Source organism: Strongylocentrotus purpuratus, unplaced genomic scaffold (assembly GCF_000002235.5).
Source record: "Strongylocentrotus purpuratus isolate Spur 01 unplaced genomic scaffold, Spur_5.0 spur5_scaffold_18, whole genome shotgun sequence".
NCBI lineage: Eukaryota > Metazoa > Echinodermata > Echinoidea > Camarodonta > Strongylocentrotidae > Strongylocentrotus > Strongylocentrotus purpuratus.
The window spans coordinates 29,542,448-29,686,626 of NW_022145603.1; the positions used below are offsets into that span (position 1 = coordinate 29,542,448).

At 38.3% G+C, this 144,179-nt stretch overlaps 2 protein-coding genes and 3 long non-coding RNA genes across 8 annotated transcripts; 3 read left to right on the forward strand and 2 right to left on the reverse strand.

Annotated features, from left to right (window-relative positions):
* Positions 1-36,365: 36,365 nt before the first annotated feature.
* Positions 36,366-47,121, reverse strand: LOC115925557. Of its 2 annotated transcripts, none has more exons than XR_004064794.1 (5): positions 46,959-47,121; positions 41,157-41,342; positions 39,175-39,290; positions 38,834-38,927; positions 36,366-36,643 (listed from the first exon to the last, which is right to left on the reverse strand). It is a non-coding gene; the product is annotated as an uncharacterized LOC115925557 (long non-coding RNA). The 2 variants fall into 2 exon arrangements; XR_004064793.1 differs by having other exon boundaries at positions 36,366-36,678.
* A 14,305-nt stretch (positions 47,122-61,426) lies between these two features.
* Positions 61,427-72,668, forward strand: LOC115925559. Its single transcript, XR_004064795.1, has 3 exons — positions 61,427-61,503; positions 72,203-72,318; positions 72,568-72,668. It is a non-coding gene; the product is annotated as an uncharacterized LOC115925559 (long non-coding RNA).
* LOC115925558 lies at positions 63,417-69,670 on the forward strand. 2 transcript variants are annotated; one of them, XM_030989689.1, is made up of 5 exons: positions 63,418-63,682; positions 64,746-64,888; positions 65,151-65,219; positions 65,840-65,935; positions 66,737-69,670. In XM_030989689.1, exons 3-5 carry the CDS (start codon positions 65,161-65,163, stop codon positions 66,999-67,001), a joined length of 420 nt encoding a protein of 139 aa, XP_030845549.1. In that variant the 5' UTR covers positions 63,418-63,682; positions 64,746-64,888; positions 65,151-65,160; the 3' UTR covers positions 67,002-69,670. The 2 variants fall into 2 exon arrangements, with proteins under 2 accessions (XP_030845550.1, XP_030845549.1); XM_030989690.1 differs by lacking the exon at positions 64,746-64,888 and having other exon boundaries at positions 63,417-63,682.
* Positions 72,669-75,115: 2,447 nt separating the features above from the next.
* Positions 75,116-101,950, forward strand: LOC105439203. Of its 2 annotated transcripts, XR_004064796.1 has the most exons (12): positions 75,116-75,306; positions 82,753-82,899; positions 83,407-83,554; positions 84,062-84,263; positions 84,721-84,868; positions 85,375-85,579; positions 86,030-86,177; positions 86,683-86,830; positions 87,338-87,539; positions 87,990-88,137; positions 88,645-88,789; positions 98,392-101,950. It is a non-coding gene; the product is annotated as an uncharacterized LOC105439203 (long non-coding RNA). The 2 variants fall into 2 exon arrangements; XR_004064797.1 differs by lacking the exon at positions 87,338-87,539 and having other exon boundaries at positions 75,119-75,306; positions 85,375-85,522.
* Positions 80,654-82,833, reverse strand: LOC105437026 (uncharacterized protein DDB_G0290685-like). The gene is made up of 2 exons (XM_030989691.1): positions 82,745-82,833; positions 80,654-82,048 (listed from the first exon to the last, which is right to left on the reverse strand). Exon 2 carries the CDS (start codon positions 82,038-82,040, stop codon positions 80,670-80,672), a length of 1,371 nt encoding a protein of 456 aa, XP_030845551.1. The 5' UTR covers positions 82,041-82,048; positions 82,745-82,833; the 3' UTR covers positions 80,654-80,669.
* Positions 101,951-144,179: the final 42,229 nt, after the last annotated feature.

A 144,179-nucleotide genomic window follows, 5' to 3' on the forward strand; every position in this document is an offset into this window, starting at 1 on the left:
CCAACCATTTTTTAATGCACAAGTTCAATCCTCTATCAATCTGTGGATGCATTCATTCCACCCTCACCTCAGCCACTTTGGGGTTACAAAGATTCCATCAATTTTGGGATGCAGGGGGTTAATTTACCCCTTTCCATCTTGGGATGCATCAATTTGAATTAATTGCCCCAACCCCAACCTCTTATCAGGCCTTTAAAAAAATGATGTTGTATTGCCCTTTGCGACCGACCCAAAAATGTTGAAATCGATGGTCGGTTTTTTAAAGATGTTTTTTTTTTAACTTTTTTTTTATAAGAAAAAAATGTATTGAAGCATTCAAAACTGAAAAATATCAGCCCAAAGAGGGAGTTTTAAAAAAAATTAAAAAAAAAAAATTCAGACCGACCGACCCATGTTTTGGCACCTAAAGGGCAATACAACATTTTTTTTATAGGCCTAATGGGATGCATAAATGTCAATTTCCCTCCCAAAATCGATTTGAGGATGCAAAGTTTTCAATCCCCACCCATCTGCCATCAATCTCTGAATGTAGATCCCCTATATCCAGCTTGGGTTGAAACAAATTGAACCCTAAACCATTTTGGGGTGCACAATCTCCACCCCAAAATAAAATGATGTTAATTAATGATGTAAATTACACAGACTCACTAGGAAATGCCTGATTTGTTTGAGGGTGATGGAATAATTACCACAAGCTACATCCAGGAGCCAGAAAAAGATCCCATTCGCTTCCATATGGAAGAACATTGATATGTCTCGGTCTACATAGGAGTCCTTACCAGGTTTTCAAAGTAATAAGACCTTCTTGTCTTCTCTGAATGAAGTGCAAAATCGATGTAACTAAAATAAATGAGATCTGTGGCAACGAAAAAAATACACGTAGACATAACACTCTATATGCCCTAATATGGCTACTGGTAAACAGGATTTATAAGTAGTGTAATTTCTTTTCCTTGGTTTTAGGAGTAATTCCTCTTAATTTCAGAGGAAATGTAAACAGCTAGTGCAAGTTAAATTGATTAACTCCTGGTGTACTTAAGTAAAGTGTATAGCTTCTTAAGTTGAATGATAGGTGACTTCTCTTGCAATGATTTAAATTTTTAGTTTGATAGAAACAAGTCAGTTTTAGAACCTCCTCAAGACAGAGCAAACATGTTGACATAATGTGAAATAGTTTCTAGCATACAATGGTTTGATGCAAAACTTCACACCATACAGATAAAATTCCCTCAAAGACTTCCATTGGGTGTCTGTATCATGTATGATATGGGTTCTTGGCACTGTCCGATTACAGTTGCTGGTTTCCTGATCTAGCATTGTCATTTTCTGACCAAAGGCAGTGGGGGTAGATCTCTAACTCCTCTTACGTCAAATACTTCCTTCTGCCTTTTTTGGCACTGTTTCATCACAGTGTGGTGAGTGATTCACCTTCATGGGTAGGTTACTCCTGAACTTTCTTCCCTGTAGTAGTTCAGCTGGTGATGGTAAACTACTGTCAATCGGGGTAGTGCTCAAACGTCTTCACTTTCTTTAGAATTGCTTTGACTGTCTAGATTGCCCTCTCTACAAGTCCTTTGCTCTGTGGTTAATGAGGACTTGATGTCACATACTGAATATTCCAATTCTCTGTGAAACTCTTGTATTCTCGACAGGAGAATTGTGGTCCATTGTCGCTAACTATCTTCAAGTTCAAGGGTATGCCTTGCTCACTGAATATGTTCTTTCGGATTTGCACAATAGTCGAGCTGGTGCAACCACTTCTGACCTTCCTCACGAAGGGAAACTTAGACCGGTAGTCTATGACGATGAGATACTTGTCACCTTCAAAGTGGAACAAGTCTGTTCCACCTGTTTCCCACGGATGATGGGGTACTTCAAGCTGAAGTAATGGCTCCTTCTACTCATTGCATGCTTAGCAAGATCTCACTATCTGTCCAATTGCTTTGGACAATCCATCCCAGTAAACACATCTTCTTGCCTTGAGTTGTGTCTTTGTCATTTCTTGAAGACCTGCATGAAGACTCTGTGTCACTTCCTGCTGCATAGGCTTGGGTATGAAGATTCTTTCCCCCTTCATAATGAGACCATCTTCTACTTACAAGGAATCTCTGCACGACCAGTAGTGACGCAGTTCTTTGGGAACTTCACGTCTTCAGGCCAGCCAGTTAGGATTACCTACTTAAGCACTCTCATGCTTCTGCTAGCTTCTGTCTCTTCTTGTAGCTGTCTTAGCTTGCTGGGAGACATGTAGATTGCATGGATGGTTTTGTCAAATTCCATGGTAGGTTGCTTCTTTGGGTTGATTCTCGACAAACCATCTCTTTCTGGCTTGTATACGAGCTCAAAGTCGTATGGTTGCAAACGGAGAAGCATCCGTTGCAGTCTGGGCAGAGTGTTGGCTAGGTTTTTCCTATGGATGCTTGCCAGCGGCTTATGGTCGAATTCCACTGTGCATTTTGCCCTATACACGTACCTGTCAAACCTTGTACAGCCAAACACTACCGCTAACATTTCTCATTCAATGTTTGCATATCGGCTTTCTGTCTCTGTCAATGCATTAATCGCGAATGCGGCTGGTTTCCCCTCCTGTAGTGCTGCTCCTAGTCCTCTTGTGGACTCATCCTAGTTGAGTGATTTGAGGAGTTAAAGTATGTTGAGTGCACATGGATGACACCACTGGTTTCAAGTGCTCAAATGCCTTCTGGTACGTGTGATCGATGAAGTCCACTGCCACTCACTGTCCTTACTAGTCAACGCACGTAGGGTTTCTGCATTCTCAGCCAGATTTGAAATGAAGGGAGACATGTACTGTACCATCCCTAGAAACTGCTGTAACTCTCTAATTAAGCAGCCTGACGTTGGAAGACTGGTAATGTCTGCAATCTTTGCAGGATCTGGATGCACACCTTCTTTGTCGTAGAGACAGCCAAAGAACTTCACCTGTGAGGTCTTCATGTCACATTTGTGTGCATTGAAGACAAGTCCACACACTCGTCCCACAGCCATTAGGTTATGTAGAGCTTTGTCATGCTCTGCTTCAGTCTTTCCATAGACAACTATATCATCTGCGATGCCAACCGTGCCTGGGCATTGCTCAAGGATCTGATCCATCTTCTCCTGGAATATGTCTTGAGCCACTCTTATCCCAAATGGCAAATAGGATCTGTACCTTCTGAAGCTCCAATAAACATGTCTGGCATCTATAGCTTTGAGAAAACTTGAGCACCATGTAGTTTATGGGTGATCTCCTTGAGTGTTGAGGCCTTGTGATATGTCTGCTTACATGCCTTATTGAGGTCCTTTGGGTCAAGGTAAGCTCGTAGCTGTACGTAGCTTTGCCTGCTGAAAGCAAACAAGGAAACCCAAACAGTAAGCTTGGTCACCATCTCTATGACCTCAATCGATTCCATCCTATCCAGCTCTTTCCTTTAATTCATCTCGGAGATGGATGAGAAACTTCCTTGGAGGATGGACAATAGGTTCTGTATTATCTTCAAGAGTGATGTGGTATTCGCCTGGGAATCTCCAGATACCTCGGAACCGATCTGGGTACTTATCTACCAGATCCTGTGTACTCTTGATCATGTTTGGTCTGCATCTCTGATGCTACTCACAGTTCACTAGAACTAGATGCATCCTGACTGAACTCTGCAATCCGAGGATGGCAGTGTATCTACAATGAAGAAGTTATACAGTAGGCTTGCGGGTGCACCATGTGAGAGAGAGAATTGAGGAGTCCTGAAAAGGACTCCGGTAATCTTTCTTGAAGAAGTTGTTGCGGAACCACTTCCCATCTTTGTACTGGCAGGGAATATCAAACAACCATATTGTTGTATTGCTGTCTCATTGTTAGCATACAATCTGACATGTCACAGTATTACAGCTGACTTAAAGAGGATATTCCTGGTCATCTAGGAGCTCTGGAAACACTTTCCTGAAGCACCGAAGAGGCAACACATTCCCCTGTGCTCCTGTGTCCACCTTTACTCTCAAAATGTGGTTACTCAGCTTGTTCCTCATGCAAAACTTCAAAGTTGCGAAAAGCTCATCGCTGTCATCAGTAGGAACACCATCAATATGGACATGTCCAACATAGATTGACTCTATAGATATATCATCAAACTCCCTCTGTAGATCATCATCATCTGCAGTACTGGCAATAGGATGCAATTTTTTTGCGGAGGTAGGGGTTCTGCTTTTACTTTGGTTCCTCCGATTTCCTTTGTCTCGTCTGGTCTGTTTGGACATAGACTGAGATTTCTTCCAGTGACCGTTCATGCCACATTTGTGACACTGTGACTTGAACACAGTTCAATTCTTTGGTGGATGTCTCAATCCACAATGCTTGCAGGTACTGGTGTACATACTACATAATGTACCGAGGCTCTATCCAGACTGTTCAAAAGACTCGTGTGTGAGTCACTAGCCTTGTGTGTCCTGGATATAATGATGCAGCTTCATCTAGCTTGAGATGCTCATCCTTGCTGAGAGTAGGATCTTTTGTACCTCTGGGTGCTTGATCCCAGCAATCAAAACTTTGATGATCCTCTCAACAGACCCTTCAGTCTTACACTTTGCTAGTTTTGTGTGGCATCTTAGAACAAATTCATCAATAATCTCTAATGCCCCCTGTCTGTACCTATGGAACTCCAATCTAGGGATCCGAAAATTCTCCTGGGGCTCTTGCTGGGTGGAGAATGCTTTCCAAACGTTCTTGGGGGTGTTCAGTTTTTAATTCTTCTGTCATCGTCCACGTATTGAACATCCCACGTCCTTCCACTCCTGTCCATAGTATCACATAGGTATGCTGTTCCTCTTCAGGAGTCTCTTTTATTTTGAACCACACGTTGGCAACTTGTTTAAACTCTCGCAATTCTTATGAACGCTCCGGCTTGGACCAGTCCATCTTGGGACCTGGAATAGCTCCACTAGCCATGGCAATACCCGTTATTGAAACCTTAGTACGAGAACATTAGCAGTGCAAACAATTGCTCTTATAATATATATTCAAAAACAAATGTCACAGGTTAAAAACATTTGCCAATATGTGAAAAAGACTTTTGTCATTCAGTATACACTTTCAAATGGCATAAAAATCCATCTTTGAACAGACCTTTTAAAATTTCAATTCAATATGATGATTTAGCTCTTGCAACAAAAATTACTTTAGGCTAAGTTACTTCCATACAACAGTAGAACCACATTGATACAAATATCAATATTCGACAGGATCTAGATCCTATCTAGCATGAAATGAAAATGACTTCACAGAATCAGATCACACTGTTTAAACTAGTCTTACTCTTGTCTTTAATACTCTTAGGCCTACAGACTTACAGTAACTACATGCTACACATGCATGAATGAATTTATATTCGTCAACTGAAGTCCTTAAAGATCTAGGCCTACTACTACTAATACCAGTACTATTTTGTACTATAAATTATAGTCCATAATATCCGTACAGCAGTTCTGTTACTCTGCAACAACTAATCTTGACTCGTTATGGTCTAAATTTAGTCGTTTATAGTTCAGATTAAGTGTTCATGTTCAATATGCCAAGTCTTGCTTTCTTGATCCGCTGATCAGCATAGCGTTCAAATCTTGTTGTAGATTAGATTTGAATCCTGCATGCTCACCAGCATTAGCCTCTAGGCTAGGGTCTAGCGTTCCTGGGTCAGGTCAGGACTTCCAACTATATAGTCACCATGCTCACTCGATTGAGACAACGTACAGCATCATCAAAATGTATAGTCAAGTTCTCGGCGGTCCGATCGCTCAAAATTGGATCATGTAAACAAAACGAATTGGCTGAGCTTTATAACCGGTAGACGACAAGTTACTGTCGATACTCACTGTGCTGCAGCCTGAACGTAGCAAACTCATTCCATATCTGTTCAAGATATCCTGATCCATTATCATAAAATCGTCACAGCACAGGTTCGCATCTGGCTGCCACCATGTCAAACAAGCATTAATAAGTCCAAACAAAATTTGATGCTATAAAGTTCAACATCAATGTAATAGGTTTATTGGGTGAATAACATCAGCAAAAAAACTGGCTGGGCCGGGACCACCATGATCAAATATGAGGGTGTATAGTTGTACGCATATACATTATGACCTCAGCTACATTACTGCGTATATCAAGTTGCTCATCCATATAAGACATATTACTACAGGCAGGGTCAGTATTAAAATCAAAATGAAAGAAAACTAAAGATAAGATAGAAATGAGTCCCATTAATTGCCTTGTGAATCACCGTAACAGAGCTCGCCTTGCCTATATGTAAATACTATTGCCCATTATATTTCGCCTTATGCTGTATGCTTTGCTTGTGCTGTGCTGTCATTGGTTCTTAGTTTTGTAATTTATGCATATCTTGTTAGGGTTAAACTCAGGGGGGGGGAGGGCTACAACTACAACCCTTCAAACCGCCCAGATAAAAAGAAACAAAAAGAGTTAGACAGGGTCAATAATTCAATATACAATCACATGACTAAAAAAGATAGATGGAAAATTGATGGGTCACAATGACTTGCCTTAACAGAGCTTTATCTGGTTTGCCCTAAGCCATTTCAAATGCAGCGTTCCTTTATCAGGTGGGCTGTATATCGTACAGACCACCTTATAATTTCGTTAGAATTGCCTTTATTTATTATTATTATTATTAAATATTTTTCTTATTTCTAACCACTTTTTTGTTGGCAAGATAACTTGAAAATGGCTCGATCAAATGCCTTGAAATTTGGCACACATATGTATACACATATGTACAAAACACAGATATTTTTTCAACCTTGACCTTGACTGATGACGTCATCTAGGCGCCATTTTGTAAAATTTTACGAAAATCAACTCATGATCATATCTTCATAACCAAAAGCTATTTCTCATTCATATTTATCATGATCAAGGTCAATATCCGTCCGGTCAATTTCAGGTCAAATAACTCGCGCGTGCGCGTACGTCCACGCGTTAATGCGTGCGCAAAATTTTGAAATGCTCAAAATCGTCTCAAAATCATTTTGCTTACGTTTTAGGCCATTCTAAGCATTTTATAAAAAATCGCGCACGCGCGCATGCGCGCACGTTTTCGCGCCTAAAAGTATTACACAACATAGATTCGCCATTTTTTTTCTTTTATAATATTCCACATATATATACAAACAAATTGATACCATGTTTGTCTCTTTATGACTATTAATAACGGAATGATCGACCGTTTAACATAAATCTCCGTGCGCGCGAACTCTTGTAATACATAGCATATATGGGCAAAAACATACCTATCCAAAATCCATTGTAGCTCTTTAGGATGCAAGGTGACCCCAATTTTTTTTCATATTTTGATAGAGTATGATTCGGAGATATTGTTTCATGTCACATTTGACCTTCAATTAACTCATGACTTCATCAAAATGGCCTCCGAACTCAAAATTCCAATTTGCATATTATGACGTCAGCATATTTATGGAAAATTGATTGTATCTCTGTAAATAGTGATAGATTTTCTTCCAAATTTTGAAATGTTCTAGCTGAGACAATTTTCTACAAATGAAGTCATCACAATTGTTAATTTTGACAAAAGCATCATGGCGTATTTTTGTGATTAAAGGAGGCATGTCAATTTTCACATTTTGCGTGTATTCTCTATGGGACATGATTTTTTCTCAAAACTCGATTCTACATTCCCGTCTTTCGCGAGCAATTTCTACGTTGTTTTTGCTTCATTTACGCTGAACTTCGAGTATGTTGTAGCTGAGACAAAAAGCTATCTCAAATGTACCCTTTATTTTGTCTCAATTTTTTGTTGGATCAGCCCACCTATACTTGTTCCAAACAAGTATTACAAATCTAGTTTCTAATTTCTAATTCATACATCTTTTGTTGATGTTAAACTCAGGGGAGGCTAAAATCCTCAATTTTAGCCGGCCAGGCTCCCTCTGGGATGCAACCCTAGCTTGCATCCATATGGGCTGTAAAGGGGAAACCCTGTTTCAGCCCTAGGATCAAGTGGCTTCGGCTCCTGGTCATACATTGCTTCCATGAACAATTGTCATGCATTGTGGGTCACCTTAACAGAGCTTGATCTGGCTTGCCCTAGTTTAGTCGTTTCAATATTGTCTGGGGTTCCTTTATTTCTAATTCATACATATTTTGTTGATGTAAAACTCAGGGGAAGCTAAAATCTTCAATTTTAGCCGGCTAGGCTCCCTCTGGGATGCAACCCTAGCTTGCATCTGTATGGGCTGTGAAGGGGGAAACCCTGATATTAAGTGGCTTCACTTCATGATTAGCGCATACATTGCTTCCATGAACATAGCCATGCTTTACGTTTTTTAAGATATTGCCCAGCTGATATGTAAGTGCGTCACTTGCCCATTATGCATTGCCCTGTGATGTGTCAAGTGTCTTTCTTTTTTTTCATGCATCTTTTGTTGAGGTTAAACTCATGGGAGGGGGCAGGGGCTATACAACTGCAACTCTTCAAACCACCCAGATAAGATTCCCTCAAAGAGTTGGGCAGAGTCAGTTTAAACAATCAAAAGATAGAAAAGATGGATAGAAAATGTGTCACACTGCCGTTTTTGTGGGTCACCTTAACAGAGCTTGACTTGGCTTGCCCTAAGCCCTTTCAAATATATCTTAGGTTCCTTCTTTTCTAATTCATACATCTTTTGTTGATGTTAAACTCAGGAGAGGTTCCCTCTAGGATGCAACCCTAGCTTGCATTTATATGGACCGTGAAGGGGGAAACCCTGTTTCGGCCCTAGGATCAAGTGGCTTCGGCTCCTGGTCATACATTGCTTCAATGAATAATTGCCATGCCTTATTGGTCACCTTAACAGAGCTTGATCTGACTTGCCCCTAGTCGTTTCAATATTGTTTGGGGTTCCTTTATTTCTAATTCATACATATTTTGTTGATGTAAAACTCAGGAGAAGCTAAAATCCTCAATTTTAGCAGACCAAGCTCCCTTCTGGGATGCAACCCTAGATTGCCTCCGTATGGGCTGTGAAGGGGGAAACCCTGATATTAAGTGGCTTCAGTTCATGATAAGCGTATACATTGCTTCCATGAACATAGCCATGCTTTACCTTTTTTTGTTATAGATATTGCCGAGCTGAAATGTAAATGCGTCACTTGCCCATTATGCATTGCCCTGTGATGTGTCAAGTGTCTTTGGTTTAGTTTTGTTTTTTCATGCATCTTTTGTTAGAGTTAAACTCACGGGGGGCAAGGGCTACACAACTGCAACTCTTCATACTACCCAGATAAAATTCCCTCAAAGAGAAGAGACAAAAAGGGTTGGGCAGGGTCAGTTTTAACTTCACAAAATAGAAAAGATGGATAGAAAATGGGTCACATTGCCTTGCTTTGTTGGCCATCTTAACAGAGCTCGACTTGGCTTGCCCAAAGCCCTTTCAAATGTGTGAGGTTCCTTTCTTTCTAATTCATACATCTTTTGTAGATGTTGAACTCAGGGGAGGCTAAAACCCTTAGTATTATTCAGCCAGGCCAGGCTCCCTCCGTGATACAACCCTAGCTTGCATCCGTTTGGGCTGTGAAGGGGGAAACCCTGTTATCAAGTGGCTTCGGCTCATGATCAGCGCATGCATTGCTTCAATGAACATTGCCATGTCTTACCTTTTTTTAGATATTGCCCAGCCGATATGTAAATGTGTCACTTGACCATTATGCATTGCCCTGTGATGTGTCAAGTGTCTTTGGTTTAGTTTAGTTTTTTCATGCAACTCTCAAAACCACCCAGATAAAATTCCGTCAAGGAGAGAAACAAAAAGATGTGGGCAGGGTCAGTTTAAACAATCAAAAGATAGAAAAGTTGGATAGAAAATGTGTCACACTGCCTTTTTTGTGGGCCAGCTTAACAGAGCTAGGCTTGGCTTGCCCTAAGCCCTTTCAAATATATCTTAGGTTCCTTCTTTTCTAATTCATACATCTTTTGTTGATGTTAAACTCAGGGAGGCTAAAATCCTCAATTTTAGCTGGCCAGACTCCCTCCGGGATACAACCCTAGCTTGCATCTATATGGGGTGTAAAGGAGGAAACCCTGTTATCAAGTAGCTTCGGCTCATGATCAGCACATGCATTGCCTCCTTGGACATAACCATCCTTTACCTTTTTTTAGATATTGCCCAGCTGATCTGTAAATGCGTCACTTGCCTATTATGCATCGCCCTGTGATGTGTCAAGTGTCTTTGGTTTAGTTTAGTTTTTTCATGCATCTTTTGTAGAGATTTAACTCATGGGGGGCAGGGGCTATACAACTGCAACTCTTCAAACCTCCCAGATAAAATTTCCTCAAAGAGAAGAGACAAAAAGGGTTGGGCAGGGTCAGTTTTAACTTCACAAGATAGAAAAGATGGATAGAAAATGGGTCACATTGCCTTGCTTTGTTGGCCATCTTAACAGAGCTCGACTTGGCTTGCCCAAAGCCCTTTCAAATGTCTGAGGTTCCTTTTTTTCTAATTCATACATCTTTTGTAGATGTTGAACTCAGGGGAGGCTAAAATCCTCAATTTTAGCCGGCCAGGCTCCCTCCGGGATGCAACCCTAGCTTGCTTCCGTATGGGCTGTGAAGGGGAAAACCCTGATATTAAGTGGCTTCAGTTCATGATTAGCGCATACATTGCTTCCATGAACATAGCCATGCTTTACCCTTTTTTTTATAGATATTGCCGAGCTGAAATGTAAATGCGTCACTTGCCCATTATGCATTGCCGTATGATGTGTCAAGTGCCTTTGGTTTAGTTTAGTTTTTTCATGCAACTCTCAAAACCACCCAGATAAAATTCCCTCAAGAAGAGAAACAAAAAAGGTTGGGCAGGGTCAGTTTAAACAATCAAAAGATAGAAAAGATGGATAGAAAATGTGTCACACTGCCTTTTTTGTGGGTCACCTTAACAGAGCTAGACTTGGCTTGCCCTAAGCCCTTTCAAATATATCTTAGGTTCCTTTTTTTCTAATTCATACATCTTTTGTTGATGTTAAACTCAGGGGAGGCTAAAATCCTCAATTTTAGCCGGCCAGGCTCCCTCCGGGATCCAACCCTAGCTTGCATCCATATGGGCCGTGAAGGGGGAAACCCTGTTTCGGCCCTAGGATCAAGTGGCTTCGGCTCCTGGTCATACATTGCTTTAATGAATAATTGCCATGCCTTATTGGTCACCTTAACAGAGCTTGATTTGGCTTGCCCTTAGTCGTTTCACTTAGGTTTCTTTATTTCTAATTCATACATATTTTGTTGATGTAAAAATCAGGAGAAGCTAACATCCTCAAGTTTAGCAGACCAAGCTCCCTTCTGGGATGCAACCCTAGATTGCCTCTGTATGGGCTGTGAAGGGGGAAACCCTGATATCAAGTAGCTTCGGCTCATGATCAGCACATGCATTGCTTCCACGGACATAACCATCCTTTACCTTTTTTTAGATATTGCCCAGCTGATCTGTAAATGCGTCACTTGCCTATTATGCATCGCCCTGTGATGTGTCAAGTGTCTTTGGTTTAGTTTAGTTTTTTCATGCATCTTTTGTAGAGTTTTAACTCATGGGGGGCAGGGGCTATACAACTGCAACTCTTCAAACCTCCCAGATAACATTTCCTCAAAGAGAAGAGACAAAAAGCGTTGGGCAGGGTCAGTTTTAACTTCACAAGATAGAAAAGATGGATAGAAAATGGGTCACATTGCCTTGCTTTGTTGGCCATCTTAACAGAGCTCGACTTGGCTTGCCCAAAGCCCTTTCAAATGTCTGAGGTTCCTTTTTTTCTAATTCATACATCTTTTGTAGATGTTGAACTCAGGGGAGGCTAAAATCCTCAATTTTAGCCGGCCAGGCTCCCTCCGGGATGCAACCCTAGCTTGCTTCCGTATGGGCTGTGAAGGGGAAAACCCTGATATTAAGTGGCTTCAGTTCATGATTAGCGCATACATTGCTTCCATGAACATAGCCATGCTTTACCCTTTTTTTTTATAGATATTGCCGAGCTGAAATGTAAATGCGTCACTTGCCCATTATGCATTGCCGTGTGATGTGTCAAGTGTCTTTGGTTTAGTTTAGTTTTTTCATGCAACTCTCAAAACCACCCAGATAAACTTCCCTCAAGAAGAGAAACAAAAAAGGTTGGGCAGGGTCAGTTTAAACAATCAAAAGATAGAAAAGATGGATAGAAAATGTGTCACACTGCCTTTTTTGTGGGTCACCTTAACAGAGCTAACTTGGCTTGCCCTAAGCCCTTTCAAATATATCTTAGGTTCCTTTTTTTCTAATTCATACATCTTTTGTTGATGTTAAACTCAGGGGAGGCTAAAATCCTCAATTTTAGCCGGCCAGGCTCCCTCCGGGATCCAACCCTAGCTTGCATCCATATGGGCCGTGAAGGGGGAAACCCTCTTTCGGCCCTAGGATCAAGTGGCTTCGGCTCCTGGTCATACATTGCTTTAATGAATAATTGCCATGCCTTATTGGTCACCTTAACAGAGCTTGATTTGGCTTGCCCTTAGTCGTTTCACTTAGGTTTCTTTATTTCTAATTCATACATATTTTGTTGATGTAAAAATCAGGAGAAGCTAACATCCTCAAGTTTAGCAGACCAAGCTCCCTTCTGGGATGCAACCCTAGATTGCCTCTGTATGGGCTGTGAAGGGGGAAACCCTGATATCAAGTAGCTTCGGCTCATGATCAGCACATGCATTGCTTCCATGGACATAACCATCCTTTACCTTTTTTTAGATATTGCCCAGCTGATCTGTAAATGCGTCACTTGCCTATTATGCATCGCCCTGTGATGTGTCAAGTGTCTTTGGTTTAGTTTAGTTTTTTCATGCATCTTTTGTAGAGTTTTAACTCATGGGGGGCAGGGGCTATACAACTGCAACTCTTCAAACCTCCCAGATAACATTTCCTCAAAGAGAAGAGACAAAAAGCGTTGGGCAGGGTCAGTTTTAACTTCACAAGATAGAAAAGATGGATAGAAAATGGGTCACATTGCCTTGCTTTGTTGGCCATCTTAACAGAGCTCGACTTGGCTTGCCCAAAGCCCTTTCAAATGTCTGAGGTTCCTTTTTTTCTAATTCATACATCTTTTGTAGATGTTGAACTCAGGGGAGGCTAAAATCCTCAATTTTAGCCGGCCAGGCTCCCTCCGGGATGCAACCCTAGCTTGCTTCCGTATGGGCTGTGAAGGGGAAAACCCTGATATTAAGTGGCTTCAGTTCATGATTAGCGCATACATTGCTTCCATGAACATAGCCATGCTTTACCCTTTTTTTTTATAGATATTGCCGAGCTGAAATGTAAATGCGTCACTTGCCCATTATGCATTGCCGTGTGATGTGTCAAGTGTCTTTGGTTTAGTTTAGTTTTTTCATGCAACTCTCAAAACCACCCAGATAAAATTCCCTCAAGAAGAGAAACAAAAAAGGTTGGGCAGGGTCAGTTTAAACAATCAAAAGATAGAAAAGATGGATAGAAAATGTGTCACACTGCCTTTTTTGTGGGCCACCTTAACAGAGCTAGACTTGGCTTGCCCTAAGCCCTTTCAAATATATCTTAGGTTCCTTTTTTTCTAATTCATACATCTTTTGTAGATGTTGAACTCAGGGGAGGCTAAAATCCTCAATTTTAGCCGGCCAGGCTCCCTCCGGGATGCAACCCTAGCTTGCTTCCGTATGGGCTGTGAAGGGGAAAACCCTGATATTAAGTGGCTTCAGTTCATGATTAGCGCATACATTGCTTCCATGAACATAGCCATGCTTTACCCTTTTTTTTATAGATATTGCCGAGCTGAAATGTAAATGCGTCACTTGCCCATTATGCATTGCCGTGTGATGTGTCAAGTGTCTTTGGTTTAGTTTAGTTTTTTCATGCAACTCTCAAAACCACCCAGATAAAATTCCCTCAAGAAGAGAAACAAAAAAGGTTGGGCAGGGTCAGTTTAAACAATCAAAAGATAGAAAAGATGGATAGAAAATGTGTCACACTGCCTTTTTTGTGGGTCACCTTAACAGAGCTAGACTTGGCTTGCCCTAAGCCCTTTCAAATATATCTTAGGTTCCTTTTTTTCTAATTCATACATCTTTTGTTGATGTTAAACTCAGGGGAGGCTAAAATCCTCAATTTTAGCCGGCCAGGCTCCCTCCGGGATCCAACCCTAGCTTGCATCCATATGGGCCGTGAAGGGGGAAACCCTGTTTCGGCCCTAGGATCAAGTGGCTTCGGCTCCTGGTCATACATTGCTTTAATGAATAATTGCCATGCCTTATTGGTCACCTTAACAGAGCTTGATTTGGCTTGCCCTTAGTCGTTTCACTTAGGTTTCTTTATTTCTAATTCATACATATTTTGTTGATGTAAAAATCAGGAGAAGCTAACATCCTCAAGTTTAGCAGACCAAGCTCCCTTCTGGGATGCAACCCTAGATTGCCTCTGTATGGGCTGTGAAGGGGGAAACCCTGATATCAAGTAGCTTCGGCTCATGATCAGCACATGCATTGCTTCCATGGACATAACCATCCTTTACCTTTTTTTAGATATTGCCCAGCTGATCTGTAAATGCGTCACTTGCCTATTATGCATCGCCCTGTGATGTGTCAAGTGTCTTTGGTTTAGTTTAGTTTTTTCATGCATCTTTTGTAGAGTTTTAACTCATGGGGGGCAGGGGCTATACAACTGCAACTCTTCAAACCTCCCAGATAACATTTCCTCAAAGAGAAGAGACAAAAAGCGTTGGGCAGGGTCAGTTTTAACTTCACAAGATAGAAAAGATGGATAGAAAATGGGTCACATTGCCTTGCTTTGTTGGCCATCTTAACAGAGCTCGACTTGGCTTGCCCAAAGCCCTTTCAAATGTCTGAGGTTCCTTTTTTTCTAATTCATACATCTTTTGTAGATGTTGAACTCAGGGGAGGCTAAAATCCTCAATTTTAGCCGGCCAGGCTCCCTCCGGGATGCAACCCTAGCTTGCTTCCGTATGGGCTGTGAAGGGGAAAACCCTGATATTAAGTGGCTTCAGTTCATGATTAGCGCATACATTGCTTCCATGAACATAGCCATGCTTTACCCTTTTTTTTATAGATATTGCCGAGCTGAAATGTAAATGCGTCACTTGCCCATTATGCATTGCCGTGTGATGTGTCAAGTGTCTTTGGTTTAGTTTAGTTTTTTCATGCAACTCTCAAAACCACCCAGATAAAATTCCCTCAAGAAGAGAAACAAAAAAGGTTGGGCAGGGTCAGTTTAAACAATCAAAAGATAGAAAAGATGGATAGAAAATGTGTCACACTGCCTTTTTTGTGGGTCACCTTAACAGAGCTAGACTTGGCTTGCCCTAAGCCCTTTCAAATATATCTTAGGTTCCTTTTTTTCTAATTCATACATCTTTTGTTGATGTTAAACTCAGGGGAGGCTAAAATCCTCAATTTTAGCCGGCCAGGCTCCCTCCGGGATCCAACCCTAGCTTGCATCCATATGGGCCGTGAAGGGGGAAACCCTGTTTCGGCCCTAGGATCAAGTGGCTTCGGCTCCTGGTCATACATTGCTTTAATGAATAATTGCCATGCCTTATTGGTCACCTTAACAGAGCTTGATTTGGCTTGCCCTTAGTCGTTTCACTTAGGTTTCTTTATTTCTAATTCATACATATTTTGTTGATGTAAAAATCAGGAGAAGCTAACATCCTCAAGTTTAGCAGACCAAGCTCCCTTCTGGGATGCAACCCTAGATTGCCTCTGTATGGGCTGTGAAGGGGGAAACCCTGATATCAAGTAGCTTCGGCTCATGATCAGCACATGCATTGCTTCCATGGACATAACCATCCTTTACCTTTTTTTAGATATTGCCCAGCTGATCTGTAAATGCGTCACTTGCCTATTATGCATCGCCCTGTGATGTGTCAAGTGTCTTTGGTTTAGTTTAGTTTTTTCATGCATCTTTTGTAGAGTTTTAACTCATGGGGGGCAGGGGCTATACAACTGCAACTCTTCAAACCTCCCAGATAACATTTCCTCAAAGAGAAGAGACAAAAAGGGTTGGGCAGGGTCAGTTTTAACTTCACAAGATAGAAAAGATGGATAGAAAATGGGTCACATTGCCTTGCTTTGTTGGCCATCTTAACAGAGCTCGACTTGGCTTGCCCAAAGCCCTTTCAAATGTCTGAGGTTCCTTTTTTTCTAATTCATACATCTTTTGTAGATGTTGAACTCAGGGGAGGCTAAAATCCTCAATTTTAGCCGGCCAGGCTCCCTCCGGGATGCAACCCTAGCTTGCTTCCGTATGGGCTGTGAAGGGGAAAACCCTGATATTAAGTGGCTTCAGTTCATGATTAGCGCATACATTGCTTCCATGAACATAGCCATGCTTTACCCTTTTTTTTATAGATATTGCCGAGCTGAAATGTAAATGCGTCACTTGCCCATTATGCATTGCCGTGTGATGTGTCAAGTGTCTTTGGTTTAGTTTAGTTTTTTCATGCAACTCTCAAAACCACCCAGATAAAATTCCCTCAAGAAGAGAAACAAAAAAGGTTGGGCAGGGTCAGTTTAAACAATCAAAAGATAGAAAAGATGGATAGAAAATGTGTCACACTGCCTTTTTTGTGGGCCACCTTAACAGAGCTAGACTTGGCTTGCCCTAAGCCTTTCAAATATATCTTAGGTTCCTTTTTTTCTAATTCATACATCTTTTGTTGATGTTAAACTCAGGGGAGGCTAAAATCCTCAATTTTAGCCGGCCAGGCTCCCTCCGGGATGCAACCCTAGCTTGCATCCATATGGGCCGTGAAGGGGGAAACCCTGTTTCGGCCCTAGGATCAAGTGGCTTCGGCTCCTGGTCATACATTGCTTCAATGAATAATTGCCATGCCTTATTGGTCACCTTAACAGAGCTTGATTTGGCTTGCCCTTAGTCGTTTCACTTAGGTGTCTTTATTTCTAATTCATACATATTTTGTTGATGTAAAAATCAGGAGAAGCTAACATCCTCAGTTTAGCAGACCAAGCTCTCTTCTGGGATGCAACCCTAGATTGCCTCTGTATGGGCTGTGAAGGGGGAAACCCTGATATCAAGTAGCTTCGGCTCATGATCAGCACATGCATTGCTTCCATGGACATAACCATCCTTTACCTTTTTTTAGATATTGCCCAGCTGATCTGTAAATGCGTCACTTGCCTATTATGCATCGCCCTGTGATGTGTCAAGTGTCTTTGGTTTAGTTTAGTTTTTTCATGCATCTTTTGTAGAGTTTTAACTCATGGGGGGCAGGGGCTATACAACTGCAACTCTTCAAACCTCCCAGATAACATTTCCTCAAAGAGGAGAGACAAAAAGGGTTGGGCAGGGTCAGTTTTAACTTCACAAGATAGAAAAGATGGATAGAAAATGGGTCACATTGCCTTGCTTTGTTGGCCATCTTAACAGAGCTCGACTTGGCTTGCCCAAAGCCCTTTCAAATGTCTGAGGTTCCTTTTTTTCTAATTCATACATCTTTTGTAGATGTTGAACTCAGGGGAGGCTAAAATCCTCAATTTAGCCGGCCAGGCTCCCTCCGGGATGCAACCCTAGCTTGCTTCCGTATGGGCTGTGAAGGGGAAAACCCTGATATTAAGTGGCTTCGGCTCATGATCAGCGCAATCATTGCTTCCATGAACGTTACCATCCTTTACCTTTTTTTAGATATTGCCCAGCCGATATGTAAATGTGTCACTTGACCATTATGCATTGCCCTGTGATGTGTCAAGTGTCTTTGGTTTAGTTTAGTTTTTTCATGCAACTCTCAAAACCACCCAGATAAAATTCCCTCAAGGAGAGAAACAAAAAGGGTTGGGCAGGGTCAGTTTAAACAATCAAAAGATCGAAAAGATGGATAGAAAATGTGTCACACTGCCTTTTTTGTGGGTCACCTTAACAGAGCTAGACTTGGCTTGCCCTAAGCCCTTTCAAATATATCTTAGGTTCCTTTTTTTCTAATTCATACATCTTTTGTTGATGTTAAACTCAGGGGAGGCTAAAATCCTCAATTTTAGCCGGCCAGGCTCCCTCCGGGATCCAACCCTAGCTTGCATCCATATGGGCCGTGAAGGGGGAAACCCTGTTTCGGCCCTAGGATCAAGTGGCTTCGGCTCCTGGTCATACATTGCTTCAATGAATAATTGCCATGCCTTATTGGTCACCTTAACAGAGCTTGATCTGACTTGCCCTTAGTCGTTTCACTTAGGTTTCATTATTTCTAATTCATACATATTTTGTTGATGTAAAACTCAGGGGAAGCTAAACTCCTCAATTTTAGCTGGCTCTTTCTGGGATGCTACCCTAGATTGCATCCGTATGGGCTGTGAAGGGGGAAACCCTGATATTAAGTAGCTTCGGCTCATGATCAGCACATGCATTGCCTCCATGAAGAGTGCCATGCCTTACCTTTTTTTAGATATCGCCCAGCTGATATTTATGCGTCACTTGCCTATTATGCATCGCCCTGTGATGTACGTGTCAAGTGTCTTTGGTTTAGTTTAGTTTTTTCATGCATCTTTTGTAGAGTTTTAACTCATGGGGGGCAGGGGCTATACAACTGCAACTCTTCAAACCTCCCAGATAACATTTCCTCAAAGAGAAGAGACAAAAAGCGTTGGGCAGGGTCAGTTTTAACTTCACAAGATAGAAAAGATGGATAGAAAATGGGTCACATTGCCTTGCTTTGTTGGCCATCTTAACAGAGCTCGACTTGGCTTGCCCAAAGCCCTTTCAAATGTCTGAGGTTCCTTTTTTTCTAATTCATACATCTTTTGTAGATGTTGAACTCAGGGGAGGCTAAAATCCTCAATTTAGCCGGCCAGGCTCCCTCCGGGATGCAACCCTAGCTTGCTTCCGTATGGGCTGTGAAGGGGAAAACCCTGATATTAAGTGGCTTCGGCTCATGATCAGCGCAATCATTGCTTCCATGAACGTTACCATCCTTTACCTTTTTTTAGATATTGCCCAGCCGATATGTAAATGTGTCACTTGACCATTATGCATTGCCCTGTGATGTGTCAAGTGTCTTTGGTTTAGTTTAGTTTTTTCATGCAACTCTCAAAACCACCCAGATAAAATTCCCTCAAGGAGAGAAACAAAAAGGGTTGGGCAGGGTCAGTTTAAACAATCAAAAGATCGAAAAGATGGATAGAAAATGTGTCACACTGCCTTTTTTGTGGGTCACCTTAACAGAGCTAGACTTGGCTTGCCCTAAGCCCTTTCAAATATATCTTAGGTTCCTTTTTTTCTAATTCATACATCTTTTGTTGATGTTAAACTCAGGGGAGGCTAAAATCCTCAATTTTAGCCGGCCAGGCTCCCTCCGGGATCCAACCCTAGCTTGCATCCATATGGGCCGTGAAGGGGGAAACCCTGTTTCGGCCCTAGGATCAAGTGGCTTCGGCTCCTGGTCATACATTGCTTCAATGAATAATTGCCATGCCTTATTGGTCACCTTAACAGAGCTTGATCTGACTTGCCCTTAGTCGTTTCACTTAGGTTTCATTATTTCTAATTCATACATATTTTGTTGATGTAAAACTCAGGGGAAGCTAAACTCCTCAATTTTAGCTGGCTCTTTCTGGGATGCTACCCTAGATTGCATCCGTATGGGCTGTGAAGGGGAAACCCTGATATTAAGTAGCTTCGGCTCATGATCAGCACATGCATTGCCTCCATGAAGAGTGCCATGCCTTACCTTTTTTTTAGATATCGCCCAGCTGATATTTATGCGTCACTTGCCTATTATGCATCGCCCTGTGATGTACGTGTCAAGTGTCTTTGGTTTAGTTTAGTTTTTTCATGCATCTTTTCTAGGGGTTAAACTCATGGGGGCAGGGGCTATACAACTGCAACTCTTCAAACCACCCAGATAAAATTCCCTCAAAAAGAGAGACAAAAAGGGTTAGGGAGGGTCAGTTTTAACAATCACAAGATGGAAAATGGGTCACACTGCCTTTCTTTGTGGGTCACCTTAACAGAGCTTGACTTGGCTTGCCCAAAGCCCTTTCAAATGTCTGAGGTTCCTTTTTTTCTAATTCATACATCTTTTGTAGATGTTGAACTCAGGGGAGGCTAAAATCCTCAATTTTAGCCGGCCAGGCTCCCTCCAGGATGCAACCCTAGCTTTATTCTGTATGGGCTGTGAAGGAGGAAACCCTGATATTAAGTAGCTTCGGCTCATGATCAGCACATGCATTGCTTCCATGGACATAACCATCCTTTACCTTTTTTTAGATATTGCCCAGCTGATCTGTAAATGCGTCACTTGCCTATTATGCATCGCCCTGTGATGTTTCAAGTGTCTTTGGTTTAGTTTAGTTTTTTCATGCATCTTTTGTAGAGTTTTAACTCATGGGGGGCAGGGGCTATACAACTGCAACTCTTCAAACCTCCCAGATAACATTTCCTCAAAGAGAAGAGACAAAAAGGGTTGGGCAGGGTCAGTTTTAACTTCACAAGATAGAAAAGATGGATAGAAAATGGGTCACATTGCCTTGCTTTGTTGGCCATCTTAACAGAGCTCGACTTGGCTTGCCCAAAGCCCTTTCAAATGTCTGAGGTTCCTTTTTTTCTAATTCATACATCTTTTGTAGATGTTGAACTCAGGGGAGGCTAAAATCCTCAATTTTAGCCGGCAAGGCTCCCTCCGGGATGCAACCCTAGCTTTATTCCGTATGGGCTGTGAAGGGGGAAACCCTGATATTAAGTGGCTTCGGCTCATGGTCAGTGCATACATTGCTTCCATGAACGTTACCATCCTTTACCTTTTTTTAGATATTGCCCAGCCGATATGTAAATGTGTCACTTGACCATTATGCATTGCCCTGTGATGTGTCAAGTGTCCTTGGTTTAGTTTAGTTTTTTCATGCAACTCTCAAAACCACCCAGATAAAATTCCCTCAAGGAGAGAAACAAAAAGGGTTGGGCAGGGTCAGTTTAAACAATCAAAAGATAGAAAAGATGGATAGAAAATGTGTCACACTGCCTTTTTTGTGGGCCACCTTAACAGAGCTAGACTTGGCTTGCCCTAAGCCCTTTGAAATATATCTTAGGTTCCTTTTTTTCTAATTCATACATCTTTTGTTGATGTTGAACTCAGGGGAGGCTAAAATCCTCAATTTTAGCCGGCCAGGCTCCCTCCGGGATGCAACCCTAGCTTGCATCCATATGGGCCGTGAAGGGGGAAACCCTGTTTCGGCCCTAGGATCAAGTGGCTTCGGCTCCTGGTTATACATTGCTTTCATGAACAATTGCCTTTCTTTGTTGGTCACCTTAACAGAGCTTGACTTGGCTTGCCCGAAGCCCTTTCAAATGTCTTAGGTTCCATTTTTTTCTAATTCATACATCTTTAAATGATGTAAAACTCAGGGGAAGCTAAAATCCTTAATTTTAGCCGGCCAGGCTCCCTTATGGGATGGAACCCTAGATCGCATCTGTATGGGCTGTGAAGGGGGAAACCCTGATATCAAGTAGCTTTGGTTCATGATCAGCGCATACATTGCTCCCATGAACATAGCCATGCTTTACCTTTTTTTTTATAGATATTGCCGAGCTGAAATGTAAATGCGTCACTTGCCCATTATGCATTGCCCTGTGATGTGTCAAGTGTCTTTGGTTTAGTTTAGTTTTTTCATGCATCTTTTGTTGAGGTTAAACTCATGGGGGGGGGGCAGGGGCTATACAACTGCAACTCTTCAAACCACCCAAATAAAATTCCCTCAAAGAGAAGAGACGAAAAGGGTCGGGCAGGGTCAGTTTTAACAATCACAAGTTGGAAAAGATGGATAGAAAATGGGCCACACTGCCTTTCTGTGTGGGTCACCTTAACAGAGCTTGACTTGGCTTGCCCAAAGCCCTTTCAAATCTATATTAGGTTCCTTTTTTCTAATTCATACATCTTTTGTTGTATACATTGCTTCCATGAACATAGCCATGCCATACCTTTTTTTCTGATATTGCCCAGCTGATATGTAAATGCGTCACTTGCCCATCATGCATTGCCCTGTGATGTGTCAAGTGTCTTTTTTAGTTTTGTTTTTGTCATGCATCTTTCGTTGGGGTTAAACTCATGGGGGGCAGGGGCTATACAACTCCAACTCTTCAAACCACCCAGATAAAATTCCTTCAAAGAGAAGAGACGAAAAGGGTCGGGCAGGGTCAGTTTTAACAATCACAAGTTGGAAAAGATGGATAGAAAATGGGCCACACTGCCTTTCTGTGTGGGTCACCTTAACAGAGCTTGACTTGGCTTGCCCAAAGCCCTTTCAAATCTATATTAGGTTCCTTTTTTCTAATTCATACATCTTTTGTTGATGTTAAACTCAGGGAAGGCTAAAATCCTCAATTTTAGCCGGCCAGGCTCCCTCCGGGATGCAACCCTAGCTTGAATCTGTATGGGCTGTGAAGGGGGAAACCCTGTTTCGGCCCTAGGATCAAGTGGCTTCGGCTCCTGGTCATACATTGCCTCCATGAACAATTGCAATGTGTTAGGTTTCATTTCTTCTAATTCATACGAAAAGGGTTGGGCAGGGTCAGTTTTAACAATCACAAGTTAGTAAAGATAGAAAGAAAATGGGTCGCAAGCCTTGCCTTGTGGGTCCCCTTAACAGAGCTTGCTTTGCCTATATGTTATTGCTTTATTTGCCCATAATATATGCCTTTTTGTATAGGCTTAGCTTGGCATGTGCTGTTTCAAGTGCCTTAGGTTTCTTGTTTTTTAACTTGTACATCTTTTGTTGGTGTTAAACTCGGGGGGGGGGGGGAGGGGGGAGGGACGAAAATCACAACACTTCGCACCACCCAGATAATATTTGCTCAAAGAGAAGAGACAAAAAGGGTTGGGCAGGGTCAATTAAAAAAAAATCAGATGATAGAAAAGATAGATAGTTATATGATAGTGTACTCATAATAATCCATTGGGACAATCAGATAATTCATCACCTTTTCTATTACTCAATAAAGCATTCTCATAATTGACCAAATCTCCACAGAAAACCTTCTAGATTTGCTCTTATATAATAACCATTTCACACACTTGACTCTACAAGGGTACGTTTGCTTGCTTTCTGATAAAGTAATAATGTGATGAGGACATAGGACAATGAATACCTAATGAATCTTGGAAACAATTTTGTAAAACTTGAATTTAAATTCTTTCTATTCAACAACTGATTTTCTTCGGTTTGGATTACATAGTTTACATCATGCTTTGGCATCACATTTACAAAGCATATTAGAGACTGCACTTCGCCATCATATATTTCAACAGATTCTTCTTTTTTTCCACTTTTCATTGTGATGTTAATAGTGTTCCACGCATGTTCAATTTCACATTTCATGAACCCCTTTGAATTCAGGAAGTAAGATTAGTTTTTCCTTGTCCAAAAGTATTAGAATTTGTGGTGCTATAAACCACCTACAGTTCTGAGTATGTTAACGTAGTTTAATATAATTTAATATAGTTTAGTATATTTTGATGTAGTTTAAATTTTTTGAGTAAGTAATTTGATCTAATTAAAGGTAAAATAATGTAAATTAGTAATTTAGTTAGATTAGTTTTTAATATAATTTAAGTTCTTAAACATGTAGTGTAATGTAGTAAATAGTAATATAGTTTGATATAAAGTTTAATTGGTAGATAATATTAAATTTAGTATATTTACTTGATGAATCTTAAACCTTAAAGAACTGTGGGTGGTTTACACTGTTTTAAGTTTGTATCTAATATTTTTGAATAACGAAAAGTTTGTCTTCCTTCATGAAATTCAAAATTGGGTTCACGGATTGTAAAATTAGATGTCACTGAACACTTTTTGCATCACAAAAAAAAACAATAGAAAGGTTCCTTCGTCACTCATAATTAATTTGAGGGAGTGACTTACATTCAATAACCTCTATTAAACTCTGCGCAAGATCCATATAAATTTGGGGAAAACACACTTAATTGATAAATAAATATATTTTACTTTAACCTATGTCTAGGTAACTTCATGTTTCAGAAGCAGGTTTTAGAGAATTAAAATGCTAGATTTGTGGTATATTACATTGATAGACAGCAACAAATACATCGCTGATTCATCAATTATCAAACATGCTTACAAGGGTGAAAGAGAGAAAAATAAAAGGCATTTAAACTTCCCATTTTGAAGTGCTTCAAAAATAATGATTGATAGGACATAATTTTTTTGAATAGGGAGCTCCCACTTTTAATTCATTATGCACTCTGTGCAAATCTCATGCACTTCAGAATGAATAGTTTTCATGCCAGGTATACACGAAGTGGTTCAACAAAGCATACCTATATATGCATGAAATCACCATTGTTCTCCCAAAACAACAAAATATTTTTTAATGGGATAAGAATAATCTAATACTTGCTTCACATAATATGAATTGGAAACATGCTTCATATGATATGAGAAAAAATGTAGGCCTTCAAAATATTTTAAATACTCAAATCATTACCTTTTAAAAAAAATAATGGAATCTGAATTGTTGCATTTTAAATTGTATAAAGGAAATATGTGTACTTTATTTCCCGTATATATTTCCCGATCTCATTCAAGATTATAAAGCAAGCCTTCTACAAGACTAAAAAGTAAAATTACAAAGAGACTTCTACTAGTTTCTACCTTTGTTATCAACTGAGGAGAGGCTTAAGTCTGCACTTGCCCATAATATCTGTTTTGTCCTGTAGGCGTGGCTTGCTCTGTTCTGTGTCAAGTGTCTTTCATAGATTCCTCATTTGTTAATTTATACATCATTTGTTTGTATTAAACTCACGGGAGGATAATATTACAACTCTTCAAACCACCCCCAACAAAAATGCCTCAAGGCAGGAGAGACAAAATGGGTTGGGCAGGGTCAGTTTTAAAAATCACATCATAGAAATGATAGATAGAAAATGGGTCACACTGACTTGACTTGTGGGTCACCCTAACAGATCTTGCCTTGCCTATATCTAAATGCTTCACTTGCCCATTATATCTACCTTGTCCTGTAGGCTTGGCTTGCCCTGTGCTGTGTCAGGTGTTTGAGATTTCCTCGTTTTCTGATTTAAACATCTCCGGGAGGTGGGGGTAGGCAGTGAAAATCTGAAGAGAAGAGACAAAAATATAGGCAGGGTCAAATTAAATATATCACATGATTAAAAAAGATAGATAGAAAATGGGTCACACTGCCTTGTCTTGTGGGTCACCTTAACAGAGCTTGACTTGGCTTGCCCGAAGCCATTTCAAATGTCTTAGGTTCCTTTTTTTCTAATTCATACATCTTTTGTTGATGTAAAACTCAGGGGAGGCTAAAATACTCAATTTTAGCCGGCTAGGCTCCCTCTGGGATGCAACCCTAGCTTGAATCCGTATGGGCTGTGAAGGGGGAAACCCTGTTCCAGCCCTAGGATCAAGTGGCTTCGGCTCCTGGCTTTTTTATGACATATATTTATGTCATGTTTAATTTCTGCCCAAGCGACATTTGCTCAATTCCTTTTTTCCGTCAGAGATATGGGATTAAGACATGGCTTTCAATTGCAATTTAGGTTTTAGGCTGTAGGTTAGTTTAGATTTGTTGAACAGCATTAATTTTGCTCCCGATAGTATGCCAGGAACGGGTAAACAACCCCAGGACTTGAATTCCTGCATTAGATCTACAGGTGTTCATTTCCGATAAATACGTTAGACAATAGACTTTTTTTTCGGGGACCTGACATTCTCGCGGTGCTGTAGGCTCCTCTCATTTTCTTCGGTACCTAGTTCAAATCACTCTATCTATTGTGCTTTGTCATTGGTTATATTTAATTAAATGTACAACTCCTTTCTTAATTGGTAGATTGAACTGGTCTAGAGGTCGGGTGACCTCAGGGTAATTTTATATATCCCATCTTGTGACTGGTTGTCTACATAAGGGTTCTCCTGATTGGCTAATAAGATCATGTGATTTTTAAGCCTTCTCGGGTTCCTGAGTATGTAAATGCCATGTGAGGGATTTTGTAGCTCAGTTTATTTCATTCTGTTCAATCTATAGGGCCGCCCATCCTCTGAGAGGATAAGCTATTTAAAAATGTCCTTAAATAAATAATCTTTGTTTGAACTACTGGAGCTTCGGCTCACTTTATAAAGATAATAAAGTGGACTTCAACTGTATATCCGAGCTTCTTTCGTTTTCATTTTGTTTATGAACTCGTTGTCACCGACCCATTACGGGCCCAGTTTGCAAACCAGTTTACTAACTGGTAGTATGTCTTTAACATTTTGTCAACACAATGAACCTCTTGCCATGGGTATAGGCCAAATAAAAAGGAAGAAAAGATAATTATTTATCTTAAATATGAATTTATATATACATGTATTTACAAAGAATACATTCCAGTTATTTATATCTCATGATGCATTAACTCCAGGGAGCTCCGCCGCCGAAGGTGTCGGAGCTCCAGATCCTAAACCGGGAAAAGATTCAAACAGCGGATTTGGTCCTTTTAGGGGTGAAATCTAAAAAAGTTGTAATTAAAATTTAGACTTACAATGTTTTTCGACTCCTGGTTGACCGGATGCCCTGAGGAATAAAAAAACATTGTAAGCCTACATTTAAATACCGGTAACTACTTTTTTAGATTTCCAAAAAAATAGGACATAACCCGCTGTTGAAACCATTTCCCAGTTCGGGATCTGGAGCTTCAACGCCTTCGGCGGCGGAGCTCCCTGGCGTTAATATGCATATGACTAATAAATACAAATGATGTAATTGTGTCTACACACGATGATATGTATATGTATATATGTACAGCACGGCAGCTGAAAACCCTGTGTCAGATTATTTGTGTAAAACTATATATATGTGCAATATTGATGAAGACTTATATCTTAAGCTATCTCACATGAAATAACGGACAAAAAAAATACAAACAAAATTCAAAATAAAGAAAAAGTAAAAAAAAGAAAGGTGTTTTTACAATAAAGGGAACAGCAGGCCATTTACCTGCATTTATATTTATTACTTTTTTCATACATTTTTTGTATTTATCTATTTTTTGTGGGGTTTTTTTCACAAAAAAGTGAGTGTCCAAGTGAACGTGAGAAAGGATTGGTAGCTCTTCTCTTCCTTTTTATTTGGCCTAAGTACATCTCCAGTATCTCATCTATTGATTATGTAAATAAACATATATTTTTGATGTAAATGTGTCTACGCACCATGATATGTATATGCACAGCAAGGCAGCTGTGAGATTATTATTTCTTCTCCTTCTCCTTCTCCTCCTTCTCCTTCTCCTTCTCCTTCTCCTTCTCCTTCTCCTTCTCCTTCTCCTTCTCCTTCTCCTTCTCCTTCTCCTTCTCCTTCTCCTTCTCCTTCTCCTTCTCCTTCTTCTTCTTCTTCTTCTTCCAGTATAGTACTTGTGTCTACGGACATCTTTTGTTTCTCATCTATTCATTATGTAAACAAACATATATTTTTGATGTAATTGTGTCTACGCACGATGATATGTATATGTACAGCAGGGCAGCTGTGAGATTATTTGTGTACAACTATGTCTACGGACATCTTTTGTTTCTCATCTATTCATTATGTAAACAAATATATATTTTTGATGTAATTGTGTCTACGCACGATGATATGTATATGTACAGCAGGGCAGCTGTGAGATTATTTGTGTACAATAAATTATATGTCTACGGATATCTTGTGTATCTCATCTATTCATTATGTAAACAAATGTTTATTTTTGATGTAATTGTGTCTACGCACGATGATATGTATATGTACAGCAGGGCAGCTGTGAGATTATTTGTGTACAACTATATCTACGGATATCTTTTGTATCTCATCTATTCATTATGTAAACAAATGTTTATTTTTGATGTAATTGTGTCTACGCACGATGATATGTATATGTACAGCAGGGCAGCTGTGAGATTATTTGTGTACAACTATGTCTACGGACATCTTTTGTTTCTCATCTATTCATTATGTAAACAAATATATATTTTTGATGTAATTGTGTCTACGCACGATGATATGTATATGTACAGCAGGGCAGCTGTGAGATTATTTGTGTACAATAAATTATATGTCTACGGATATCTTGTGTATCTCATCTATTCATTATGTAAACAAATGTTTATTTTTGATGTAATTGTGTCTACGCACGATGATATGTATATGTACAGCAAGGCAGCTGTGAGATTATTTGTGTACAACTATATCTACGGATATCTTTTGTATCTCATCTATTCATTATGTAAACAAATGTTTATTTTTGATGTAATTGTGTCTACGCACGATGATATGTATATGTACAGCAGGGCAGCTGTGAGATTATTTGTGTACAACTATATCTACGGATATCTTTTGTATCTCATCTATTCATTATGTAAACAAATGTTTATTTTTGATGTAATTGTGTCTACACACAATGATGTGTATATGTACAGCAGGGCAGCTGTGAGATTATTTGTGTACAACTATATCTACGGATATCTTTTGTATCTCATCTATTCATTATGTAAACAAATGTTTATTTTTGATGTAATTGTGTCTACGCACGATGATATGTATATGTACAGCAAGGCAGCTGTGAGATTATTTGTGTACAACTATATCTACGGATATCTTTTGTATCTCATCTATTCATTATGTAAACAAATGTTTATTTGTGATGTAATTGTGTCTTCACAGGATGATATGTATATATGTACAGCAGGGCAGCTGGAAACCCTGTGTGAGATTATTTGTGTACAACTAAATATATGTGCAATATTGACGAAGACTTATATCTTATCTATCTCACATGAAATAACGGACAAAAAAATACAAACAAAAATCAAAATAAAGAAAATGTAAAAAAAAGAAAGGTGTTTTTACAATAAAGGGAACTGCAGGCCATTTACCTGCATTTATATTTATTACTTTTTTCATACATTTTTCGTATTTATCTATTTTTTGTGGGGTTTTTTTCTTCATAAAAAAGGTGAATGTCCAAGTGAACGTGGGAAAGGATTGGTAGCTCTTCTCTTCCTTTTTATTTGGCCTACGAACATCTCCTGTTTATTATGTAAACAAATATTTATTTCTGATATAATTGTGTCTACACACGATAATATGTATATTTATTTTGTTACAAATTTCCTGTGTTTTAACCAACATTCTATTGAGATTATGGTAAGAGTTACTGTCTTTTTGGTGTTGAACTCAAGAGGCCCATGAAGATGAAGATTTTTAGCCGGCCAGGCTCCCGTCAGGGATGACACCCTAGCTTGTTTCCGTAGGGGCTGTGAGCCCTAGGATCAAGTAGCTTCGGCTCCTGGTTTTTTGTATTTTACATACTTTTTGTTGTACTGAACAACTTTGAAAATGTATATCAGTGAAGTGATGGGTATCATTTTTTTGTATAACATTTATGTATCTTTGTTTCATACTTGTGCAGTACTACCGATAATTGCGATTATCATTTTTGTACTGTTTTGCTCCTTGTATGAAATATTAAGGGGAGGCTGAAATCTTCATTTCTTTCGTGGTACTCAATCAATAGATTTTACAGTTCTCAATCTGTACCTTAATTTTGGATATGCCACTTTACATGTCAGTATATGTGGCGCTTGATCTGCCTCATTTGTATACTTTTCTCATTCAGCAGGTTGAATGATCTGTGCCTGTGTGTTATTTATTTCTCATAAAGTGAAACATTGTACATACACCTCTACGATGTAAAGAAAAGAGAGTTATTCATATACATTAGTTAACATATTTGTGATGTTCTTGGGTCATGTATGATAGGGACTTTTAGATTTGCACAACGACAACGTGGATTGCTACGTTCAACGTCCTTTTAATGCACTGCCTTGAATAGACGTCACACGTATCAGTCCACGCAAATCTAAAAGTCCCTAATGTAGGGTAGCTGGAAACCCTGTATTTTCTGGGGATGTGTTAAAGCGTTTTTGGAAGCGAACTGTACCGTACCGACCCATGCTGCTCCAATGGCAATGCATACCGTGCCAGTCGGTTTGTTTTTCCAAGCATTCAGGCGCTCATGTTGGAATCTCATTCCCATTTTCTGTGTTAATTTCAGGATATGTGTACAATAGCAATTTTCAATTTGGCGCGCTTGATCACTTCCGGTACGTTACAAAGGAAAATATTACATACAGCAAAAGAGTTATTCTTATACATTTAAATATGTTCTCAGGTTATATTGGTCAGATGAAGATCTAGCTAGGCCCATGTATTATTTCCTACCAGGGATACCTTGTATGTATAATGTAGGGTAGCTGAAAACATGCACCTCTACCATGTAAGAGAGTTTATTTTGTATACATTTATATCTCACATGACGAGCTGAGATAAGCCTTCTATGCTCATTAATGGATATGATTTGTGATCAAGTGTTATTATACACAGTACTAGCTGCAGGGCAGCTGAAGTCCCTTTTAGACATGTACCATCCTATCATGGAGAGTTTATTGCTATATGCATTTATTTTTCTTATGACGTGCTTATCTGTATACTATATTAACCCCGTTGAAAGAATACGTGGTTATATATAACCGCAAACCTCGCTCAAATATGCAAGCCTTATTTGTATCAGTTAATGGTCAGATGATTTGTGCCTATTTTTGTACATGTATATTTGCTTGTTTGAAATGAAACTAAAGATCTTCCATGTCACTTCTTCTGCATTTCAAAGGCAGATTTGGGGGGTGGGGGGGGGGGTTGGTTGAGGGAGTAGATAAAGCACCTGCTGGTATTACAACATTTAATTTGTGTTCAGCAAAGAGTAGGAATTGCTCAGTGTGTTGTAGGGTCTGGTCTACCATAAAGAGAACTGAGAAACTGGAGATGCAGCTTTATTTTCAGTTTCTGTCCTCCATTACCATTTGGTTATCGACTAAAATCTATGTTTCTGTATAAAAACATTAATTGACCCGAGGTAAATGTACACATATGATGGTTCAGTACCTTGATATTTCCATTTTGTGCTCTTATTGAGCTCCACTCTCTGTATAATACGTGTTTACTATATCTCCCTGAGCAGTGGTGTAGCGACATGGGGACACAGTGTCTCCCAAGCGAATGGTGGTAAAAAGACAAAACGAAAGAGGAAAAAAGACATAAAGAAAGGGAGAGGGGAAAAGGAGGTTTATATTAATATCGTCCCTTAAATCTTATTAATACAGGTGCCACCCTCCCCCATAAATTGGTGGGCCATTGCTACACCACTGCCTCTACCTCAAACTTTATGATCCTTAGGCAAATGAAAATGGTACAAAAGATGTTATTGAAGTTGAAGTTGAAGTTTTATTTATTCATTTCAACAAACTGACTCAAAACAAAACGATTCTTGTAAGTTGTAATTCTGTAACATTCTGAGTGACAGACTCCAAACTTGTCAGTAACGTGGCTCACAAAGCAGCAACATGTAAACAGATTCAGACTTTTGTAATTAAATTCTTGAAGACAGGTGAATGCAATTATTTGTGACTATCAGGCCTGTGGTTAGGGCAGGGTTCTGCATTTGTGAACTGCTTTATACATTTAAGTCGAAATTCATACTGTATACATGTATAGGAAGCGTTTCACAAAGCCGTCTTAAAGAGAAGGTTGAGTTCTGGGAAGAGGTGAAAAACAATTTGTGAGCGTTATCATTATTATTATGCAAGTGTGGAGGAACATCAGATAAGACATGTTCCCTGAAGGGCATGGCTCTTCAAATGCCTTCATATTCTAAATATGTCATGTAACATCGTAAAAATCCTACCCGGATTTTTACGCCACGTGGTCGTGTAGTCCCATATACATCTTTCTGTGTACATTGTTTATAACTTTACCAAGACTTGACCAAATTTCTTATCATTTTGATGATTCCAGAACCTTGCAATACACACAAATTCCTATATGCTAGATGATCTGGTCGATTCCACACCGTTTCTTTCACAATGCAATCGCATGAACAGAACTCAACTTCATCTTTAACTACAAATTCGCTGACAACTTATTAAAATGTATTCAATTTAAAGCATGCAATGTGACTTGTATCAAACTTGTACATATATTGGTACTTGACTGATCTTGATTATCCAAAATTGTTGATTGATTAACTGGTCTAGACTTCAGTCATGGTATAATTAAATTTCACTAAGTGCTCTACATTTTTTTTCCCAGCACTGATTAGGAAATTTTAAGTTTGTTGTAGCTAGGGTCTGGTCTACCATAAAAAGCAATGAGAAACTGGAGTTGCTCATTCATTTTCAGTTTCTGTCTTCCGTTATCACTTGGTTATCAACTGAAATCTATATTTCAGTTTAAAAGCATTAAATTACCTGAGGTAAATGTTCTCATATGATGGTCTAGTACTTTCTATGGTTTGCTCTTGGTGAGCTCCACTCTATATACGTGTATGCTACATTCCCTGAGCAGTGGTGTAGCTACAAAGGGACACAATGTACGTCTCCCAATCAAATGGTGGAAAACAAGACAAAATGGAAGAGGAAAAAAGACATAAATAAAGGGAGATGGAATAGGGAGGTTAAAACAAAAATTATATTAATCCCTTAATTAATATCATCCCCTAATTCTGAGATCTTACAAATTCACATTCAATTCACCTATTAGTACAGGTTCCGCCCTCCTCCATAATAACAGTGCCCCCTAAACGGCTGGGCCAATGCTACACCACTGTCTCTACCTCAAGTAAAACTGTATGATCCTTAGGCAAATGAAATTGCTACACAAAAGCTGTTATTAAATGCTATACCTCTGTCATTTCACAAAACTGACTCAAAACGAAACAATTCTTGGCAAATTCGTCTGTTATTGGTCTATCATCAGTGTGACTGAGGTATTCAACATACATGTTACATCAGCTTACTTCAAATCATCAAGTCCGGTTGGGTGGTCGCTTTACACGACCTTTACACGAAACTAAAACGGAAGATCATCCAACCTTTCGTAGATTTGCCTTACGGTTTTCACAAAGTGTCTGGCAAATTGGACCAGACTATTTGAAGATGAGAGGGGTTTATTTTGTAATCATATTACTCCCGACATTTCGTGAATAAAGGGGCATGTTTTCACAAAAGGTCTGGTAACGCTGCCACAATGACCCGATGATTCAAAGTGAGCCTGTTACATTAACCCTATGTTCTAAGGCAGTGTATGAGCCTGTGTACTATGAGCCTAAGGAGATGATAGCCAAAGACTAGAGTAACCAGGCTTGCTATTTAAGAGAAAACAAGTTTGGGTGAGGGGTGCTATATGGTAGGCCATTTACTTAAGTTTATTGTTGAGAAAATGGACTGCCCGTTATCAGTGTTCAAACTTCGTGAATTGTGGTATAAGTCTTACAATGAAAGATAAATAGCATCAATGTCTGAGCTGTACAGTCTATATGATATATATGCATAACAGAATCTAAAAAGGGCCAAGATATGGACCTAATTACTACTTGGCATATAATTTAGGCACCACAGTTTGGCAGAAATAAATGGTTTCACAATATGGCTGATGTCGGCACCACTTTATTGGGAAAATAGTCTAAACTGCATGGCAGATGTCAGCACCAGTGCACAGGAGAAATGGGCCCCACTACGTGGCGGATATATGTACCACTCCGTAGCAAAAAGGGTACCACTATGTGGCGGATATATGTACCGTTACCTAGCAGATACATGCACAACTACAAGGCTGATGAAAGTATAGCTGACAATGGGTCAGCCTATGTTGTGGATATAAGCACCACTACATAGCAGAAATGAGTCATTACAGACTGACTACAGGCATCACTGACATAGCAGATAAAAGGCTAATAGCATAGATACTAGAGACTACAATGGTTTATCTTCAAACAAGGCTGTTTCAGCCCTAAACTATGCAATTAGGTTATAATTGTAACCTAATTAAAACCAAAATGATATTGGAGGACCACTCCATAGCAGACATGAGCCATATACAAGAAGCCATTAAAGAGTTGGAATTATAACATCATTCTAAACAAATTGAGAAAAAGAATCACCATATAGACTGTGCAAGCCTTAGACTGATTGATGCTCTGGTGCCATGAACCTTCCCGCTCATAAACATCAGCATGATTTAAAAATTATAATCTATATAGTCTTTGTTATCATTTCCCAGGCTCATAGACATAGCAAAGTTATTGTTGGAACATGTGGATTAACTGTTTAACTTCATATATGCCAGTATCGATCATGAAAGGCATTTACATGTACTTGTAACATCAGTATTTTTCAGTTATTTTGGTATGTTATGTATGTATTTTGTCTCTTTACGTGTATGTTTATATTGCATTACTTGTACATACCAACCAGTGGAAATCAGATTTCCTGATGCAGACAAGAAATAATGTACTTATAATTATACTTATTTGAGTTCAAAGTAACATTACATCAAAAGTCTGTCAGCCCAACAAAATTCTCTCTAATGAGGTCATATGCTGACGATGATGGTCCAGATTTAAATGTCGGCCATGCCACGACACTTTTTATATTTGAAAAACTGATAGATTAGCTTTATATCTAAGTGAAAATAATAATGTAACAGTTCTGTGCCTCGGAATAGAATTGTCTAGATAGATGGCGCTGTAGAAATGTCTATTATTATTATTAAGACAGCATGCAATCTTAATTGTAATCACAAAGTGCTACATGTCCATATGAGAAAATAAATTGCAGTGAAGACTGATTACAAAATAAGTGTCTTCATTGCTTCGTTTTGTTTTGTGTTTTGTTTTGTTGCTTAAATTGTTTCCTTATTTCAAATTCGGTGTGATGTTCTTACCTTCTTCTCCTCTGCTTTTCTCTCTGTCATGTCCTTGGTAAATGTGCTTTTCTTGAACCACTTAGTGGAGCTAGCTTGCAGTCCTTACATTGTCAGATGTTTGCTTGTGAGATGAGCTGAACGGGGATAATGAGTCTGTTTGGCTGGCGGGCTTCTCTTGAATGTCGTTTCCTTGTGACATGAACTGAACGGGGATGATGAGTTTGTTTGGCTGGCGGGCTTCTCTTGAATGTCGTTTGCTTGTGAGATGAACTGAACAGGATAATGAGTCTGTTTGGCTGGCGGGCTTCTCTTGAATGTCGTTTCCTTGTGACATGAGTTGAACGGGGATGATGAGTCTGTTTGGCTGGCGGGCTTCTATTGAATGTCGTTTGCTTGTGAGATGAGCTGAACGGGGATGATGAGTCTGTTTGGCTGGCGGGCTTCTCTTGAATGTTGTTTGCTTGTGACATGAGCTGAATGGGGATGATGAGTCTGTTTGGCTGGCGGGCTTCTCTTGAATGTTGTTTGCTTGTGAGATGAGCTGAACGGGGATGATGAGTCTGTTTGGCTGGCAGGCTTCTCTTGAATGTTGTTTGCTTGTGACATGAGCTGAACGGGGATGATGAGTCTGTTTGGCTGGCGGGCTTCTCTTGAATGTCGTTTGCTTGTGAGATGAACTGAACGGGGATGATGAGTTTGTTTGGCTGGCAGGCTTCTCTTGAATGTCGTTTGCTTGTGAGATGAACTGAACGGGGATGATGAGTTTGTTTGGCTGGCGGGCTTCTCTTTAATGTCGTTTGCTTGTGAGATGAGCTGAACAGGGATGATGAGTCTGTTTGGCTGGCGGGCTTCTCTTGAATGTTGTTTGCTTGTGAGATGAACTGAACGGGGATGAGGAGTCTGTTTGGCTGGCAGGCTACTCTTGAATGTCGTTCGCTTGTGAGATGAGCTGAACGGGGATGAGGAGTCTGTTTGGCTGGCGGACTTCTCTTGAATGTTGTTTGCTTGTGAGATGAACTGAACAGGGATGATGAGTCTGTTTGGCTGGCAGGCTACTCTTGAATGTTGTTTGCTTGTGAAATGAACTGAACGGGATGATGAGTCTGTTTGGCTGCCGGGCTACTCTTGAATGTTGTTTGCTTGTGAGATGAACTGAACGGGGATGAGGAGTCTGTTTGGCTGGCGGGCTTCTCTTGAATGTTGTTTGCTTGTGAGATGAACTGAACAGGGATGATGAGTCTGTTTGGCTGGCGGACTTCTTTTGAATGTTGTTTGCTTGTGAGATGAACTGAACGGGATGATGAGTCTGTTTGGCTGGCGGGCTTCTCTTGAATGTTGTTTGCTTGTGAGATGAACTGAACAGGGATGATGAGTCTGTTTGGCTGCCGGGCTACTCTTGAATGTTGTTTGCTTGTGAGATGAACTGAACGGGGATGATGAGTCTGTTTGGCTGCCGGGCTACTCTTGAATGTTGTTTGCTTGTGAGATGAACTGAACGGGGATGATGAGTCTGTTTGGCTGCCGGGCTACTCTTGAATGTTGTTTGCTTGTGACATGAGCTGAACGGGGATGATGGGTCTGTTTGGCTGGCGGGCTTCTCTTGAATGTCGTTTGCTTGTGAGATGAGCTGAACGGGGATGATGGGTCCGTTTGGCTGGCGGGCTTCTCTTGAATGTCGTTTGCTTGTGAGATGAGCTGAACGGGGATGATGGGTCCGTTTGGCTGGCGGGCTTCTCTTGAATGTCGTTTGCTTGTGAGATGAGCTGAACAGGGATGATGAGTCTGTTTGGCTGGCGGGCTTCTCTTGAATGTTGTGAGATGAACTGCTCAGTAAGGAGGAGGAGGTTATCTGCAAGGTAGATGTCCAGGTAGATGAATAGACATCTTCAAAGAAAATTGATGGGTACCCATTGATGAAAGAGATGTGGAGGCAGTAGGAGAAAGATGAAGCAAGGTAGAGAGAATGAGAGAGAGAGATAAAGATAGAGAGACAGACAAACAGAGAGAGGGAGAGAGAGAGAGAGAGAGGGAGAGAGAGAGATAAAGATAGAGAGACAGACAAACAGAGAGAGGGAGAGAGAGAGATGGGTAATAGGGAGATGAATGACAGCCTACAATGATTATAAAAACTGTGTGACTTTGTAGGTATTTATTTTGGTACATCCACCAGCCAAGCTAGCAAGCATGCACGTACAGGGGGGGGGGGGTTTGGGGGATAAATGCCCCCTAACAGAGAGAGAGAGATACCTGGAATTCCCGCTGAACAAATTAAAATGCAAACAAAACAAACAAAAAATCACATTTTTTAAAGAATTAGCATTGATTGGATAAGAAGTTCCAAAGGATACCTGAATAAACCAGTTAGCGTGTTTATTCGTATTAAAAAAAGAAAATTAAAATAAATTATTTCATGACGCAAAGTTATTCTGCGTCTGCACAAACCGATGTGGGTTCAAAGACCTTGGTCTTTGCTTGAGCCTTGTTCATCAAAATCATTTATTTACTTTCCTTTAGGGGGGAGGTATTGAGTTCTGGAAAGGGTCAGGAAATTGTCCATTTTATCTTCCAACCTATTTGTAATGACACAAGATTAATCAATATAAATTTTTGGGAAAATTGTGATTTACTGCTGTGTTTTATCACAATAAAAAATAAAAAAGATAATAGTATAATGTGTAATGATAAGGGACCACCTTGAAAGCGTATTATGTGGCTAAAAATTACACTATTTGATAGACCCCTTCAAAACAATTCATCCTAAGTTTGTTTATGTTATAATACTTTAATCAAATTTCTCAATTAGATTATTAGAACTTTCTTACCCTTCCCAGAACTCAACCCTCCCTTTTAGTAATCAAAAAGAGCAATTTTGGCTCTAAAAGGGCCCTTTTGCCCCCTTGATTATGCATATTTCACCCCTAACGAGGCAACTTGAAAAAAACACAATATTGGCTTCAGAGGGGCACTTTGCTGGAATTGAAGAATAATTTTTTGACCATGACAGGGCACTGTATATTACCACATTGGGCAATTTTGGCTCTAGAAGGACACTCTTGCCATTTGACAAAGATTTTTTTTCTTCCCCTGACGGAGAAAAATTTGCATGGAAGCCCCCCCCCCCCCCCCCCCCCCGCCCTTTGGAACTTCCTGGATCCGCCCCTGACTACTAGAAGATACGCTGAGTAAGACTGGGTCAGTGGAAGGTCGTATTACCTTAATCGAGGCAAGCTGGTCCGAGTAAGAGGATATGGTCAACTAATGGTGTAAGTCAAATATTTATGGGATATTTACTGCTGCAGGGATTAACTTACGCAGACTAGGAAGCCCCTGTCTGAACATGGCTATAACTTTATTATGATAATTTAACCATAGAGTAAGGATTTTGGTATGCTTCAACAATGTCCTTTCATTCTTTTAACTTATTAGAATATAAAATGTGTAAATTTACTTAATTACTGTTACTACTCAATGCTCAAGATATGATTTATGTATATTTGATGAATTACTGTGCAATGCTAGATAGATAGATAGACACTATTATAGATATAATACAAATATACACTGTTCTGATAAGTTCTGGTTAAAACTATGGCCAAAGAAAATAGTCACTGAGGCCCATAGTTTTAACCAGTACCTTGAAAAGAAGACAGCTAGGGTATATTATTTTTGTTTTTTAAATCCTGTATAAACAGCAACAAAATGTATTTAAGAAGAAAAGAAAAATTGTTAAAATTATAATTTCTAACATTTTAACTTCTTTTTTTATTTAAACAAATTTATACAAGTTTAGAAATGTAAACATTTTGATGAAATGTTTAAATTAAAAATTAAAAAATTACCAACAACAAAAAATTTCAACTCCCTAATAGTATTTTCCAATTAGTACCTTTTCAGAGCAACCTTAAAATGGTTAAAATATTTCTGGTCACATGACGAGCTCTCAATCAATCTAAAACTAATCAATTTTTGATGCACTGATATAGATATGTCATTTACTACCACTTTTCATGATCCTTACTCTTCTCAAATAAGCACTTACCTTCGATAACGATGTACTTTCTCTCCTAGCCCTCCTGCTATTCCTGAGGGACTCTTTCCATTCCTCAGCTATGCTTCAATAGGTTCCTCACATTCTATGAATTGAGAATCATTGAGATGTGGTTATTTATACTATAGTTGTATTGTATAATTTTGTATTTCATATGTATGTCTATATTTTCTGTAAAATGTGGACCAATAAAACTTGAAACTTGAAATGTCAAGAAGTGCATACCATTGTATGTTGTCAATAATTAGATCATCAGAATATACTGAAGTTGTGCAAAATACAAACTTTCTTATTGGCAATGATTCTACTTCCATTTTATGCAATATACTTACAATGCTGTGTGCAATAATGCAGAACAAACTGCCTTGTTGAATCTCTTGAGCACCGTAGCCCTTTAAGGGTCATAGCCTGGCAGCGTGGGCGTCGGCGATTTATCATCTGTATAATCCTAGTATGATGAAAATACATGTAAGATATAGTTAATACACTTAATATACTTAATCGAATGATCAAGACAAATGAATGACTAAAATATTTCAGTTATATTTCAGTAATCTGTTCACAATGATAACATGAAATATCGAAATACAAAAATAAGTTATGGAATATATATTATTATCAAAGTGTGCCTATACAAAAATCATATCATATCTTTCTAGTAAATGTAATATATGGAATTGCTCTTTAATAATTCTTTGAACAATTTCTAATTAGTTTGCTAAATGGTTGTTTGGTATATGTTCATTTTGTAATCACTGCATTGGTAATTCATATTCCTGTGATCTCTTGACTTATGCATCAAGAAATAATTGACACTCTGTTCCTAAAATCTAAATGATGTACATAAAAGAGACCAAATGAGGTGAAAGTGTATTTGCAGCCAATATGTCTGTGAAATTATTAAACTGATCATTCAGATTTCAAAATATTTCAAAATACATGTATAAGCTGAAAAACTCTCTTGATAAGAAACATGGGTGGATAGTGATTCTTTACAATTTTGATATATTTGGATGCCTCTGTGGATGTATTATAAGCACTATAAAATTTAGCCCCTAAAACATTTCCGCTTTCAAGAAAAATTAAATATAAAAATTTACCGGTGCTCCCGGTAGATTTTGATAAATTTCAAATAGCGCCTACGGCCGTACAATAGCTAAGACCATGAAAATCTCAGAATATGTAGTTGTGATAAAATGTCCAAACGGAAACAGCTAATCAATTGATTTAGTCAAGAAACATTGTTTTATAGCTTAATTAATATCTTGACCATGAAAATCTCAGAATATGTAGTTGTGATATATAATTTCCAAACGGAAATAGCTAATCAATCGATTTTAGTCAAGAAACATTGTTTTATAGCTTAATTAATATCATGACCTTGAGAGGGAGCTATATAATAAACTTCCACCTTGTGCTGTTGATCATATGACATCATTTGACACCGCTCTCATTCAAAAGTACAAAATTATTAAGTCAACTTAAATTTCTTCTTCCCATACTTTTATTGATACATTTATATGACAAACTTTGCAAACGTTGTTGGTCCGTATTACTTGCTCTTATTATACTTTTGTAATGTTTTTTTTATGGAAATGTTACATTTTGTTGTTGTTTCATTTTCTCATTCATGTATTGTGTTGAATTTCATATTTATATGCACAGGGCCCTAAAGGATAACAGTGACTAAGCCACCTTCGGTATGATAAAACAAAAACATATGAATAACTAATTTTTTTAAAGTAAATATTCAAAAAGATTTTCATGAAACTGTAATTACTTCATCAACTTAGGAAGTTTTCATCCTTATAACGCAAGCTGTGATGTAGGAAACAAAACCAAGTATTTTTTTATTTTTTTAGTAAATAATGTTTTACATTTTCAACTGTTCAAATATATATTATTAAGATTTAATCAACAAACACTAAATATGAATTCTACGATTTTCTGAAGAAAACAAATAATTCTGAAAATCTATCGCTTAAAATAGAATGGACCGTTCCCATGCCCTAAAATTATTTGATATGACCCCTTTTTTCTAGTAAAGCAGGAGAATTCTTGTGACAACTTGCCACAACATGTTTAGGGTACAGATACGCTTATTCTCCTTGGATGTTGTTTGTAATAAAGCCTTAAAAAACAATCTTAACTTGTAGTTCTGAAATGTACATGAAGATTAGGGGATATATTCAACCAACAATTCCATACAATTTCCATCAAGATCTGTTGACTACTTTTAAAATCTTGTATCGCTGTTGAGAAACCCCCTATTGGGTTATATAGTTTTGTCCGACCCTATTGTTTGAGTACTCACTCTTCCGCCGTGTAAACATCTCGATGCTGGTAGCACACGCGGGAGAGGTGTCTCGTCTTCCACTTACACCTCTCCCCGGCCCTTGTCCTACACAGGCACCAGTGCGCTACCAGCGCCCACGGCCCCACGTTCACATTGACCTACGGCGGCAGGCGGCCCGTTGTCTTGTGGATACTCCATAATAGACTGCAAGGAGAAGAGAAAAACTGAGTGGTCATTTATTAATCTTATTAGGCCTGTACTGTTTTTATGAGATAATCATTGTAGCACACATTCTTAAATGAGCAAGTTCTAGATTTCTTTAATTGATATATGCTTGTAATGTTGTTCGGTTCCTCAATATAATGTTTACATTTAGATTACTACATACAGGCATTCCTTTTAGTCACAACATATTCAACTTTCTAAATTTTTTTCTTCATTGTTTGATGTGAATGCTCGGGCCATGCTCTAGGGCCATGCATCTCAGATTGAACGTTGTTAAACGATGCCTTTAATGCGATCTCACAAATCTTTAAACTTTTCTAGTCCGCCTCATGTAATGTCTGCACCCCTAGTAAAATTCTATTTGTTACGGGCCTGTGACCTATGTATGTAGGAAGGCCGGAGATGGCCTTTGAATGAGGAAATGTCTCCCCCCCCCCCCCTCCTTCATCGAGAAATCATCGATTATTTGACATAATCAAGAAGCAAAGAATGGGAGGGGCTCAGGGGGCTAAATGAGGGCTCCTTAGCCCTTCACCTGCTTAATAATAGGGTTGCAGTTCTAACAGATAATTCCTAGCACTCTTAACACAGAGGCAGCCCAGCAGATATGTTGTAGGATTGATAACTACTGGCTAACTGACCAGGTTTTAATGTATAAAAACATTACTGCATTCTGTGTAGCATTCCACATACATTCCATGCAAAGTAGAAGAAACAAATTAATATTCATAAAGTCACATACAAGTATAAATCAACATCACAAAGTATCTTGAATATTCAAACATAAACAATAAACAAAGGGTATATATTAAATATTCATAGTATATGTAAATTATACTTTAAGCTTAACTGCATCAGGTGAACATTGAACCAATCAGAGAGAGAGAGAGAGAGAGATAGATATATGAAAGGAAAGTGGATGAAAAGGGTGAATGTGAATGAGGGATAATGAAAGGGATGAATCATGGATATGAAGGGGAGTTTAAGAGTTCAAAATAAATCCCTACAAACTAGTCTTCCTATTACAAATAAAATGTCCTCATTTCATAATCTCAATCAAATGTCTTCATTATCGTCATTAATCATCCCATTCTATCTTTGTTACCAGCATCATCATAATATTAATTTAATCAAGATTATTATCATAACTTTCCTCATCATGATTAACTTCAACATTTTTGTCGTCACCATCATCATCATCATCATCATCATCATCATCAACATTCACCCTCTATATTCACATCAATTCATAAATCAATGAGCTAATTGAGGTTGGTATAGTGAGGGGAGGGTTGTTGATTCCTGTGCTGTTATCGACCGACGTTATCAACATGCACACGAATATCCTTCCCCAAAACTTGTTATGGCTTATTTTGTAAATTCTTTAAGTAAGTGTCCTTTTCCCTTTGGATATGGGCCCCCTTTTCTTCTCACCCTAAAATGTACTCTTAATTTAAAGCGACTAAGAGCATCTTTTTCTTTCATTTCACCCAAAGCTCGCTCACTACGCTTGCATTTTAAGTTATTATGATTTTGTTTCTTATATAAAGATCTTTTAAGTCTTTCATGATTAGGATTTTTCCTCCCTCTTTATAAGATGTAATTTTTCGCTTTGCGACTTCACAAATTAAAAAATTGAAATCTTAAATTAAATATTCAGACCATCAGACTCAACTGCAAAGTATGATGCTTAACCCTTACTGTACTGAGCTATTTTGAGCACCTCACTGACTGGGGGGGGGGGGCAAGGAGGCCCCCCCCCCCACTATGATCTCGGCCATTGAATGTCCGAAGGACACAAAAATGTGCATGTTTGTAGATATTTACGTCAGGAACAAGATGGTATAATTAGTTTTTTCCTACTAAGCAAATTTTTGTCGTCATAGCCTAATTACTTATGCAAAATGCTAATTTTATGCATTTTACAGAAAACATATTTGTCTGTAGACTTGTGAATAATCTTGAAAATGTATTGAATAAATGTTTCCTTCATCTCAAAATGTTTTTCTGAAGAAAAAAAGTTCGAAATTCATCATTTTATTTTCTTATGTATTTTATTGTTGTTTTATTTCTAATGTATTCTTTTGTTCGTGAATACATCAAGTTACTTTGAGAAACATATAAAAGCAATTTGATATCAATTCATATCTCCCACTTAGGAAGAAATACATCGTCCTAATCTAAACCTGTATTCACATTTCTGCTTGTACATGAATATATATGCAATTATAGCACTTTTTAATGACATGCGCATACTAATTGTTATGTAACACCTTACAGGTATATCCAATTTCAACGAAAATGGTATCAAAATGTGCGTAAGACTTGAGGGAAAAAAGTCATGAAACGACAATTCAAAATTCCAAGCGGTTGCGGCGCAATCTCCGAAAATGTCGAGACAGTAAGGGTTAAGCAGTATCTTGGACCATGTGCAGAGAAAAACAAACAATGAAATCATCCCTGATAATCTAATCACAATGTAGGGGTATCATATGGCCTAAAAATGTCTATAAATTGTATATTTTTGCTTTGAGGTTTCCCTTTGTGCGTGCCCCCCCCCCTTTTTTTTCCAGAAAGTGCCCTTTTTTGTTGGTGCCCTTCCCCCCCCCCCCCCCCACTTTTAAAGTCGCTCTGCCAGGCTCTCGTCCATGGTGAGAGGTGATTGTTAAATCTTGAAGAACAAAACATGCAGGAAAAACTGAGGTTTTTTAAAGCTAGGATATCGAAATTCGAGACGTGAATAACCCCCTCCAACACCCTCTTCTGTTCAGTTCCTTCGCTACCTTGCGGGGTCACATTAATGATGCCATCCAATTTCTAAACACCCCCCTTGAAAAATCCTGCGTATGCCACTGATCACTAGTATCATTATTATCAACTTACTGATTACTTCTAGGCTAGGTGTTAAAATTAAAACAATTATTCTCAGATTCTAATCGGGCGACTATACACACAAACAAATCAACGATTCTCTTTCAGTGGGGAAGGGGGAGGAGACAAGTGTGAAGCTTATAAAACCTTTGACAAGCAAATAAAAAGGTCATCACATTTCTACATGTTACTTTCTAGGTGATTTTTCTTGATCCAAGTTGTCTGATGAAGCAAAAGGGTAATTACCGTATTTGCCGGCGATAAGGCCGCACCGCCGCATAGGCCGCACCCCCAACTTGGACATTTCAAAGAGGAAAAAAAAAAAAAAAAAAAAAAAAAACCCAACGGACAAAACAAAATAATCGTAATTTTCTTGTAAAACACTATTTTTTTTTACAAACTGATACCAAATTCATCAATATTCTTATAATTTACCGGAAGTTTAGCTCAAAAAGTGATCGCGGGCAGATTTGGTGTCCGATACCCCTACCACAATGTACGGTGTAATGCGAAACTGCATGAAATGGAAAAACAAAATGGCGACTTTGAATGGATGCTTCGCGGCAGCTTCGTTAAATGGTCCCTTCCTTTACTTTTGCAATGCATTGGCACGAACTTAGATCAAGATCTATCGGTAAATGTTGGTTTAGCAATTTATTTTCGTATTCATGTCAACAATGCAAGATAAAACTGTCGGTAAGATGTGTTTAAATGTCTTGTACAATCTAGTTATTGTACCGTTAGTAGATCTAGTCCCATACGTGCAAATTCGTGCTGGTTTTGACTTTTTTTTTTTTTTTACTCTTTCGTCGTAAAGGCCGCACCCCAACTTTTTGATATTTTCTCTTCCAAAAATACTGCGGCCTTTACGCCGGCAAATACGGTAGTACACTTGAAATTAGGGGCGCATTTGATGGTGAGAGGAAAAGATGACACTTATCAGAAAAAAGAAGCATGTGTCAAAGTACAAAGAGTAATTATCAGGGGTGAAAATGGGGCACTTCTTACACCTTTAAAATGCGGCGCTCACTAGGGATGAAAAAAGGCACCAAGATTAGGAAATGGGCATTTGCCAACAGAAAAGGGGCACCCATCAGATATTGATAGGGGCATTTATAAGAGGTGAAAAGGGGCATTTATGAAAAGGGGATAGGTCCCTTTTTAGAAAGGAAAAGGGGCATGTACCATTGTTAAAAGGGAAATTATCAGAGGTGAAAAGGGGCACTTATCGCACCTGAAAAGAGGAAATGACCAGATATGAAAAGGGGCCCTTATGAGAATAAAAAAGGGGCATAATAAAGGAAAATGTGCATTAGTTGAAAGAAAAGGGGCACCAATTAGATTTTATTACGGGGATTTATCAAAGGTAAAGGGGGCACTTAATCAAAGTGAAATGGACTCTGGAGTAACTTCTTGTACCTGAAAAAAGTCATTTACCAGAAATGAAAAGGGGCTTTTATGAGATGGGAAAGGGGCTCTTTTTTTAATGGGGGCATTTATCAGGAAAAGGGGCACTTATTAGAAAGGAAAAGGGGCTCATGTGAAAATATAAGGTTTGCTTATCCGAGTTAAAAAGGGAGTAGTTATTAAAAGTGGAAGGGGCACTTTCTACGAAGGAAAAGGGGCATTTGTCAAAATAAAAAAGATACCTCTCAGATTTGAATAAGGCAATTATCAGAGGTGAAGAGGCACTTATCAGAGATGAAAATGGGCACTTATCAGAGTGCTCTGTTTGTGTATATATATATGTATGTTACATGTAGGTATGACAGAATGGCAGGGATTTTGCTTGGGGGGGGGGCCAAATAACCATGCCAAGTCCTTCTATCAAATATTAAATTAGGGCCGCATTGAGGATCTAGGCCTACTCTTGATGCCATGGGCGTAAATCTGCAATTGATACCTATTGTTCAGGGGGGGGGGATGATCTATTCATTCATCCCCCCCCCCTGAACAATAGGTATTACGTAAGGATTTACGCCCATGCTTGATGCAAGGAAATGTAAATATTAATCACTATCAAAATAAAATATAAATATTTAAAAAATAAACAAATTATTTTTGGACTTGGTTTGTTAGTATTTGTCACTAAAACTTTGGGTTGCTAATCCAGGATCCCACCCTCTGTGCAACAAACGTGGCATGAAATATATGCGAAACCCTGAAGATGAAATATTTAATTAATATTCATCAATAAATAATAACTAATATAAATAAATAAAAATGAACAAATCATGTTTTTTAATTCTTTCAAAGTTTCAAACCAACCAATGGCAAAATGAGCCGTTAGTAGGCCCCTACTTGTTTTTAAAGGCTGGCTGTACCAGTTCAGCCAGAAGGGATTAGACCACCCAGCAAGGTCACTGACACTGACAGGTGGCTACATAGCTCATTAAAAATTCAGCTCTCAATCAATAACATAAGAAAAAGAGGATCATGGTGGACCAACAGGCACCGATTGGGGAAGTTTTCTATATACTATAGAGGGAGCAAGTAGCTACAAGTATAGTGTGGCTTTAACAAAACTTTTGGTTCCTATCCGGCATTCGATTTAAACGTGTCTTCATGTACTGGAGCCAAAAGCTGCACGTACACCATGCCACCATCACCATCACCCTCCGGCCTCCTGCACAAACAATCGCCTGCTGGTATCGCACACACTCAAGATCAAACACGAGTACATCACTTTTCACAATCGACTGTATTGAAATTATTGATTGTTACCGTCATCCAACAATGCTTGTAAATGATGTAATTCCTCTCATCATGTCAGCATCCCAGTCATAACCTGAATCCACTTTGGAATCGTCTTTAACGTTCACGTTGAGATGTTGTACCCCATTACTAATATTGGATGACAATGAATCTGGATATCTGGCCGGTTTGGTACCATATTAGGCCATCGGGAGACTATTCAGACTGGTCATCACGTGCTACGACTCCTCGATCCCTACGTACCCTCGAACAAACTTACTCCAGCAGCCGCAAGGCCACACCTTATCTCCCACCCATTTGGCCAATGAAACTTGATTGCGAGTTTCCCGTCACATTTTTTTCAGCTCATAGTGGGGCAACTGTTTAATTATTCATTATTCATTATTTCCTTTTTACGAACATTTAATTCACCTTTGTTGGTTAAACCTGTGTATTTCCAGTTTGTTAACTTAATTAATGCATGTATGAACATCGCATTATACGCATATCTTGTTTATTTTTATTAATACAAACATCAATATTGTAAAAATAAACCACACATATACATGCTATAAATCCAAATAGAACAGTACTATGTCCCATACTCCCATTTGCAGCCAACATCAAATTCTGTAGAACATTGCAGGAATTATGAATATGCCATATGATGTATATCCTATCTGTGAAATTTAACCGTTAGCAGTGTCTTATTATCCAAATTATGCAAGGAAACCCGTTTACTTTCTAGACTTCACAGTCAGGCACTATTGAGTGACTGACTGACTTTTTTCCCCTTTAGTAACAACATACTTTACATAAACTGAGCTGTAAAGGTACATGAGTATTAAAAAAACAATGCTTCATGGAATTTTCCCCCAAAACACACAACGGTAATACACAAGTCGCTCCAACAAAAGTTTGTTTTTTTTTTAAGTCTAAAAAAAAGAAAACTATTTTCAGATTGAGTCGATCGCAAACACGGGCGGTAAATCATTACGCGGGCGGGCGACGGGAAATTAGAATCGAGTTATAAGGGCTTTAATAATTAATATAACCTATCCATAGTCTGAAGGCATAGATTCTACTCTGACATTTTACTGCAATCGACCATTTTCGTAATGTAACCAAATCTAATGCATACATACGTCTTTGTGAAGTGCCTACATTAATTGTTGCTAGGTAGGACAAATTACATTAGGGCTTGCCAAGTACCGAAAAACACGTTTGCAATTCGCATTCTGACTTTTGAAATAAAATTATTCGTAACAGGTGCCGGGAACAGATGAATGAAATAATTCGTAACGAGGCGCTTCATAATAGGCCATTTTCGGAATGTTAATAAATTTAATGCATAAGACTTTGTGAAGTGCCTCAATACAAATTATTTCATTCACCTGATCAGAATAATAGTATTTCAATAGTCAGAATGCAAACTGCATATATTAATTGTTGCTAGGTAGGTCAAGCCATAATGTTGTTCTACCTGGCAGCAACTAATGTATGCAGTTCGAATAGGCCATTTTCGTAATGCAACCAAATTTAATGCATAAGTCTTTGTAAAGTGCCTCAATCCAAATTATTTCATTCACCTGATAAGAATAATAGTATTTCAATAGACAGAATTCGAACTGCATACATTAGTTGTTGCCAGGTAGGACAAACATTATGGCTTGACCTACCTAGCAACACTTGAAATATGCAGTTTGCATTCTGACTATTGAATTACTATTATTCTTATCAGGTGAATGAAATAATTTGTATTGAGGCACTTCACAAAGACTTGTGCATTAAATTTGGTTACATTACGAAAATGGTCTATTGAAATACTATTATTCTTATCAGGTGAATGAAATAAATTGTATTGAGGCACTTCACAAAGACCCCGGACAAAGACGTAGGCCTATGCATTAAATTTGGTTACATTACGAAAATGGCCTATGAAAGACCTTCGTATGCATTGAGTTTGATGTATTACATTATAGAGGCTACGGAAATAGCTATTATACAAAACAAGCAACAATTAAATAGACCGGTTTACACATTAAAATCCATGCGTATGCGTACGTTTCCAATAAAAGGTTATTCTTGACAATCTGAAAGCTTGCCCGAGGCTTGCCCGATATGCATGTAGCAACAAGCATAGGTGTCAATCCGGGGGTGGTCAGGTGGACAAGCCCCCCCCCCCCAAAAAAAAAAATAATAAATAAATAATAATAATAATAATAATAATAATAATAATAATAATAATAATAATAATAATAATAATAATAATAATATAATAATAATAATAATAATAATAATAATAATATTAAGGGTGGGGGACACAATAGGGCATGTCTCTTCCCCCCCCCCCCTTTTTTTTTTAACTTTAGAGATAAAACACACAGTATGCGCTCTAAATTAGGATTTTGATCAAGGTTAACAATTAAGGGGCGTGGATCGATCTGTTCTCTGATTGCCGAAAACTGATATTAGTATTATAGATCACCAACCAATTATTCGCGCGGATCTCGGTGGTGAGCTAAATTGAACTCCTTGCTCCACTTTGACAACCTTTCAAATGTGCACCACGTTTCTGCTACAGTGTGAACATCATGCGCATACATAGACTTTCAAAGCCATCGAAATAAGTATTTTTTTTGCCTAGAGGCTAGACTGTAGATTTGGGAATTTGTCATATTCCAACAAACGCTTACAAATGATTAATTTACTAAAGAAGTGAGGATAAATCCCGAAAAATTATGTAATTTCACTGGTATCGAATTAAAAATAAACCACGTTTGAATTGTATTCGGGGGCAAGCCCCCCCCCCCCCCAGCCATCAGTACGATACTGGTGACCAGTGGCGTATCTGGCGCTTGGTCTCGTTGGGGGGGGGGGGGGGGGTAAGAGTGCGCAAAAGCATTTCCCACGCTTATCATTATATCGAAACATAACACCCACATTTTGTATAGAACGTGGGAAGAGGAGGACTTTCACCAGGCCTTCACTCGATCCCGCCCGAAAAACTTTCTGAAATTTTTAAGTCCGTACATAGCATTATAATGGCTAAATTTTCTAAATTCAAATTTTGTTCGGTAATGAATTAGGTTAAGTTTCTGTAGGTGTCACTCCCTCGAAACCCGCCCTAAACACTGAGTTTTGTGAATCCTTATCACTTTTAATAACATACGTCGGCCCGACGCGTCGGCTCTTGCAGGAGCCGTAAGAGTTCATATATTATTCCTCAGCGATCATATCAAATAGGCCGTTATGTATCTGAGATGGCCAGATACTGTAAATCAATAACCATTTTGTATTTGTTAATACAATCAATAAACATTTCTCAATAGGATCAGCCTCAATATTTTTGTGTGAAAACAGTGTCGTACGTGATACAATAAAGATGTCGAGCTCGGTATTAAGTTTCTCAAAGTAGACTTTATTGACCTGTAATATGATAACTATAATATGATTACAAGTTGTGTATTATACCATTAAGAACCAGAATGAAAAAGACTGGTTGTTTACTTTATCAGTTGAACCCCCCCTCAATTTCTTTATGTGTGTGATTTTTGATGACCCCCCCCCCCCCCCCCATTTAAAAAAAAAAAAAAAAAAACGCTACTGCCTATGCCTATTGCTTAAAATCACACTTTTTATAAGACATATCTATGTCCGTTTTATTCATTTATTAGCTTCTTACTTAATTTTGTTCTTCCTAATTGATGCATATGAAACGTTTTATATCATATATATTTATGCTTGTTATTTTTAATTGATGCGCTAGCTTGTTATTTAGTACATGTATGTCATATTTAAGTAGTTTTTCCTATATATTTATTTATGTATACGTATTTATGATCTGTTTTATGTTTTTTTACACGGACTTGCTGAAAAGCAGTTTTTTTCAGGCTGATGTGAGTTTTACCGTGAATAAATAGATTTAATTCAAATTTAATTCAATTTCACAAGACAATATGAATAATTCTAACGATGCAATTTTAATGCAAATGTATGATCATTCATTTTGCGTTTCTTTCTGCCTGCAAAATATTTTCCTTCTGTATTTTGTTTTGTTGCTGTTGTGAGTGTATATTCATGTCATTGTTATCAAACAGGAATAACATAATAAATGAATAAATGCATTTGTACAATGATGATAGAAGATACAAATCGTAACTGATCTTCCCTTCTTTTATTCTTCCTCTTTATTTCCTTTACTTTCTCTCCTTTTCCCTTCCCATTCCCTTCCCATTCCCTTCCTTCTATCTCTCTCTCGTTGTTTGCTGGGGGGGGGGGGGGACAAGGGCCTTTCGGCCCCCCCCCCTCATCAACACTTTGTTGGCGGGAAAAATCGCAACTGATCTCCCCTACCCTTCTTATTCCTCCTTTGTTATCTTTCACTCCTCTTTCCCTTTCCCTTCCCTTCCTTCTCTCTAATTTATTTTCATCCCTGTATTATATCTTAGAAGAGAGTTTCCTGGTTATCGTTAGCTTTACTCTGACACTAAATTATCTATGTTACACTATAATTTTGAAATTCGTTATCCAATGTATAAAAAAGTTGAGAAAAATCCTATTGGTTAGGATTGAAAATAATAAAATTTGAATTTGAATTTGAATTTCAGTTTGCTGGGGGGGGGGGGGGGGGGCAGGCAACCACACGTTGTTTGGCGGGAAAATCGCAAGGGATATCCCCTTCTTTTCTTTTCTTCTTCCTCTTTCTTTTCTCCCCCTTCCCTTCCTTTTTTTCTCGCTTGGGGGAGGGGGGGGGGGGGGGGGGCTGAGTCAACAGCCTGGGAGGCAAGGCCCTTTCGGCACCTCCCCCTTTTCTTTTCTTCTTCCTTTTCTTTCTCTTTCTCTCTCAAGTTATTTTTTGGCGGGGGGGGCAAGGTCCCTCTGGATCTGCGCCTGGGAGGGGGAAAGTGGGTGAGAGAAAGAGATACAGAAAGAGAGAGGGGAGAGGGAGAGAGAGAGAGAGAAGGGGAGGGGAGAGAGTGAGAGAAGCGGGGGGGGGGGAGCAGAACCGTGACAAACTGACAATCGGAACATGAACGAAATGAGAGCTAACTGGTAATGATGCTTGGGAATAGAAAATGACGCATGCTATAATTAGAAGAAGATTGTATCGTAGGCTATTTAATAGTTGACACCACTGCAGAATGCAAAGAAAGTGATGACCAGAGATGAAATCATAGCCGACATATTCATGATAGTGACTAGCATAACGTTAATGGAGAGAGAGAGAGAGAGGGGGGGGGGGCTGGGTGGGGGAAGAGAAAGAGAAAGACAGAGAGAAATATAGAAAAGGAGAGGAATATCTAAAATGCAGAGATGAAAGCTGAAATTTAGTGACAATATTCAGGCGCGGATCTACGGGGGGGGGGGTTTAGGGGGTTTAACCCCCCCCTTGGGCGCCCCCCCCCCCCCCCCCCCCAAAAAAAAAAAAAAAAAAAAAAAAAAAAGGGAAAAAAAAAGGGGGAAAAAAAAGAAAAAAAGAAAGAAAAAAGAACGCACGCTGGAGAGAAACCCTTTCAAGTGCAAATATTGTGAGAAGATATTTAACTCATCTGGTAACTTAACCAAACACATGATAACTCTGGATATAACTGTGTATTTAACTTTTACTTGATTTAAAAAGACGTTATCATGCACTGCTTTTTATGGTCTCTATTGTGTTAATAGATGCCAGGAAAACATCACTTACGAAGTACAAATAAACACCCCAAAAAAAAATCGGCTTGCCGCATCGCGGCTCGTGGACGATGCTCCGCATCGTCATTATTTTGGTCAAACCCCCCCCCCCCTTAGCAAAAAGCTAGATCAGCCCCTGAATATAGAAATGGAAGGAGGGGTTTTAGCTGAGTGTGCAAGAGTGAGAAAGAGAGAGAGAGAGAGAGAGAGAGAGGGGGGGTGAGAGAAAGTGTGTATGTGGGGAGGGGGTGGCAGTAGGCCTATTTTTAAAGGTGAATAAAAAACAGAAAGTGGTGAGTTCGCCCACCTACTGTACTGAGTTGAGTAGTTCTTTTATCGATTGATGTATCATGGTGGCTCTTCAGCGTATCCTATACAGAGAGGACGAATATAACCAGGGATTTGTGATGAACACGCATTAATCACCACCATATCCATGCTAGTCCTATCGTTACTCTAAAGTATTCATTTAATACACTTTCTCTTTCTTGACTTAAATCAAGCTGATCTATAATTTCCTTTTCAAATTTCGTTTCTACTTTCATAATCATTTACACTCAACGATGAGCCGACACTACAAAAAACTACCATAAAGTTGTTTGCTTTGTAATGCGAGTCTTAGAGCCTTCTCGAGTATAGCCATAATGTACGTGGTTGGGCACTCCGTATATACCTTTAACGATTAAACATTCAAAATTTTAAATTCAGTCTGATCCAGTACACCAAAGCTCACTACAAAAAAAACTCACGTGCAATAAGGTACGATAATACGCCAACGGCGGTCTGTATCAGGGGCGTACGCAGGGGGGGGGGGGGGGGGGGGGGGGGGGGGTTTAAACCCCCCTTGGTATTTGTATGTGTGTAAACCCCCCCTAATCTAATTATTAAAAACAAAAAACAAAAACAAAAAATTATACCCACGGCTAACCTAAAAAAGGTGGCCTTACCCCCCCCCCCCCAACGAAGAAAAATGTCAAATTTTGAAGAAGAAAAAAAAAGTGTCCGCTTACCCCCCCCCCCCCCCCCCGACTGGACGACTGGATAACCCATATTCAGCTTTGCCAGCTAGCCAGGGATGACACTACAGGTCTTCCCGGCGCGGATCAAGGGGGGGGGGGGAGGGCCTTGACCCCCCAACCGCCAACAAAACATGAAGAGAGAGAGAGAGAGAAGGTAAAGCGGAGAGTAAGGGAAAGGAAGAAGAGGAAGAAGAAAAGAAAAGGGGGGAACAAAGGAGATCGGGGACGAAAGGCCTTCGCCACCCCCCCCCCCCCCCTCAGCAAGAGAGAGAGAGAGAGAGAGAGAGAGAGAAGGAAGGAAAATAAGGGAAAGGGAAAGAAGAGACAAAGGGAAAGGAAGCAGAAGAAGAAAAAGGGGAAAGAAGAAGATCGGGGGGGGGGCGAAAGGCGAAAGGGCTTTGCCTCCCAGGCTGTTGCCCCCCCCCCCGGCAAAAAGAAAGGGAGAAGGAAGAGAAGGGATAGAAAAAAGAGAAAAGACGAGATAAAGGGAAGAAAAGAAAAGAAGGGGGATATCAGTTGCAGTTTTCCCGCCAACAAGTTGGGGATCGGGGGGGGGGGGGGGGGGGGCAAATGGCCCTTCTCTCCCCCCCTCTACAGCAAACTTAAAAGAGAGAGAAAAGAAGAGAAGGGGAAGGGAAAGTAAAGAAAGGTACGGGAGATCAATTGTGATTTTTCCAACCAACGCGGTGTGGATCGGGGGCGAAAGGCCTTCGCCTGCCCTCCCCTGGCCCCTCAGCAAACAAAAAGAGAGAGAGAGAGAAGGAAGGAAAAGAAGGGAAAGGGAAAGAAGAGAGAAGAGGAAAGGAAGAAGAAAAGAAAAAGGGGTCCGACAGGGCCTTGCCGCCCATGCTGTTGCCTCCCCCCCCCCCCCGCAAAACAAGAGAGAAGGAAGGAAAGGGAAAGAAACAAAAGAAGAAAAGAAAAGAAGGGATATCAGTTGCAATTTTCCTGCAAACAAGATGTGGATCGCGGAGAAAGGCCTTTGCCTCCCCCCCCCCCCTCCCCGACCACCCCACCCCCTCCCCGCCAAAAAAAGAGAGAGAAAGAATGGAAAGGGAAAGAGGAGAGCCAAAATGGAACACAAAAGAGGAAGAAGAAAAGAAAAGGGTGAAAAGAGGCAGAGATCAGCTGCGATTAATCCCATGCACCAACATCGTGTGGATCGGGGGGAGGGGGCGAAAGGCCCCTGCCTCCCTCAGCAAACTTAAATCAGAGAGAGAGAGAGAGCGAAGTAAGGGAAGGAAAAGGGGGAAGAAAAAAACTTTTGTTGGAGCGACTTGTGTATTACCGTTGTGAATTGCCAATTTTTATTGTTACAAATAGACTTGTTTTTTGGGGGAAAATTCCATGAAGCATTGTTTTTTTAATACTCATGTACCTTTACAGCTCAGTTTATGTAAAGTATGTTGTTACTAAAGGGGAAAAAAGTCAGTCAGTCACTCAATAGTGCCTGACTGTGAAGTCTAGATAATAAGACACTGCTAACGGTTAAATTTCACAGATAGGATATACATCATATATTATTCATAATTCCTGCAATGTTCTACAGAATTTGATGTTGGCTGCAAATGGGAGTATGGGACATAGTACTGTTCTATTTGGATTTATAGCATGTATATGTGTGGTTTATTTTTACAATATTGATGTTTGTATTAATAAAAATAAACAAGATATGCTAACAATGTGTATAATGCGATGTTCATACATGCATTAATTAAGTTAACAAACTGGAAATACACAGGTTTAACCAACAAAGGTGAATTAAGTGTTCGTAAAAAGGAAATAATGAATAATGAATAATTAAACAGTTGCCCCACTATGAGCTGAAAAAAATGTGACGGGAAACTCGCAATCAAGTTTCATTGGCCAAATGGGTGGGAGATAAGGTGTGGCCTTGCGGCTGCTGGAGTAAGTTTGTTCGAGGGTACGTAGGGAGGAGTCGTAGCACGTGATGACCAGTCTGAATAGTCTCCCGATGGCCTATGGTACCAAACCGGCCAGATATCCAGATTCATTGTCATCCAATATTAGTAATGGGGTACAACATCTCAACGTGAACGTTAAAGACGATTCCAAAGTGGATTCAGGTTATGACTGGGATGCTGACATGATGAGAGGAATTACATCATTTACAAGCATTGTTGGATGACGGTAACAATCAATATTTTCAATATAGTCGATTGTGAAAAGTGATGTACTCGTGTTTGATCTTGAGTGTGTGCGATACCAGCAGGCGATTGTTTGTGCAGGAGGCCGGAGGGTGATGGTGATGGTGGTGGTGGCATGGTGTACGTGCAGCTTTTGGCTCCAGTACATGAAGACACGTTTAAATCGAATGCCGGATAGGAACCAAAAGTTTTGTTAAAGCCACACTATACTTGTAGCTACTTGCTCCCTCTATAGCATATAGAAAACTTCCCCAATCGGTGCCTGTTGGTCCACCATGATCCTCTTTTTCTTATGTTATTAATTGAGAGCTGAATTTTTAATGAGCTATGTAGCCACCTGTCAGTGACCTTGCTGGGTGGTCTAATCCCTTCTGGCTGAACTAGTACAGCCAGCCTTTAAAAACAAGTTGGGGCCTACTAACGGCTCTTTTTGCCATTGGTTGGTTTGAAACTTTGAAAGAATTAAAAAACATGATTTGTTCATTTTTATTTATTTATATTAGTTATTATTTATTGATGAATATTAATTAAATATTTCATCTTCAGGGTTTCGCATATATTTCATGCCACGTTTGTTGCACAGAGGGTGGGATCCTGGATTAGCAACCCAAAGTTTTAGTGACAAATACTAACAAACCAAGTCCAAAAATAATTTGTTCATTTTTTAAATATTTATATTTTATTTTGATAGTGATTAATATTTACATTTCCTTGCATCAAGCATGGGCGTAAATCCTTACGTAATACCTATTGTTCAGGGGGGGATGAATGAATAGATCACCCCCCCCCCTGAACAATAGGTATCAATTGCAGATTTACGCCCATGGCATCAAGAGTAGGCCTAGATCTTCCATGCGGCCCTAATTTAATATTTGATAGAAGGACTTGGCACGGTTATTTGCCCCCCCCCCCAGCAAAATCCCTGCCATTCTGTCATACCTACATGTAACATACATATATATACACAAACAGAGCACTCTGATAAGTGCCCCTTCACCTTTGATAATTGCCCTATTCAAATCTGAGAGGTATCTTTTTTATTTTGACAAATGCCCCTTTTCCTTCGTAGAAAGTGCCCCTTCCACTTTTAATAACTACTCCCTTTTTAACTCGGATAAGCAAACCTTATATTTTCACATGAGCCCCTTTTCCTTTCTAATAAGTGCCCCTTTTCCTGATAAATGCCCCCATTAAAAAAGAGCCCCTTTCCCATCTCATAAAAGCCCCTTTTCATTTCTGGTAAATGACTTTTTTCAGGTACAAGAAGTTACTCCAGAGTCCATTTCACTTTGATTAAGTGCCCCCTTTACCTTTGATAAATCCCCGTAATAAAATCTAATTGGTGCCCCTTTTCTTTCAACTAATGCACATTTTCCTTTATTATGCCCCTTTTTTATTCTCATAAGGGCCCCTTTTCATATCTGGTCATTTCCTCTTTTCAGGTGCGATAAGTGCCCCTTTTCACCTCTGATAATTTCCCTTTTAACAATGGTACATGCCCCTTTTCCTTTCTAAAAAGGGACCTATCCCCTTTTCATAAATGCCCCTTTTCACCTCTTATAAATGCCCCTATCAATATCTGATGGGTGCCCCTTTTCTGTTGGCAAATGCCCATTTCCTAATCTTGGTGCCTTTTTTCATCCCTAGTGAGCGCCGCATTTTAAAGGTGTAAGAAGTGCCCCATTTTCACCCCTGATAATTACTCTTTGTACTTTGACACATGCTTCTTTTTTCTGATAAGTGTCATCTTTTCCTCTCACCATCAAATGCGCCCCTAATTTCAAGTGTACTACCGTATTTGCCGGCGTAAAGGCCGCAGTATTTTTGGAAGAGAAAATATCAAAAAGTTGGGGTGCGGCCTTTACGACGAAAGAGTAAAAAAAAAGAAGTCAAAACCAGCATGAATTTGCACGTATGGGACTAGATCTACTAACGGTACAATAACTAGATTGTACAGGACATTTAAACACATCTTACCGACAGTTTTATCTTGCATTGTTGACATGAATACGAAAATAAATTGCTAAACCAACATTTACCGATAGATCTTGATCTAAGTTCGTGCCAATGCATTGCAAAAGTAAAGGAAGGGACCATTTATCGAAGCTGCCGCGAAGCATCCATCCGAAGTCGCCATTTTGTTTTTCCATTTCATGCAGTTTCGCATTACACCGTACATTGTGGTAGGGGTATCGGACACCAAATCTGCCCGCGATCACTTTTTGAGCTAAACTTCCGGTAAATTATAAGAATATTGATGAATTTGGTATCAGTTTGTAAAAAAAAAATAGTGTTTTACAAGAAAATTACGATTATTTTGTTTTGTCCGTTGGGTTTTTTTTTTTTTTTTTTTTTTTTCCTCTTTGAAATGTCCAAGTTGGGGGTGCGGCCTATGCGGCGGTGCGGCCTTATCGCCGGCAAATACGGTAATTACCCTTTTGCTTCATCAGACAACTTGGATCAAGAAAAATCACCTAGAAAGTAACATGTAGAAATGTGATGACCTTTTTATTTGCTTGTCAAAGGTTTTATAAGCTTCACACTTGTCTCCTCCCCCTTCCCCACTGAAAGAGAATCGTTGATTTGTTTGTGTGTATAGTCGCCCGATTAGAATCTGAGAATAATTGTTTTAATTTTAACACCTAGCCTAGAAGTAATCAGTAAGTTGATAATAATGATACTAGTGATCAGTGGCGTACGCAGGATTTTTCAAGGGGGGTGTTTAGAAATTGGATGGCATCATTAATGTGACCCCGCAAGGTAGCGAAGGAACTGAACAGGAGAGGGTGTTGGAGGGGGTCATTCACGTCTCGAATTTCGATATCCTAGCTTTAAAAAACCTCAGGTTTTCCTGCATGTTTTGTTCTTCAAGATTTAACAATCACCTCTCACCATGGACGAGAGCCTGGCAGAGCGACTTTAAAAGTGGGGGGGGGGGGGGGAAGGGCACCAACAAAAAAGGGCACTTTCTGGAAAAAAAGGGGGGGGGGGGCACGCACAAAGGGAAACCTCAAAGCAAAAATATACAATTTATAGACATTTTTAGGCCATATGATACCCCTACATTGTGATTAGATTATCAGGGATGATTTCATTGTTTGTTTTTCTCTGCACATGGTCCAAGATACTGCTTAACCCTTACTGTCTCGACATTTTCGGAGATTGCGCCGCAACCGCTTGGAATTTTGAATTGTCGTTTCTTGACTTTTTTCCCTCAAGTCTTACGCACATTTTGATACCATTTTCGTTGAAATTGGATATACCTGTAAGGTGTTACATAACAATTAGTATGCGCATGTCATTAAAAAGTGCTATAATTGCATATATATTCATGTACAAGCAGAAATGTGAATACAGGTTTAGATTAGGACGATGTATTTCTTCCTAAGTGGGAGATATGAATTGATATCAAATTGCTTTTATATGTTTCTCAAAGTAACTTGATGTATTCACGAACAAAAGAATACATTAGAAATAAAACAACAATAAAATACATAAGAAAATAAAATGATGAATTTCGAACTTTTTTTCTTCAGAAAAACATTTTGAGATGAAGGAAACATTTATTCAATACATTTTCAAGATTATTCACAAGTCTACAGACAAATATGTTTTCTGTAAAATGCATAAAATTAGCATTTTGCATAAGTAATTAGGCTATGACGACAAAAATTTGCTTAGTAGGAAAAAACTAATTATACCATCTTGTTCCTGACGTAAATATCTACAAACATGCACATTTTTGTGTCCTTCGGACATTCAATGGCCGAGATCATTGTGGGGGGGCCTCCTTGCCCCCCCCCCCCCCAGTCAGTGAGGTGCTCAAAATAGCTCAGTACAGTAAGGGTTAAGCATCATACTTTGCAGTTGAGTCTGATGGTCTGAATATTTAATTTAAGATTTCAATTTTTTAATTTGTGAAGTCGCAAAGCGAAAAATTACATCTTATAAAGAGGGAGGAAAAATCCTAATCATGAAAGACTTAAAAGATCTTTATATAAGAAACAAAATCATAATAACTTAAAATGCAAGCGTAGTGATCGAGCTTTGGGTGAAATGAAAGAAAAAGATGCTCTTAGTCGCTTTAAATTAAGAGTACATTTTAGGGTGAGAAGAAAAGGGGGCCCATATCCAGAGGGAAAAGGACACTTACTTAAAGAATTTACAAAATAAGGCATAACAAGTTTTGGGGAAGGATATTCGTGTGCATGTTGATAACGTCGGTCGATAACAGCACAGGAATCAACAACCCTCCCCTCACTATACCAACCTCAATTAGCTCATTGATTTATGAATTGATGTGAATATAGAGGGTGAATGTTGATGATGATGATGATGATGATGATGGTGACGACAAAAATGTTGAAGTTAATCATGATGAGGAAAGTTATGATAATAATCTTGATCAAATTAATATTATGATGATGCTGGTAACAAAGATAGAATGGGATGATTAATGACGATAATGAAGACATTTGATTGAGATTATGAAATGAGGACATTTTATTTGTAATAGGAAGACTAGTTTGTAGGGATTTATTTTGAACTCTTAAACTCCCCTTCATATCCATGATTCATCCCTTTCATTATCCCTCATTCACATTCACCCTTTTCATCCACTTTCCTTTCATACATCTATCTCTCTCTCTCTCTCTGATTGGTTCAATGTTCACCTGATGCAGTTAAGCTTAAAGTATAATTTACATATACTATGAATATTTAATATATACCCTTTGTTTATTGTTTATGTTTGAATATTCAAGATACTTTGTGATGTTGATTTATACTTGTATGTGACTTTATGAATATTAATTTGTTTCTTCTACTTTGCATGGAATGTATGTGGAATGCTACACAGAATGCAGTAATGTTTTTATACATTAAAACCTGGTCAGTTAGCCATTAGTTATCAATCTTACAACATGTCTGCTGGGGCTGCCTCTGTGTTAAGAGTGCTAGGAATTATCTGTTAGAACTGCAACCCTACAATATATTAAGCAGGTGAAGGGCTAAGAAACCCTCACTTAGCCCCCTGAGCCCCTCCCATTCTTTGCTTCTTGATTATGTCAAATAATCGATGATTTCTCGATGAAGGAGGGGGGGGGGGGGGAGAGACATTTCCTCATTCAAAGGCCATCTCTGGCCTTCCTACATACATAGGTCACAGGCCCGTAACAAATAGAATTTTACTAGGGCTGCAGACATTACATGAGGCGGACTAGAAAAGTTTAAAGATTTGTGAGATCGCATTAAAGGCATCGTTTAACAACGTTCAATCTGAGATGCATGGCCCTAGAGCATGGCCCGAGCATTCACATCAAACAATGAAGAAAAAAATTCAGAAAGTTGAATATGTTGTGACTAAAAGGAATGCCTGTATGTAGTAATCTTAATGTAAACATTATATTGAGGAACCGAACAACATTACAAGCATATATCAATTAAAGAAATCTAGAACTTGCTCATTTAAGAATGTGTGCTACAATGATTATCTCATAAAAACAGTACAGGCCTAATAAGATTAATAAATGACCACTCAGTTTTTCTCTTCTCCTTGCAGTCTATTATGGAGTATCCACAAGACAACGGACCGCCTGCCGCCGTAGGTCAATGTGAACGTGGGGCCGTGGGCGACGGGGAGAGGTGTAAGTGGAAGACGAGACACCTCTCCCGCGTGTGCTACCAGCATCGAGATGTTTACACGGCGGAAGAGTGAGTACTCAAACAATAGGGTCGGACAAAACTATATAACCCAATAGGGGGTTTCTCAACAGCGATACAAGATTTTAAAAGTAGTCAACAGATCTTGATGGAAATTGTATGGAATTGTTGGTTGAATATATCCCCTAATCTTCATGTACATTTCAGAACTACAAGTTAAGATTGTTTTTTAAGGCTTTATTACAAACAACATCCAAGGAGAATAAGCGTATCTGTACCCTAAACATGTTGTGGCAAGTTGTCACAAGAATTCTCCTGCTTTACTAGAAGAAAAGGGGTCATATCACATAAATTTAGGGCATGGGAACGGTCCATTCTATTTTAAGCGATAGATTTTCAGAATTATTTGTTTTCTTCAGAAAATTGTAGAATTCATATTTAGTGTTTGTTGATTAAATCTTAATAATATATATTTGAACAGTTGAAAATGTAAAACATTATTTACTAAAAAAATAAAAAAATACTTGGTTTTGTTTCCTACATCACAGCTTGCGTTATAAGGATGAAAACTTCCTAAGTTGATGAAGTAATTACAGTTTCATGAAAATCTTTTTGAATATTTACTTTAAAAAAATTAGTTATTCATATGTTTTTGTTTTATCATACCGAAGGTGGCTTAGTCACTGTTATCCTTTAGGGCCCTGTGCATATAAATATGAAATTCAACACAATACATGAATGAGAAAATGAAACAACAACAACATGTAACATTTCCATTAAAAAAACATTACAAAAGTATAATATAAGAGCAAGTAATACGGACCAACAACGTTTGCAAAGTTTGTCATATAAATGTATCAATAAAAGTATGGGAAGAAGAAATATAAGTTGACTTAATAATTTTGTACTTCGAGCGAATGAGAGCGGTGTCAAATGATGTCATATGATCAACAGCACAAGGTGGAAGTTTATTATATAGCTCCCTCTCAAGGTCATGATATTAATTAAGCTATAAAACAATGTTTCTTGACTAAAATCGATTGATTAGCTATTTCCGTTTGGAAATTATATATCACAACTACATATTCTGAGATTTTCATGGTCAAGATATTAATTAAGCTATAAAACAATGTTTCTTGACTAAATTGATTGATTAGCTATTTTCGTTTGGAAACTATATCACAACTAAATATTCTGAGATTTTCATGGTCGTAGCTACCATTGTACGGCCGTAGGCGCTATTTGAGATTCATCAAAATCTACCGGGAGCACCGGTAATTTTGATATTGAATTTTTCTCGAAAGCGGAAATGTTTTAGGGGCTAAATTTTCTAGTGCTTATAATACATCCACAGAGGCATCCAAATATATCAAAAATGTAAAGAATCACTATCCACCCATGTTTCTTATCAAGAGAGTTTTTCAGCTTATACATATTTTGAAATCTGAATGATCAGTTTAAAGGTATAGTTGAGTATTGGTAATTTCCAAAGTGCCCCTCCAAAACAAATTTGGTTTATTTCAGTACCATATGAAAGATCATCGAAAAAAACATGGGAGATGATAATAATTCCAAATCAAATGCTCTAATTGTTGTGCAATTTGCTTTCAAAACATTATATAAAAGTATTTGACGTCCGGACATCACTTTTGACTTTCGACGGTTTATTTTTTGAATTTACGTGTTTAGCTCCCTCTATGTCATTTAACAACCAGCGTATTTACAACGAGTGTTTGAGTTCGTTGGTACGTACAGTACTAGCTAGCAGGCGGGTATCCGACCGCGCGCTAGTAATACAGTACAGCTGATCAATTCCAATACGCTGCTTTCACGTAAAGTATAACACACACAGCTCATATCAGATTATCACCGGCGCCGATCGAACGCTAGACAGCTACACAGACAAGCTTTGATTGAAATACGATAACGAGATCGAGATTGGAAAAGGGGCTCGAGGTCACGGACGATGGCCGACTCGGACTCGGGCTCGGACTCAGCTAGTGCTAAGCCTAAGGACAAGGCTAAGGCTACGCTAAATCGGAATAAGACTAAGTAAGACGGTAAGAGGAAGGAGAGAAACGAGCAATGGCAGCTCGACCATCCGGCCCAGAGGAGGCGCGGGAGTGGCTGTGAACAAGGCCAGGGTACGGCGGAGAAACTTCGCGAGCTGCAGGCGGCCTTCTCGTTGCCGAGTCTAGAGGATGCAATAGACATGCCAGCTCACTGAGAGGTAAGTTGAAATGATATACGCCCCACTGCATTGGGTAGGCCTACCGTTTTAATTTGATCTAGTCTAGAGACTAGATGCATGGAATCGGCAAATTTAAGAAATTACGTTTTGTTATCTCTTGCCTTGGATTTTTAATTCAGATTTCATGAATCAGATAGTCTAGCCTAGGTCTACAGTAGACCGAAAGCTTCAGTCTCTATATCGTCGGTTGTTCCACTGAGACTACGTCTGGCTCCACTAGACCTCCGGATGAATTTGGTTCAAAAGAAAATATTGGAAGCATATGCGATCCTACAATATTCAGTGAACGTTGTCGCGTTGAAATCGAGTCTAAAGTGATGAAATCGTAAATAATAATCTCTTTATGGGGTATACTATAACTCTCTCTCAAGGTCAATATATTAATTCAGCTATACAACAAGCTACAATTGACCGATTGGCTATTACCTTTTTGAAATTATATATCACAACTACATATTCCGGGATTTTTATGGTAGCAGCTACCGTTGTACGACCGTAGGCGCTATTTTAAATTTATCAAAATTTACCGGGAGCACCGGTAAATTTTTATATTCAATTTTTTTCGAAAGCAGAAGTGTTTTAGGAGCTAAATTTTCTAGTGCTTATAATACTTCCACAGGGGCATCCAAATATATCAAAATTGTAAAGAATCACTATCCACCCAATTTTCAAAATTTCCCAAAACTTTGTAATAGACCCTACCTTTAATGTCCCTCGTTACAACTGCAGTTTTCTTTGTAATGATGACGTGCAGGGCTAGTCAACCGGGTAAACATCCTGCTCTTTTTAAAAGTCGACAAGGTTATACTATAGCTTGCTTGAGATGTGACTGTCTCATCTATATTTATCTCTACCAAAGAGTGTCTCAACTTCACATACATGACAGAGAACCAATGCATCAGTTATTAGTCATGCAAATTCCAAATCTGGCTAGCTGTGATAATTATTAGAGAATGCCATCTTCAAAATAATTTCTTTTGGTGATTTAAAATCTGAATGTTTTTTACTTTGTGAATGACTTTCGTTTCTTCACTTTTTACAGATATGAAGAACAGACAACACAATCCATCCCCAGCGAAGAAATTCCAAGCAGCAGTAGGGGAATTAGCAGGTGAATAGTACAAGTCACCTTTGACCGCAAATTCATGGAGAACTTGGCCTACTCTGCTGATTTGCTCGCTTCAGGTAGGATTCTGTATACATGTACGAAAGGCTCTGTAAATTGAGAGGAATTTAATGAGAATGCGTTCATTACGTACATGTTTGCAAGATTGAGCTCTTTTTCGGTTATGACCTATAAAATTGGGACATATCAGCAGGTCAAGATAATGCATCTTATTTGCTCATGTGTATGACATGGGATTTTCAATATTGATTTTGTGGTATGAAAATAATGAAATGCCCTATCATTTATATCAGTTTTTATTTTGTTTTCATAATTCCTTAGGCACACCAGCATGCTCGAGTGTTTCCACAACCATATACTGATGTATGCTTCCAAGCGGTATTCCTTTGAGTAAGTATTTTTAGTATCATTTTGTATGTTTGAAGTAAGATTGTGGAAAAGTTGAAACATATCATTACAGTACGGTTACAGTTACAATATCATATTTGAAGCAAATAGCAAAGTTAATGAGAAATTATGAATGACATCTATATAAATGCTGAAATCACTTTTGGATGCATGCAGAGTCTTGAAACAGCAGACTTTGTATCGTACTTGTGTCGGTACCTGATGTTAAGTCAAGTTGGAGTGGTTGTAGCAGGGAAATGTAACTACCTTTAATTAAGAGTCAATAATTTACAACACAAATCCAGAACTGAAGTGAATGGCTCGTATTCACAAAGGAGGTTTGTACAAACCATGGTTTGGCCAAGGTTTACACATATGGAATGCCATTTGTAAACTGATGGAGAAGGAATGTAAACTCCATACTTGTTAACAATGTTAATTTACAATTTACGGTATGCGAGCAGCATTCCATAGATGTAAACCATCGTCAAACCATGGTTTGTACAGACCTCCTACAAACCTCCTTTGTGACTACGGGCCAATGAGTCTGAGATTTGTCTAAAGCATTTACTATTCATTCATCATGGTAGTGGTAATACCAATTGTTTGTCTTATCCATCCAGCTACCCAGCAAACCGGGCAAGGAATTTGCTTGCGGTCATCGACTACATGGCACACAAGGACAGGCCCGACCAGATTGATGAACAAGGCAATACAAAGTGAGTGGAAATTAGAAAGAAAGAAAAAAAGGTTTTCTTTTCTTTCTTGTTTTTCCTATTTTTATTTGTACATTTTTTTTTAGATGGACAAGGCAATCCAAAGTGGGTGGAGTAAAAAAAAAAAAACATGATTTTTTGTTTTCCCTGTGTAGTTGGACAGGGCAATCCGAATTGGCAGTTCTTTCCCATGAAATTTATCAATTTTGGGGAAATTATTAAATATCTAATTGTCCTTCCTGGGAACGCCCCTTTTAAATCGCCAAAATATGACGTCATCTAAAGAAGTTGTCCCTGTACACGACGCACATCTAAATTATGTAGATGACGGACTGTAAGCTGATGGTTTGTCAATCATGCTGCTGATTTTGGACCCTAAATGCGGACTTGGATTCAGTGTAATAATATACTTGGTGTGTAATGCAAGGTTCTGGAGTCATCAAAATCATCATAAATTTGGCAGAGTTTTGGTAAAGTAACAATCACTTACACAGAAAGATGTATATGGGACAACACACATGGTGTCGGCCTGTCGGGGCTAGTACTACCCTGATTTCCTTATCTTTCTATGCTCATTACTCAGCCAGTATACATTTTCTTCCAAAATTGTTTGGCACATGACATTTATTTGTAACCTTGAACATTCAGTGTAAGTTTCGTTAGATTCTGTGAGAATTCATTTTCTTTTTTTACCAGAACTCAAGTTTATCTTTAAGAGATATGAATCATTTCCAATTGACAAGAATGAGTGTGCATATAATGCAACTTGTTACATTTTGCATGTTCTTTTATTTTATGATACAGATATGTTGCAGTATGGTCAAAGCGTGCCAACAACTACGTGGCCCGGAAGGAGAAGGTCCCCAAGACCTACCCCTACATGTATGTACAAGGACTCATCGGTGCGATACTGGAACGCAGAGAACAGGACCAAGGACCACTGTTCTCGAAGGCTGTTCTGCTCCCTGATGACCCTAGACACACAAGGCCCCGGCTTGCACCATTTCCTCCACCACAAGTTGATGTGATCCTAGCCAGGAGACTAGGCCGATTAGAGAAATCCATGTAATCCTCTGTAGTGAACATTTGGGATTGTCTGACTTGAGAACTGCTTTTTTTCGAGCAGAGACTAAGGGATCCAAATGGCGTCCTTCCGTCCATCCTCTGTGACTGTACACAAATTTGAATGAAGTCTAATGTGAAATCTTACCTGCAAAAATCAATTAGGGTTGCTAACTTTCCAACCCTGCATCTGTTTGTAACCATACTTGATTGGTAGATGCCCTTTATTGGCCTCCATGATATTCTGGAGTTGAAGGTCACATAAGTAGGTCAAAGGTCAAATGAGGTTCATTGTTGCATGATTGCATGCAAGACTCTTAATCGCCTCGATTTAATTTGTCCATGTGGCATGTTTTTAGGCTATCTTGAGGATTAGTTGGAACTTAACATTTTGGACTCATTTGGTTGCTAATGATTTTGTGGTCCGGAGGTGAAAGATTGCATGGCTTAGCATTACGAGCATGTATTCTTGATATGTCAGAGACCCTTTGACAAAATACCACCAAACTTGATACTAGAGTGTCCCTGGGGATCATGGGGATGTGGTTATCTGGAGAAAAAAAATCACATAACACATGATATACATGTACCAGAAATAAATTGTTATTGTTGCTAGATTAGCCACCATGCTTGGCACTTGTATATTGTATTACAATAAGAGGTTGGCAAGTTTACAAATGGAAGAAATGTAGGAATATAAAAGACAAATTGTGACATCAGTGTATAAAAGCTCTATGTGATTTATACAATTCATAATTTGTGATAAAATCAGTGCTTGCTCATGTGGAAATGGTGGATATTTCAATTTGTATCTATTTGGCAACCTATATTCCTTGAAGAAGTTACGGTAGTAATTATAAAATTTACAGCCAAGAGGTCAAACCATGAGTCAACAATGTGTTTGGTTTTAGTGACTGTGCATGTAACTGAGGTGACAGTCGATCATGAAAAAGACTATACTTCGGAACCTGTTGAAAATCAACATGGACAGAAGAAAGATTTGTAGAATATCTTATTGTAAATAGTCTTCATTTTTTGTTTAATGCAATCAATGTGACTAAAATAATGCAAGCGAAAAAGAGAAATGATCACAAGACAGCAAAACAGTTGGTTTCATGCATCATTTGAATCAATGAACGTGAATCAGCTCAACGCCAAAGTATTGCGGTTCAAGGTTATACCATCAAGAGATATGCTGCCTGTAACTACTTTGTAGTTTGAAAGGGTGTATAAAGGAATAAGGATACAGTTGGGCAGGCGAGTCTTTCTGTTGGTCTATTGTAAAAAACTGGGTCAAATTTTTTCCAATTTTTTTGCAAATTGTAATAAAACTTGGTATACCGATTGACCCGAGGGTGTGCAAGACACATTTGTTGTGTCTGTCTGTTAAGGTACCTCCATGGTAACCAAGCTTTGCACAAAGAATACAATTTTGTTTTAATAATCTTGTGGAGCATATTCTTTCCAAGTTTTAGCAATTTTATAGTTTTGGTATCTTTGATGAGGCATTATAATAACAGTATAAAACTCAATGCATGTGCAGTGTGTAAAATAAGTATGTGAGCAAACTATTGGAAGTAGTTTGATCGATTCATATGAAACTCAGTACACACAACGCAGAATTGTCTTTTGCGTGCGTATAGGACATGACCAGTTTTGAAATGTCTGTGCTATTTTTTTGAAAAACCTTATGTTGGATGTTAATCACTTGAGGTGATATTCATAGTCGAGCATTAGGGAAGATGAAAGACATATATGTACCTAACTATACTTAATTTTGTGCTGAAACTGATATGATTCAGGATTTGAGATCGATATGGAGTATGTATACATGTATACTCGTACACATTAAGGAAAAGAATCACTCAGACAATTTTTAAAGCATTTATATATAAAGTAAGATGTGAAACTTAAAAGATAAAACCAGTTATGGTCATGCGACTGCATTGTGAAAGGATTGTTGTGGAATCGATCAGAAAAGGTTGATCATCTAGCATATAAGTCTTGGTGTGTACTGCAAGGTTCTAGAATCATCGAAATGATAAAAAAATTGGCCCAGTCTTGGTAAAGTTACAAGCACTGTACACAGAAAGATGTATATGGGACTACGCACAAGTGCGCGACACATGCGTTATATCTATCAAGTCCAAATAGATATAATAATTTACCAAATATATCAATTAGTAGGCAGTTTCTCGGCAAAATTTGTATGATCACGTACTAGTCAAAACATTGTGTGCGGGCAAGCACTGAATCAAATGACCGGGGTAATAGTATATTTGTCAAGCGCGTAGAAACATTACTGTTATAGATACTTTTCTTTGGTAAACTTATCTACACATTGCCTATAGAGTATGTCAAGTTTTTATGAAAGACACAAGATAAGATGTATATAAATAAGCAGTAACTAATAAGTAACAAGACATGGTGGTATACAAATAAAGTATATTGCTCCTTCTTAATGACGACGGTTAAAGTTGTCATAGCGATAGATGCTAAATAAAAATGTGCCTTTTTTAATACACATGATCTGTTTGTATGCAATGGTTGAAATCAACATCACGTTTAAATATTGCCTTCAGTACAGCAATTATAATTTGTATTCATCTCAATAATGTTGTGTAAATTTAACTGTTAGTTATGGCCGAATAAAGCTTTCAATGTACACCATAAAAATATGTTATGTATCTTCATTTTAGCATTACTATAATTATATTAAAATCTTATGTCTTTACACATTTACAAGTTATCACGTACTGACGTAGGTCATGCAATACACAGGCACTGTAGAACACAACTTATTTACAAGAAGTTACAATCACTTTTTTTTTTAAACTTTACAATTGCATGCAGTACCAAAATAAGAATACTGAAAAACACTGCATTATGGACAAGTATGAATCAAGTAAGATGTTAAATTAATTCACTACTGTTATTCATTATAGTATACTGATACAACAATTTTTAATATTTTTTTAAATTTATTTCTTTTTATTTCTCCACTTTCCCTTTAGCCATGTACCTTCATGTTGTTATATATGTTAAAGGTGTCGCTCTGGACCTATAACATATGATAAGACAAAAAATCCACCAGTTATTTCTGATTTCTATCAAATTTTTAGATTTTGTGTTGTTGTTGTTGTTTGGTATTATCGGCGTTTCATTCTTTTTTAGAATATTTACGCCTTTCACTTTATTTTTTTTTTTTCTTCTATTTTTGGTACTATTTGTCAATTCATATTCATCTCTTTTTTTTGGATAATATAATCTCAGATCTACTGGTCCATGAAAACCCCTTCCTGCCAGACCGGCGCGGTACATTGCGCAATCTTCTCGGCCATCATTGGCCTAGGCAACTCTGGTGCCGGTGAGAGGATTCTGGGGTAGATCTTTTGAGTCTCTTGTTTGGGGTTTACCGTCCTCAATCCGTCTTTACTCTTTCTTACCTTTTCTCTTCTAGTATTTTTCCATTTTGTAAAACCTTATTTTTCTATCAAAGTGGGTATCAACATCTTAGGGCATTTGGTTGTCGTGCGATATGTGCCAAAAAAAAATGTGGATTTAGTAATTCCTTTTTGAATGAAACATGGATTTAGCTTCTTTTGGAATTGAATGGATTTAGCTCCTTTTGGAATGAAACTGTAATAATGTTGTTTACTTTCTTTTCGAAAGGTTATATTTATGTGTGATTTCACTATTATTATTTAAAAGGAAAGGTTTGCTGCTAAATTTGAATAAAATTTCAGTGACTTTATTGAGAAAATATGATTTATTTTTTATTTTTTAGGTACAATAACATGTTTCATTCCAAAAGGAGCTAAATCCACGAAAATAAAAAATCAAAAAATTTAGTAAACATCAGAAAAGCCGAAGGGAAGATTTTTTCTTATCATTATTGGCAGATAATCAGGTCCATGCAGGGTGACACCTTTAACATATATAACAACATGAAGGTATACATGGCTAAAGGGAAAGTGGAGAAATAAAAAAGGCAATTTACTCAGAAGTACCCAAAGTGGATTTGGCTCCTTTTGGAATGAAACTCTTCACATATTATAAAAGGAAGACAAGTAATATAAAAGGAAAAACGAAGGCCCACGTCATTTACATAGACGGTAGGTGGACAGATAACCTCGATGTTTTTAATCTAATTTCATCTGGGAGATCATTCCACAGCTTTGTTCCTACAAACGAAATACAAAATTGCCCTTGCGTTGTCTCACATATTGGTTGATAGATAGAGTAAGCCACTTTCTTTACACTGTAGAAGTAATCAACTGGGTCATACGACGTACAATACATACACATACACTACTACTAGGTCGAGCGTACTCGCACTACATACACATACAGTATTCGCATATCGCGCTCAAAAACAATAGCGCTACCAGGCCTCGCATACCATAATGTGTACAATATAAATCAGTCAGCGCGCTATAGACATGGTTCGGATATTACTTGCACGCCCATATCCGATCGTCGTCTTGGCGAAAATTCACGGTGTGCTGCCGCTTGACCGAGAGGTGGCGCTATACAATTACACTGAACACGCCTCGAAAGTAAAATTTTTGATAAATAAAATCATTTGCAGTCGAACAGGTTTTTTGCATATAAATTCACTCTAATGTAATATTTCGGATTTATATCTTCAATGATGCATTCTTAGACATTTATTGTATGTTTTTTATGTTTAGATCATAGTTTCGTTCGCTAATGTGAGTATTGACCAACACTCAACTATTCCTTTAATAATTTCACAGACATGAAATATATTGGCTGCAAATGCACTATCACCTCATTTGGTTTCTTTTATGTACATCATTTAGATTTTAGGAACAGAGTGTCAATTATTTCTTGATGCATAAGTCAAGAGATCACAGGAATATGAATTACCAATGCAGTGATTACAAAATGAACATATACCAAACAACCATTTAGCAAACTAATTAAAAATTGTTCAAAGAATTATTAAAGAGCAATTCCATATATTACATTTACTAGAAAGATATCATATGATTTTTGTATAGGCACACTTTGATAATAATGTGCATTCCATAACTTATATTTGTATTTCGATATTTCATGTTATTATTGTGAACAGATTACTGAAATATAACTGAAATATTTTAATCATTCCTTTTTCTTGATCATTCAAGTAAGTATATTAAGTGTATTAACTATATCTTACATGTATTTTCATCATACTAGGATACTCAAAATGGTAAACAGAAGGCGGCCGAGGTGTCAGGCTTTGACCCTTAAAGGGCTGCAGTGTAGCCGTGATGCTACGAGGCAGTATGTTATTCAATACTGCACCCAACACTGTAAGTATATTGCATAAAATGGAAGTAGAATCATTGCCAATAAGAAAGTTTGTATTTTGCACAACTTCAGTATATTCTGATGATCTAATTATTGACAACATACAATGGTTTGCACTTCTTGACATTTCAAGTTTCAAGTTTTATTGGTCCACATTTTACAGAAAATATAGACATACATATGAAATAAAAAATTATACGATACAACTATAGTATAAAAAACCACATCTCAATGATTCTCAATTCATATAGATTAAGTAGAATATGAGGGACCTATTGAAGCATAGCTGAGGAATAGAAAGAGTCCCTCAGGAATAGCAGGAAGGCTAGGTGAGAAAGTGCGTCGTTATCGAAGGTAAGTGCTTATTTGAGAAGAGTCTTAATAATAATAATAATAGTGGCTACTTGTATAGCGCACAGGTCCACCTTTCGGTGCTCATGGCGCTTTGAACCCACATCGGTATGTGCAAACGCAGAATAACTTTGCGTCATTAAATAATTTATTTTTGTTTTCTTTTTTTAATACTAATAACCACGCTAATTGGATTATTCAGGTATCCTTTGGAACTAATTCTTATCCAATCAATGCTAATTCTTTTAAAAATGTGATTTTTTAATTTTATTTTTACATTTTAATTTGTTCAGCGGAAATTCCAGGAATTTCTCTCTCTCTCTCTCTTAGGGGGGGGGGGGGGGGCATTTATCCCCAAAAACACCCGAGCGGCCGAGGTGTCAGGCTTTGACCCTTAAAGGGCTGCAGTGTAGCCGTGATGCTACGAGGCAGTATGTTATTCAATACTGCACCCAACACTGTAAGTATATTGCATAAAATGGAAGTAGAATCATTGCCAATAAGAAAGTTTGTATTTTGCACAACTTCAGTATATTCTGATGATCTAATTATTGACAACATACAATGGTTTGCACTTCTTGACATTTCAAGTTTCAAGTTTTATTGGTCCACATTTTACAGAAAATATAGACATACATATGAAATAAAAAATTATACGATACAACTATAGTATAAAAAACCACATCTCAATGATTCTCAATTCATATAGATTAAGTAGAATATGAGGGACCTATTGAAGCATAGCTGAGGAATAGAAAGAGTCCCTCAGGAATAGCAGGAAGGCTAGGTGAGAAAGTGCGTCGTTATCGAAGGTAAGTGCTTATTTGAGAAGAGTCTTAATAATAATAATAATAGTGGCTACTTGTATAGCGCACAGGTCCACCTTTCGGTGCTCATGGCGCTTTGAACCCACATCGGTATGTGCAAACGCAGAATAACTTTGCGTCATTAAATAATTTATTTTTGTTTTCTTTTTTTAATACTAATAACCACGCTAATTGGATTATTCAGGTATCCTTTGGAACTAATTCTTATCCAATCAATGCTAATTCTTTTAAAAATGTGATTTTTTAATTTTATTTTTACATTTTAATTTGTTCAGCGGAAATTCCAGGAATTTCTCTCTCTCTCTCTCTTAGGGGGGGGGGGGGGGGGGGCATTTATCCCCAAAAACACCCCCCCCCCCCCCCCCCCCCCCCCCCGTACGTGCATGCTTGCTAGCTTGGCTGGTGGATGTACCAAAATAAAGACCTACAAAGTCACAGTTTTTATAATCATTATAGGCTGTCATTCATCTCCCTATTACCCATCTCTCTCTCTCTCCCTCTCTCCCTCTCTCTGTCTGTCTCTCTATCTTTATCTCTCTCTCTCCCTCTCTCTGTTTGTCTGTCTCTCTATCTTTATCTCTCTCTCTCTCCCTCTCTCTCTCTCTCTCTCCTCTCTCCCTCTCTCTGTTTGTCTGTCTCTCTATCTTTATCTCTCTCTCTCTCTCATTCTCTCTACCTTGCTCCATCTTTCTCCATCTTTCTCCTACTGTCTCCACCTCTCTTTCATCAATGGGTACCCACCAATTTTATTTGAAGATGTCTATTCATCTACCTGGACATCTACTTGCAGATAACCACTTCCTCCTTACTGAGGAAGTTCATCTCACAAGCAAACAACATTAAAGAGAAGCCTGCCAGCCAAACAGACTCATCATCCCTGTTCAGCTCATCTCACAAGCAAACGACATTCAAGAGAAGCCCGCCAGCCAAACAGACTCATCATCCCCGTTCAGCTCATCTCACAAGCAAACAACATTCAAGAGAAGCCCGCCAGCCAAACAGACTCATCACCCTCGTTCAGCTCATGTCACAAGGAAACAACATTCATAGGGAAGCCCACCAGCCAAACAGACTCATCATCCCCGTTCAGCTCATGTCACAAGCAAACAACATTCAAGAGAAGCCCGCCAGCCAAACAGACTCATCATCCCCGTTCAGCTCATGTCACAAGCAAACATTCAAGAGAAGCCCACCAGCCAAACAAACTCATCATTCCCGTTCAGCTCATGTCACAAGCAAACAACATTCAAGACAAGCCCGCCAGCCAAACAGACTCATCATCCCCGTTCAGCTCATCTCACAAGCAAACATTCAAGAGAAGCCCGCCAGCCAAACAGACTCATCATCCCCGTTCAGCTCATCTCACAAGCAAACAACATTCAAGAGAAGCCCGCCAGCCAAACAGACTCATCATCCCTGTTCAGCTCATCTCACGAGCAAACAACATTCAAGAGAAGCCCGCCAGCCAAACAGACTCATCATCCCCGTTCAGCTCATGTCACAAGCAAACAACATTCAAGAGAAGCCCACCAGCCAAACAGACTCATCATCCCCGTTCAGCTCATCTCACAAGCAAACAACATTCAAGAGAAGCCCACCAGCCAAACAGACTCATCATCCCCGTTCAGCTCATCTCACAAGCAAACAACATTCAAGAGAAGCCCACCAGCCAAACAGACTCATCATCCCCGTTCAGCTCATGTCACAAGGAAACATCTGACAATGTGAGGACAGCAAGCTAGCTCCAATAAGTGGTTCAAGAAAAGCACATTTACCAAGGACATGTCAGAGAGAAAAGCAGAGGAGAAGAAGGTAAGAACATCACACCAAATTTGAAATAGGGAAACAATTAAAGCAACAAAACAAAACACAAAACAAAACAAAGCAATTATGAAGACACTTATTTTGTATTCAGTCTTCACTGCAATTTATTTTCATTTTTCATTTATTTAACATTTCTCGTATGGACATGTAGCACTTTGTGTTTACAATTAAGATTGCTGTCTTACAGAACTGTCACATTATTATTTTCACTTACGGTAGATATAAAGCTAATCTATCAGTTTTTCAAATAAGTGTTTTGGCATGGCCGGCATTTAAATCTGGACCACCATCGTCAGCATATGACCTCATTAGAGAGAATTTTGTTAGGCTGACAGACTTTTTAATATAATGTTACAAGTAATGCAATATAAACATACACGTAAAGAGACAAAATACATACATAACATACATGTAAAGAGACAAAATACATACATAACATACAAAAATAACTGAAAATACTGATGTTACAAGTTCATGTAAATGCCTTTCATCATCGATACTGGTATATATGAAGTTAAACTTTTAATCCCCATGTTCCAACAATAACTTTGCTATGTCTATGAGCCTGGGAAATGATAACAAAGACTATAAAGATTATAATTTCTAAATCATGCTGAGTTTATGAGCGTGAAGGTTCATGGCACCAGAGCATCAATCAGTCAAAGGCTTGCACAGTCTATATGGTGTTTCTTTTTCTCAATTTGTTTAGAATGATGTTATAATTCCAACTCTTTAATGGCTTCTTGTATATGGCTCATGTCTGCTATGGAGTGGTCCTCCAATATCATTTTGATTTTAATTAGGTTACAATTATAACCTAATTGCATAGTTTAGGGCTGAAACAGCCTTGTTTGAAGATAGACCATTGTAGTCTATTGTATCTATGCTATTAGCCTTTTATCTGCTATGTCAGTGATGCCTGTAGTCAGTCTGTAATGACTTATTTCTGCTATGTAGTGGTGCTTATATCCACAACATAGGCTGACCCATTGTCAGCTATACTTTCATCAGCCTTGCAGTTGTGCATGTATCTGCTAGGTAACGGTACATATATCCGCCACATAGTGGTACCCTTTTTGCTACGGAGTGGTACATATATCCGCCACGTAGTGGGGCCCATTTATCCTGTGCACTGGTGCTGACATCTGCCATGCAGACTATTTCCCCAATGAAGTGGTGCTGACATCAGCCATATTGTGAAACCATTTATTTCTGCCAAACTGTGGTGCCTAAATTATATGCCAAGTAGTAATTATATCCATATATTGGCCTTTTTAGATTCTGTTGTGCATATATATCATAAAGACTGTACAGCTCAGACATTGATGCTATTTATCTTTCATTGTAAGACTTATGTACCACAATTTACGAAGTTTGAACACTGATAACGGGCAGTCCATTTTCTCAATAATAAAGTCAAGTAAATGGCCTACCATAGCACCCCTCATCCAAACTTGTTTTCTCTTAAATAGCAAGCCTGGTTACATTTTAACACTCGAGTCTTTGGCTATCATTTCCTTAGGCTCATAGTACACAGGCTCATACACTGCCTTAGAACATAGGGTTAATGTAACATGCTTACTTCTAATCATTGGGTCATTGTGGCAGCGTTACCAGACCTTTTGTGAAAACATGCCCCTTTATTCACGAAATGTCAGGAGTAATATGATTACAAAATAAACCACTCTCATCTTCAAATAGTCTGGTCCAATTTGCCAGACACCTCGTGAAAACCCTAAGGCAAATCTACGAAAGGTTGGATGATCTTCTGTTTTAGTTTCACAAAAGATCGTGTAAAGCGACCACCCAACCGGACTTGATGATTTGAAGTAAGCTGATGTAACATGTATACCTCAGTCACACTCATGATAGACCAATGACAGACGAATTTGCCAAGAATCGTTTCGTTTTGAGTCAGTTTTGTGAAATGACAGAGGTATAGCATTTAATAACAGCTTTTATGTAGCATTTTCATTTGCCTAAGGATTAAACAGTTTGACTTGAGGTAGAGACAGTGGTGTAGCATTGGTCCACCAATTTAGGGGTCACTGTTATTTTGGAGGAGGGCGGAACCTGTATTAATAGGTGATTTGAATGTGAATTTGTAAGATCTCAGATTTAGGGGATGATATTAATTAAGGGATTAATATCATTTTTGTTTTAACCTCCCTTTTCCATCTCCCTTTACTTATGTCTTTTTTCCTCTTCCATTTTGTCTTGTTTTCCATCATTTGATTGGGAGACGTACATTGTGTCCCTTTGTAGCTATGCCACTGCTCAGGGAATGTAGTATACAGGTATACAGGGTGGAGCTCACCAAGAGCAAAACATAGAAACACCTATTAAAGTACTAGACCATCATATGTGAACATTTACCTCAGGTCATTTAATGCTTTTAAACTGAAATATAGATTTCAGTTGATAACCAAGTGACAACGGAAGACAGAAACTGAAAATGAATGAGCAACTCCAGTTTCTCATTGCTTTTTATGGTAGACCAGACCATAGCTACAACACACTTCAAATTTCCTAATCAGTGCTGGACAAAAAAAATGGAGAGCACTTAGTGAAATTTAATTGTACCATGACTGAAGTCTAGACCAGTTAATCAATCAACATTTTTGGATAATCAAGAGTACCAATATATGTACACATTTGATACAAGTCACATTGCATGCTTTAAATTGAATACATTTCAATAAGTTGTCAGCGAACTTGTACTTAAGACGGCTTTGTGAAACGCTACCCATACATGTATACAGTATGAAGTTTGACTTAAATGTATAAAGCAGTTCACAAATGCAGACCCCTTTCCTATCAAAGGCCTGATAGTCACAAATAATTGCATCCACCTGCTTTAGGAATTTAATTACAAAAGTCTGAACCTGTTTACATATTGCTGCTTTGTGAGCCACGTTACTGACAAGTTTGAAGTCTGTCACTCAGAATATTACAGAATTACAACTTACAAAGTTTGAACACTGATAATGGGCAGTCCATTTTCTCAACAATAGAAGTCAAGTAAATGGCCTAACATAGCACCCTTGACTCAAACTTGTTTTCTGTATAAGAGCAAGCCTGGTTACATTTTAACACTCCAGTCTTTGGCTATATATCATCTCCTTAGACTCATGCAATGGTGGTGCATAATACCCAAGTCACACTGATGAAATCAATGACAGACAGACAAATTTGCCAAGAATCGTTTCATTTTGAGTCAGTTTGGTGAAATGACAGAGTTATCATGTAATCTTTTGTACCATTTTCATTTGCCTAAGGATCATATAGTTTGACTTGAGGTAGAGACAGTGGTGTAGCATTGACCCAGCTGTTTTCAGGGGGCACTGGTATTATGGGGGAGGGTGGCACTTGTTTTAATAGGTGGATTGAATATGAATTCACAAGATGTGATTAGGGGGGTGATGTTAAATGAATAATCATATTTTTTCTCACCTCCCTTTCCCCTCTCCCTTTCGTTTTGTCTTTTTACCACCATTTGCTTGGGAGACACTGTGTCCCCATGTCGCTACACCACTGCTCAGGGAGATATAGTATACACGTATTATACAGAGAGTGGAGCTCACCAAAAGCACAAAATGGAAATATCAAGGTACTGAACCCTCATATGTGTACATTTACCTCGGGTCAATTAATGTTTTTATACAGAAACATAGATTTTAGTCGATAACCAAATGGTAATGGAGGACAGAAACTGAAAATAAAGGAGCGTCTCCAGTTTCTCAGTTCTCTTTATGGTAGCTAGACCAGACCCTACAACACACTGAGCAATTCCTACTCGGTGCTGAACACAAATTAAATGTTGTAATACCAGCAGGGGAAGCCGCAGGTGCTTTATCCATTCCCTCAACCACCCCCCCCCCCCAATCTGCCTTTGAAATGCAGATGAAGTGACATGAACTTTCTTATAGATCTTTGGTTTCATTTAGGGTACGTTTATGCTCAATTTTGATGGCAGAATGAGCGATTGAAACGCTCATCGTAATTGCAGTTCCACGGTGTACTGTTTATGCTCACTTCTCTGGCTCCTCCAGGCATGATTCTGGCTCTGCAGCTGGATTCGCTTCCCCATAAACCGTCTCTTTGCAGAATCACCGATCCAAAACGCACCTTTTTGTGAGTTTATGATAGCCGTTTTTCGGTGATTCTACAAAAATGAGAAAGGACGCAACCGTATTTTGAACTAAACGCGTAAGAAATGCATTATTCTGGCCAGAAAAAGTTGAGCATAAACATACCCTTAAATAAGCAAATATACATGTACAAAAATAGGCACATATCATGTGATCATAATGAACTGATACAAATCAGGCTTATACATAATTGAGCGAGGTTTGCGGTTATATAACCATGTATTCTTTCAACGGGGTTTATATAGTATACAGATATAAGCACGTCATATGAAAATAAATGCATAGCAATAAACTCTCCATGATAGGATGGTACATGTCTAAAGGGACTTCAGCTGCCCTGCAGTACTGTATAATATAACAATAATAACTCTCGATCACAAATCATATCCATTAATGAGCATAGAAGGCTTTTCTAAGTTCGTCATGTGAGATATAAATGTATACAAAATAAACTCTCTTACATGGTAGAGGTGCATGTTTTCAGCTACCCAAAATTATACATACAAGGTATCCCTGGTAGGAAATAATACATGGGCATAGCTAGATCTTCATCTGACCAATATAACCTGAGAACAGACATTATGTAAATGTATAAAAATAACTCTCTTTTGCTGTATGTAATATTTTCCTTTGTAACGTACCGGAAGTGATCAAGCGCGCCAAATTGAAAATTGCTGTTGTACACATATCCTGAAATTAACACAGAAAATGGGAATGAGATTCCAACATAAGCGCCTGAACGCTTGGAAAAAAAAAAAAACTGGCAAGGTATGCATTGTCATTGGAGCAGGTACGGTACAGTTCACTTCCAAAAACGCTTGAACACATCCCCAGAAAATACAGGGTTTCCAGCTACCCTACATTATACATACAAGGTATCCCTCGTGGAAAATAACACATGGGCATAGATCTTCATCTGACCAATATGACCCAAGAACATCACTAATATGAATAACTCTCTTTTCTTTACATCGTAAAGGTGTACATACAAGGTTTCATTTTATGGGAAATAAATAACACACAGGCACAGCTCATTCAACCCTCTGAATGAGGAAAGTATACAAATGAGGCAGATCAAGCGCCACATATAAAATGTAAAGTGGCATATCCAAAATTAAGGTACAGATCGAGAGCTGTAAAATCTATTGATATGAGTACCATGCACGAAAGAAATGAAGATTTCAGCCTCCCCTAAATATTTCACACAAGGAGCGAAACAGTACAAAAATGATAATCGCAAATAGTACTGCTCAAGTATGAAACAAAGATAAATGTTATACAAAAAAATTCTGAGTGAGTTCCATCTACAAAAATGTCTTCATTTTCTGTGTTGGATTCTGATGTACTATCATTGGAGGATGTTTCAACCAGGATTGCTTCATCATCAGGTTCTGTGTGTGTTGAAGGTTCATGTACTCCCTTGCCTTTGGAGCGATCTTCATCTTCTGAGTTGTCAGATGTGCTCACATTGTTGCAGGCATCATCCGAGATTGCTCCATCATGTATACTTTGATCATTATCAGGTTCTGTGGTTGTTCGAGGTACATGTACTCCCTTGCCTTTGGAGCGATCATCATCTTCTGAGCTGTCTGATGTGCTCTCATTGTTGGAGTCGTCATCCGGGATTGCTCCATTATGTATACTTTGATCATTATCAGGTTCTGTTGTTGTTTGAGGTACATGTACTCCCTTGCCTTTGGAGCGATCTTCATCTTCTGAGTTGTCTGTTGTGCTCTCATTGTTGAAGTCGTCATCCGGTTTTGCTCCATCATGTATACTTTGATCATTATCAGGTTCTGTGGTTGTTCGAGGTACATGTACTCCCTTGCCTTTGGAGCGATCATCATCTTCTGAGTTGTCTGATGTGCTCTCATTGTTGGAGTCGCCATCCGGGATTGCTCCATTATGTATACTTTGATCATTATCAGATGGGTCTTTGGTTGTTGATGGCTTTCCCACAGATGCTCCGCCTTTGAATACATGTATGTCATCATCTTCTGAATTTGCTTGACCTGAGCAATCCGTTTGAGAAATGTCAACAAGGCTTGGATCAGCTATTGAGCTGTTGGCATGGGAATCATCCTGAATTAAATCTCTATCGGCTGGAGCTGGCACCTTGGCATTGTCCTGTGGCTCAAAACTGAATGCAGAATTTGCACCTTGGCTCAAGTCATTAGTGGAACATGGCTTCTTTGAAGTTTTGGTACAGTTTGGGCATAAGAAGTAAATCTTCTTTATGCTGGGAGAGTTTCTCATCCCAATACATTTATGATGAAACCATTCTTCACATTTGTCACATGCAAGCATAGGTTTTGTTTCATCATTTCTTGTTCTGCATACACAATATAGTTTCCTTGCTTCTAATACTCTATCTCTAAGCCTCTCTGCATTCTTCTTCCATTGGTTATATAACCACTTTCTATTGCCAATGCTGTTCTTTAACCTCAGAGATGTTGCTAGTTCTGTCCAAGCACATAATGGAGGTCTGTAACCAGTGGTGTCTAATTGGTCAATATTAGGCCATTCCTTCAATAAGTTAAAGAGTGCTTCTGTAGTGACGAGCCTCTTCATTTTGAAAGCTGTAAAGAGAAGGAAGAGAAATAATATTAAAATATTGAATCTTATTTTCTATTTTTTTTTTCTTCATCTGAACAAGTTTTTTGTGTACATGTACATGTGCATTCTAAAAATAGTTTTTTTAATGAAGCAGAAAACTATTTCAACAAATAACTTATTAAGAACAGTTAAACCTTTCCCTTCAAGAAAAAAATCTAGTTTTGAAATTAATTTGAGGCAATGGTAAATATTTATTTGGGGGGTACAGGTATCACTAGTTATTTCACTGGTATTTTTGGAATTGTATTGCTATATTTTAGGTAATGTTTGATTAAAAAATAAAACTGTCAAAGTATCCAGAATGTATCTAATGTCAGTTTAAATATAAGTAGACAATACTCATTTTCAATCATTAGTTTCTTTAAGTTTACATTGGTTTTGATGTATTAAATTAATATACACATTTATGGACATATTATTTCCGAAGTTGACAGAATTTGAAGATCTCTTTACATGTATTGATTTTTTTTTTTCATTTCACAATATGTGCTCAGTGTATTTCAAACATAAATTCATTATACATCACAAATCAGTATCATAACCTATCAATTGACATGATGCCAATAAAAGCTCAAACCAATTGCATCATCTTGAAGAAATTATCCTAGAAGAGTTTAACAATGAGATTTCTTATTGATCCTGATTTATTAATATAATACCTTTTTAGCTGTGGGCTCCTCCTAGATGTACTGGCAATACCAAAAACCTTCTCCATTATGAAGTTGCAGCTGAGTGTGCTCCTGTCTTTCAAGCAACCTAGCTTAGAGGACTTCCATCAGTTGATGTTCCTGGACTTGTATTGACTGCATAGACAGTGAGTTGATTCCTGTAAAGAGTAGTGATGTCTTGGAAGTAGGAACCTTTATAATAAGTATGGAGAGAACGAACAAAATCATCAAATTCATAAGATTCGTAAAAAATTAGAAATTGAAGGAAGACAAATCATTGGATTTGTTGTACATGAAAGAATCTAAATTTTATGTTATGTCAATCAAATTTTAATTTTGTATTTCACGAAGAGAGGAAGGAAACTAGATTGGGAAATACCTAGTTGTAGAGATTATCTTAATAAGAAATTAATAAACAATATGTTTGAGGTAGATGCACCAAGTTAATCGTGATCTTGCATTGAACAATTAAGAGAAGAAAGAAATGACAATGGGAATCGTCTAAATGATAAGTTAAGTTTCATCTCCAACTTCTTTTTGAAAAGCTCAAACCAAGTGCATCATCTTGAAGAAATTATCCTAGAAGAGTTTAACAATGAGATAAAGAATGATTTCTTATTGATCCTGATTTATTAATATAATACCTTTTTTAGCTGTGGGCTCCTCCTAGATGTACTGGCAATACCAAGAACCTTCTCCTTCCATGAAGTTGCAGCTGAGTGTGCTCCTGTCTTGCAAGAAACCTAGCTTAGAGGACTTCCATCAGTTGATGTTCCTGGACTTGTATTGACTGCATAGACAGTGAGTTGATTCCAGTGAAGAGAAGTGATGTCTTGGAAGTTCGAACCTTTATAATAAGTATGGAGAAAACAAACAAAATCATCAAATTCTAAAGATTCTTAAACAATTAGAAATTGAAGGAAGACAAATCATTGGATTTGTTGTACATGAAAGAATCTAAATTTTATGTTATGTCAATCAAATTTTAATTTTGTATTTCACGAAGAGAGGAAGGAAACTAGATTGGAAATTACCGAGTTGTACAGATTATCTTAATAAGAAATTAATAAACAATATGTTTGAGGTAGATGCACAAAGTTAATAGTGATATCGCATCGATCAATTAAGAGAAGAAAGAAATGACAATGGGAATCGTCTAAATGATAAGTTAAGTTTTATCTCCAACTTCTTTTTGAAAAGCTCAAACCAAGTGCATCATCTTGAAGAAATTATCCTAGAAGAGTTTAACAATGAGATAAAGAATGACTTCTTATTGATCCTGATTTATTAATATAATACCTTTTTTAGCTGTGGGCTTGGTGATGTACTGGCAATACCAAGAACCTTCTCCTTCAATGAAGTTGCAGCTGAGTGTGCTCCTGTCTTGCAAGAAACCTAGCTTAGAGGACTTCCATCAGTTGATGTTCCTGGACTTGTATTGACTGCATAGACAGTGAGTTGATTCCAGTGAAGAGAAGTGATGTCTTGGAAGTTCGAACCTTTATAATAAGTATGGAGAAAACAAACAAAATCATCAAATTCTAAAGATTCTTAAACAATTAGAAATTGAAGGAAGACAAATCATTGGATTTGATGTGCATGAAAGAATTTAAATTTCATGTTGTGTGAATCAAATTTTAATTTTTTTATCTCACGAAGAGAGGAAGGAAACTATATTGGGAATTACCTAGTTGTAGAGATTATCTTAATAAGAAATTAATAAACAATATGTTTGAGGTACATGTAGATGCACAAAGTTAATAGTGATATCGCATCGATCAATTAAGAGAAGAAAGAAATGACAATGGGAATGGTCTAAATGATAAGTTTAGTTTCAGCTCCAATTTCTTTTTGAAAAGCTCTAACCAAGTGCATCATCTTGAAGAAATTATCCTAGAAGAGTTTAATAATGAGATAAAGAATGATTTCTTATTGATCCTGATTTATTAATATAATACCTTTTTTAGCTGTGGGCTCCTCCTAGATATACTGGCAATACCAAGAACCTTCTCCTTCCATGAAGTTGCAGCTGAGTGTGCTCCTGTCTTGCAAGAAACCTAGCTTAGAGGACTTCCATCAGTTGATGTTCCTGGACTTGTATTGACTGCATAGACAGTGAGTTGATTCCTGTGAAGAGTAGTGATGTCTTGGAAGTAGGAACCTTTATAATAAGTATGGAGAGAACAAACAAAATCATCAAATTGTAAAGATTCTTAAACAATTAGAAATTGAAGGAAGACAAATCATTGGATTTGATGTGCATGAAAGAATTTAAATTTTATGTTGTGTGAATCAAATTTTAATTTTTTTACCACGAAGAGAGGAAGGAAACTATATTGGGAATTACCTAGTTGTAGAGATTATCTTAAAAAGAAATTAATAAACAATATGTTTGAGGTAGATGCACCAAGTTAATCGTGATATTGCATCGATCAATTAAGAGAAGAAAGAAATGACAATGGGAATGGTCTAAATGATAAGTTTAGTTTCAGCTCCAATTTCTTTTTGAAAAGCTCTAACCAAGTGCATCATCTTGAAGAAATTATCCTAGAAGAGTTTAATAATGAGATAAAGAATGATTTCTTATTGATCCTGATTTATTAATATAATACCTTTTTTAGCTGTGGGCTCCTCCTAGATGTACTGGCAATACCAAGAACCTTCTCCTTCCATGAAGTTGCAGCTGAGTGTGCTCCTGTTTTGCAAGCAACCTAGCTTAGAGGACTTCCATCAGTTGATGTTCCTGGACTTGTATTGACTGCATAGACAGTGAGTTGATTCCAGTGAAGAGAAGTGATGTCTTGGAAGTTCGAACCTTTATAATAAGTATGGAGAAAACAAACAAAATCATCAAATTCTAAAGATTCTTAAACAATTAGAAATTGAAGGAAGACAAATCATTGGATTTGTTGTACATGAAAGAATCTAAATTTTATGTTATGTCAATCAAATTATAATTTTGTATTTCACGAAGAGAGGAAGGAAACTAGATTGGAAATTACCGAGTTGTACAGATTATCTTAATAAAAAATTAATAAACAATATGTTTGAGGTAGATGCACCAAGTTAATCGTGATATTGCATTGATCAATTAAGAGAAGAAAGATATGACAATGGGAATCGTCTAAATGATAAGTTAAGTTTTATCTCCAACTTCTTTTTGAAAAGCTCAAACCAAGTGCATCATCTTGAAGAAATTATCCTAGAAGAGTTTAATAATGAGATAAAGAATGATTTCTTATTGATCCTGATTTATTAATATAATACCTTTTTTAGCTGTGGGCTCCTCCTAGATGTACTGGCAATACCAAGAACCTTCTCCTTCCATGAAGTTGCAGCTGAGTGTGCTCCTGTCTTGCAAGAAACCTAGCTTAGAGGACTTCCATCAGTTGATGTTCCTGGACTTGTATTGACTGCGTAGACAGTGAGTTGATTCCAGTGAAGAGAAGTGATGTTCAAACCTTTATAATAAGTATGGAGAAAACAAACAAAATCATCAAATTCTAAAGATTCTTAAACAATTAGAAATTGAAGGAAGACAAATCATTGGATTTGATGTGCATGAAAGAATTTAAATTTTATGTTGTGTGAATCAAATTTTAATTTTTTTATCTCACGAAGAGAGGAAGGAAACTATATTGGGAATTACCTAGTTGTAGAGATTATCTTAATAAGAAATTAATAAACAATATGTTTGAGGTACATGTAGATGCACAAAGTTAATCGTGATATCGCATCGATCAATTAAGAGAAGAAAGAAATGACAATGGGAATGGTCTAAATGATAAGTTAAGTTTTATCTCCAATTTCTTTTTGAAAAGCTCTAACCAAGTGCATCATCTTGAAGAAATTATCCTAGAAGAGTTTAATAATGAGATAAAGAATGATTTCTTATTGATCCTGATTTATTAATATAATACCTTTTTTAGCTGTGGGCTCCTCCTAGATGTACTGGCAATACCAAGAACCTTCTCCTTCCATGAAGTTGCAGCTGAGTGTGCTCCTGTCTTGCAAGAAACCTAGCTTAGAGGACTTCCATCAGTTGATGTTCCTGGACTTGTATTGACTGCGTAGACAGTGAGTTGATTCCAGTGAAGAGAAGTGATGTCTTGGAAGTTCGAACCTTTATAATAAGTATGGAGAAAACAAACAAAATCATCAAATTCTAAAGATTCTTAAACAATTAGAAATTGAAGGAAGACAAATCATTGGATTTGTTGTACATGAAAGAATCTAAATTTTATGTTATGTCAATCAAATTTTAATTTTGTATTTCACGAAGAGAGGAAGGAAACTAGATTGGAAATTACCGAGTTGTAGAGATTATCTTAATAAAAAATTAATAAACAATATGTTTGAGGTAGATGCACCAAGTTAATCGTGATATTGCATTGATCAATTAAGAGAAGAAAGATATGACAATGGGAATCGTCTAAATGATAAGTTAAGTTTTATCTCCAACTTCTTTTTGAAAAGCTCAAACCAAGTGCATCATATTGAAGAAATTATCCTAGAAGAGTTTAACAATGAGATAAAGAATGATTTCTTATTGATCCTGATTTATTAATATAATACCTTTTTTAGCTGTGGGCTTGGTGATGTACTGGCAATACCAAGAACCTTCTCCTTCAATGAAGTTGCAACTGAGTGTGCTCCTGTCTTGCAAGCAACCTAGCTTAGAGGACTTCCATCAGTTGATGTTCCTGGACTTGTATTGACTGCATAGACAGTGAGTTGATTCCAGTGAAGAGAAGTGATGTCTTGGAAGTTCGAACCTTTATAATAAGTATGGAGAAAACAAACAAAATCATCAAATTCTAAAGATTCTTAAACAATTAGAAATTGAAGGAAGACAAATCATTGGATTTGTCGTACATGAAAGAATCTAAATTTTATGTTATGTCAATCAAATTATAATTTTGTATTTCACGAAGAGAGGAAGGAAACTAGATTGGAAATTACCGAGTTGTACAGATTATCTTAATAAAAAATTAATAAACAATATGTTTGAGGTAGATGCACCAAGTTAATCGTGATATTGCATTGATTAATTAAGAGAAGAAAGATATGACAATGGGAATCGTCTAAATGATAAGTTAAGTTTTATCTCCAATTTCTTTTTGAAAAGCTCTAACCAAGTGCATCATCTTGAAGAAATTATCCTAGAAGAGTTTAACAATGAGATAAAGAATGATTTCTTATTGATCCTGATTTATTAATATAATACCTTTTTTAGCTGTGGGCTCCTCCTAGATATACTGGCAATACCAAGAACCTTCTCCTTCCATGAAGTTGCAGCTGAGTGTGCTCCTGTCTTGCAAGAAACCTAGCTTAGAGGACTTCCATCAGTTGATGTTCCTGGACTTGTATTGACTGCATAGACAGTGAGTTGATTCTAGTGAAGAGAAGTGATGTCTTGGAAGTTCGAACCTTTATAATAAGTATGGAGAAAACAAACAAAATCATCAAATTCTAAAGATTCTTAAACAATTAGAAATTGAAGGAAGACAAATCATTGGATTTGTTGTACATGAAAGAATCTAAATTTTATGTTATGTCAATCAAATTTTAATTTTGTATTTCACGAAGAGAGGAAGGAAACTAGATTGGAAATTACCGAGTTGTACAGATTATCTTAATAAGAAATTAATAAACAATATGTTTGAGGTAGATGCACCAAGTTAATCGTGATATTGCATTGATCAATTAAGAGAAGAAAGAAATGACAATGGGAATCGTCTAAATGATAAGTTAAGTTTTATCTCCAACTTCTTTTTGAAAAGCTCAAACCAAGTGCATCATCTTGAAGAAATTATCCTAGAAGAGTTTAACAATGAGATAAAGAAGGACTTCTTATTGATCCTGATTTATTAATATAATACCTTTTTTAGCTGTGGGCTTGGTGATGTACTGGCAATACCAAGAACCTTCTCCTTCAATGAAGTTGCAGCTGAGTGTGCTCCTGTCTTGCAAGCAACCTAGCTTAGAGGACTTCCATCAGTTGATGTTCCTGGACTTGTATTGACTGCATAGACAGTGAGTTTATTCCTGTGAAGAGTAGTGATGTCTTGGAAGTAGGAACCTTTATAATAAGTATGGAGAGAACAAACAAAATCATCAAATTCTAAAGATTCTCAAATGTCTTTTGTATCACATGAAGAGAGGAAGGAAACTAAACACAATACAAAAAGTAAGTTTCCTAAAAAAAAAACATCAATAATTTTTAACCAGGAGTTAAAAAATATAATTAACCTCTGTAAATAAAGTAATTGGGGGAGGAAATCAATATTTAACAAAAGATAAATTTGGCCTATTTTCATTGATGACTTTTGTTCATTTTACTGTGAGTTATTTCATGAAACTTGGCACAAATCTTCAGGAGGTTACTAACTAATAGGAGCATATGCCAAATTACGTATCTGATACACTACGGAGCGATGACAAAGGCCTAAACTTTCTTCTCATTTACATAATATGCTAATATCTTAAGACATCAGGATTTCCATAGAAATAAAATCAGACGAACTCCCCGAGAAGAATTATGATAGTTAACGAAAGTAAGCAATTGAATTTTAGTTATAAGTAAAAAAAGAGATTTTCCAGTCCCACGTGCTCATTGAAGCATGAATTCTGAATTAAATGCCATAGGATTGTTTACAAATGTCCACCGGTCATAAACATACCCAAAAAAATTTTGTTTGGATGATTTTTAGTGCACAAAATGAAAACAATACTTGCTTCATAATTTTAACATGATCTTTTTTTTGTTTTTAGTATGTGTTCATTCAACCGTAAATTAATGGATATTGTTTGCAAAGGTCAAGAACACTATCCCAAAACATTAATTCCATCATATTTGATCTAAATTAACAGTGGAAAAAAGATGTATAAACTGCAATTTTCACCCGTGCTCACTCAACTGAAATTTGGCGCAAAAGTCATTTTGTGTGTTTGGAAGTACATGTTTACATGCCTTCTGACACATCTTATGTTGAAAACCTGAAATTTGTTCCAATATCATTGAATCAAAGTTATGTCATTAGGCCAGTAAACTTCAAAAGTGACATTTTTGCCTTTTGCTTACTGAACCATTTTTTCAACTCCTCCTGCTTAAAAAATTAACGATGTTTGTTTTAGCGGGAACTTACTTTTTGTGTTGTATTTATATTGGAAATTATCTAGTTGTAGAGATCATATCTAAAAAACTAAAAAAGCAAACTAATTAATATACAAGCAATAACAATTTCTATAATGCTATTTGTATGCCTCTGCCATCGCTTGAGATATGAAGTTCAAACTTGATGATAGTGTACATGTATATCACCGTAGGAAGATCATCTGTATGATTAGATTTGAGATAACAAGGTCAAAGTTCAATGGACACAGAGGTTGACTTGTGCAATACACTGCGGTGCGGGCCCGAAATCTCAAGAACCAGTTGAGATATGAAGTTCAAACTTGTTGGTAACACGTATCTCTATGGGCAGAAAATCTGTCAAAAAATTTGAATAATAGGTCAAAGGTCACAGATCTGACTGCTAGGACATGTCTGACATAGCGTAATCTGAACGGTTGTGAGATTGAAATGTATGAAAAATCTGTCAGCATTTAAAATTATCAAAAAACATAATTTACACGAAACAGTTATATATAAACATATATATAGTGATGCTTTAAGAAATTTGAATTTGATTGAATTACACGGATAGGGGCCTATAAGCAAATTGGAAAGTTGAATGAGACAAACTCATGTAAAGTAAGTTTTATTATATTTCTACCTATACCACGGGATGGTGGACATTTCTTCTTTTTAGGTGGTCTGTCAACGACAGATCACCTATTGTTTTCGTCAGAATTTTCTTTCTTTATTATTATTCTTTATTTTTATTTATTTCCTACACTTTTTTGTGCCTAGGATAACTCAAGTTCGATTTCGTCAATTTCATTCAATTTTGGCACAGTCATAGGTCATTGTCATGAGACGTGACAGGAACCTTTTCAAGGTCATCACGTCATCGTGACGTCATCCAGGCGCCATTTTGTGAAATCACGTTATCCATCATATCTTCATGATGCATAAGCAAAGGTCATTCATATCCATATCACATATATTTCAGGTCAAGGGTCAAAAGGTCATGTCATCAAAGGTCACATAAAGGTCATGACGCGCGCGTACGTGCGCGTCAAAATTTTAAAATGCTCAAAATCACTTAACTATTAAAGGAGAGTACGAATCAGGTCATTTTAAGCATTTCAAAATTTTCCGTCCGTAAGTGTCACCGCGCGCGTTGCGCGCGCTCATAACGCGCGGAAAAGGTCAAATTCAAATTGTTTACATGATTTAGATTCCTCTTACCGTAAATGACAATTTACATTAATTTCAGTCACCCTTGACCTTTCAAAAGGCCGTGATCGCGCGTCAAAGTTCAAAATCCGCGCGTGCTGCTATGGGCAATATAATGCAAATTTGATCAAAAACATGACATTTTAAAAATCAAAATAGCTCTTCAGATAATCAATTGTTCCCATTTTTTATATCATGGTTGGAAGAAGCATGAGTTGGAGATATGATTTCATGTGTCATTTGACCCTCAATTAACTCATGACGTCATCATAATGGCCTCCAAACTCAAAATTTCAATTTGCATATTATGACGTCAGCAGATTTTTGGAAAATTGATTGTATCTCTGTAAATATTGATCAATTTTCTTTCAAATTTGGATATGTTCTACCTGAGAATATTTTCTACAAATGCAGTCGACACGCTATTTCATTTTGACAATGGTATCATGGCGTATTTTTGCGATTAAAGGAGGCATGTCAATTTTTCACATTTTGCGTGTATTCTCTATGGGACATGACTTTTTCTCAAAACTGGATTCTACATTCTGGTCTTTCGCGAGCCATATCTCCGTTGTTTTATCTTTGTTTACGCTGAGCTTTGAGTATGTTGTAGCTGAGACAATAAGCTATCACAAGTGTGCCCTTTATTTTTCGATCAGATGCCGGGATCATGCTCATATTTCACTTACAAAGTGGGATTTGATAATTCCATTTTCCGTTTACGTGTAATCTCTATGGGAAATGTTTTGGTATATCGGTAACGCACTTGACTTCCGACCTCGAGGTCCCTGGTTCGAGTCCGGGCGTCTCCAACAATTTTTTTTTAAAACTTTTTTTTCTTTTTGACCTTTCACTGTACCATCTCCTTTGAATATTAAAACACGTACAATCGCAAATAATGTAATAAACAACCATATTTACTTTATTATTACCCTATTATCACTTGATCCATTACTTTTTGCGTGTAATCCTTATGGGAGATGACTTTTTCTCAAATCTGGATTCTACATTCTTGTCTTTTGCGAGCAATATCGCCGTTATTTCAGCTTGATTTTTGTTGATTTTTGAGTGTGTTGTAGCTGAGACTTTATACTATCTAAATGTTCTCTCATTTTGTTCAGTCTGATGTCATCATGGTCTGTTGATGATAATCATCAACATCATCATGATCATCATCATCATCATTATCGTCATCACCATTACTATCAAGATCATCATCATCATCATGATCATTGTTTACATGTCTTTATAACTTCTCCCTTTCTCAATACAGTAACTATTTTAATCTATCATAAGACTTGAAGACAGACCACCTTATTCGTCTTCGTGACGAATTAAATTTCTAGTTTTTCTTTCTTTTTGGTTTATCTGAAATTCAGGTTATGTTTTGGGTTCAAATTCATCTGAAATTATCAGTGCATTGAGGAATGCAGACTGCTTTTATTTTACCTTAAAATTTAATGTCCTTGTTGGAGAATCCGTACTATATATAGATTGAAACATGTGGGACTACACTCAGTTTTAAGCAGTTTTTTAGAGTGACAGAAAACAAGGATTTCTTTCGTAATTTTTTTTCAATTGGATAATCTGAAGAACATGAAGTCACACATATATAAACAATAAAATTCAAACTGAAGACGTGGAAAAGATACAAAAATCTGGTATATGAAGGGTCGCACATACAGTAACACGAGTTACCAACATTAATGCTCCCTGTATTTTACCAGTCCATTGTTTCTCCACTATGATATAGTCGATCTATTAGACATAACCTAATATCATTTCAAGATAGGAAAAGTTGTGTCAACATTGTCTAGTATGAGGAGACTTCGTCACAACAGGCTTTCATGAAATTGACCATGTCCTTTTTTCGTAATGTGAGTTACCGAAATTAAACGAGTCAAGAATCTGAACAAGCTTGACCTTTGTTGTTTTGTTTTTTGATTCATTTAATCAGTCTATGTCTATGCTACATATGATGCACAACGCAGTACCCGGTGTATGGTAATAACCCGGGGTACGGTTCTGTGAAGTGCCCTCTCCTAATTTTTTTAAAAATTTATTTATTTATTTTATTTTATACAAAATTTTTATAGAAAATCTGCAAAATCATATAATGTAGCACAATAAATACATGAATAAATTGTCCGCTACGGTATAGTTTCAAAGTTGCAATGACATTTTACATTCAAAGTCACAAGATCAATAATTAGTACAGAACATGTAAATTAGAATAAAGTTATTATTTGCATACATTAATTGTTGCATAAGATCACTAACGAGAAAAAATCTTCTTGCATAAAACTCTAAAAATCAATTTTACGCATTTTTTGGTAACCCAGGGTACAGCGCTGAAAAAAATTAAATAATTCAACAATAATGGTGATTTTTTAGTTGGTACCCCAGTGTACCATTTATGTCATCATATAGTGAAAAAAGTAACTTGTAGATCTTAACAATTTTAAAGATATCGACCCATAATCTTGAAATGTACCCATTATTTGTAACACGAGTTACCGTGGAATGGCCCTCTATAATCATTTTAAAATAAAGCTATTTGTATGTAATAATGTTTTCACATTTGGAAAAATAGATGTCTTCTATATATATATAAATAATTACTATTAAGAAAAGCCCTTCCCTAATACCAATGTGTATCACAGATGAAGGTTGATACAATGTAGTACACTGTAACCCATGGTAATGATTTATTATGACTCCTACCCTTTTCTCATTGTGTTTTCTTAGCCCGGACTATCCTTAGCCCTGTACTATTTATTTTTCCTTTTCTCACTGGCATTGTTATCTGCCTAACCCCGGCTAAGGAAATCCACGCTGTTCTCACTCCAAACCACTAACCCGAGTAACAAACACAAAAAAAAAAAAAACTAAAAAAAAAAAAAAGAATACACAAGGTGTGCACATAATTATTAATAGAAGAAGATGGAAACGGGGGAACACAAAGCATTAAAAAAAAAAAAGGAGAAGGTAAAGAGAAGAGAAAAGAACAAAGAAATGCATACGGTCATGCATTTTGAACTCACCACCCAAAATGGGTGGCTTTTTCAAATGTCATTGTGTTTATATCTAGGCTGAGTATTGTCATCAAATTGGTATCATTTGAAAACTGAATAAAAACTCTATCATGCCTATAAATATGAGCTCATTAGCACTTGAAATTCCTATAGAATTAAAAATGATGAGGGTGGTTGAGGGGGTGGGGGGAAGTGGTACACCCAAAATCTATGGGAGCGACCCCATTTGTTGTACACATAAGAAAAATTGAAATTATGAAATGAAGGAACCCCCTATAATTATATATCTTATGAAAGGAAGTTTCAGGGAGGAAAGATATGGGGGCTCAAAATTTTAAAAAAATTGGGGCCCTCAAAAATCAACTATTTTCCCTCATAAGATGTTACCATCTCACCCTACCTTATTTTGCATGTCATTTTTTAAATAAGCAGAGGGCCAAAGTCAGAAAAGAGGATTCTGTACAAACTATGCACACCTTGATGTTTGGAAAGATAATATCATCGGAAACAGTATTTCAGATGTGTGCTCTTATAAATTTGTAGCGGTCACCTCAAAATAGAAGGGGGCGTCCTAATACATCAAATCACCTAAAATTTAGTATTATTTAAAAGTATTAAATTGTGTACACAATGATACCTAGTTTGATGGAATTCAGAGGGCTCAAAATAAACATTTTGAGTGAAAAAATTAATTTTTGCTCATTGTTTTCAAAAATTTGAATGTAATCAAATTTCATACTTTGCATATATCAAAACTCAGAAGTGAAATTTCATTTGCAACTGTTTAGAAAATTGTCCAATTATATGCACAACATCCTGTGAAAATTACAGGTTTGTATCTTATTTAACCAAACTGTTGGAGCATCCTAAAATCGTGAACTTGATTTCAACAAAAACAACATTTTTGCAATATACTAGTAACAATATAAGCTCCGTACAAGTATGTGTAATACTATATTGGGGACATGTTGGTGTTTTTAAATGTAACAAAATGACTTTCAGATTAAACCTCAAATCAACCTGACTTGTATCAAATAAAAAAATATTAAATCATCTACAATTATATATACATTTGATTTTTATTATATAGAGAAAAATACAGGTTCTTAGCATTTTCCCTATTATATCGCTAAATCGTAGCCCATTATAAACTGAACATTTTAAGTGATATGGGACGTGATGTCCATAATTCTAAAACTGAGTATAGAGCGAAATTAAGAAGTTACTTTATTCCTATTTTCCCATGTGGTGTGCCCATTATATATAATGATATTTGAAATATATTATAGAAATGGGCAGTTTACCCTCCCCCTTCCCATATTAATTGACTATTGCCCCCCTTCCTTCGCTTGATATAGTCTTGACCATGACAATGTACTAAAAGTGCCTAAAAAATATTGATAAATTCAAAGCTGGCCCGACAGCAGAAATATTTTGTAATGAGAGGAGGTGGTCAGGGATGACAGGAATCGTAGTAACCCCTCCCCTTCCGCGTTTCTCGTACCCCCAAACAAAAAGGGCTCTTTTTAACTTTTGATAAATACTATTACACATTGTTTGCTACTGGTGAGAACGTGATTCCTTATTTTTAGTAAAGATTAAGTTCCTCAGGCAAAGCTTTACTTCAAGGATCTAGCTGCCCTCTTTTATTTGTATTTCCTATTTTATGTTATAGATTAGCATTGAAATCGTAATTTTCGTTGTGTGCCGGGAGAAGGGTGCGAACACAAATTTGGGCCATTTTTTTTTTTTCTTTAATTTTTGATAAAAATGACAGGGGAACGAAATATCTAATCCAAATTGAACTATAATGTTATAATGATTTTACTCCCAGGACCATGAATCATATCATGTGAAAGATCATTTCTCTATCATTTTATCACAAAATTAATAATTAAAATTATCGACCCATATTTCTGTTCACACCCTTTTGCCGGGCACACTATATTATTTATTTGTTTATTGCATTTTCCTTAGTATTTTCTCATACATGTACATGTACCAGGGGGTGTTTCACCAAGTCGTTCATAATTCAAATTTACGCATGACTTTACGAACAACTGGTGATCAGTTCTTGTGCTAAATGATTAAGAATGTGATTAGTATAGCACCCAAGAACATGTTCCAGTCATTCGTAAAGTCGTTTGTAACTTTACGAACGACTTGGTGAAACACCCCCCTGTACTAACTGTATTGCAAACATGTTGAGGAAAAAAAATGTTGAGGTATTATCAAAGTAAATACTGAATAAAAATTTAAATCTTTCTCTCTGTTATATTCTGCGGCATATTAAATCATGAGTATTGATGTTGGGAGCATAGGAAATTGCCTCCACCCCTCCCCATCCATAACTGTTTGCTGCTATTTGCCTTGATTTATCCCACATATTATGGTTACCTACAAGAATCCATCAAAACAAATGAGAGTTTGAATACAAAAAAAGCTCCCGCCTCTGATCAGATCCTACATTCTTAACTAAAATATATTTTATTTCCCCAAGGATTTATCAAATTAAGGGGCAACAAAGACAATTTCTTTTAGAAAATATGTACCAAAGGCAAACCTACAAAAGACAAAGGGAATTAACTTTTCAGAGAAAATTTTATTGTAAGACTGCAGAATATTAAAAAAAAAAATTGGGGCAATGTTTCAGAAATATCAGACGTCAATGGGAAAGATATGATTTTTTGAAATTTAGAATCACTAATGAGGAATTCTCCCATTGCTAATGCAACCATGATGTGTGGTGTCACTATCTTTCCCATTTTGTTGGTAAACACTTTACTGAAATAAGTCATTTCTCTATTATAATAGTGGAACAGATTATTTTAACGGGAGGTCATGTAAAAACAAGTTACACACTCAACGTCTCATCTATCATTGGAATGGGGTGGAAATAAAGTTTTGAACATATTTTTGTCCACCATATGGGAAAAGTTCTCCATGTATGTCATCACACAGATGGACCGCATTACCAATAGGAGATTTTCTATCATCTTTGATAGCAACTTTCAAATTATCATACCTTTCTTTATATTTATAAATTTATTCTTAAACTTTCACTGAAGATGTGATTCTTTGATCCCTCCCCCCCCCCCCAAAGTAAGCAATCTTGCAATGAAATATTGATTTCCCTTTAACATTCTGAGACATATCCCTCACTCCTGACTATATTTGATTATAATATCGTTTGTCTTTACGTAAATCTATGTATTTTTTTTTTTTTTTTATAGTGGAGTAGTCGTCAAAGCAAGCGAGCAACATTTATTGGACTGGTTTCAATGCTTAAGGACACAAACTGCGCATTACATCTATTTTCATGAAAATTGCATGGGTGAATTAATTTATTATTGCAGAATTTTTTATCATTTAATTTCATTTACATACAGTTTCTTGTTATATCTTATATCGTAGTTTATAAACTTAACAGTTCTAATGTATTTCTCGATGTAAGCATATTAGGTGGTAACATTGAGACCATTAGTAGCAAAAATTATAAACAAAAATTACAATACTTGAACACAATCTACGATTAGCGAGTAAATCAAACAATCTTGTTTTAGGTGCTATCTTTTAAGATGCCCCCAGTTGCTTTATGTTAATGTTATTGACATAATTATGTGAGCGACAAAATAAAAAGGCTCAATTTCGGGAAAGGGGGGGGGATCCGCTTATAGGGTTAGAGTTAAGAACACTTTGATCTGATAGGTGCACGATTTTTAGATTTAGGTGGCGTAACACAAAAGGGGGTGAGTTCAAAACGCATGTCCATAAGAAAATTGAAAAGGAGCAGATGGAAAGAAAACAAAACAAAGAAAGACATAAGGAAAGATTTTAAAATTTATTTGTGCCGTTGCCAAGGAGGATTTAGTCCTGTATTGCAAAGACGTTTAAATGCAACTTTATTCCACTGATATATCAAATTATAGTCAGTTTCTTGTGGTGAATATATTGTAATTTACTGCATTAGGTGAATTTTTCACACATTTATTATATTTTGCTGGATAATCACGACCTCTGATTTTGGCACGCATCCTCCTTAGCTACGGCACAAAGAAATCTTTCTTCTCTGGGTGTTGCCCTTGTATTGGTACCTTATGGCCATTATGTCTTTGCCAAAAGTATAAACGAAGCCTGTAAACAGTTTTGGGAGAAATATGAAACAGTTTCATGATTTTGTTCACTGATAACCCCCCCCCCCCCCCCTCCCAAAATTTAATTTGTTTGCCTTTGTTTTTTTGTCTTTCCCTTTGTTTCAGAAATGACAGGGTCTGGTAATCTTCTGCTCTCAGGAATGAAAAGGGACAAGTCTTCCGTCTTCACAATATACAAAAATGGTCGACAACACTATGGTTATGAATGTAATATAACAATATACAGAAAGGCTTGTAAAATCAAAATCGCACGTATTTTAGCTATGTTGCAATAATATGACCAGGGAGGGTACATTAAGTAAAATGAGCCAACAAATGGCCCTGGCAATTTTGAGGTACATGTACACATGTATGCTCTGTTCATTAAATCTCATTATCATTGAATCATTAATGTGCATAACAACAATGTTATGTACATGTAGTTGATTGATAACTGTAGAAAATACACAAGTCAAACCTATAATATATATATTTATATCTAGTTAGAAGATACAATGGTTCTATTCATATTTGAACAATTTACAATATGGAATATATGTATTACTATATTCTTCAAGAAGACCCTTTTGAAATGTTTATCCAAACATATTTGGGATTTAACATGTTTAGGATGTGTTCTCTATAAACATTATATTTAGTTTTAATAGTTTTACTGGATTAGTGTTGTGTTTACCGTACTTATAAGGCCTCCAATTTAGTAGGACAACAAATGCAGAACATCTAGATGTAAAAAAAAAATGGTATATGAATGTCATGTGCAATTAACCCGTTGACAACTGAATTATCCCATTCCCATAGGTTTAAAACAGGAAGCGTCCGGTTCCCGTTGTTAATGGGTTAATAAGATATTGACTTTGGTCTTCTAAGTTCTAACCATTTTTTTAATGAAGGGGTGTGGTATATTTCCGATGAAATGTGATATTTTGAATTATTGCTAGTAAACCATTTAAGAAATATAATTTAAACTATACAGTGAAATCTCTTTATTACGAGGTTCGTGGCACCGAAAGATTTTGTTTGTTATCAGTAGTCAATAAAGAAAACAAAACAAAACAAATTGATCTCATTGTGACTGGAGAAATAGCTTTTTATACAGTCAACTCCCGTCATACCGAGATGCTTGGGACCAAGCCAATTAACTTGTTATAACAAAATCTTGTTCTACTGAACACACACACACATATATGCACATGTTTGAAATTTGGACCGGGAGAATTCCCTCGTTATAACAAAATCTTGTTGTATAAGCGCTCTTTATAACAGGAGTGGACTGTATCAGAACTCTTATATAGAGTTTCCACTGTATATTGTGTTGCAATTTAAATTTCAACTGACAGAATAACTATCCCCCCCCCCCCAAGTCTTGAAATAATTATGGTTCAGTAACCACCCCATCCCCCCACCCCCTCCAATATCTTGGCTACATGTAATAGCTGGTCCATTTGCGAGAAAATTTGCTTCTATATACTACATGTAGTACATGTCGAAACATTCGCAAAGAATTCTGTTGCATGTTTTTGGTTGAGCCCGCTGAAGGTGGAGGTAGGTTAAGAGTTCTCTGTCCGTCCTTAACTATAAATAAACTCTAATAACTTTGCAGCCATAGGACCGATTTCAACTAAACTCAGGTGGTAAATACACTAATGGGACCTTCAAATGTTGTTGGGGTGAAAGTCAAAAGTAGGGTCTAAGGTCATTTGAGGTTAAAGTTTTACCTGCAAGTTTCAACCGCCTTGTTTTTGTAGACACATAGGTAGCTTATTTATTATTTTATTCTACTTCATGCAATTTTAATGCATATTTAATGCATTATTTAATGCATTATTTAAGGAAATATGGAGGTCAATGTCATATTCAAAGATTCTGAGCTTAGTTAAAAATATTGAATGGGGGGGGGGGGTAATTTATTTCTTTGTTATTTTCTTGTGTATTACATTATTTTCATTTCATATGTAATCAATTTTGGTATGATTTTTTTTTTAATTTCACAAACGTATATTGATAAAATAGAAGATGAGCTACATGTAGATTTAGAAAAGACTTAAAAGACACGATTGGCAGTGTTATGAGGCAATCAATGAAAAGCGGTAATTTGAACACAAGGGTATCTGAAATGTCAATTTTGGCCTTAAAGGACCAATCTGTAAAATAATTGTAGTCATTAGACTAACAGCATATTTAAATCTCGTACTGGGTAAAAAAAATTCATGGCAATTATGTCATATTTATTATTAAACATCTAATAATAATATTGCACCATCTATGAGGCACATTATTTTATTTCATTTGTAAATAAGATTGTGAGACATATTCGATATTTAAAGAATATATAAACATTTATGCAAAAGTAAATGGACTATAGTAATTTTGATTTAAATGTATTCAAGTTTTCGAAATCTCAATATTTGATTTTGTTTTGTTTTTGTATTGACTATTTCATATCGGTCATCATATTATTGGTCATAACTGGGGAAAAGAGTAATTACTACTTATTTAGAAAAAAAGTCTAGAATGTTTTGTACATAATCTATTTTGGGGGGCCAACATGAGGTCCAAAACAATGTGTCCAAAACAATAATGCAGTTTAATTGGGTAAAAGAGGAAGGAGCAATACTTGAGATGTTCCACATTAATACATCCATGAGGGTAAATAATACCTAAAATTTTGCCCCGGGATGTTCACCTATTTTTGAGAAATTATTTTGAGCTATTTTTTGTTTTGTTGTTGTAATAATTTACCTGCAGCCATTTTCTTGTGTTATGGCTTTTGGTTAAGTTAGGCTAATTGAAGAAAATGTAATAATAGTTTGAGTGTTGTACAAACTAGACAAGAGAAATCAACAACATTGAAGCATGATTGTGCCAATATGAAAAATATCTGTTTAAGTATATATTTATAAATTACCTATATTTTGGAAAATTAATTTCAGGAAATGTATTCAGTTAATATTTTATAATATACTTGTTGTCGTTTCCTATTTAAAAGTACTTGTGGTACATGAAGTGTTGATTAAATTCATTCAACATGAATATTAAATCTGCTCAATTTAATTTGTGCATTATTTATGCTTTGAAGATCACTTCACTAATGGTTCATTCCATTGCCAGCCACTATCCATTTTATTACGCAATCGCCTAAAATTTTCTGGTTTTGACAAAGGAATATAACAATTTCATCCTCTAATTGTTGAAAAATAGTTTTAAAAACATACATGTATGTCTGCTATAGTATAGGGAACTCATGAAATTAACTGACCTCAAAATTAACATGTAATTAAAAGTATGATGTTGAATTTGATATGATGTGCTATAGCTTAATTAATTTTGATCCAAATTGGAAGAAAGCAAGACTTTTCATTTAAACCCTTCCTGAACCGGGCTATTTTGAGCTTCGTACTGGGGTTGGGGGGGGGGGGAGGTGGGCCTCAAAGGTCCCCTCCCCTAATTTCGCCACGAAACTGGGCACGTGAATCAAAAAGTGCGCAAAGGAAGAGATCACGCCATTATATTATTTTTTCTGGAAATTGCTTATTTCATCAATTATGCTAATTTATGCAAATTATATTAATAAATTATGTTTTTATTAATATTGACATAAATAAAGCTTTAACAGAGTTTATTTCTTGGCAAAAAGTTTCTTAAAATCTTATTGGTTATTACCAGATAGAAAAGTTGTCCATGTCTATTTTGATTATTATGCGTTATAATTTCATTGTTTTATGAAATTCTTATGATTCTATTATTTTTATTTATGTATTTGCTTTGTTTTAGGACTTTTGATACTAAAGGTCATTATCTAGATCAATTTTCAATGATAAATCAAGTCTAAAGAGTGAAACATTACTGATTTTGTTTTTATACAAAAAATGACAAAAATCTCAAATTTCGGTTGCCCTTTAAAACAACTAGATGTCAAAAGATCAGTTACGAAGATAGTCGTGAAGTGGCCTTTCTGAAAATGCTGCGTTCATTATTGCGCTGCAAAAATGTGTTGGGGAAGGGCTCGGAGGCCCCCGGTGCAGTAAGGGTTAAGACGTAGGATGTATTATAAACGTTTTTATATTGCCTCCACCAGAGCGTGTATGCTCTTTTTTTGTGGGGGGGGGGGGGCGGAGGGGGCGAATGGAAATCAAATCAAATCAAATACAATAAATTTATTGAACCAACATCCGAATTTTCGGATTATCATTAAAATCAATGTTCAAGCAAAACATAACAAAATATAAATTAATACTTAATCAAAAAGCAGTTATGCTTAAGCGAAAAACAGTATCATAGTATAATAAGCAGAATTAACATAACAAAAAAAATACATGATGAAATATATATGCAGCCTCCCAAGCTATTTTCAAAAAAGGAGGGTACTATTGCATGATCTGTATTAATTTTTTTTTTTTTTTGCGATGGTTATTGAAAGATGGGCGACATCTCACAATAAAGTGAAACAGTGAAACTGTTTCCAGAGGACAGGTGGGACATACACGTGTACAGTCGTTTGTGCCTCGGATCCCTTGTTCAATCATTAATCTACATGTACCATTACTTATTCTTATCTTTAGAAAGTTCTTAGCGTTTACCTTTTTATTGTCTAATGTTAAATATTGTTCTAAGTTATATGTACGTTTTAGGTCTTTATATGACACTTTGATAAAAAATATAGACAATTCCAAACACGAAACATTTAGGCCTAATGTTCTCAGGTGCCTGGACCCCCCCCCCCCCGGCTCAATATGTTTGAAGAAAAATGGTGGGGAAAATGACCAGAGATCCGGCCGGGTCCCACCAGAGCATGTATGCTTTTTATTGGGGAGGGGCGGAGGGGGGAAATGGAAATTGAATCAAATCAAATCCAATAAATTTATTGAACCAATTAAAATCCGCATTTTGGGATTATCATTAAAATCAATGTTCATGCAAAACATAACAAAAATATAGATTAATACTTAATCAAATTAATTATATGTTCTCAGTTTACTACAGTATACATCCCTATAATGGACGATCTAAAATTGTAACGTACCACAACCCCCCCCCCCCTTTCACCGAGATATTTTAATCGGCCTCTTCATACAAAATTGCCTGGGGTGTACAAAATCTGAACATTTATATCCCCCCCCCCCCCCCCGTTAACCAAGTCCATCGATCACCTCTTCAGATTTAATTAATATATGCGCAGCGGCTGTTTTAATGTTACATTAAAGGTAATACAAAGTTTTTGGAAATTTTGAAAATTGGGTGGATAGTGAATTTTTACAATTTTGATATATTTGGATGCCTCTGTGGATGTATTATAAGCACTAAAAAAATTAACCCCTAAAACATTTCTGTTTTCGAGAAAAATTGAATATAAAAATTTCCCGGTGCTCCCGGTAAATTTTGATAAATTGCAAATAGCGCCTACGGCCATACAATCGTATAGCTGCGGCCATTAAAATCTGAGAATATGTAGTTGTGATATATAATTTCCAAACGGAAATAGCCAATTGGTCGATTATAGTAAAGAAACATTGTGTAATAGTTAAATTAATATTTTGACCTTGAGAGGGAGCTATACAACATTTCATCACTTTGGAGTCGATTTCAACCGCGACAACGATCACTGAATATTGTAGGATCGCATATGCTTCCAATACGTTTATTTGAAACAAATTCATGACCCCATACCACAACTTTGTATTACCTTTAAGCAATAGCATCATGCATGCGTCTTGGTATCAAAACATCTTGGGAGCTCAATTCAATTCGGTTCGTACTTTGTAACAATGATGATTTATACTTGAGAATGAAAGAAAATAAGTATACTCCTCTCTTCTCTCTTCTTTTTGTAAAAGGCATGCGCGCACGACTAAATAGATACACTTTTTCACATCAGCAAGTTCAAGAGAATGTCGCAAAGAGAACTTTAAACACGAGATATCATGAGTTCATCTTATGTTTATACATGTTCAAAAGTAAGAACCGTTCATCACTCTCCTGTCTTATATAATAGTATATTGTTAGCTATCAGTTACACAAATCGACCAAAGCTCTACTTCTTCTGCAGTAACAAACATTTTATTACAATGCACTGATCTATCCGAGTCCTGCTATCAGAAACACGAAAATTATTCTTTCAAACGGATGTATATCTTGAAGACTTACCTATTTCAGAAATTGTTGCATGAGTCCAGACCTTCAGCTCCAATGTCAAAGTCCTTCAACAAAGAAAATCTTGACCAGTATCGAAAGCTGAATATTCAGATCAATTGGGACATTGATTGAGAGTACACGTCATTTTGAAGAACACTGGATGGTCCACTGTGCAAAATGTCAAAAGTGATTTTGAGCTACGAGGAACGCTTCTTTAATAACTGTTAAACATTTATCACTAGTCACTATCACTATGTCTGTATTTTTTAGTCAAGATATTGTATGATTATAGCTCATGCATTGTGATTGGCCAGACTGAGTGACCAATGGTAGACGACTTGGTATCTATGACCGGAACAACCAAGATGCTGAGCTGGTGATATTTTATGGACTTGTTGATATTCTTTTGGTATATTCCGGCCTCCTCAGATTACCGATTGTTTATTGTCCCTCTTATTAAATTATATGTCATATAATCAACACTTAGGCCTACCTCCTACGAAGTAAGAGTCTTCGACGATGTTGAAGGAATGGGAAGGGATGGGGGCGAAATCACGTTTCACCCAATTCAAGCATCCACTTCCAGTGTCTATCGTAGACCACTTGATTTAAAAAAAAAAATTGGGTATGGCCGAGGTGAAAATTTTTAGATCCCCCCATTATTTTATATTTAAAAATGCCTACACTGTAAATAAAACAAAAACAAAAACAAAAACAATAAAACCACGGGTCAGAATTATGGTTATGGCCCGAAATGGACTCGAAATGATGAGTTCATTCTGACACATGTGGAACACATTGGATATTGAAAGAGACTTCATTATTCATCGTTGCTTTAAGGTGCACATGAGCAGTTTGAAAAGACATACATGTAGTAAAAAGGGGCACTTCTTAAAGTGCCTCTTATTTTTTAGTGAAATTGTAAATGCCACGTACTCTCTAAAGAAATCTAAAAAGTTCCTTTTAAGTATGGGTAGACAAGGGCTCTCTCTGGGAAGAAATTGGGCACTTTTCAGTGGCGGATCCAGGGGGCGCAGCAGGCATGCGCCCCTATTTTTTGGGGGAAACCACCCATTGAACGTACATGTTAATATCAGACAAATTTTGGCTGCGCCACCCCCCTATTTTCAAATCGTGGATCTGCCGCTACTTTTTAGTATTGAAAAGGGGCACTTTTACGGTGCTTGAAAAAGTATGGGGGCACTATATGCCCGACCCGGCTCCAACGTCTCTAAATGTAACTCGTTCCAGGACTGGATAACACTCTTTTACCCTTCCCTCTCTTCATTCCTCTGTCTTTCTTTTCTTTCATTTATTTCTAATCATCTGAATTATAGCGGTTGTGCTGAAATGCAGACGGACCTTTAGCCCCCGCACCCCCCCCCCCACCCCACTCCGCTTTTGCTGCCCATGCGTATCCATGTAATCAAAACAAAAAAGTAACCCCCTCTCCCTAAAAAGTTCTTGATGATTTCTTTTGTGCAAGAAATGTCATTAAACGTGTATATAGGCCCCATTATCACTAAGGTATAGTAACATTGCTTTGTGAGAAAAAAAGGGGGTATAGCATATAATTATTAGGCTAATGGTCAACAGAATTATTCAAAGATAAAATGCCCATGCACGTTCACAGAGTCAACGGTCTAAAGTACAGGGGTTTTTTCTGGTGTCAATTTTGATGGGACATTAGGAGATTTTTCACAGGAACGTACTGCACGTGTGGTTTTCCGGGGGCCGTTGTTACCGGTTTGACCAATAATTAAGGGGGCGGCAGAATAAATAGATCGAGAGAGAGATAGGGATAGGGAAAGAGAGAGAGAGAGAGAGAGAGAGAGAGGGGGAGGGAGGGAGCGCGCGAAAGAAGGAAGAAAATTAAAGAAAAGGCAGAAAAGGTGAAAACATGAAATAAAAGAGGGTACAAAATTGATCTCATATCTACAACAACAACAACAACAACAACAGAATAGTTATATCTATAATTAGGCGCATATTTCAGTTTCTGGGACACATTTTACAAAAATGCATCACTTCTTTTTTTCACTGTAAAACATTATCATTAGTACACATGTCTGTATTTTTTAGTCAAGATATTGTATGATTATAGTTCATGCATTGTGATTGGCCAGACTGGGTGACCAATGGTAGGCGACTTGGTATCTATGACCGGAACAACCAAGATGCTGAGCTGGTGATATTTTATGGACTTGTTGATATTCTTTTGGTATATTCCGGCCTCCTCAGATTACCGATTGTTTATTGTCCCTCTTATTAAATTATATGTCATATAATCAACACTTAGGCCTACCTCCTACGAAGTAAGAGTCTTCGACGATGTTGAAGGGATTGGAAGGGATGGGGGCGAAATCACGTTTCACCCCACGCTTCCAGTGTCTATCGTAGACCACTTGATTTTTTTTTAAATTTGGGTATGGCCGAGGTGAAAATTTTTAGATTCCCCCATTATTTTATATTTTAAAATGCCTACACTGTAAATAAAAAAAATAAATAAATAAAATAAAAAAAAACACCACGGGTCAGAATTATGGTTATGGCCCCAAATGGACTCGAAATGATGAGTTCATTCTGACACATGTGGAACACATTGGCGATTGAAAGAGACTTCATTATTCATCGTTGCTTGAAGGTGCACATGAGCAGTTTGAAAAGACATACATGTAGTAAAAAGGGGCACTTCTTAAAGTGCCTCTTATTTTTTAGTGAAATTGTAAATGGCACTTTCTAAAGAAATCTAAAAAGTTCCTTTTAAGTATAGTAGACAAGGGCTCTCTTTGGGAAGAAATTGGGCACTTTTCAGTGGCGGATCCAGGGGGGCGCAGCAGGCATGCGCCCCTTTTTTTTGGGGGGGGGAAACCACCCATTGAACGTACATGTTAATATGTGACTATGGGGGCACTATGCCCGACCCGGCTCCAACGTCTCTAAATGTAACTCGTTCCAGGACTGGATAACACTCGTTTACCCTTCCCTCTCTTCCTTAACTTTTTCAATTTCAGACCATTCGCAGACGATTCTAACTTGTTTTACACGTTTCCAGCAGACCGAACGGAAATTGATGCCAATGAAATAAAAGTAATATCCATATAAATAAAATACAAGAATGGTGCATTGCGAATAAGCTAACCATCAACTCCTTGAAAACAAAATTCATGGTGATTGGGAGTAGGAGGAGGAAAATCACGTTATCTGGTAGACTAGTAATAGGTGAAGAGGTAATGGAAGAAGTTGATGAAGCAAATTTTGTAGGTATAACGATTGATAAACATTTGACTTGGCGCAATCATATTAAAGCCGTTAATTCGTGTATGCGGAAAAGAGTTGGAATTTTATTCCGCCTCCGTCATGTAGTACCTCAGTATACATTGGTACTATTATATAAAGCTTTCATAGAGCCACACCTAACTTATGGAATCGAGGTATGGGGGAGCACATACAAGAGTACATTAAATTGTATATTTCTCACTCAAAAAATGGCAGTACGTGCCATGACATTCAGTCACTGGCAAGCTCATACCCGCCCATTTCGAGATATAAAGATCCTCAGTGTGTTTGATATGCACTTTTTATGTGTAGGAACGTTCATGTATGACCTGGTTAAAAATAACTTACCCCACTCTTTACTAGATTATTGTAGTACAATACAGCACAATTATTCAACTAGACAAAAAACAGGTCAACAGGTACATTTACCCAAACTAAGGACTACCCAAGGACAATTTTCTCTCTCTTTTGTAGGAAGTGATCTGTGGAATAAGATACCCCTTGGTATCAAATCAAAATTATCCAGAAGCACTTTTAGGAATTCATTAAAAGAGCATCTCTTAAGTTAAGAAGTATTATATTTTGCTCTGTACATAAGTTTTCTTTTAACACCGTGTAACCACACTGTGGTTATAATTGTTATACATATATTTTGTAATTCAATATCGTTTAATTACTATGTATATTTCTTAGAGGGCCAGGCTCGACAAGCACTTGTGCTATTTTCTGGTCCCATTTACCAGCTATTATATGTTTCAAATCTTGTAATATTACTTATTATATACCTCACTTAAGAAATCCAGCCATCTGATTGGTCGAATTGCATTCATAAACTTCAACTGTTCCTGTAAAATTCTCGGTAACCATGCATAAAACATTTCAATATTTTTAATAACCATGGTTATTAAAAAAAGTTGGTCAGCCTCCATGGTTACCCCATAGGTTTACATGTTAAAAAATGGTTTGAGCGATGGAGAATGCCGTATGTGTGCGAAGGATTGGTCGGTAATTTCAATACAATTGAATCTCGATCGATCTTACCGACAATTTTATCTTGCATTGTTGACATGAAGACGAAAATAAACTTCCAAAAACAAAAAAACAACATCTGCCGATAGATCTTGATCTAAGTTCGTGCCAATATGCATTGCAAAAGTAAAAGAAGAGTCCGTATATGGAGCTTTTGCGAAGCATTCATCACACGCGAAGCCGGTTTCAATCCATTTTAATGTATATATTGTACAAAACTGCCATACATGTTAACAACGCGCGATGGCCGAGAGGTCTGAGGCGCCGACTTTAAATACATCACCTTTTGTACGCAAGAGTTCGAATCTCATCTTCGACCACAAAAAAAAGTATTTTTTATTTTTTATTTTTTAGTCTATTTTTTTTCGGCATATAAAAGTATTAATGACTGCTTTAATATTCGAGAAATAGTTGTTTTCATACGCTCTCGGGAAGGTTACAATTGGGCTATTCCCCTCGGCAAGCCTCGGGGAATAGCACAATTCTAACCTTCCCTTGAGCGTAATAAACAACTATTTCTCTCAAAGCAGTCATTAATACTATACTGTATGACAAATGTTGTACACATGTTATTCTTGTTGTTGGTGAATAAAAATCAATCAATTCCTCTCGCTTTCTTTTCTTTCATTTATTTCTAATCATCTGAATTATAGCAGTTGTGCTGAAATGCAGATGGACCTTTAGCCCCCGCACCCCCCCCCCCCACTCCGCTTCCGCTGCCCATGCGTATCCATGTAATCAAAACAAAAAAGTAACCCCCTCTCCCTAAAAAGTTCTTGATGATTTTTTTTGTGCAAGCAATGTCACTAAACGTGTATAGGCCCCATTATCACTAAGGTATAGTAACATTGCTTTGTGAGAAAAAGGGGTATAGCTTATAATTATTAGGCTAATGGTTGACAGAATTATTCAAAGATAAAATGCCCATGCACGTTCACAGAGTTAACGGTCTAAAGTGCAAGGGGTTTTATTGGTGTCAATTTTGATGGGACACTGGGAGATTTTTCACAGGAACGTACTGCACGTGTGGTTTTCCGGGGGCCGTTGTTACCGGTTTGACCAATAATTAAGGGGGCGGCAGAATAAATAGATCGAGAGAGAGATAGGGATAGGGAAAGAGAGAGAGAGAGGGGGAGAGAGAGGGGGAGGGAGGGAGCGCGCGAAAGAAGGAAGAAAATTAAAGAAAAGGCAGAAAAGGTAAAAACATGAAATAAAAGAGGGTACAAAATTGATCTCATATCTACAACAACAACAACAACAACAACAGAATAGTTATATCTATAACTAGGCGCATATTTCAGTTTCTGGGACACATTTTACAAAAATGCATCACTTCTTTTTTTCACTGTAAAACATTATCATTAGTACACATGTCTGTATTTTTTAGTCAAGATATTGTATGATTATAGTTCATGCATTGTGATTGGCCAGACTGGGTGACCAATGGTAGGCGACTTGGTATCTATGACCGGAACAACCAAGATGCTGAGCTGGTGATATTTTATGGACTTGTTGATATTCTTTTGGTATATTCCGGCCTCCTCAGATTACCGATTGTTTATTGTCCCTCTTATTAAATTATATGTCATATAATCAACACTTAGGCCTACCTCCTACGAAGTAAGAGTCTTCGACGATGTTGAAGGGATTGGAAGGGATGGGGGCGAAATCACGTTTCACCCAACGCTTCCAGTGTCTATCGTAGACCACTTGATTTTTTTTAAATTTGGGTATGGCCGAGGTGAAAATTTTTAGATTCCCCCATTATTTTATATTTTAAAATGCCTACACTGTAAATAAAAAATAAATATAAAAAAAAAAAAAAAAAAAAAAAAAACCACGGGTCAGAATTATGGTTATGGCCCCAAATGGACTCGAAATGATGAGTTCATTCTGACACATGTGGAACACATTGGCGATTGAAAGAGACTTCATTATTCATCGTTGCTTGAAGGTGCACATGAGCAGTTTGAAAAGACATACATGTAGTAAAAAGGGGCACTTCTTAAAGTGCCTCTTATTTTTTAGTGAAATTGTAAATGGCACTTTCTAAAGAAATCTAAAAAGTTCCTTTTAAGTATAGTAGACAAGGGCTCTCTTTGGGAAGAAATTTGGCACTTTTCAGTGGCGGATCCAGGGGGGCGCAGCAGGCATGCGCCCCTATTTTTTGGGGGAAACCACCCATTGAACGTACATGTTAATATGTGACTATGGGGGCACTATGCCCGACCCGGCTCCAACGTCTCTAAATGTAACTCGTTCCAGGACTGGATAACACTCGTTTACCCTTCCCTCTCTTCCTTAACTTTTTCAATTTCAGACCATTCGCAGACGATTCTAACTTGTTTTACACGTTTCCAGCAGACCGAACGGAAATTGATGCCAATGAAATAAAAGTAATATCCATATAAATAAAATACAAGAATGGTGCATTGCGAATAAGCTAACCATCAACTCCTTGAAAACAAAATTCATGGTGATTGGGAGTAGGAGGAGGAAAATCACGTTATCTGGTAGACTAGTAATAGGTGAAGAGGTAATGGAAGAAGTTGATGAAGCAAATTTTGTAGGTATAACGATTGATAAACATTTGACTTGGCGCAATCATATTAAAGCCGTTAATTCGTGTATGCGGAAAAGAGTTGGAATTTTATTCCGCCTCCGTCATGTAGTACCTCAGTATACATTGGTACTATTATATAAAGCTTTCATAGAGCCACACCTAACTTATGGAATCGAGGTATGGGGGAGCACATACAAGAGTACATTAAATTGTATATTTCTCACTCAAAAAATGGCAGTACGTGCCATGACATTCAGTCACTGGCAAGCTCATACCCGCCCATTTCGAGATTTAAAGATCCTCAGTGTGTTTGATATGCACTTTTTATGTGTAGGAACGTTCATGTATATGACCTGGTTAAAAAATAACTTACCCCACTCTTTACTAGATTATTGTAGTACAATACAGCACAATTATTCAACTAGACAAAAAACAGGTCAACAGGTACATTTACCCAAACTAAGGACTACCCAAGGACAATTTTCTCTCTCTTTTGTAGGAAGTGATCTGTGGAATAAGATACCCCTTGGTATCAAATCAAAATTATCCAGAAGCAATTTTAGGAATTCATTAAAAGAGCATCTCTTAAGTTAAGAAGTATTATATTTTGCTCTGTACATAAGTTTTCTTTTAACACCGTGTAACCACACTGTGGTTATAATTGTTATACATATATTTTGTAATTCAATATCGTTTAATTACTATGTATATTTCTTAGAGGGCCAGGCTCGACAAGCACTTGTGCTATTTTCTGGTCCCATTTACCAGCTATTATATGTTTCAAATCTTGTAATATTACTTACTGTATGACAAATGTTGTACACATGTTATTCTTGTTGTTGGTGAATAAAAATCAATCAATTCCTCTGTCTTTCTTTTCTTTCATTTATTTCTAATCATCTGAATTATAGCGGTTGTGCTGAAATGCAGACGGACCTTAAGCCCCCGCACCCCCCCCCCCACTCCGCTTTTGCTGCCCATGCGTATCCATGTAATCAAAACAAAAAAGTAACCCCCTCTCCCTAAAAGTTCTTGATGATTTCTTTTGTGCAAGAAATGTCATTAAACGTGTGTATATAGGCCCCATTATCAAAAAGGTATAGTAACACGTTTCAACTTTTATTTTCCACACACATAAACATATTTAAAAAATTGATACAAAACATATTTTGATGAAATAAGATAAACACATAAATATAACAAAGATACATTGTAATGTCACGTGAACTGTGAAAATCGATAATGGTGTGATAGGGGGTCTACTGAAAAACTGAGCTTGTATGTTGTAGACCCCCTTTACAATATATATATATACATACAAATATAGTCCATGCGACCATTTTTATATAGGTTTAGATAAAACAAAAAGAATATATACGATAGTGGTACGCAATGATGGATGAAAATGTGAGAAGAGGAATGATAGCAGATAAGCAGAAGGTGGAGAAGTAGAAGAAAAAGAAAAGAGTGAGTGAATGAAAGAATGGATGGTTGAAGGTATACAAAGAAAAGGTAAAGGTAAAAATCAGGTTCGGTTTCTCTTAATTATTTGTGGAGAAAAGGGTTGGATAAAGTGTGAGTGTTTGTTATTGGCAGACTTTGTAGAGACGATCCGACAGACGAAGGTAGTTATGCGATAGATTGCTTGTAATTTGAGAGAAGGAATTTTTTTAGTTTTCTTTTAAAAGTGTTGAGGCTTGGTGCATCTTTATGTTCTTGGTTTAATGAATTCCAAAAATCTGGACCGGTAAAGGTCAATGTCCTGTGTGCAAATAGGATTATGGTTAGGAGTAGATGGTACGAGTCTGTTTATCTAGTAGGATATAGTGATGGACGCCACTGTTTTTAGGAACATGTCTTGGAAGATATTAGGATAAATCATGCCTATTTAATTTAAACATAAATTGGCCGAGTTGAAAAAGGTAACATTGCTTTGTGAGAAAAAAAAGTTGTATAGCTTAAAATTATTAGGCTAAAAAAAACAGAGGCTAATGGTCCACAGAATTATTCAAAAAATGCCCATGCACGTTTACAGAGTTAACAGTCTAAAGTGCAGGGTTTTTTTTTTTTTGGTGTCAATTTTGATGGGACACTGGGAGATTTTTCACAAGAACGTACTGCACATGTGGTTTTCCGGGGGCCGTTGTCACCGGTTTGACCAATAATTAAGGGGGCGGCAGAATAAATAGATCGAGAGAGAGAGATAGAGAGAGAGGGAGAGGGAGCGCGCGAAAGAAGGAAGTATACGAAAGAAAATGTGAAAACATTAAGCAAAATGGGGGCAGCAAGGGAAACATTACCCCGGACGCAACCGTTAAAAGAGCCCTAGGGTACAGAATTGATCTCATCATATCTACAACAACATAATAGTTATGTCTTTAATTAGTCGGACATACATTTTTTTTAAAAATTTCTTGGACACATTTTACCAAAACGATTTCAACTCATCGCACAAAATGGATTAACCAAAATAGATGAAATACAGTGTTTCAGAGAAGTTTTTTTACTTGAATTTTATACCTCATATAGAAAACATATATTTTGGGTTATTTTCCCCACTTTAATTTTCACACTGTGTATAGCTCTTTAAATGGTCAGCCATGTTTTCTTCCACCCCCCCCCCCCACCCCCAGTCAGTGTGGGTGGTAAAGCGATTAATAAGAAACAACTTTTATTGTACAATCTGCAATTAGCTAGACAGAATTTCAATTCAAACAACTTCACACTATGAAAACACAATTAGTTTAGTTTACGACTTTCTTTGGAGATACATTGCATTCTCTGATAAACACCGCCCCCTCTCTCTCTCTCTTTCTCTCTGATGCAAATTATGTGCTCGTAAATTAACAAAATGGCCTGCGGGAAGCGTCTGAGACGTAGATGGTTCGACTATACATTCTAGCTTTGTTCTGTGTACCTTTTTCATCCAATCGGTGTTTTCTCTTGGGAATCATATAAAATACATTCATTGATACAAACTTAATGATGTATAATCGACCTACAGTTTCGGATAATCATCATTAATCTTGGACGGGGTTCACTTCAAATGGAGTAGGCCTACTAATTGGCACCAGAAAATGTAGCGCTTGATTGTACTTGTTGTATAAAGCAAATAAGATGAAATGCAGTGTATCATAAAGATATCTAATATAATTTCTATATGGTACGAAAAACACAAAATCCTTTGCAAAAAAACAATAAAAAAAAAAAAAACTTAAATATCTTCCCCGTCACAATTATTAGAGCATTTAATTTTAGGCACGATGTAGGCCTATACAGTGTGTCTCAAATAAATGGTACAAGCGGATTTTTTTTTTCATACTATGAAGTTCAGTCACAACCCCATAGTGTTTGATCTCATGAAAGCAAGAAAAACGTACTTTCTTGAGTATTTTTTTCATCTCATTTGGTGGTGTACATTTTGAGATATGAGTAATTTTCTCAAATTATGAAAAATCCATTTTGCGCCTGTAAGTGCATGTCTATGGCATTGTGGAGGTTTCGGACCACAGAATTAATTCTGTGTTTCGGACATATTCTACACTATACCCTTTAACCATACAACCCATTAGAAAGAGCTCGAATAATGGATTTTAAAGGATATAAATTTCTACTATCTAACTCCAGTTCATAATAGGATACATAACAAACGACTTGAAACTGTTCAATACGTAATTAGTGTGAAAGTTGTTCAGTAAAGAGTAGGACATAACTATGGCTGCACTTGCGCAGCAGAGGCTGGCTGCACATCAGAGACCTCAGTTCAATATTGAGGAGAGTGTGGTCACGGTGTTTAAATACTATGAATTAGGTTAGGGACACCTGGCCATCTGAGAAGACAATTTCAAGAGAAATTTCCATTTCGCCATCCAATAACGCAAAAGTATACAAAGTACACAAGGCATCAGGTACAAGCAGAAAACCTGAACTCAGGTTGAGGGAATAGCCGGACAGTAAACACTCACAGAAAGTTTTTGTACTAAATTTATGATTTTGATAATTTAATTTAAAGGTTGAGATCAGCAAGAACTAAATAATTTTACTGCACATTTTTTTTTTCTTAAATAGATTGTTTGTTTTTTATTTGATCTTTGTTGCAAAAAGTTTGTGACATTATGTTTTCTTTAATTTGAGTAAGTTGTAATCCAAAGAAGTGTTATGTATGGTATGCAAATGTAATCTATTTCATTATTTTACTCAGTAATAATAAATATGTTATCAAAAGATCAAGAGAAAAGTGCGTCCTCGATTTCTTTCATTATTGTGTTCTGTAGTGAATTTATGCTCCATTATAGTGTCAACGAACTTTATGTAATGTTTTGATATTGCCTTGTTGTGCCGACAACTTTTGAGAAATTTACGCTGATAATTTATGCAGTTTCCTGCGATGTCGTATGTTTCACATTCTTGACACATTTTGGCACCTGCCTTCACATAGCTCGTCGCCATGGTTTGTTTTCGTAATGTGACCAATCACAGCTTCCGCTGGTCACGTTTTCGCCACGGAGCTGGGGTTTTTGGTTAGTTAGCCTGCATGATCTCGTAAGATCATCACGTATTGGATTGACTCACTTTTATAGCGATCTTCGCGATTTTTCATCCAGCAGCTACGGCGACATAGTGTAGCGTTTTCCGTTGGATTTTCTCTAGTACACGCCTGTGATTTCTTCACGACAACTGTTAATAGCGAACTGCTTGTTTTCTTTTCGCGACTCGACATTTCGTGACTTCAATTCTGACACTTATTTCACTTGGAATACGCGGTTTATTTACAACGCGCCAGTGGTTATTTTCGTGTACTTTCTTCCTGGGCTAGCATATTTTGATTTACGCTTGTGCTAGCCCGAGGTGTTTATATTTGCGTTACTTCATTTCGCCACAACTTTAGAAGAACGCGATCCGCTTCTCGTACTTTAGCCGAGGCCTCCGGTTATTAGATAGCGTTTATATTACCAACTCTTGCCACAACTAGACTCCACTTCTTCAGTCTTCAGTCTAGTATTTTGTATATAGTCGTCGGGGACATTTACTACGAACACTCCCTCTGTTCCCCAACATTTAGGAGTGTCAATTTCTACAATTCTTCTTCAACGTGTTACACTCGACATTTTATATTGATCAACACACATCGCGATCGCCATTGTCATCTTCATACTACATATATAGGATCACTCTCAAGTTTCTACACAACAAAAGACAGTGGTGAGTAAAAATCTAGCTCGTACTCATTTTAGTCAGCATAGAATTTTTACATTGGTGACCCCGACGTGATCCGTTTTTACTCGCTGTGTGTTATCATTATCAACATCGTTATGCCTGATCTTACAGAACCAGTCGAACCTACCACTACCGGTGATACTTCTACTTCTTCCTCTTCGCCCAGCATTGCTGGGGCTGTCGGTCTTAAACTTCCGCCTTTCTGGCCGAACGATCCGTCGCTGTGGTTCGCACAAGTGGAAGCACAATTCTTAACTAGAGGTATTACAACCGAGAATACTAAATTTGCACATGTTGTTGGTTCGTTGCAGCCAGAGATCGCGCAAGAAGTGCGTGATTTTTTGATCAGTCCGCCTACTACAGAACGGTATACTTTACTTAAGACTGAACTTATCAAGCGCACTTCGGCATCTCAACAGCACCGTCTACACCAACTTCTCATCTCGGAAGAACTAGGTGACCGGAAGCCGAGTCAATTTCTGCGTCGCATGAGGCAGCTCTTGGGTGAGTTTTCCCTAGAGGATAACATTTTGAAACAGTTGTTTTTACAACGATTACCCAATAATGTACAGTTAATTCTTGCATCTACGAGTGACGAAGTTTCAATCGAACAGTTAGCTTTAATCGCCGATAAGATTGTTGAGGTAGCAGCACCATCACCTTTTTTAGCTACAGTTTCTCAGCCTGCGGCTACTACTAGTTTTGCTACACCCAGTCAGTCAGCTACAGTTCGTACCACAGGAGCATGTGCTTGTAGTTCCGATAGTGTGTCTGTTAAGGATTTACAGGTTTCAGTCCATCAATTGACGCTACAGGTACAGGCGTTGACCGCGAACATTCAAGAACGCGGCAGGTCCAGTGAGCGTGGTGCCAAGGCCAACTCTCGACAGTCGAAGAGCAGATCAATGAGCAGGTCTCGCAGACAGCCAGATAAGAACGGTTATTGTTGGTATCACTCCAATTTTGGTACCAAGGCTCACAGGTGTTTATTACCTTGTACATTTTCTTCTCATCAGTCTACTCCTCGTCCTGTTCAGGGAAACGACTAGACCGACATATTGAAGCGACTAGTAGTGTCGGTCCGAACCCAGAGAGTCGCTTGTTTTATATTACTGACAAGCAAACCGGATACTGGAGCCGAGGTCAGTATTTTCCCACGGTCTGTTCTTGGGAAATCATTTTCTTCTCTACCTTCTCACTCCAAGATAGAGCTTGAAGCTGTTAATCGTACCCCTATACAAGTCTACGGAGAGCGGTTTTTTTCACTCGACCTGGGACTTCGCCGGACATTTAAGTGGGTGTTTATTGTGACCAGCATATCGACGCCTATTCTCGGAGCTGATTTCCTGGACCATTTCGGTTTACTGGTTGACGTTAAGTTCCGCAAGCTTATTGATAGGACTACTAGCCTTTCTGTGCATGGTTTCGGTTCATTCACGGGTACCATTAGCCCCATGTATGTCCGACAGGCTACTGCTACACCGTCACGGTTTACCGACCTTCTTCAAGGTTATCCGGACATAGTTCATCCTACCTACAATGACATATCAGTGAAGCATGCTACCACTCACCACATAGTCACTCGTGGTCCTCCAGTTACGGCTCGGCCTCGTCGCCTTGCGCCAGATCGCCTCGAGATCGCCCGTGCAGAGTTTCAGCATATGCAGGAGCTTGGAATCATACGGCCATCTTCAAGTAACTGGGCCTCACCTCTACATATGGTTCCTAAGAAGAAGCCAGGTGAGTGGCGTCCTTGTGGGGACTATCGTGCTCTCAATGCCTCCACGGTGCCTGACAGATACCCTATACCTCACTTACAAGACTTTTCTGGTGCACTTCAGGGCAAGCAGGTTTTTTCCAAGTTGGACTTGGTTCGAGCCTATCATCAGGTACCGGTAGAACCAGGTGACATTGCCAAGACTGCTATTACGACACCCTTTGGACTTTTTGAATTCGTCCGCATGCCATTTGGACTCAGAAACGCTGCACAGACTTTTCAACGATTCATAGATGAAGTTTTGAGGGGTTTGCCGTTCGTCTATGCATATATTGACGATCTTCTAGTTAGCAGTACGGATATGGATGAGCACGAGCGGCATCTTAAGCAGCTTTTTGACCGTTTGTCTCAACATGGTATTGTAATCAACCCATCCAAGTGTGTGTTCGCAGTTTCTAGCCTCACCTTTCTGGGTCATCATATCGACGAGAAAGGCATATCACCTCTTCCAGACCGGGTAGTTGCTATCCAGGAGTTTCCACCACCCACTTCTCTACGTAAGCTGCGGGAATTCTTGGGGTTGGTGAACTTTTACCGTCGTTTTGTACCCCATTGCGCAGATATTGCTCGTCCACTCACCGACCTACTCAAGAATCAGAAGAAGAAGAATCGACCAATCGAGCTCGACGCTGCGGCACTTTTAGCTTTCAACGAGACGAAGTCGGCTTTATCGCGTGCTACTCTTCTGGTTCATCACAGGTCAGACGTTCCTGTTTGTCTACTTACTGATGCCTCGGACTATGGGGTGGGGGCAGTTTTGCAGCAGCTGGTTCATGGGGAGTGGCAGCCACTTTCCTTTTTCTCCAAACGTCTTAAATCTGCAGAGACTCGATATGGAACTTTTGGCAGAGAACTTCTGGCCATCTACTTAGCCATCAAGCATTTCTCCCACCTTCTCGTCGGTCGGCATTTCTGTGTGTATACTGATCACAAACCACTAGTTCATGCCTTCAACGCCAAGCCTGATCGGTATTCGCCACGAGAGATCAGACACTTGGATTTCATTTCCCAGTACACTACTGACTTGCGTCATATTAGTGGGAAAGACAACACAGCAGCTGACGCCCTTTCTCGAGCTGACATCCATGCTCTACATATAGAAGCATCCTCCGTCATCGATTTTGAGGCTATCGCTGAAGCTCAGAAGTCTGATTTGGAGCTTGATAGTTTACGACATTCGTCTCTTCATCTGGACGCCATTCCACTTCCTTCTTCACCTGGTACTATTTTGTGTGATACTACTAAGGGCAATCCTCGTCCTTATGTCCCTCCATCGTTCAGGCGCACAGTTTTTAGTGCTCTTCATGATTTGTCACACCCTGGTATCAGAGCATCTCAGCGTTTGGTCACCGACCGTTTCGTGTGGCCCAGCATAAACACTGATGTGAGGAAGTGGGCCAGAACTTGCCTTAAGTGCCAGCAGTGTAAGATACACCGTCATACGAGGGCGCCATTGGGCACATTCTCGACTCCGGATGCCAGATTTGACCATGTTCATATAGATTTGGTAGGACCTCTTCCTCCTTCAGAGGGCTATGCATATCTGCTTACATGCATCGACAGGTTTACTCGTTGGCCTGCAGCTATACCACTCAAGGACATAACAGCAGAGTCCGTCGCACGGGCTTTTGTCGCCAACTGGGTTGCTCTTTACGGGGTTCCCTCCACTATTACCACAGATAGAGGTAGCCAGTTTGAGTCCAAGTTGTTTCAGTCTCTCACCGACCTGTTAGGGAGCAAGCGTACTAGAACTACAGCTTATCATCCTGCTTCTAATGGACTTGTGGAACGTTTCCACCGCCAACTGAAAGCTTCACTCAAAGCTCATTCTAACGCTCGCTGGTCTGAGGCCCTTCCTCTCGTCATGTTGGGCATTCGTACGACTGTGAAATTTGACTTGGGTTGTTGTGTCTCCGAGCTTGTCTACGGGACCACCATTCGGTTGCCGGGGCAATTTGTTGCTCCCAGTCAGACTAACAGTTGTGCTGATCTCAGCGATTACGTGGATAGACTCAAGCAACAGATGCAGGACTTGAGAGCTCAGCCTCCGCGTGTTTCTCAACGTCAGTCACAGGTTCATCCTGATTTATCTACTTGTACACATGTTTTCGTGCGACATGATGCTGTGAGGAAGCCCCTACAACCTCCATATGATGGTCCTTATCGGATTCTTCGCCGTTCTGACAAGTTTTTCACTCTCGATGTGCGTGGAAAACATGGTAGTGTCAGTGTCGATAGACTGAAGCCGGCATACATCGATTCGGAGTTTTCTACGGTTCCTCCTGACAAGTTTCCTCCTTCTGACAAGATTCTTCCTCCCGTCAAGGCTCCTCCTCTTGTCAAGGCTCCTACATCACGTTTGAAGGATTTACGCCCTCCTGTTTCTCCAACGCCTACTCCTCCTCCAGTGAAGACGACCAGGTCGGGGAGACACGTTCATTGGCCTGCACGTTTTGTACAGTATTTTGCAGTGAGTTGAACACTACTTGTATATCTTCATCGATTGCTTCCTTTTTCATATCTTCTCAAGCAACAATCTAGAGGGGGATTATATGTAGTGAATTTATGCTCCATTATAGTGTCAACGAACTTTATGTAATGTTTTGATATTGCCTTGTTGTGCCGACAACTTTTGAGAAATTTACGCTGATAATTTATGCAGTTTCCTGCGATGTCGTATGTTTCACATTCTTGACACATTTTGGCACCTGCCTTCACATAGCTCGTCGCCATGGTTTGTTTTCGTAATGTGACCAATCACAGCTTCCGCTGGTCACGTTTTCGCCACGGAGCTGGGGTTTTTGGTTAGTTAGCCTGCATGATCTCGTAAGATCATCACGTATTGGATTGACTCACTTTTATAGCGATCTTCGCGATTTTTCATCCAGCAGCTACGGCGACATAGTGTAGCGTTTTCCGTTGGATTTTCTCTAGTACACGCCTGTGATTTCTTCACGACAACTGTTAATAGCGAACTGCTTGTTTTCTTTTCGCGACTCGACATTTCGTGACTTCAATTCTGACACTTATTTCACTTGGAATACGCGGTTTATTTACAACGCGCCAGTGGTTATTTTCGTGTACTTTCTTCCTGGGCTAGCATATTTTGATTTACGCTTGTGCTAGCCCGAGGTGTTTATATTTGCGTTACTTCATTTCGCCACAACTTTAGAAGAACGCGATCCGCTTCTCGTACTTTAGCCGAGGCCTCCGGTTATTAGATAGCGTTTATATTACCAACTCTTGCCACAACTAGACTCCACTTCTTCAGTCTTCAGTCTAGTATTTTGTATATAGTCGTCGGGGACATTTACTACGAACACTCCCTCTGTTCCCCAACATTTAGGAGTGTCAATTTCTACAATTCTTCTTCAACGTGTTACACTCGACATTTTATATTGATCAACACACATCGCGATCGCCATTGTCATCTTCATACTACATATATAGGATCACTCTCAAGTTTCTACACAACAAAAGACAGTGGTGAGTAAAAATCTAGCTCGTACTCATTTTAGTCAGCATAGAATTTTTACAGTTCCCAATTTATGTTGTCAAAGCTGATAGAAACCTTGCTACGTACGTGACGATTTGGTCAATGAATACAAAAGCTTGCGCAATTGCGATTTTTTTCTTATCGCACAAAATTTAGCCTAACTTTTGTTTTACGAAAGCAAATTATACGAAATAAAGTGTATTAGCAAGAAAAATATTTCTGATTCAATGTGATAGCAAATACACATTCCCTTTGAGAAGATTTGATACCTAAATGATTCCCCCCCCCCCCCCACCGCTTGTACCATTTTTTGACACTATATAGCGCTTTGGTTAATTAGTTATACTTTTTTTTCATTCAGATACTATAAAAAATACTGCTCTCGGCCGTGAGGGATCGAAAAACATGACTTTGCTCGTTTTTAAATTCGCGTATACGTGAATAGTGCAGCTGTCCGATAACATTGGTTGTGTAATATTTTCGCGCCCTTCCTGTTGAGCGAAATGCGCGAAAATTACCACAACGCGAATATTTCCACTTTTACAGTATGCACGAAGATAACTAATTCTAATTACTCTCAAATCCACAAATTGCAAAAATAAGAGAAATTACAAGTTTACAAAAAAGAAATTAAAAATGACACAGAAACTAATAATTGTGAGGGGAAAATAAAAAAGTTTATAGGGAATATATTTTCATTATTTTCAATATATTTTAACACAGGTCACATTTCAGGTCTTTATCGAGGGATTTTTTTTAGCTAGCATGTTAAGTTTGAAAACTTGCTCAATGGAACCAGGGGTTAATTAGAGCTGAGCCCCTATATCTTGGATGGGGGCTCAGACATTGAGCACCCAATATCTTGGTTGGGTTGAACTGAAATGTTTTTGCTGCAGTTGGGTTCAGATATAACTGACCTCTTTATAACTTTGGTGTGGCTGTGATATGAGACCCCAGATAGTTTTTGTTTATGTGTGTGTGTGTGTGTGTGTGTGTGAGGGGGGAGGGGGGCACATACATCATTAACTCCCTCCCCTATGTTTTGGTGGGGCTCGGATATAAATGAACCCCTCCCCCCCCCCCCCCCCCTCTTGGTCCCCTATATGTTAAAACGAGTCAGATTTCGCGTTTTTATACAGGGCAGAAACTCAAATATTAAGCACGCACATTATCTTGGTTTGGGGGCTCAGATATCATTTAGCCCCTTATTTTTTGGTGTGGTTCAGATATTTGTTGAGCTAACAGAGAGAGAGGGGGGCTCAGATATCATTGAGCCCCCAAATTCTAGTGGGGATTGGATATCATTTAGCCCCCACCCCCCCCCCTCTCCTCTCAATATATTAACCCTATCAAGACCAAGGTATTTTGATCATTCACATTGTGCACTCCTCAATAATTACGTTATTAATTGACCATTCATCTTCTTATTTGGCATGACGATAAAGCTCTACAATTTTGTATTGCTAAAATTTATCAAGGTCACCACATGGGGCGCTATTTGCAGTAAAAATTAAGAAATAAATACATAGAAAATGGACAAAAATGAGTTAAATTAGTTTATTTCTATAATTATTACACTTTGATGATGGAGAATATTACAAAAACTGTCTTATGATTTATTCATTGTTTATTCATCAATTGAAATTTGTCAAGGTCATAACATGGGGGCGCTTTGTGCAATTATATAAGAAAAACCAACAAAAAAAATATATACAAGAATTACTATACAGAGAAGAAAAAAAAAACCTCGCGCTTCGCGCTCACATTAGGCCTATACTATATGCTCGCATCAAGTTTGTTAAAAGGGCTATGATAATGGGTTTTTTTACGAAGAAAGCGCTTAAAATGTTCCTTTTAGGTCAATTTAATTTAATATGGACAAAAAACAAAATCACTCGAGATTCGCCGTCGCATGATTGATGGGAGAGGGTTAATTATTATTCAGGGGGATTAAAAAGAAGGTTTTTAAACTATGAAGGGCTGAAAGTTTATTGTTTTCAGGTTTCTAAATGGAGATAAAATGCTCTGTTTTCAGACCACTTTTTTCAAAAATTTCCGCTCGTGCTTCGCGCTCGAAATTTAATTTGTTAAAAGGGCTATCTATTGGGGTTTTGAACGAAGAAAGCGCGTAAAATCCACTCCTGGCCTAAAGCCATAGCCGATTTTTGTTCGATAGTGACCCGAAAACAAATTATGTGATGCCCTCTTTTGTTTGAATTCCTTCTTTTAAGCGCGTTTCTGGGGAAATCCTCATGAATATGATATATAACCCCTTTGAATAAATCAATGCGAACGCGAAGCGCGAGAGGAAAAATTACTTTATGATATTGACCTAAAACAAAGACGTTTTATGCACCTTGGGGGTAAAAAATCCTCAGTTTGTGTGAATCTTCTGAAGAAAACAAAATTGGATGAACCAGAAATTCAGTCATGCGAATGTAAAGAGCACACCGAGCGCTCTATGTTCAGTTGGTTCAATTTTGCGCCTCTAAAAAAGAAAGTATTTTCCGCCCTCAGTTCTAAATCAATTTAGCGCCCAAATAAAAGATCAATTTATTGACCCAAACAAAAAAGATCAATTTTGCGCCCCAAAGTTTCCGATCAATTTTGCACCCAGTCAATTTCAGTTTAGTTTCACGTCCCCTCAGTTTGAGATCAATTTTGCGCCCCTCAATAAAAAATCTATTTTGCATCCCGTCAGTTCCAAATCAATTTTGTGCCAACTTAGTTTAACATTAACTTTTTCTGATCAATTTTGCGCCTCTCAATAAAAATAAGTATTTTGCGCCTTCAATTTCAAATCAATTTCGCGCACAAATTAAAGATTAATTTTGTGCCCCCTCAGTTTAAGATCAATTTTGCGCCCCTAAGTTAAAGCTTAGATTCTCGTCCCCTTACTTTGAGATCAATTTTGCGTCCCTCTATAAAAAAAAACATATTTTGCACCTTCCTCAGTTCCAAATCAATTTGGTGCCCTCCCCCTCAGTTTAACATCCATGTTTCAGACCTATTTTTGGCCCCCTAAGTTTAAGATCAATTTTGCGCCCCTCAAAAAAAGAATTTTTGCACCCCTCAATAAAATAATTTTTGAACCCCACCCCCTTCAGTTTCAAATCAATTTTGTGCCCCCACTCAGTTAAAGATCAATTTTGCGCCCCTTTGTAAAAAAAATTTTTGTTTGCACCCCACCCCTTAGTTCAAAATCAATTTTGTGCCCCCCCCCCCCCCTCAGTTTAAGATCAATTTTGCGCCACTTTATGAAATCCTTTATTTTGGCACCCCATCCCCTCTGCTTGAGATCAATTGTGCGCCCCCTTTATGATTTTTCACTTTCAGATCAATTTTGCGCCCCTTTATAAAAAAAATATTTTGCACCCCACCCTCCTTCCTTCAAATCAATTTTATGCCCTTCCTCAGTTTAAGATCAATTTTGCGCCCCTTTATGAATTTTTTTTTTTTTTTTGCACCCCATCCCCTCAGTTTGAGATAAATTTTTGCACCCCTTTATGAATTTTTTAAAATTTTGCACCCCACCCACTCAGTTTCAAATCAATTTTGGGCCCCCTCAGATTAAGATCAATTTTGCGCCCCTAACTTTCCGATCTATATTGCGCCCCCTCAGATTAAGATCAATTTTGCGCCCCTTTATGATTTTTTTAAAATTTTGCACCCCACCTACTCAGTTCCAAATCAATTTTGGGCCCCCTCAGATTAAGATCAATTTTGCGCCCCGTTAGTTTAAGCTTAGTTTCACTTCCCCTCAAAAAAAATTTTGCCACCCAAACAAAGATCAATTTTGGGCCCCTCAGTTTAAGATCAATTTTGCGCCCCTAATTTAAAGCTTAGTTTAACGTCACCTCAGTCTGAGTTCAATTTTGCGCCCCTCAATAAAAAAATTATAATTTGCACCCTCCTCAGTTTAACATCCAAGTTACAGATCTATTTTGCATCCCCTAAGATTAAAATCAAATTTACGCCCCCTCAAAAAGAAACAAAAAATTGGCACCCAAACCCCTCATTTTCAAATCAATTTTATACCCCCCCCCTCAGTTTAAGATCGATTTTGCGCCCCTATATAGAATAATTTTTTTTCACCCCGTCCCTTCAGTTTAAGATCAATTTTGCGCCCCTTTATATATATATATATATATAAGATTTTTTTTAAAAATCTATTTTGCATCCACCCCCTCAGTTCCAAATTAATTTTGTGTCCCCTTCAGTTTAACATCAATTTTCCGCCCCTTAAGATTCAGATCAATTTTGGGCCCCCTCAGATTAAGATCAATTTTGCGCCCCGTCAGTTTAAGCTTAGATTCACGTCCCCTTAATTAAAAAAAAAAAATCTATTTTGTACCCTCATCAGTTCCAAATCAATTTCTTGCCCCCCCCCCAGTATAATATTTTACTTTCAGATCTTTTTTGCGAATTTCACGTCCCCTCAATTTGAGATAAATTTTGCGCCCCTCAATAAAAAATATATTTCGAACCCCCTCAGTTCCAATCAATTTTGTGCCCCTTAGTTAAACATCAATTTTGCAGCCCTAAGTTTCAGATCAACTTGCCCCCCCCCCCCCTACTAAAGTTTCATATCGTTTTGGCGCCATTCAGTATTAAAAAAAAATTGCATTTCCTAGTTTCAAGTCAGTTAAACATCACGTCCCCTTAATTTGACATAAATTTGCGCCTCTCAATAAAAAAAAAGTATTTTGCGCCCTCAGTTCCAAATCAATTTCGCGCCAAAATAAAAGACCAATTTTGAGACGCAAACAAAAGAGTAATTTTGCGCCCCTTCAGTTTAAGATCAATTTTGCGCCCCTCAATTTTGTGGGCTTAATTTCCGAAAACAAAATTGACTGGCGCAAATATTCTTTGAGATTGAACATGTCGAAGAGCGCCACCTAAACGGAGAACCAACCAACCAAACGACCTAAAGTTTCCTATCAATTTTGCTCCCTGTCATTTATTAAGTTTTGGTTGTTCACGTTCCCTCAGTTTGAGATCAATTTTGCGCCCCTCAATAAAATAAAAACAATTTGCACCCTCCTCAGTTCCAAATCTATTTGGTGCCCCCCCCCCCCCCCTCAGTTGAACATATCTAGGTTTGAGATCTAATTTGTGTCCCTCAATTAAAAAAAAAAAAATTTGCACCTCCACCCCCTCTGTTTCAAATGCCCCCTCAGTTTAAGATCAATTTTGCGCCCCTTTATAAAAAATTGTTTTTTTCACCCCATCCCCTCCGTTTGAGATCAATTTTACGCCCTTTTATGAAGAAAAATAATCTATTTTGCATCCACCCTCTCAGTACCAAATCAATTTTGTGCCCCCCTCAGTTTAACATCAATTTTGCGCCCCATAAGATTCAGATAAATTTTGGGCCCCCCTAAATTTCCGATCAATTGTGCGCCCCATCAGTTTAAGGTGAATTTCACGTCCCCTCAATTTGAAATAAATTTGCGCCCCTCAATAAAAATTATATTTCGAACCCCCCTCAGTTCCAGTCGATTTTGTGCCCCTTAGTTAAACATCAATTTTGCAGCCCTAAGTTTCAGATCAATTTGCCCCCCCCCCCCCATACTTAAGTTTCAGATCTTTTTTTGCGCCAGTCAGTAAAAAAATATCTTGCATTTCCGAATTCCAGATCAATTTTGCGCCCTCAAAAAGGTCAATCTGATGCCCAATTTTGTGCCCCCTTCTGTTTAAGATCAATTTTGCGCCTCTCAATAACAAAAAAAGGATTTTGCGCCCTCCGTTCCAAATCAATTTCGCGCCCAAATAAAAGATCAATTTTGAGACCCAAACAAAAGATTAATTTTGCGCCCCGTCAGATTAAGCTTAGTTTCACGTCCCCTCAAGTGAGATCACTTTCGCGCCCCTCTATAAAAAATTATTTGTCACCCCACCCCCGCCCCTCTGTTCCAAATCAATTTTGCGCCCGTTCAGTTTAACATCAATTTTACGCCCCTCAGTTTTGTGGGCTTAATTTCCGAAGCCCACGCCAAAGCTATTGATAATTTGAAATTGACTGGCGCAAATAATCTTTCAGATTGAAGAGCGCCACCTAAACGGGTAACCAACCAACCAACCATGCAAGCAACCAACCTAAGTTTCCAATCAATTTTGCGCCCGGTCAGTTTAAGCTTGGTTTCACGTTCCCTCAGTTTTGAGATCAATTTTGCGCCCATCAATAAAAAACAACAACAAATAAACAAAACAATTTACACTGTCCTCAGTTCCAAATAAATTTGGTGCCCCCCTCCAATCAGTTGAACATCTAAGTTTCAAATCTACTTTGCGCCCTCTAAGTTTAAGATCAAATTTGCGCCCCTTTATAAACAATTTTTTGCAGCCCACCCAGTATGTTCTAAATCAATTTTGTGCCCCTCAGTTTAACAACAACTTTGCAGCCCTTAAGTTTCAGATCAATTTTGCGCACCCTAAGTTTCAGATCTATAATGCGCCCCATAATCTTAAGATCCAATTTGCGCCCCTCAAATAATCTTTTTTTGTTTGCGCCTCTCTCAGTTCGAGATCAATTTTGAATCCCCAATGAAAGATATAAATTTCGCCCCCTAAGTTTAAGATCAATTTGGCGATCTTCTGTTTAAGATTAATTTTGCGCCTTTCAATAAAAGTAGTATTTTGCGCCCTCAATTCCAAATCAATTTCGCGGATAAAATAAAAGTTCAAAATTAGGCCCCCCCCCCCCCGAGTTCGAAATCGATTTGGTGCCTCCTTAATTAAACATCAATTTTGCAGCCCCTAGGTTTCAGATCAATCAAGGGGCGCAAATTTGATCTGAAAATTATGGGGTGCATAACAGATCTGAAACTTAGGGGGCACAATATTTATCTGAAACTTGGTGGCTGCAATATTAATCTGAAACTAAGGGGCTGCAAAATTGATATTAAACTGAGGGGCCGGGGCACAAAAGTAATTTAGAACTGAAGGGATGGGTGCACACACAAAAAAAGGGGCGCAAGATTGATCTTTTATTAAGAGCGAGAAACCTTGACAGACCGTTAGGCTCTTGTCATAAGACTTTGATTGATGAAATGTAATATTTCAACATTCGAATTCTACTTGTCCTTGGATATTGGTTCATGGCGCACCTTTTGACGGCCTGGGCCGGGGCAGGCTGCCTGTTTCTGGGCTGCCCTCATCCTCCTTGACCTTTAGGGACCAGTGGTTGCCCGGCCCAGGCCGTCAGGCTCTGGTCATGAGACTTTGATTGATGAAATAAAATATTCCAAAAAAATTGAATATTACTTGTCCTTGGATATTGGTTCATGGCGCATCTTTTGACGGCCTGGGCCGGGGCAAGCTGACTGTTTCTGGGTTGCCCACATCCTCCTTGACCTTGAGGGACCAGTGGCTGCCCGGCCCAGGCCGTCAGGCTCTTGTCATGAGACTTTGATTGATGAAATAAAATATTCCAAAAAAAATGAATATTACTTGTCCTTGGATAATGGTTCATGGCGCACCTTTTAACGGCCTGGGCCGGGGCAAGCTGACTGTTTCTGGGTTGCCCACATCCTCCTTGACCTTGAGGGACCAGTGGCTGCCCGGCCCAGGCCGTCAGGCTCTTGTCATGAGACTTTGATTGATGAAATAAAATATTCCAAAAAAATTGAATATTACTTGTCCTTGGATAATGGTTCATGGCGCACCTTTTAACGGCCTGGGCCGGGGCAAGCTGACTGTTTCTGGGTTGCCCACATCCTCCTTGACCTTGAGGGACCAGTGGCTGCCCGGCCCAGGCCGTCAGGCTCTTGTCATGAGACTTTGATTGATGAAATAAAATATTCAAAAAATTGAATATTACTTGTCCTTGGATATTGGTTCATGGTGCACCTTTTGACGGCCTGGGCCGGGGCAAGCTGACTGTTTCTGGGTTGCCCACATCCTCCTTGACCTTGAGGGACCAGTGGCTGCCCGGCCCAGGCCGTCAGGCTCTTGTCATGAGACTTTGATTGATGAAATAAAATATTCCAAAAATTGAATATTACTTGTCCTTGGATATTGGTTCATGGTGCACCTTTTGACGGCCTGGGCCGGGGCAAGCTGACTGTTTCTGGGTTGCCCCTAGCCTCCATGACCTTGATGGACCAGTGGCTGCCCGGCCCAGGCCGTCAGGCTCTTGTCATGAGACTTTGATTGATGAAATAAAATATTCCAAAAATTGAATATTACTTGTCCTTGGATATTGGTTCATGGCGCACCTTTTGACGGCCTGGGCCGGGGCAAGTTCACTGTTTCTGGGTTGCCCCTAGCCTCTATGACCTTGATGGACCAGTGGCTGCCCGGCCCAGGCCGTCAGGCTCTTGTCATGAGACTTTAATTGATGAAATAAAATATTCCAAAAATTGAATATTACTTGTCCTTGGATATTGGTTCATGGCGCACCTTTTGACGGCCTGGGCCAGGGCAAGCTGACTGTTTCTGGGTTGCCCCTAGCCTCCATAACCTTGATGGACCAGTGGCTGCCCGGCCCAGGCCGTAAGGCTCTTGTCATGAGACTTTGATTGATGAAATAAAATATTCCAAAAATTGAATATTACTTGTCCTTGGATATTGGTTCATGGCGCACCTTTTGACGGCCTGGGCCGGGGCAAGCTGACTGTTTCTGGGTTGCCCACATCCTCTTTGACCTTGAGGGACCAGTGGCTGCCCGGCCCAGGCCGTCAGGCTCTTGTCATGAGACTTTGATTGATGAAATAAAATATTCCAAAAAAAAAGGAATATTACTTGTCCTTCGATATTGGTTCATGGCGCACCTTTTGACGGCCTGGGCCGGGGCAAGCTGACTGTTTGTGGGTTGCTTTTATCCTCCTTGACCTTGAGGGACCGGTGGCTGCCCGGCCCAGGCCGTCAGGCTCTTGTCATGAGACTTTGATTGATGAAATAAAATATTCCAAAAAAATTGAATATTACTTGTCCTTGGATATTGGTTCATGGCGCACCTTTTGACGGCCTGGGCCGGGGCAAGCTGACTGTTTCTGGGTTGCCCACATCCTCCTTGACCTTGAGGGACCAGTGGCTGCCCGGCCCAGGCCGTCTGGCTCTTGTCATGAGACTTTGATTGATGAAATAAAATATTCCAAAAAAATTGAATATTACTTGTCCTTGGATATTGGTTCATGGCGCACCTCTTGACGGCCTGGGCCGAGGCAAGCTGACTGTTTCTGATTTGCCCACATCCTCCTGGACCTTGAGGAACCAGTGGCTGCCCGGCCCAGGCCGTCAGGCACTTGTCATGAGACTTTGATTGATGAAATAAAATATTCCAAAAAAATTGAATATTACTTGTCCTTGGATATTGGTTCATGGCGCACCTTTTGACGGCCTGGGCCGGGGCAAACTGACTGTTTCTGGGTTGCCCACGTCCTCCTTGACCTTGAGGGACCAGTGGCTGCCCGGCCCAGGCCGTCAGGCTCTTGTCATGAGACTTTGATTGATGAAATAAAATATTTAAAAAAATTGAATATTACTTGTCCTTGGATATTGGTTCATGGCGCACCTTTTGACGGCCTGGGCCGGGGCAAGCTGACTGTTTCTGGGTTGCCCACATCCTCTTTGACCTTGAGGGACCAGTGGCTGCCCGGCCCAGGCCGTCAGGCTCTTGTCATGAGACTTTAATTGATGAAATAAAATATTCCAAAAATTGAATATTACTTGTCCTTGGATATTGGTTTATGGCGCACCTTTTGACGGCCTGGGCCAGGGCAAGCTGACTGTTTCTGGGTTGCCCCTAGCCTCCATGACCTTGATGGACCAGTGGCTGCCCGGCCCAGGCCGTCAGGCTCTTGTCATGAGACTTTGATTGATGAAATAAAATATTCCAAAAATTGAATATTACTTGTCCTTGGATATTGGTTCATGGCGCACCTTTTGACGGCCTGGGCCGGGGCAAGTTCACTGTTTCTGGGTTGCCCCTAGCCTCTATGACCTTGATGGACCAGTGGCTGCCCGGCCCAGGCCGTCAGGCTCTTGTCATGAGACTTTAATTGATGAAATAAAATATTCCAAAAATTGAATATTACTTGTCCTTGGATATTGGTTCATGGCGCACCTTTTGACGGCCTGGGCCAGGGCAAGCTGACTGTTTCTGGGTTGCCCCTAGCCTCCATAACCTTGATGGACCAGTGGCTGCCCGGCCCAGGCCGTAAGGCTCTTGTCATGAGACTTTGATTGATGAAATAAAATATTCCAAAAATTGAATATTACTTGTCCTTGGATATTGGTTCATGGCGCACCTTTTGACGGCCTGGGCCGGGGCAAGCTGACTGTTTCTGGGTTGCCCACATCCTCTTTGACCTTGAGGGACCAGTGGCTGCCCGGCCCAGGCCGTCAGGCTCTTGTCATGAGACTTTGATTGATGAAATAAAATATTCCAAAAAAAAAGGAATATTACTTGTCCTTCGATATTGGTTCATGGCGCACCTTTTGACGGCCTGGGCCGGGGCAAGCTGACTGTTTGTGGGTTGCTTTTATCCTCCTTGACCTTGAGGGACCGGTGGCTGCCCGGCCCAGGCCGTCAGGCTCTTGTCATGAGACTTTGATTGATGAAATAAAATATTCCAAAAAAATTGAATATTACTTGTCCTTGGATATTGGTTCATGGCGCACCTTTTGACGGCCTGGGCCGGGGCAAGCTGACTGTTTCTGGGTTGCCCACATCCTCCTTGACCTTGAGGGACCAGTGGCTGCCCGGCCCAGGCCGTCTGGCTCTTGTCATGAGACTTTGATTGATGAAATAAAATATTCCAAAAAAATTGAATATTACTTGTCCTTGGATATTGGTTCATGGCGCACCTCTTGACGGCCTGGGCCGAGGCAAGCTGACTGTTTCTGATTTGCCCACATCCTCCTGGACCTTGAGGAACCAGTGGCTGCCCGGCCCAGGCCGTCAGGCACTTGTCATGAGACTTTGATTGATGAAATAAAATATTCCAAAAAAATTGAATATTACTTGTCCTTGGATATTGGTTCATGGCGCACCTTTTGACGGCCTGGGCCGGGGCAAACTGACTGTTTCTGGGTTGCCCACGTCCTCCTTGACCTTGAGGGACCAGTGGCTGCCCGGCCCAGGCCGTCAGGCTCTTGTCATGAGACTTTGATTGATGAAATAAAATATTTAAAAAAAATTGAATATTACTTGTCCTTGGATATTGGTTCATGGCGCACCTTTTGACGGCCTGGGCCGGGGCAAGCTGACTGTTTCTGGGTTGCCCACATCCTCTTTGACCTTGAGGGACCAGTGGCTGCCCGGCCCAGGCCGTCAGGCTCTTGTCATGAGACTTTAATTGATGAAATAAAATATTCCAAAAATTGAATATTACTTGTCCTTGGATATTGGTTTATGGCGCACCTTTTGACGGCCTGGGCCAGGGCAAGCTGACTGTTTCTGGGTTGCCCCTAGCCTCCATGACCTTGATGGACCAGTGGCTGCCCGGCCCAGGCCGTCAGGCTCTTGTCATGAGACTTTGATTGATGAAATAAAATATTCAAAAAAAATTGAATATTACTTGTCCTTGGATATTGGTTCATGGCGCACCTTTTGACGGCCTGGGCCGGGGCAAGCTGACTGTTTCTGGGTTGCCCACATCCTCCTTGACCTTGAGGGACCAGTGGCTGCCCGGCCCAGGCCGTCAGGCTCTTGTCATGAGACTTTAATTGATGAAATAAAATATTCCAAAAATTGAATATTACTTGTCCTTGGATATTGGTTTATGGCGCACCTTTTGACGGCCTGGGCCGGGGCAAGCTGACTGTTTCTGGGTTGCCCCTAGCCTCCATGACCTTGATGGACCAGTGGCTGCCCGGCCCAGGCCGTCAGGCTCTTGTCATGAGACTTTGATTGATGAAATAAAATATTCCAAAAAATGAATATTACTTGTCCTTGGATATTGGTTCATGGCGCACCTTTTGACGGCCTGGGCCGGGGCAAGCTGACTATTTCTGGGTTGCCCACATCCTCCTTGACCTTGAGGGACCAGTGGTTGCCCGGCCCAGGCCGTCAGGCTCTTGTCACGAGTCTTTGATTGATGAAATATACCAACAATTGAATATACTCGTTCTTGGACTCTGGTTCGTATGGCGCACCTTTTGACGGCCAGGGCCGGGGCAAGCTGACTGATTCTGGGTTGCCCTCATCCCTTTTGACCTTATAGTAGGCCAATAACTCCTGTAATAAACGGCATTCTTATTTTGAATATCGAATAAATAACTAAATTCATGTTTTGAATATCCAATAAGGAAAAAGTAACTAACTTCACAATGAATGTCGAATATCGAATAAGTAACTAACTTCACATTGAATATCCAATATCGAATAAGTAACTAACTTCACATTTTGAATATCCAATAAGGAAAAAGTAACTAACTTCACGCCGGTACTTTTCTGATGAATGTGCTGCATGCATATGGTGCGAGTTAGCCGGTGTGACCGCGCCGTTTGTCCTACCAGTTTCGTTTGTCCGTCGGACATAATATGCGGGTTTTCTGCTCGCACGGATCGTCCGTGACTCGCACGGATCGTCCGAGGGACGATCCGTGCGTTTTGCTATCCGCACATTTTGTCCCCCCATTGTTTTACGTGTATATTTGATAAAAGGAAGCAACTCGGCAAATCAATGTATTTAGACTCTTTGTAAATGATGTGGTTGACATTTTTTCTAGAAATTACATAATAATAACTCTACAATTTTTTTTAAAGCAAATGGGCCAGTCCTTTTGAAAGTAGAAGTGAATATTTTCTTTAAAACCTTTATTTTATGAAGGCATACTCGTGATATCGGCCCCACAACTGTTGTAATCGATTATACTTTTGTACGTGGCTTCGAACATCAACCAACTCACTACTAGTATATACTCGTGATACAGGCCCAGCTCCAATAGTCCGTGGGCCAGAGGGGGCTACCGTGCACCCCCCCCCCCCCCCTATGATCCTACTTTTTGGGTGTCACTTTGTTCATTGGGATCCATAATATCAGAAAAAAGACGTTCCCAAGAAAAAAAACTCATTTGGACACTGTTTTTTTGCTCCTTATTTGAAGATTATGTATAAATGTCAGTTTTTCGTGTTTTGCACACTTTCTTAGGGTTTGTGAATTATGTGCTTACATTTTACCCTGTTTCTCAGCAGATAACATTCTAATCTCCACCAAATTTATAAATAATCTTTGTAAACTATACAACAATAGGTAGAACAAATTATTTTATTTTATTTTATTGTCTTCAATTATTAATGACGTCACAAATTTGCATATATTTTGACATGCAAATTTCTGTCTCAAAACCTGTCAAAATCACCTGAAAGTTGTATTTTGTCTGCTATTATCATGAAATAAGTTTTCAAACCCCCTAATTTGGTGTAAAATTATTCATTGATATGTTATCTGATATTTCCTGCAAAAAAAATTCAGTCAACTCATGTAGACATTGTTTTTTTCCCCATTATTTTGTATGTCAACATATCAGTTTTCCGTGTATTGTACATTTTCTTAGGGTTTGTGAATTATGTGCTTACACTTTACCCTGTTTCCCAGCAGATATAAGTCTAACCTCCATCAAATTAATAAACAATCTTTGTAAATCATACAACAACAGGTAGACAAAATTATTTTAATTTATGTTATTGTTTTCAATTATTAATGACATCATCAATTTGCATATATTTTATATGCAAATTTCTGTCTCAAAACCTGTCAAAATCACCTGAAAGTTGTTTTTTGTCTGCTCTTATCATGAAATAAGTTTTCTAGCCCCCTAATTTGGTGTATTATTATTCATTGATATGTTATCTGATGTTTCCCGCAAATTTTGTCCCCCCCCCCCCCCCGCATATTACGATTAATACATTCTGTATATATAATGTACATTCAATTAAAGTTCCTGTTTAAAAAAACAAAAGCTCAACAAGCAGTACATCAAACTAAATAAAATACAGTATATTACCACATACAACATCAGCCCGAAGAGGGGGGGGGGGGGGATCAGACAAAGCCAACTTATTCAGCAGTTGGTCATTAATCCCATTATATGCTATAATATAGTTTTGTTGTTTATACAAATGAATGATCAAACGTATACGGGGTACAATTTCACGAATTTCAACTAACTTGACACAAGTAGCAATGGAAGAAGCATGCATCCTCATTCTTGAAGACATTTCAGATGTGCATGGTTATCATCGGGAGTGCTACCAACTTTTTACCAAGAATCTCAATCGACTGTCAGAGATCGTATCTGATGCCACAGAACCTTCAACATCCCGTCCACCCAAATCGTCAATTGATGAAGTCATCTTCAATTCTGATTGTATCTTTTGTAAAAAGGAAGGCCCAAAATCAATCAAAGTGAAAAGCTCTTGGACAACAGAAAGTCACCAATGTTTGATGTTGGTGGGTGGCAAAATGTTGTAGATGTTGCGAAGAGAGTTGGTGATGAAGACCTACTTTTGAGAATCATGGAAGTTGATCTGTTTGCTGCAGAAGCAAGATATCACAAGAACTGTCGGAAGAAATATGTGGCGAACTAAGAACCAGATTAATGGAGAAGTGACAAGTACAATGAAGTAGCTAAACAGAGAACAATTGAAGTAGTCCACAAGAAAGCATTTGCCAGGATATGTAGATTAAATTGTAGGTGATGAAATACCTGGCCCTCAACCGCAGAAGCCATTGCCTATATAGATGACCAGATTCCCACTGAGCTAGAGAAGTTTCTGAACCATTAATGTTGAGTGGAAATCCGTCTCGACCATCACAAAGAGTGACTAGATTTGTCATATCTCTTGGTCAAGATATATGTAGGGCAGCCACAAATGGAAAGTGGAAAATGTCCAAGCATATTCTGATATGGATGACTCTGAGACATCTCTTACGCAGTGCTCAATAATATTGATCACATTCATGAATCGCCTTGTTCTTTCAGAAAGCTATTCATTTTCACTTGAGCTTGAATCTGCCATAGCACAAGCACTACAGTAGACTTTTGGTATTCTATCTAGACAGGTAGTCCGCCATCCCGTGGAGCCATCAGTCTTCCATTCAGACGTTGACGATTTCGACCAATACATTTCAATCTTAAGTGGTTCTGGCTCTGTCCACACAGCCCATGGGATTATGCTGCAGGAGATTTCTAACAATGAGACAGTTGAATCTTCAAATAGCACAGTACCCTCAGAAGCACGTACATGAACCAAAGAACGTTCCTTGACTATTAAACATGAAGGTCCTCTTCCACCTTGCTATGTCAACCGATTTAAAGCATTCAAACAATGTGCCAGAAATGATATTGCGTGGATGCTTGTCCGGAAAAGTAGTGGAGAGACAGGTCAAGAGCTTCCAGGTTGGACTGGATTTGTCTCAGTAACATGCGAGGTGCCTTCAAATGTGACGACCATAGATTACTATCCTGTTATAAAATATCCAATAACAGAATTCGATACAATCCAAGAGTGCCCGAGAGCTGCAGAAGAAGCAATCCACGAGGTTGGCCAAGACTATGTCATAACAACATTTGAATTGAGCGTGTGCATGAAGGCATTTTCTCTCATTTGGAGTCATCCATAAAATTACAAGAAACACATTTTGTTGATTGGCATTTTCCATTTGATTTGTGCATACTCCAAGATGCTTGGAAAGAAAATGGAAGGATCCGGACTTAAAGATATCCTCTTGGAAGCTAGTCTCATGTCTTCTGGGTCTATGAAAGACGTCATAGCAAGAAAGAACTGTGACAGGAGTCTGCATTGTCACAAGACAATGGTGGAGTGCTTAGAACGGCTCCTTTTTTATGAGTTCCTTTCAATGACTGGAAAAGATGATGCACTTGTTGGTATAGCTGAGGAATCAAAGAATATCTTCCAAGAGCTAATTCGATCACCAACAAAGGAGAGGCTTGCCATGCTTCAGGATTATCTCCTCAATTTTTTGTCGACAGCACATCGGTTCCCTGAAATGAGCGACCTGGCAACGCTTGCTGAGGTTGTGGCTAATGCAGATCTGAAGGCGTTGATAGAGTCATATGAGAGCTTCAAAGCTCTTCCTTATGCCTGACCTGGTCACAATTACTCCCGATATCTGTAAACATTGAAGATTCACATCCTGGTGCCATGACATTGCTCGAAAGAGGTGCAATAAGTGTTGCCAGGTCGCTCATTTCAGGGAACCGATGTGCTGTCGACAAAAAATTGAGGAGATAATCCTGAAGCATGGCAAATCTAGCGGTGGGGGTAGTAGTGGTGTCGGTGTCTCTGGCATAGTTGAGAACTACAGTGTATATCAGAGGTGGGCCCGAACATATGCAGATATGACGTTTGATGCTCACCGTGGAAATAAACACAGAGATCAACAACCAACTCAGATGAGGAAAAGTGAGGGATGTGTATTAAAAAAAAAGGCCATAGATGATGTAAAAAGCTTCCTCAATCATGTTGATGTTGATGACAAGAATGGATTGTATGTTTTTTCTTCCGGTGCCTGCGTTCCAGCTAAGGTTGAGAAAGATATCATGCATGCAATTACCACAGGGAAAGACCAGAAAGAGATGTTCATCAAAGAGCGATTAGAGAAAAAGACATCGTTCTCTGACCCCATCAAGAAACTGAAGCTCAAACCATGGCAGAAACAAAAAAGAAATTCACGCTTAAAACATCCCAACGAAAAGTAAAAGAGTACAAGCAACAAGGGGACATTGCTATCCAGCTGATGGTAAAGGCACACAGTTCAGGCAGCCAACTTGTTCTACGGGAATTCTTTGATCCCTGTTCTCTACTCAATTGGAACATTGGAACAACTTCTTTGCTAAGACAGATACAGTTAAGGGCCTACACTATCTCCGGAAGGATGTAGAGAACTCACAACCTCCAACCACTGGCAATTCCTTGGTAGTGGAAGATGGTAATGCTGTTTTCTACTACCTAAAAGAGATGCCTGCATACTTCCACGATATTTGCATCAGAATTCACAATGGAGTGTTGTCCAAATGCGATGTCATCTTCAGCACAGACATGTACAAGCCAGACTCTGTGAAGTCAAGTGAACGGACACGGCGTGGGTGTGCAGAGAAGATGATGATTAAAGGAGGCAAGACCAAAAGACAATCTGACTGGAAGCAGTTCCTAACGAATGATGAGAATAAGAAACAACTTATTAAAGTTTTTCTGGATGTCTGGAGTAAGCACGACATGGCTAAGAGCCGGGCTAAGAGGCTGTATGGGAAAAGATGATATTCATTAAAGAAGGAGAAGCCCAACTGCTCACTTCTCAGAATGGGAGAGAGACACTGTGTTCTGAGATTCCATCTCTCAACTCAACCCAAGAAGAAACAGATTCACGCGCGATCCTTTACTGCCAATACGGTAAAGGAGCAAGGTTGTGATCATGTGCAGATCAAAAGCACAAACAGCGATATATTTTGTATATTGCTTCATTACGCTCATCTCACTTCAGACATTACATTACTCTTCCATACAGGGAGAGGCAACAAGCAGCGGCTCAAAGATGTCACTAATTTTGCCCAGCACTCCTTGGACTACATGCTTTCTCAGGCTGCGACTCCACAAGAGCCTTTAAAGGAACCGGCAAAGTCAAGCCAATCAAACTGTTGCAGCAACGCAACAAAACAATTTGTCAAACTTCTGGCAGGACTTGAAGATTCGTGGACTGTAGTTGCTATCCAACCTGGATTAAATGTACATTATACAGTGCGTCCCAGAAAAACGAAACCGAGAAGTATCGATGTTCTATCATAACTTAATCACAACTATAATTAATGAATGATACATATTTGGAAAGCTTAGAGTCTCCTCTTTCATGTGATGCTACTCAGATAATGCATATTTTACGCATGAGTGATTAAAAGCAATTTGAAGGAAGGAAACCAAAAAGACATTTGGCGGGCGGTATCTGAATTTCGAAGAAAAATTCACATTTCTAGAAAGTTGAGTTTCTGCCCTTTCATATGACACCTCAATCAGGAAAAATGAGCGTAGACGAGAGTTTTTATGCATGGCTGATTGTCAACGAAACGGAGTTAAGTCTTTTGTAAAATCTGCTTTTTGCTACGGCAGGCAACCAGTGAAAACGAATTCGTTTGTTAAAATTATGGAAATGCAAGCACTACTTTAAACAAACAGAACTTTGTCATTCCTCGCTCATTTTTCCTGATTGAGGTGTCATATGAAAGGGCAGAAACTCAACTTTCTAGAAATTTGAATTTTTCTTTGAAATTCAGATACCGCCCGCCAAATTACTTTTTGGTTTCCTTCCTTCAAATTGCTTTTAATCACTCATGCGTGAAATATGCATGACGTGAGTAGCATCAACTGAAAGAGGAGACTCTAAGCTTTCCAAATATGTATCATTCATTAATTATGGTTGTGATTAAGTTATGATAAAACATCGATACTTCTCGGTTTCGTTTTTTCTGGGACGCACTGTAAATACAGAATGTACTAGTTGTAATAAGCGGGGGGGGGGGGGGATTCGCATACGAGTTGACTGATACTGATTTTTTTTCGGGAAACATCAGATAACATATCAATGAATAATATTACACCAAATTAGGTGGCTAGAAAACTTATTTCATGATAAAAGCAGACAAAATACCATTGTTAGGTGATTTTGACAGGTTTTGAGACAGAAATTTGCATATTAAATATATGCAAATTGATGACGTCATTAATAATTGAAGACAATAAAATAGATAAAAATTATTTTGTCTACCTGTTGTTGTATGATTTACAAAGATTGTTTATTAATTTGATGGATGTTAGACTTATATCTGCTGAGAAACAGGGTAAAGTGTAAGCACATAATTCACAAACCCTAAGAAAATGTACAATACACGGAAAACTGATATGTTGACATACAAAATAATGGGGAAAAAACATTTATCTACATGAGTTGACTAAGTTTTTTTGCAGGAAACATCAGATAACATATCAATGAATAATTTTACACCAAATTAGGGGGTTTGAAAACTTATTTCATGATAATAGCAGACAAAATACAACTTTCAGGTGATTTTGACAGGTTTTAAGACAGAAATTTGCATATCAAAATATATGCAAATTTATGACGTCATTAATAATCGAAGACAATAAAATAAAATAAAATAATTTCGTCTACCTATTGTTGTATAGTTTATGAAGATTGTTTATACATTTGGCGGAGATTAGAGTTATATCTGCTGAGAAACAGGGTAAAATGTATAGCACATAATTCACAAACCCTAAGAAAGTGTGCAAAACACGAAAAACTGACATTTTTACATATCTTCAAATAAGGAGCAAAAAAAACAGTGTCCAAATGAGTTTTTTTTCTTGGGAACGTCTTTTTTCTGATATTATGGATCACAATGAACAAAGTGACACCCAAAAAGTAGGATCATAGGGGGGGGGGTGCACGGTAGCCCCCTCTGGCCCACGGACTATTGGAGCTGGGCCTGTATCACGAGTATATACTAGTAGTGAGTCCAAGGGGCGGAGTCCCCGGAAGCGCAGGGGTTTTAGGCTTTAAAATTAAGGTCAGATTAGCATCCAGGGGCCAGCCTTAGGTCCCAAGGTGGGGTCCAGGGGGCAGAGCCCCCGGAAGCACAGGGGTATGGGCATTTAATAACGGTCACATGAGCATACTTTCTTTTCTATTTCTTTTTATTTAATTCTCTTAAATATACTTTTTCAAAAGTGTGTGTGGGGGGGGGGGGGGGCTTAAGCCCCAAGCCCGCCGTAGTAGGCCTCTAAATAGTAAATAAGCACATTTCTTGCCTGACTGTAAATTTTGAAATGTGTCATTCTCCCACAAACGCATAAAAAGTATAATTTACTAAAAAGTGTGGAAAAATCCCGGAAAATTAGACCGTTTCAGCAGCATCTGTAAATCACTGGCATCAAATTAGAACAAAAAATTCACTTTTAAAGTTTATTTTGGTGGGGGGGGGGGTAGCAACTGGCTGATTACTTAGACCTATGGTGTCGAGGGGCTCTTTCTTTATTTTTGTTCGGTAATAAATAAGGTTAGTTTATGTGGGTGTCACTCAGGCGCGGACATACGGGGGGCGACGGACCCGCCCCCCCCCCCCTCTTTGAAAAAAAAAGGAAAGGAAAGAAAAAGAAAGGAAAGGAAAAAGAAAAGAAAGAAGGGCTAAAAACACGAGTTAGAAATGGACCGATCAAGGCGCTCACTTATCCGTATCAGGGGAAAATACACGGGGGCTCGGGGTGAATCAGCCCCCGAAATGCCAAAAAGAGCCCCCGAAAGTCATACAAGTAGCCCCCAAAAATTTTAAAGTATTTTTTCCCTGATCCGTATATAGGACAAGGCCCTGGGGCAGCTAGCCATACTCCGATATTTGGGTCGTTTTCCGATCAGAACTAGCCCTAACTATCATTCCAGGATTTTGTTTCAGAACCTGAGACAAAGTCACCCAATCCCTTTAAGTTTCAAAAAGTAGACTTCATTGACCTGTACATAGGCTTAGGAACCGGGGGGTGCTTGGGGGCACAGCCCCCCCCCCCCCAAAAAAATATATATATTGGGGGGCTCAGATATCATTGAGTCCCCCCCCCCCCCCCAAATATTTCGGCCGGGCTCGGTTATCATGAGCCCTCCCCCCCCCCTCCCCAATATTTTGTTCGTGCTGATGAGTTGAGGGAAGTGTATGCCGGAGATATTGACTTTGTAGCATTAACTCGGCAGCTAACAAACCTCCAAGACGTGTATGACGATGAGAGCCTGTTTCAAATCGAGCAAAGCTAGGTTCCATGCAACCGAAACCGGGCTGACCAGATTAAACTTTAAAAAAGCAGAAACACGAAGTTGAAAACCATCCAGAGACTCCCAATAAATTGCGTTACTTATTAATTAATTATTTCATTACAAATCTTTATTCTCATTTTTCTAATAAAGACTATAACTGATTTTCTTATAAAATTGAAGATATTTATGGCGTATATATTCAATATGAATGAACGCCACAAAACATTTACCAACAACAACAACAACGATGAGAGGAAACGTATCAAATACATTAAAACAATCTGTGAGATTTTCAACAACAGTCCAATCTATAAGAGATCATTCTCAGAGGTACACATTCTTCTTCTCATTTACCTTACCATCCCGGTTACAACGGCAACTTGCGAGAGAACATTCTCTGTCTTGAAAGGGATCAAAACTTATCTGATAAGTACAATGACCCAAAGAAAGCTCAACCAAAGCTTCATATTACTCATATATAAATCTCGTACAGATAAACTGGACTTGAAAAATATTGCCCAAAACTTTGTTTCCAGGAACACAAGAAGACAAAACTTCTTTGGCACATTTGTCTGAGGCTGCATGTGCACCTCAAAAGAAGAAAAGTCTGAAATTTTTCGCCGCGATGACATAGACGAGGAACAAAGAATTTATTTACAGGTGCAAATTAAAGACAAAGGAGGATCTCAGAAGTATATTTTTTGGGTGGTGCCACATTTCAGTTTTTAAATATGTCCGTTTATAGGCATTACAATAAAAGTTTTGTTTTTCACGTTCCTGGGGTATTATTTTTTCCAAAGGTGTTAAATGTGTGTTATTTTAACACCTAGTACTTTGTCTTACTTAATAAAAATGAACTGAATATCTTACAATTTAACGATTTCTTCAAGTAGGCCTACTTTTATTAATTTCTTCAACTGCTTAAAATTAAGGCTACAAATGCTTTGTTACTGTAGAGGTGTAGTGTGAACAGGCTACTTAGTAATTCTCATTTATAGATTGGTGCACATCATTATGCTTGATCATCCTCTCCTATCTGTTTGTTGTCATTCCTCTGTTAGTCATCCTTTATTTGCTACCTATGATATTTGAATATTCATTATTTCCTTTTATTATATAAATGAACATGTAAATACCTATTTATGCAAAATAAACCCTGGAGGTTTAAAGTTGTAAAGCCCAGGGCAATTCAACACACGCAATCATGAAATAAGGGTGTCTTTATCGAAGTGTCTCTGTAAGTTTAGAACCACGCCTACCAGCTCAGGCCACCCTACATTCAGGGGCGTCGCAAAAGGGGGGGGGTGTGAGCTTGAAGCCGGTGGGATTTTTTTTATGTCGGTCGGCCAGCAATTTTTTCCCCTTCGAACTGTGACTTTTTATCGGACAAAGAAACATTTTTGAAAATTCACACAATGATTTAGAGTCGGTACAATGAATCGTCTTCTTTTTCTAATAATTTAATGAAACGTCGAAGCTCCCGCGCTTCGCGCGAGAGGGGGAAAACTGAATTCAGACACTTAGGGTTAAGAGTATAGAGAACGGTATACAACAAATCGTCTTCTTTCTATAATAATTTAATGAAACGTCTAAGCTTCCGCGCAAGGGTGTCGATTTGTATCCGTGGTCAGGGGGGGG

Bases quoted from the DNA above. Each gene is read 5' to 3' on its own strand.
- LOC115925558 (XM_030989690.1), top strand. From the start codon at position 65,161: ATGCTCGAGTGTTTCCACAACCATATACTGATGTATGCTTCCAAGCGG. The intron at 65,220-65,839 runs GTAAGTATTTTT...TTATCCATCCAG, and splicing joins TCCAAGCGGTATTCCTTTGA to CTACCCAGCAAACCGGGCAA. The intron at 65,936-66,736 runs GTGAGTGGAAAT...TTTATGATACAG, and splicing joins GATGAACAAGGCAATACAAA to ATATGTTGCAGTATGGTCAA.
- LOC105437026 (XM_030989691.1), bottom strand. From the start codon at position 82,040: ATGAAGAGGCTCGTCACTACAGAAGCACTCTTTAACTTATTGAAGGAA.